The 121896-nt window shown below is 49.7% G+C and overlaps 3 protein-coding genes and 1 non-coding gene across 6 annotated transcripts; 2 read left to right on the plus strand and 2 right to left on the minus strand.

Annotated features, from left to right (window-relative positions):
• Positions 1-10740: 10740 nt before the first annotated feature.
• Positions 10741-10813, minus strand: TRNAD-GUC (transfer RNA aspartic acid (anticodon GUC)). Its single transcript has one exon. It is a non-coding gene; the product is annotated as a tRNA-Asp (tRNA).
• A 19809-nt stretch (positions 10814-30622) lies between these two features.
• COL5A3 (collagen type V alpha 3 chain) lies at positions 30623-75339 on the minus strand. Of its 3 annotated transcripts, none has more exons than XM_055544199.1 (67): positions 75086-75339; positions 71123-71281; positions 70850-71039; positions 70618-70774; positions 69005-69109; positions 68526-68678; positions 65757-65870; positions 65506-65652; positions 63934-63981; positions 63820-63861; positions 63441-63503; positions 62859-62933; positions 62674-62757; positions 62246-62302; positions 62094-62147; positions 61470-61523; positions 60343-60396; positions 60207-60260; positions 59960-60013; positions 59340-59384; positions 59175-59228; positions 58946-58990; positions 58028-58081; positions 57854-57898; positions 56659-56712; positions 56513-56557; positions 56322-56375; positions 54566-54610; positions 54403-54456; positions 54158-54265; positions 53683-53736; positions 50043-50096; positions 49058-49102; positions 48826-48879; positions 48657-48701; positions 48195-48248; positions 48050-48103; positions 47752-47805; positions 47510-47617; positions 47244-47333; positions 46838-46891; positions 45660-45767; positions 45458-45565; positions 45312-45365; positions 44612-44665; positions 43890-43997; positions 43760-43813; positions 43369-43422; positions 43206-43259; positions 43021-43074; positions 42139-42246; positions 41421-41474; positions 41192-41245; positions 40867-40920; positions 40571-40624; positions 39762-39869; positions 39532-39585; positions 38807-38860; positions 38506-38613; positions 38186-38239; positions 38066-38101; positions 37593-37646; positions 36848-37055; positions 36650-36762; positions 34232-34300; positions 31730-31969; positions 30623-31633 (listed from the first exon to the last, which is right to left on the minus strand). In XM_055544199.1, exons 1-67 carry the CDS (start codon positions 75171-75173, stop codon positions 31487-31489), a joined length of 5238 nt encoding a protein of 1745 aa, XP_055400174.1. In that variant the 5' UTR covers positions 75174-75339; the 3' UTR covers positions 30623-31486. The 3 variants fall into 3 exon arrangements, 2 of the variants coding, with proteins under 2 accessions (XP_055400174.1, XP_055400164.1); XM_055544189.1 differs by having other exon boundaries at positions 71123-71284; XR_008701564.1 differs by lacking the exon at positions 30623-31633 and adding an exon at positions 32059-32169 and having other exon boundaries at positions 31850-31969; positions 71123-71284.
• A 2102-nt stretch (positions 75340-77441) lies between these two features.
• RDH8 (retinol dehydrogenase 8) lies at positions 77442-83244 on the plus strand. The gene is made up of 6 exons (XM_055566598.1): positions 77442-77732; positions 80294-80455; positions 81098-81277; positions 82265-82358; positions 82735-82918; positions 83029-83244. The coding sequence occupies exons 1-6, from the start codon at positions 77630-77632 to the stop codon at positions 83242-83244; spliced, it is 939 nt and encodes a 312-aa protein (XP_055422573.1). The 5' UTR covers positions 77442-77629.
• Positions 83245-97976: 14732 nt separating this feature from the next.
• Positions 97977-120883, plus strand: LOC129623766 (complement C3-like). The gene is made up of 31 exons (XM_055541702.1): positions 97977-98047; positions 98160-98367; positions 100272-100446; positions 100594-100664; positions 100752-100840; positions 100924-101006; positions 101257-101344; positions 102202-102304; positions 102477-102564; positions 102820-102935; positions 103600-103752; positions 103868-104053; positions 104253-104459; positions 104758-104919; positions 105179-105308; positions 106216-106296; positions 108606-108803; positions 108960-109071; positions 109809-109894; positions 110011-110150; positions 110614-110820; positions 111985-112111; positions 112241-112444; positions 114309-114410; positions 114488-114563; positions 114780-114948; positions 117652-117747; positions 117907-118060; positions 119086-119249; positions 119438-119596; positions 120800-120883. Exons 1-31 carry the CDS (start codon positions 97977-97979, stop codon positions 120881-120883), a joined length of 4089 nt encoding a protein of 1362 aa, XP_055397677.1.
• Positions 120884-121896: the final 1013 nt, after the last annotated feature.

Raw genomic sequence — 121896 nt, forward strand, 5'->3', positions numbered from 1 at the left:
TGTTGGGGAGTGCTACAGATTGAATGTCAGTCTCCCCCTACTCCTTCCAATTTCACATGCTGAAAGCTAACTTTCAATATGATAGTGTCTGGAGGTGAAGTCTTTGGGAGGTGACTAGGTCCTGAGGGTGGAGCCCTCATGTATAGGATTAGTGCCCTTATACAGAGACCCCCAGAGAGCTCCCTCTCCCTTCCACGTGAGGACACAGTGAAAAGACACCGAGAAACTGGTCCTCAGCAGACCCCAAACCTACCAGCACTTTCACTTTGATCCGGGACTTCCCCAACTCCAGAACTGAAATAGATTTCTGTTGTTTATAAGCCACATGCTGCTAAGTCACTTCAGTCGTGTCCGACTGTGTGTGACCCCATAGACGGCAGCCCACCAGCCATTTCCTTCTCCACCTAGTCTATGTTATGAAATGGCAAACCACTCCAGTGTTCTTGCCTGGAGAATCCCAGGGACGGGGGAGCCTGGTGGGCTGCCGTCTATGGGGTCGCACAGAGTCAGACGCGACTGAAGCAACTTAGCAGCAGCAGCAGCAGCATGAGCTTTCCTTGGAAGGAAAGCTGTGACAAACCTAGACAGTGTATTAAAAAGCAGAGACATTATTTTGCCAACAAAGGTTCAAATAGTCAAAGCTATGGTTTTTCAGGTAGTCATGTACATATGTGAGAGTTGGACCATAAAGGAGGCTGAGCACTGAAGAACTGATGCTTTTAAATTGTGGTGCTGGAGAAGACTTGTGAGAGTCCTTTGGACAGCAAGGAGATCAAATCACCTGATCCTAAAGGAACTCAACTCTGGATATTCATTGGAAGGACTGATGCTGAACCTCCAGTACTTTGGCCACCTGATGCGAATAGCCAACTCATTGGAAAAGACTCTGATGCTGGGGAAGATTGAAGGCAAAAGGAGATGGGGACAGAAGGGGCTAAGATGGTTAGATAGCATCACCAACCAATGGACATGAATTTGAGCAAACTCTGGGAGACAGTGAAGGACAGGGAAGGCTGGCGTGCTACAGTCCATGGAGTTGCAAAGAGCTGGACACAACTTAGCAATTGAACAACAGCAACAACAACATGAGCTAGGCACCATCTGTGGCAATGTACATGTAATAACTCATTTACCCTCAGAATACCAATATGAAGTAGATAATGTCAATTTCTAAAATGAGGAAATAGTGGCACAGAGATGCTAAGAAATTCTTCCAAGATCCCCTGGAATCTAGCCCAGACTCTGGAGCCTGTTCCTGGGTCATTCGGCCCTATTCAAAGGGGAAAGAATAAATGTTGATCTGTACCTCACGTCATATACAAAAACCAATTCCAGGTAGATTTTACATCTAAATGTGAGAGGTAAACAATGAGTATTTTAAGTAAATATAGAAGAATATCTTCATTACTGTGGGCTGGGCAAAGATTTCTAAAACAGGACATTGCTGCTGCTGCTGCTGCTAAGTCGCTTCAGTCGTGTCTGACTCTGTGTGACCCCATAGACGGCAGTCCACCAGGCTCCCCTGTCCCTGGGATTCTCCAGGCAAGAACACTGGAGTGGGTTGCCATTTCCTTCTCCAATGCATGAAAGGGAAAAGTGAAAGTGAAGTGACTCAGTCGTGTCCGACTCTTAGCGACCCCATGGACTGCAGCCCACCAGGCTCCTCCATCCATGGGATTTTCCAGGCAAGAGTACTGGAGTCGGGTGCCATTGCCTTCTCCGAAAACAGGACACTAACAAGCACTAACCTTGAAGGAAAAACATTATTATTTAAACTGCATTCAGGGACTTCCCTGGTTAGTCCAGTGGTTAAGCATTATCCTTCCAAAGCATGGGATATGGGTTTGATCCTTAGTCAAGGAACTAAGATCCCACATGCTGTGGGGCAACTAAGCCTGCAAGCTGCAACTAGAGAAGCAGCACAACGAAGACCCAACCCAGCACAGCCAAAAATAATTAAAGTTCATTTGTTAAAAAAAAAAAAAGAACATACCATAGTTAAAAATAAACTACATTCAAATTAAATTGTATTTATCAAAGACATTAAGAGAATGAAAAGACAAGCCACATAGTAGGAGAAGATACTTGCAATCCTATGTCCAACAAAGAACTGATATCCTAATTTTAATTTATATGAGAAACAGAAATACAGATACAAAATTTGGATGTATACAAAACACATATTCTTACAAATTAATAAGAAAAAGGTAGACAGCCTAATAGCAAAATGGGCAAAAGACTTGAAAAGGCATTTCACAAAAGGGAATACTCAAGTGGTCAATAAACATGTGAAAAGGTATTTAAATACTATTAGTCATCATGAAATGTAAACTAAACGCAAAATGTGATACCACTACACACCCATCAGAATGTCTAAAGTCAAACAAAGACCACACCAAGTATTGGAGCAACTGGAAGGCTCAGACGCTGCTAGTGGGACAGTAAATTGGTAAATTCTTTGAAGAGTCTTTGAAACTTTTGAAGACTGTTTGGCACTTACCTCCTCAAGTTCAATATATTCCTCCCCTGTGTATGCATTCAGTTACTAAGTCATATCTGACTCTTTGTGATCCCAGAGACTGTAGACTACCAGGCTCTTCTGTCCATGGGATTTTCCAGGCAAAAATACTAGAGTAGGTTGCCATCTCTTATTCCAGGGGATCTTACTGATCCAGAGATCAAACTTGTGTGTCCTGCATCTCCTGTATTGACAGGCAGCTTCTTTACCACTGAGCTACCTGGGAAGCCCATATTTCTCCCCTATGACTCAGCAGTCCTTCTCCTAGGTATATATACTTGAGTCTCACTATTTGTGGGTTCCGTGTTGTCAAACTCACCTACTCACTACAATTTATTTGTAACCCCCAAATCAATCCTCCTGGAGCTTTTATGGTAATCCATGGACGTTCACAGGGTAGCAAAAATATTGAGTCACTGACATGCAGGTTCCCAATGGAGATCCAGTGCAGCCATGCTGTGGGCCTCTTATTTCAGTTCTCATAACTGCAAACAACTTTCTTTCTCACAGTCTTCTTGATGCTGAAATTTTCACATTCTCGTGCATTTTATTGGTGATCTTGCTGTTTTAAGGGACCACGTGCACAGTGCTAAGTTCTGTCTAGTGTTCTAGGCAAAAGAAGGTTGTAAAGTGTCTTTTAGAGAAAATAGGACTCATTGATAAGCTTTGCTCAACAGTGTCTTTGGGGGACTCAGTTGGTGGTCCAGTGGTTAAGAATCTGCCTTACAATGCAGGGGATGCAGGTTCGAGCCCTGGTTGGGGGAACTTCCAGTAGTCATGTATGGATGTGAAAGTTGGACTGTGAAGAAAGCTGAGCACTGAAGAATTGATGCTTTTGAACTGTGGTGTTGGAGAAGACTCTTGAGAGTCCCTTGGACTGCAAGGAGATCCAACCAGTCCATTCTAAAGATCAGTCCTGGGTGTTCTTTGGAAGGAATGATGCTAAAGCTGAAACTCCAGTACTTTGGCCACCTCATGCCAAGAGTTGACTCATTGGAAAAGACTCTGATGCTGGGAGGGATTGGGGGCAGGAGGAGAAGGGGATGACAGAGGATGAGATGGCTGGATGGCATCACTGACTCGATGGACCTGAGTTTGAGTGAACTCCGGGAGTTGGTGATGGACAGGGAGACCTGGCATGCTGCGATTCATGGGGTCGCAAAGAATCGGACACAACTGAGTGACTGAACTGAAGATGCCATATGCTGAGGAGTAACTGAGCCTGAGTGTTGCAGCTGCTAAGCCTGCAGGCTCTGGAGCCTGTGCACAACTAGAGAGTCCCCTTGCCGCAACTGAACCCTAGAGACACAACTAGAGAAAGCCCATGCACCGCAAGGAAACATCCCACATGACACAAGGTCCCGTGAGCCACAGCTAAGACCTGATGTAACCAAATAAATTAATTTAACTAAGTTTTTAAAAAAGAATGCCTTTGGCCGTGAGTTTGATGCCAATGAATCAGCAACATATATTAAATAAAGTATTTTTAAATACAAACATTCATAAAAGGGGTTTGCGTATTGTTCCGTAAACAAAAACGTGACCAGAGCCTTGCAGGAATCTAATGCCACGATGACTCAGTATTCACTAACTCAGTATTCACAGCATTCAGTCTTTACCTCACTAATTCTTTATAGAACATAATCACTTCGAAAAAAGAGAATCTACTGTATATATACACCCAACAGAAATGCAAACAAGCATCACTAAAGGCATGTATCAGGGTGTTTATTTAAGAACGTTTGTGTCAGCCACAAACTTCACCAACCCAAATGCCAAGAAACAGTGGAATGGATCTATCACGCTCGATATATTCACACAATGGAACACCACAAAGCAACAGAAACAAGCAATCTACCACAAAACAATAATATGGAGGAATCCGACAAGCATTATGCTGAGCAAAAGAAACTAGGCACCAACAACAATATATTTAGTGACTTCATTAAGTTGAAAAGCAGGTAAACCAGTGCATAGTGAGAGACGCCGGCTCAGTGGTTCCTCTAGGTGGACAGGGAAGGTGAAAGTGCAGATGGGAACCAGAAAAGGCATCAGGGGGCTCCGGATTCTTAAAACGTTCTGTTTCTCAACCCGGTACTGGTCACATTATGTCACTTTAAGACAATTTCTAAAGAGCACTGTTATGATTTGCATACCTCTTTGTAGATATGTCTTATGTCAAGAAGGAAGTTCACTCAAAATTATGAACTAAGGTACCAACCATAAAGAGGCTTCCCAGGTGGCTCAGTGGTAAAGAATCTGCCTGCCAATGCAGGAGAGCCAGGTTCAATCCCTGATCTGGGAAGATCCCCTGGAGAAAGAAAAGACAACCCCCTCCAGTATTCTTGCCTGGGAAATCCCATAGACAGAGGAGCCTGGCAGGCTACAGTCCAGAGTTAAAAGAGTCGGCCACGACATAGCAACTTAACAACAACACCCAAGTATAAAACATAAGTGTCATTTCTGTTTGATGTGCAGCAGGCAAAAATGCTAGAATGCCCAATGGAAAAGCTAGAAAACATAAACCAAGAAAAACTCAGTGTCCTTTGCAAGAAGCCAAGTGGCCTCTGTCAAAGGGACCGTGTTGGCTCCCATGATATTTCATTCACACAGAGGAAAGGCATGAATTTCTGTCCACACACACACAGCTTTGCATCCCTCAGAACACACAAACACACATGGTGTTAATCTTCTAGCCTGTGCCTGCCTTGAGCTTTTTTGGTTTTCGCTTGGTTACAGCAAGTGTTTAGAAATGGTGTTGAAACACTTCCTCCCAGGAATTCTCTGTCTTGCCATCTCTGCTTTCCTGCCTGGTTCAGAATTCCAAGAGGAGACTCCAAAGGAGACAGCAGGCCTGGCTGAGGACTTTGGCCACTATACTATGCGAGTCACATTCCCTCTGCCCCCTAAATGTTGGTCCTGCTCTACCCACGGCTGCCACCAACTTGCCTCTGGTTTTGTTAGCTCTTGTAATAATTCTGTTTTCATACCTTTACTCTCCCTATGCTGACCTGTCTTCCAAGTTCCAACCAGAGGATCTCGCCCTCTTACAAATCCAACCATGTCTTATTCCTGGCTTTAAAACCTTGTATTTAAACAACAAAAAAGCAGACGTCCTAATTTTGAAAATGGACAAAGGTCTTGACTAGACATTTCTCCAAAGAATATATACAAATGGCAAACAAACACATGAAAAGATGCTCAACATCACTAACTCTTCTTTTTCCAACATCACTTAATGAAACGCAAATTGAGGCCACAATGAAGAACCGCCTTACACACCTTCAAATGAGAGCCCAGGAGCCACAACCATTGAGCTGATGTGCCACAAGTACTGATGCCCGAGCGCCCTAGAGCCCGTGTTCTGCCACAAGAGAAACCACCGCAATGAGAAGCCTGCACACCACAACTCGAGAGGAGCCCCCGTTCATTGCAACTATATAAAAGCCCATGAGCAACAAAGACCCAGCACAGCCAAAATAAATTACTTAATTAAAAATAAATAAAATTTATTTTTTTAATAGTAACACTTTTTTTTTTTTTTAAGAGTAAACCAGCACTGAGAACCTACTGGATTTCCCAGAAGCAACACAAGTCAGTTTCTCTGCACAGACTTCATGGAACCTATTCTGACTCCTCTCTGCTCCTTCTTGTTTCTTCTTGATTTGTGGCTGAGCTCTGAATGGATGAGGGCTTCCCTTGTGGCTCAGATGGTAAAGAATCTGCCTGCAAAGCAGGGGACCTGGGTTTGGTCCGGGGATCAGGAAGATCCCCTGGAGAAGGGAATGGTTACCCATTCCAGTATTCTTGCCTGGGAAACCCCAGAGATAGAGCTACAGTCTATGGGGTCGCAAAGAGTTGAACACAACTGAGCAACTAACACTCTGAATGGATGGGGTTGTGAGAAAGACCAGGCTTCTGTTCTGAAAGTGAAGATAAGTCAATGTGCTCAGACACGAGTTCCTGGAAAAACACGAACAAAGTCTCCTAACCCCTGCCACAAAGCCCTTCTCCCCAACACAGCCAGGCTCAACTTGAAAGAAGTTAAATCTTCATCTCACTCCTTGAGAGCTCAAACAGTCACCCAGCCTCGGTGTCTGGTATAAGGCTCGAAACACAGAAGACTCACAATGGATGCTTTCTAAATGAATACATGAATGCATGGGTAAATGGAAACAGCCAGTCACTGCTTCCCAGGCACTGGCCACCAAATTCTGGGGACACAGAGTCATTGCTAACAGCAGCTGCTGAGATCATAAGAAATCTTCACACATCCATGTGGTCAACTTGTATGGACACAGAATCACTGTGCCTATATACCCATAGGTGTGAATATGGCACATGTGTGTCCCGGTGCCCAGTTTGACCAATGCCAAGTACATGGCTGCTAAACATACACACATATGCGTGTGGACACTATAGACACACTACTATTGGGGCACGGTTAGAGTGAAGTGAGTCATACACAAGCAGAGTTTGATCCTGCCTTTGTTTAAAATTTTGTTATTTTGTTCATCATGGATTTTTTTTTGCATTGATTTTGATTTTCTTAAAATATTGCATAAAAATATTTATCTTGGGGGCTTCCCAGGTATCCCAGTGGTTAAGAATCTGCCTTGCAATGCAAGGGACACTGGTTCGATCCCTGGTCCAAGATCCCACATGCCACGGAGCAACTAAGCCCGTGCACCACAACTACTGAGCCTGTGCTCTGGAGCCCTTGAGCCACAACTACTGAACCCACAGGCTTCAATTACTGAAGCCCGAGCACCCTAGAGCCTGTGCTCCGCAACAAGAGAAGCCACCACAATGAGAAGCCCGAGCACCCCAACGAAGAGTAGACCCCCCTCTCACCTCAGCTAGAGAAAGCCTGCGTGCAGCAGTGAAGACCCATCACAGACAAAAAGTAAAAATAAATCTTATTTAAAAAATACTGGTTTCTGAAGCTATTGGCACCTCCTTCGATTGTGCACCCAAGGCGAGTGCCTCACCTGTCTCACACCCTGGCCAGGACTGTGATTGACACCCCCCTCCACACACACACACACAAAGGGCACCTGCCTGCACCTCCTCACCAGTCAATGGGACACACCAATCTCTGCACAAACCTTATTCTACCACTAGATGTCGCCCCAGCTCCTTCAGCTTGAGCTCAGCAGCAACCCCTTAGGAAGAAAACGTCCAATTCACTTAATTATCTGGGAGTCCTCGAGATTTCCTTTTACTTCCCTCCACCCGAAACATTTACATTCTCTAATGGAGCCCTGGGGGAACAGCGTCTTAATCCTAAATAGTGGTGCCCAGGAGTGCTGGAATTTTTAGGCACAGATGAAGACGGGTTTTCCTAATGCCTGCGATCCAGGAGAGATGGTTGACTTGAAATGGGTATGGGATAACCCAAGGGGAGGGTTGTTCCCCTGACCTTCCCTGGGCACAAGAGTCCCACTGTTTGAGAAAGAAAGAGACTCTGTGGGGGGAAGAGGAGGAGGGACTGATCCATTCATTCGACAGATATTTTTTGAGATCCTACTGCGTGCCAGTAAACCAGGCTCTGCTGTAAACACTGATACAACAGATCACCGGACCCCGATAAGTTGCCCTTCTAGGGGGAGAGAGACAATAATTTGTTGTTTTGTTGTTGTTTAGCCTCTAAGTCATGGCCGACTCTTTTGTGACCTCATGGACTGCAGCCCGACAGGCTCCTCTGCCCAGGCTCCTCTGCTCCTCTGCCTGGGATTCCCCAGACAAGAACACTGGAGTGTTGCCATTTCCTTCTCCAGGGGATCCTCCCAACCCAGGGACTGAACCCATGTCTTCTGCATGGCAGGCAGATTCTTTACCATGGAGCCACTAGGAAGCCCAATAAGTGAATAAACAAATCATGGAAATGTAGTGACAAAGGCTATCAAGAAAAACAGCACAAAGTCAGAGCTCTCAGAGGAGGTGACTTAAGCAGAAGGGGAGGGAGGAAGTTGAGTAGCTACCTAGGGGAACAGTGTCCCAGGCAGAGGGAATGACACATGCAAAGGTCCTGAGGCATGCAGTATAAAGTGAGCTATTCCTCCTGTCCCATCCTGTGAGGACCCCAGGAAAGAGGGGACCCCAAACTCACACAGTACCAGAGATGTAGCTAGATCTTTTTTATTTTTTTGACTGCTGAGTCTTCATTCCTTTGCTCGGGCTTTCTCTAGTTGCTACGAGTGGGGACTACTCTCTGGTTTCGGTGCAATGGCTTTTCATTACAGTGGCTTCTCTTGTTGTAGAGCACAGGCTCTGGGGCATGCAGGCTCAGTAACTGAGGTGCACTGAGGCTTAGTGGCCCTCCATGGCATGTGGCATCTTCCCAGACCAGGGATTGAACCGGTGCCCCCTGCATTGGCAGGTACATTCTTAACCACTAGAATACCTGGGAAGTCCCAATGTAGCTAGATCTGAAAGAGGACTTCCCAGTGGTCAGGAAGGGAGCATCTTTCCAAGAGGAAAGATGGTGAGCACCTTGAAGCTATCAAGCTCTCTGGTAGCTCCAGACCCTGGATGGATGGACAACTCCTCTGACATGTATTACTTTCCTGTTCTCAGGGTAAAATCCAAGCTCCTATCCACAGCCCACAAGTTTCCACTTGGTCTGGTCCTTCTTGGCTTCCCTGGCCTCATCTTCCCCTCGACTTTTCCTTCCCTCACTCCTCTCTAGCCACACCAGCCTTCTTGCTGCTCCTCAAACACTCCAAGCTTGTTCCTACCTCAGGGCCTTTGTACTTGCTGTCCCTGCTTTGAAAGCTTTCCCCCTGGACACAGAAGGCATCTCTCTCACCTCTCAGGGAGCCTCAAATACCACCTCCTTAGAGATACAGTCTCTATCACACCTGCTAAAACAGCTCCCCACCCCACCCATCATTTTTTAACCTCCCTTGTTGTTTAGTCACCAAGTGGTGTCTGACTCTTTTGTGACTTCATGGACTGTAGCCCATCAGGCTCCTCAGTCCATGGGATTTTCCAGGCAAGAATACTGGAGTGGGTTGCCATTTCCTTCTCCAGGGGATCTACCCCACCCAGGGATACAACCTGCATCTCCTGCTTGGCAGGTGGATTCTTTACCACTAAGTCACAAGGGAAGCCCTTAACCTCCTTTACTCTTTAATTATTCTTCATGCCACTTGCACTGTATTATATATTGATTTAGTTGTTCACACTGTATTATATATTTATTCAGTTTTTGTCTGTCTCTCCTACTACAAGGTCAACCCCAGGAGGGCAGGGACTTGATGACTTGGTTCAAGGCTGTATCTCCAGTGCTTCATCATATCTGTTGATTGAATGGACAAATGCATAATTTCCAGAAAGGACCCCTGGTGGAGCCCAGGGCCCATTAATGATGGGGAAGGGGGTCCTGGGAAACAATGGAGGAGACTCAGAGGGGACAGAGTGTCCATTTTCCAGACCTCTCTCTTCCCTGGGCGCTAGGCTGGGTGGGCAAGCTGGGACACATAACACAGTAGCGCCCACTGTAGCTAGTGGAAGGACCGGACCAGCATAACCCCAACTGATCACCCCAGCTAAGTCCCGCCCCATCCACCATTTAGCCCCGCCTCCACGGGCTCAGTTTAGTCCCGCCCCCAAACAGCCTCATTTAGCTCCTCCTCCATGAATCTTCATGTGAGCCCCGCCCCCAAGCATCTCCCACCCTCCTCTGGGGTCACCCAACAGCACCTCTCACTGCACTCTCCCGCACCCCTAGACAATCTTGGCACAGGACAGGAAATCTAGAGTTTCCTAAAGGTTAGCAGGGGATGGGGGAAGAGTCCCCAGATGGTGGTTCCAAAGATCCTTCTGGGAAACCCAATTCAACTTCCCTCCTGGTGCATTTTTATCCACCATTCTCTTGAGCGTACACATCTTTTGGTTTCTTGTCTCTCACTCAGCTGACTTTCTTTACTTCTTTGGGGTTCATGTATCAATCGAGCACCTCTAGTGTGCAGCCTGATGCCTGGCACTAAGCACACTCCCCACCCCAGTCAGTATTTGGATACTGTGATGGGAAAACAGAGTGAGAGAGGGGACCTCTTGAGGTCTTCTGTGGCCTGGAAATCCTCCTACCTAGAGTCTTATCTCCATCTCTCCCAATGTCCCCAGACCCCCAGGGTGGGCACAAGGGTCTGATTTCTTTCTTCTCTCTCTCTCTTTTTTTTTTTTTTTGCCACACCAGGCATCTTGTGGGATCTTAGTTCCCTGACCAGGGCTTGAACCTGGGCCCTCAGTAGTGACAGTACAGAGTCTTAACCACTGGACTGTCAGGGAAGTCCCTTTTTCTTCTCTTGACCACAAAAGAGAAGGTACCAGGACTGTTCTTCCTCTGAGTGTCTACCTAGAAACCCTTCTAGTGTCTACACAGGCACTGTCCACACCCATGGAGTGGATTATTTAACATGACAGTAAATGTGTGGGTTCAGGAGCCTTGGTTCAGTCCTAGCTCTGCCACACCCTAGCTGAGCTTAAGCAAGTGACCTAACTTTCCAGTGCCTTGGTTTCCCCATCTGTAAAGTGAAGGTAACATGAGCACCCGTTAATTACTGATTAAATGCCTTACTTCATTCTGTGTGCTTGAAACAGTGCCCGGCACATAAGCATTTAATAAGTGTTAGCTGTTATCATAATTATTATTTTATTATTTTGGATTCCAGCTTCCTTCTGAGCTTCTAAAGATGAGATCTTAGGGGTCTCCCACCCCGAAGATGGAGCAGGAAAGAGGTTTCCCAATAGCATTAGAAAGCTGGGACCACCCCTCCTTTTGCAAAGCCTGCTCAAGAGGTGAGGTAGCATGGAGAGGGAGACACGCTTCTGTGAAAGCATGGAGTGTGCAGTGCACACACACAAACACATGGATATACACGTTCGCACACACAGTCCTTGCCCCACATGCCCCCTTTTAGAATGACTTGGGCACAGAATGACACACAATTACCCAAAGCTCCTACACCAGCCACACACCTGGCCACACACATTTTGTACAACACCCAGGCAGATGGACAGAGTCATGGGGACACTGACACACACAGTCCTTTACACACGGTCACAGCTGCCCAAATACCACTGGGATTAACACAGACCTCACTTGCTGTCACTCTGCCACTCACACACAGATACACAACTCCAGGTCACAGCCTCACAAGCTCCCACTGTCACAACAGCCCTTCAAATCACAGCTTCCAGCTCTGCCTCACGTACACACACCCTCTCCCAGTCCCGCCCCAGCTCACGCACAGCCGGCCCCACACCTGCACAGCCACACACACAAACTCTCAGTCACACCCAACCGTGACACAAAGGCACCCACGTTTACCCAGCACCCCTCCAGCACCTCGCACACATCCCCATCAGTCACACACATGCGAGTCCCACCCCCTGCCCACACTGGGGGTGCTGGCGAGGAGTTGGGGGCTGTGATGGGGGGCGTGAAGGACAAGTAATGCCCAAACCCCACTGAAGTCCCCTCCCACAACCCCACTAAGCTCGAGCGAGATGGCGGGTGTGGGCTCCGGGTCACCGAGAGGTTGAGAACCCCGAAGCTGGAGTCAGGTGGTCCCCCAAGCCTAGGATGCTTTGAAGCTGAATTTAAAGCTTCCCAAAGCCAGGGTGGACGGCCCAGCCCTTCCCCCACTGCGACCCCCCTTCCCTCACCGCCCCGGGGGGGAAGCCATGGAGCCCCCAGTCCCGTTTCTGCGGGACCTCCTGAGCCCCCTCCCCTCCTGGAGCCCTCCGCGCCCGCACCTGCCCGCCGGGCCCCTACCTGTCCGGCGAGGCCTGAACACAGTAGCAGCAGCAGCAGCGGCGGCGGCGGCGGCGGGACCGCGAGCGGCCACATGACGTGCCCCCGGCCCGGCGTCCCGTCTCCCGCCCGCCCTAGCGGCGCCTCGGCCCGGGGACCGCCACCAGGCGCGACCCCGCCCGCCCGCCGGCCAGGGCGACCCTCCGCCGCCGCCTCCCCCGCCTCGCCGGCGGCTGGGATCCCGCCCCACCCCCGCCCCCCGCGCTCGCTCAGAGTCTTTGTTGCGGGCTCCGCCCCCCGCCCAACCCCCAGCTCGTTTTCGAGAGCGGATCTTGCTGGGTCTGGGGGTGGGGAAGAGGGGGAAGGAAGATGGAAGGAAGAAGGGGAGGGTAGTTGGGGACGCGACCCAGAACCCCAAGGCCATGGTGGGGTGGTCATGGAGATGGGGGGAGGGAGTGAGGTTCCATCACGTGGTTGTCAATTTCCCCTCCCTGGACATTTCCTACGTTGTCAGTGAGCGGTGGGAGGGGGATCAAGGGATGGAGTAGTAGGAGGAAGGCCTGGCAGCAAAGAAGAGACATTGAGAGGCCTCATGCTTAAAGAAGTCAGGAGTGAACAGAGAAACTGAGGCAGAGTGTGTGAAACTCTTCTTTGCAGGAAGGGGTCACGGCCATGACACGGGGGGTGAGGGGTGGGGTGGAAGAAGGAGACAAAAAGGAAGACAGATACAGCAGGCGGGAGATGGTTAGACTAGGCCGAAAGGGGTGACCAGCTGGTGGGCACCTTGTTTTCACCTCCTCCCCTTCTCCAGGGGTCCTCGGGCTCAGTCTCCCTTTTTCCACCACACCTGGGACAGTCTCTCCCTCTCATTTCAATGGCCCAAGATTGGAGACTAGAATCCTAAGAGAATCAGCCACCTCCACACAAAGCTATTTGCAGATGAAGAGCGTCCTTGTCTTGCCTCCATCCTTTCTCTGCCTCCCCCTTCATCGGTTTCCCCAATCATCTTCTCTCTCCAAAGTCCCTCTATGGCTTTTTGGCGGGGGAGGGGTAGTGACCAAGCAGGCCAGTCAGGTTATAGAGGAATCGATCATAAATATTGGGAATGGGGAACCATGGAATTTTGCTGATCCTACTGTGTGGGACAGATAACAAGTTACAGGTGTTTTTGTCAAAGCAAGGAGAAAGAGCTTGTTATATGACAAGACCTGGGTTCCACCCTGGTCTGTCCCTTCTCGGCCATGCAATGCCAGGCAAAGAGCTTTCCTTCTCTTGGGAGAACTGTTTCCTCTTGAGTTGTCAGGGACTTTGTGACTCATGAATAAAGAGAGTACCTAGCCAGCAATCAATGCCCAGAGGGTATTACTACATTGAAGGCTATATTAAAATTATGATCAGGTCATACTGCGGTCAGGGTCATACTCAGTATCCTGATTGTACGTTGTCAGTTTGGACATCAGCGCCATTGGGAGTCCTCACTATGGTTCATTCAGCTCCTGCCAGGTGGCCGTTACCCTGGTAGCCCCCTCCTCCCTCTGCTGCTTCAGCCCTTGGAGGTGGTAGCTTGCTACTCCTGAGTAGATTCACTCTCTCGTATTTACTTTTAAAGCTTAACTGCCATCTCTATGACTAAATCCCCATATTAAATTCTTGCTATTGAACTATCTGGTGTGAGCTCTGTTTTTCTGACTGGACCCTGACCAATACACTCAATAGCTGTGGTCGGTGGCCAAGTTCAGTGTCCTGATCATGCTGTAGTCAGTGTCCTGTTAAACTGTGATCTGTGCTGCCATCAGCATCCTGGTTCTACTGGGGTCAGCACCGCAGTCAGTACTGTGGTCTCTACAGGTCTTAACTGTGCTGTGGTCAGTGTGGTGGTCAGCTTCCTGGCTGCGTTGTGCTCAGAGTCACAATCACTGACCTGGTCATGCTGTGGTCAGGGTTCTGACCTAGCTTTGGACAGTGCCCTGGCTATGCACTGTCGTTATGCATTATCATCAAAATCACGATCAGGTTTTACTGTGGTCAGTGTCACGCTCAGTGTCCTGCTTGTACAGTCGTCAGCTTTGAGATCAGCATCATGGTCAATGCTATGATGAGCATGGTGTCTGCCTTCCTCTGTGGTTAGTGTCGTGGTCAGAACTGAGCACCAGCATTGAAAAGAGATCAGCTTCTCAAGGACCTTGTACAACAAAACTGTTGGGCCAGGTGGCTTGGGGTCTGGCACTGGCAGTTGGCTCTCCACAGTGTGCAGAGGTAGGGTAGAAGAGCAGTGGATCCCTGCCAACTCTGAGTATCCATTGGCTTTACTCACCTATGACCCCTCTATGTCTCCAGCTAGAGGGAGAAACAGTCCAGGCCTTTGTTTTCCTTTACTCTGCACAGGGCCTGACATGAAGAAGATGATCAAGAATAATTTAACGAGTAAATGAACCTAAGCCATGCATGTCTACCCATGTCTTTGTTCTTGCTAATCCCACCATATATTATTCAGTGCTCCTTTGATAGCAAGTAGCCACTTTAACTGTCTTAAACAGTAAAGACTATCTGTTATCTCACAAAACTGAAAAAAAAAAAAAATCCAGAGGTAATGGAATGCAGGCATGGCTGGATCCAGGGATTCTGTCATATCATCAGAATTCTGTCTCTCCCCATTTATCATCTACTATTCTTTATGTTGTTGTTGTTGTTCAGTCACTCAGTCATGTCTGACTCTTTGTGATCCCCTGGACTGCAGCACATCAGGCACCCCTGTCCTTCACTATCTCCCAGAGTCTGTTCAAACTCCTGTCCACTGAGTCAGTGATGCCATCCAACCATCTCATCCTCTGTTGCTCCCTTCTCCTTCTCCTCCTGCCCTCAATCTTTCTCACCATCAGGGTCTTTTCCAATTAGTTGGCTCTTTGCATCAGGTGGCCAAAGTATTGAAACTTCACCTTCAGCATCAGTCCTTCCAATGAATATTCAGGACTGATTTCCTTTAGGATTTACTGGTTGGATATCTTTGCTGCCTAAGGGACTCTCAAGAGCCTTCTCCGGTACCACAGTTCGAATGCATCAATTCTTTGGCGCTCAGCTTTCTTTATAGTCCAACTCTCACATCAATACATGACTACTAGAAGAACCATGCTAAGTCACTTCAGTCGTGTCCGACTCTGTGTGACCCCATAGACGGCAGCCCACCAGTCTCCCTTTTCCCTGGGATTCTCCAGGCAAAAACACTGGAGTGGCTTTAACTAAACAGCTCTTAGTCAGCAAAGTGATGTCTCTGCTTTTTAATCCCTATTCTCTATAAGGGATCTCTTTTAGCCAGGAGATGACATAGATACTTCCCAGAACCTTTCATCTTCCAAGCTCAGCAGCTTTAGCAAAAAGAGAGCTTGCAAAATAATGACTCTCATTGGCCCATCTCAAGTTATGTGCCTATCTCTGAGCCAATCATATTTCAAGTGTAATTTCAATTACACTTGATTGTGTAGCTTGACCAGACCTGGTTCATAGATCACCCCTCCAGAGCCAGAAAGAGGAGTTAGCCTCATTTAAACTATATTGGATAGAAAACAAGGGGGTAGGGGTGGAGGAGATGAAACTTTTACCATTGAAAGAGGGAAAAAATTCTATGTATTAAAACCAAAGACAATGAACTGTCTCAGCACCATCCCAAGCCCCTAGTGTCCCTTCCTATACTACAGAAGCTGCAAAGCTAAAAACTATGTTTACCAGACTCCCTTGCAGCTAGATTTCTGTATGGCAATGAGATTGCATCAACTGGAAGCATGAGATGTGGGTGGGGGAAGTGAGTGAAGGTGGGTGGAGGTCATGCCTCTATTGTGTTGCAGTGATGTCTAGCAAGCACAGTTGTAGAGACACTAGGTTTTCCTGCAGGAAGTACTGTCTACAGTCACCAGTGCCACTCGCTTTTGTTGAGAGGCAGTTGCAAGTGACAATGATGGAAGCTTCCAAATCTCTAAGTTAAAACCAGGGAGAGAGATATATATATACTTAAGTTTTATTGAGATATAATTCACATGCCATATAATTTGCTCTTTAAAATGTACAATTCAGTGGGGTTTGGTATATTGCAGTATTAATTTTTTTAAGTTGTAGTAAAATACATGTATCATAGAATTCGCCATTTAAACCATTTTTAAGGGTACAATTCAATGGTATTAATGACCTCTGTGGTGTTGTGAAACTATCAACATTTTTTTCAATTTTTAGTTTTTATTTATTTATTTTCAGTTCATTTTTATTGGAGTATAGTTGATTCACAATGTTGTACTAGTTTCAGGTGTACTGCACAGTGAATCAATTATACATATACACATATCCACTCTTTTTTATATTCTATCCCCATATCAGTCATTACAGCATACTAAGTAAGTTCCTGTGCTATAGAGTAGGTCCTTATTAGTTACCTGTTTTATATATAGTAGTGTATATATGTTAATCCCAATCTCCCAGTTTATCACTCCCCCATGAAACTGTTTTCAGAACTTTTTCATCTTCCCAAAATTTTAGATATTCTATATAAGTAGAATCATACATTATTTGTCCTTTTTTGTCTGGCCTCTTCACTGAGCATAATGTTTTCGAGGTTAATCCATGGTATAGCAAGTGTGAGAACTTTATTCCTTTTTATGGCTGAATAATATTTCATCATGGGCTCCCCAGGTGGCCATAGTGGTAAAGAACATGCCTGTCAATGCAGGAGACAAGGAGATGCGGGTTCAATCCCTTGGTGGGGAAGATCCCCTGGGGGAATGCATGGCAACCCACTCCAGCATTCTTGCCTGGAGAAGCCCCATGGACAGAGGAGCCTGGAGGGCTACAGTCCATAGGGTCGCAAAGAGTGGACACAACCAAAGCAACTTAGCACTCAATATTCCAATGCATGGCTAGACTAGATTTTATTTATGCATTATGGTGCATTCTTGAAGTCAGTGGTTCCCAGTGTGTTATTCCCCCCCTTCCTGTGAATAATAGAGGCAGAAGCTCCTGGAAGCACAAAGTTCCCTGATTTGGGGCCTTATTTCCCACAGCTAATCCCTGATTGACATGTGCTTGGAACATGCATTCCTCTTATTTGTATGAAGAAAACCTCATCATTCACGAAGCCCTAATACCCCGGGCTATGTGAGACTATCCACTCAGGTCTACATCTCTTTTATTTTTTATTTTTTTTGGCCATGCCTCACAGGGGGACAACCCCATGCCCCCTGCTGTGGAAGTGTGGAGTTTTAACCACTGAACCACCAGGGAATTTCCTACATCTCTTTAATAACAACCGTCCCACTCATCGAGCTCCCACTTAGGACTCAACACCAGGTGAAGTCTTTTCCATTGCTTCTTTGAATTCCTCCAACAACCCTTGAGGTAGAAATTATTATCCCCATTTTAAGATTGAAAAGTCTGAGGCTCAGAGAGGCTAGATAACTTGGCCAAGCCTGCCCAGCTATGGATAGCAGACACAGGATTCAAACCTAGTTCTGTCTGATGCAAAGTCAACCTATTGACCTCCGTACTTTTGTATTGGTTTATTTGTTCTGCATCTTTCCTTTCCTATTATTCCAATTAGACAACTGAGGGTCAGTCCTCCTGAAGACCCCTGAGAGAGTATGTAGATGCTGGTTGCCCTTCATAATTGTCGCACAGGAGGGTGAGGGAGGTGGGTTTTTATTCTCCAAGTCCCATGTGTCACTGGGGAAGGGCTGCTCCCAGAAGTGTCAGCTCCTCAGCATTTATGGTCTGGCCAGCATGTGAGCTGAGACATCCCTGAAGCTGAAATGTGCACAGGAACCCATGAGGGCAAGGGGTATACAGGCAGGGAACTGACATCATCTGCCTTGGTCCCATTTTTCAGATGGAGAAATTGAGGCTCAGAGAACTTAAGACACTTGAGCAAGGCCACAGAGGGTGTATAGCAGAGCTTAAGACCATAATTTGATTCATGTGCAATTCCAGACACGAGATTCTTTATTTTTCAAATTTTATTTATTTAGTTTTAGCTGCACTGGGTCTTCATTGCTGCGTGCAGTCTTTCTCTAATTTTGGAGACCGTGGGCTACCCTTCATTGCAGTGGCTTCTCCTGTTGCACAGCACAGGCTCCAGGGTGTGTGGGCTCAATAGTTGTGGCACATGAGTTTAGTTGCCCCACAGCATAGGGGATCTTCCCAGACCAGGGATGGAACCCATGTGCCCTGCATTGGCAGAAGGATTCTTAACCACTAGACCACCAGAGAAATCCACAAGGCTCTTAATGCTATGGTTGCTGGGGATATCTGGGCCAGCTCCTCCAGTGTCACGTGGCTTCCAAAAGACCTGATCTATCCCAGGTGAGCTGAGCATCATCTCTTCCCTTCCCCAGCTTCCGCCATCTCCATGGCGATCATTCCAGGGCCCTTCCAGTCCAGGGCTCCCAATCCCGCCCCTCCCATTGCTCACCCAGAATGGAGCCCAACACTCTTTCCGTGTCCTGGTAAAGGTTCCAAGGTTGAGCCCTTGAGCTTGGGGTTCCCCACAGACTGTCCCCACCGTCCAGCCCCATTCTTTCCTTCTTGTGGGCCTTTCTCAGAGTGGGACTGTAGCCACCCCAGGAAATCCCTCCTCTCCAGGTATCACACACACACACACACACACACACTGAATGACCATATGAAAATAGGAATTTGTGCTCCAGTTGCATAGGACTGGCCTCAAGTCAACTGACACAGAAGCACACAACATGAGCATACGGTCACTCAGGGACACTACACCCCCATAAGTGGTCCAGGCACAATGCCATGCTCAGACTGAACAGTGTCACCCAGAACCAGTACGCACAACCACAATCGACATACAGCCAGATACGTGCTCCAGGCACAAGGGCCCCAGAAACCACTCCACCCCCGCGCACACACACACACACACACACACACACACACACACACATACACACACACCCATCAAGGGGAGGAAGAACATCAGAGGTGAACCAGCCAGTTACCCAGGAACCAGCACTCACACAGTTGACCCAACGCACACACAGACCCCAAACACAAAAAATACACAAACCTCACAGTTCCGGCACATAGCTCAAGAACACAGATTCACACACATAGAGATTTGTAAAACAGATTGTTACTAAATTAGCATGCGGGACTCCCTTGGTGGTCCAGTGGCTAAGACTGCACTCCCAATACAAGGGGCCTAGGTTTGATCCCTAGTCAGGGAACTAGATCCCATATGCTGCAACTATAAGTTTGCATGCCACAACTAAGCCAAATAAATAAATAAACATTTTTTAAAAATACAGTAACATGCACAAACCCACAAGACAATCACACAAAACAGGACAGATAGATTACATGCAAGACAAGGACACACAAAAAGAGGCACATTGTTTGTTTAAAGCCAACCCACAGACCCATAATTCAGACACAGTCACACGCACAAACAGTACAGACAGACAGCTCAGACACACATACAGACCCACAGGGACCCATGACACGACAACAGACATCCTGGACACGCGAACACCAGGCTGGGGCAGCGTGGGAATGAGGCTGTGAGAAGCTGGGAGAGGGGAGGTGGACCAGATGACTCAGGAGGCCTCTCTGGGGGAGGAGGCAGAGGAGGGCAGGCGGGTGGGTGGGCAGGCGTCCAGCGCATATGGTTCCCATTAAAGGCTTGGGAATTGAGGGTTGAGTTGGCGGGACAAGGAGACCCAGCACTGCTTTCCAGCCCTGCCAAGCCAGGAAGGAGTGAAGCCCTAGTCCAAGGTTGTGGGGCTGGAACTTGGCTCTGAACCACAGCAGCTCCTATCAAGAGTGGTCTATCCTGAGCCAGGTCCGGCTGGGGCTCATTTGAACCCCTGCAACAGCCCTAGGAAGGGTTTCACAGAAGAGGAGCGTGAGGGGCTCAGGCAAGTTAAGACACTTGCCTGAGGTCACACAGCCAGGAAGCAGTGGCACTGGGATTGGAGCCCAGGTGTCTCTGCAGCTGCCGCCCCAGCCCCAAGGCAGATGCAAGGACTCCTCCATTTAGCCAGCAGCAGAGACCGGGTGCTAAGTCTGGGCCCAGCCTGCACTGGATTTGAGGCAACCCCATTTTCAAATAATTGAGAGTTAGGAGTGGGGCAGGGTTTGCTGACTGGGGGTGTCAGCATCAGAGAGGGACACCAGAGTTGCAACCTGAAGGTTGAGTAAGAGCTGACAGGGTGTGTTGGGCAGAAAGAAGTGCAGGTGCAAAGGACCTGAGGCCATGGGGTGCAGGAGGCTATGTCTTCTGGTGAGGTATGGTGACAAGTGAGACCAGAGAGGCAGGTAGAAGAACTTGGACTTTGTCTCAGGGCCAACAGGGAGCCTCGGGAGGGTGGTGAGCTGAAAGGTACACAGTGAAGTTTGGACAACCAGCATGAAGGTCATACTCAGGATAGATGAACATGTACTTTCTCCCTGACCCAGAATTTCCTGTTTTATTATATATTTATACACCCTAGAAGAGGAAGATCCCCTGGAGGAGGGCATGGCAACCCTACTCCAGTATTCATTCTTGCCTGGAGAATCCCATGGACGGAAGAGCCTGGCCGGCAACGGTCCATAGAGTTGCAAAGAGTCAGACATGACTGAAGCGACTTAGCACGCATGGCCTGGATACACTTAGCCTTGTGCACGCATGCCTGGGTGTTTGCAGAGGAACAAAATGGGAAACACCTAAAAGTTTATGAGTAAGAAAACAGCTAACTCTGTTGAGGTAAACCTTTTCAAAGCAATTAAAAAGACAAGATTAGAAATACTTGTGTCTACATGGTGAAGATGGAAAAAAAAAAATCTCTGGCTGAGCTAACAAAGCAAGTCGCAAAAGAGCATGTTCAATATTGTACCCATGTGAGACAGTTTAGAAACTTGCCAAATCATGTTGTGCATCATCCCTGGATACAACTTCCTGTATGAGGTAAACATGGAGAAATAATGAGGTCAAAAATTCCCACAACCTAGGGAAAGGAAAAAATAGGGAGTTAGGGTTTTATGGGGACAGAGTTTCAGCTGGGGAAGATGAAAAAGTTCTGAAAGCGAATGGTGGAGATGATGGCTCAACAGTGGGGCACTGAACCGGACATTTAAAATGGGTAAATGGTCTAAATTTTATAGTATGTACTTTCAACCACAATTAAACCCATGTTTTTCACTGAAATTCATCTACCCTTGGTGGAGAAGGAAGAGAAATGCCATGGCTGAAATATACTCCTGTGTGCATGCGTGCTGTCTAATTCTTTGCTACTCTATGGACTGTATCCCTCCAGGCTCCTCTGTCCACAGGATTCTCCAGGCAAGAATATTGGAGTGGGATGCCATGCCCTGCTCCTTCCCAACCCACGGATCTCAATTGTGGTTGTGATGCTTTCTTCTTAGGTTGGATGGTAGGCATATGAGTGTTCATGATAAAATTTCTCTTTTTCTCTCTCCATATGTGAATATATATGTTGCATTTAAGTGTTGCATATATATGCATATTTTTATATATGCAACACTTAAATACAACATTTGTATAGCATTTGCCTCATGGCAGACATTGTTCTAAGTGTGTGATCTCTTTTAACTAATTCAATCCTTGCACAAATCTGATGCTGTAGGTGCTCTTATTCACCCCATTTTACAGCTCTGGAGACTGAGACTTGGCATGGTGAAGGTCACATCTGTTATAGCAAAGGATCTGACTCTTGCACCACGTGACTTGGCTCTAAACATTATGCCACACGGCCTCTGTACAACTTCCATGTTTCATTCCCAGGTTTTGTCACACATGGAATGGATCTGAGAAGAGGGTGTGTCTGGAGGGGCATGGGAAAGGACGTGAGGAATTTTCTGGGTGCTGGAAACAGTCTACGTGTTGTTTAGGGTGTGTAGACAATTGTCAAAATTCCTCCACAAGAACACTTAAGATCAATGCATTTTATTGTACATAATGTGTGCCTGAATGAAAACAACTTCTAAAAAGAAATACTACCCGATCCAGCAATTCCGCTTCTGGGTATAGATCCAAAAGAATCAAAAGCAGGGTCTCAAAGAGATACTTGCACTTTTATATTTATAGCACCATTATTTACAGTAGCCAAGATCTGGAAGCAATGCAAGTGTCCATCAACAGATGAATGGATAAACAAAATGTGGGCCAACCATCCAATGGATTATTACTCACCCTGAAAAAGCAAGGAAATTCTGACACATGCTATAACACAGATGAACCTTGAGGATATTATGCTAAGTGAAATAAGCCAGTCACAAAAAGACAGATATTGCATGATTCTACTTATATGAAGTCCCTAGAGAAGTCAAATTCCTAGGGACAGGACTTTCCAGGTAACGTAGTGCTTAAGAATTCACCGGCCAATGCAGAGGACACGGGTTCATTCCCTAATCCAGGAAGATTCCACATGCCATGGAGCAACTCAACCCATGGGCCACAACCACTGAGCCCAGGCATCCTAGGGCCTGTGCTCCACAACAAAAGAAGCCACTGCAATGAGAAGGCCTCGCACCACAACTCAAGAGTAGCCCCTCATCGCTGCAACTAGAGAAAGCCCGTGCACAGCAACCAAGACCCAGCACAGCCATAAACAAACAAACAAACAAAATTAAAGGGGAGCACCAGGGTTTGAGGTGGGGGGGAATGAAGAGTTGTTTAATGAGTACAGGTTTTCGGCTTTGCAAGATGAAAAAGTTGTTGCCCAGCAGTGTGAACATACTTAACACTACTGATCTGTACAGTTAAAAATGGCAAATGGTAAATTTTATGTTATGTAGTTTTTCAACACAAAAATACTGTGAAATAAATATAGCAAGGGAGGAAAAGCGTATATAAGGGAGATGAGACCAGCATCACAGAGGGACAAGACAATCTCTTGATGTCAATCTGGTCTTTCGTCTGCTCAGCCTCCCATCTCTCCTGTGCTACACAGTCATCTTCAGGATCCAGGCCCATCCCCTCGAAAGGAAGTTCTGATATGTCTGGGACACTAAACATGGGAAGCCACACGTCTGCTCTTGTGGGGTGGGGACCTCTTTGCGTGACCAGGTGGGGATCGGCATGGTTCTGAGTGGTTCACTGCCTCTGGGCCTGGCTGTGTGAGGTGTTGCTTCGCTCCCTTTCTGTCTCTCTGTATGAGCCTCCACTTCAAAGATGCCTTCTCCAGGAAGACTTCCCTGACTACCCTGTCTTAAAGAACACCCCTTTAGTCCTCTTCCCTGCCTTATTTTCATAGTGCTACCTGACATATCATATACATATATATCTGCTTACTGCCTGTCAGCCCCACTAGAGTGTTAACTCCACGAGGGCAGAGAATCTTTGTTTTGTTCACTGCTGGGCCCCTGGAGCCTAAAACACTGCCTGGCACATGATAGGTACTAAATACAGATTTGTTGGGACTTCCCTGGTTGTCCAGTGGTTAAGAATCCATCTTGCAAGGCAGGGGACAACGTGGATTCAGTCCCTGGTCAGGCAGTTAGGATCTCACATGCCACAGGGCAACTAAGCCCATGCATCACAACTACTGAGTCGCCCACGCCACAGCTAGAAACTGTGGGTCCCTGCAATGAAAGACAGAGTCGGACACGACTGAGCAACTTCACTTTCACTTTTCACTTTCATGCATGGGAGAAGGAAATGGCAACCCACTCCAGTGTTCTTGCCTGGAGAATCCCAGGGACGGGGGAGCCTGGTGGGCTGCTGTCTATGGGGTCGCACAGAGTCGGACACGACTGAAACGACTTAGCAGCAGCAGCAGCAATGAAAGATCCTGCATGCTGCAGCTAGGACCTAGTGCAGCCAAATAAATAAATATTTTTTTAAAAATTGGTGGATTGATTGGGTGAATGAATGTGTGGGCAGAGCAAGGGTTGTCTCTGAAACAACCATGACGGAGTTTACCTGGACCCACATCTGTGGCTTTTGTGTTGGTGGCATGTCTCTGTGTGTGGGGTTGTGTGTCCGTCTGTGTATCTAGCGTCTGCCAGGCCCCAGGATGTGGTACTTCTCTGTGTGACAATGAGGATCTCCCTCCAGAGGTGGCTCCGTCTCTGAGTGTGGGTTTGTGAACACGGTTGTCTGGGGGGCTCTGGGTGTGCATCCAGACACAACTCTGTGTGTGGCCTGTTATGCATGTCACCATATCTGCATCTGGCCAAGGATGTAGGGGTGTGTGTGAGGCAGGTCTGCCTCTCTGAGTCTGCTTGTGGGTCCAGACTTGCAGCTGTTAGTGGCAGAGGGGGAGGGGAGGAGGTGACAAGATGCGGGTCTGATTCCACCTGCCCTTGGTCTGTGTACGTCATTGTTTGTATCTCTGACAATGTTGTCAGGGAGTATGTGTAAATTACCCTGCTCCAGCCACCCTCTACAGCCCTGTCTAAAGCCACAGGCAGGCCTCCCTGCTGGCCGTCCCATGCCTCCCCACCACCACCACCTCGAGAGTAATTGCTCAAGAAGCACTAGCGGTGTGATTAATTATGGCTGCTGAATATGCAAATCAGCTGGGGGTTTCCTAGCAGCCGCCTGGGTGCTGGTGATGATGCTGAGTAAATACACAGAGCAGAGGCAAGCCAGGCCTAGAATTCCCTCCTTACATCTTTGTCAATTACCCTTTGATTTAGCAGGGCAGATTTCTAATTCTTTAATGAGCTTTTACCTAATTAAAGAGTCCTCATTACACTATTAATTGGTCCTCCCCTCCAAAATACCTGTACCAGCATGGGATTGGAGTTGCCAAAGCAGATGCTGGCTGACCTGCATTCAAACCCTGGGGTGTTATTGGGTGTAATTTTTAAGATTATGTTGGAAATAATTCCCTTTAGGGAGAAAATGGCTTTTTGCTTAGCAAAATCTTTAGCTGTAGACTCTGGGCAAGTTACTCTCTACCTCTGTTTCTTAGCTCACTTATCTGCAAAAAGGAGGTAATGAGAGAACCTAGTGGCATCCTCTGGAGAAGGGAATGACTAACCACTCCAGTATTCTTGCCTAGAGAATTCCATGGACAGAGGAGCCAGGCAGGCTATAGTCCATAGGATTGCAAAGAGTTTGACACAACTGGAGTGACTGAGCACAACAGAACCTTCCTCAAAGGTGGTGATGAGAAATAAATAAAAGCATTCAGGAAAGACATTTGATGAACAGTGTCTGGCATGGAGCCAATCGATGGTCTTTATTATCATTATTAATACTGTGAGTTGAACTAATCATGGATCATGTGGGCATGGAGACAGGGTCTGAACAAAGGGTTGAGGGGATTGCTCTTCATAAGAAAGTGAGATAAATTCGATCTAGCAAGATAAGTTTGATCCAGGGAATTCCCTGGTGCTCCAGTCGTTTAGGGCTCTGTGCTTCTACTGCAGGGGGTGTGGTTTTGATCCCTGGTCACGGCACTAAGATCTTACAAGCCACACTGTGTGGCCAAAAAAAAAAAAAAGAGCAGAAAGACTTAGAGGAAGGGAGTGAAGACGCAGGCAAGGAGAGCTATCAGGGAGGGAAAGATGGTAGGGGCGGGAGAATGGTAGGAAATCTGGGCTTGGGAAGAGCACACTTCCAGTGACAGATTCACAGTGGTGGACACATTTGAAGATAATTATATTCAACAATAAATTTTAGCTTGATTTTCCTGCAATGAGACCTCCTGGTTTGCACATATGCTTACATGCCGACCTTCAGTAAAAGTTGGATTTATTCACTGTTAGGATAACTAATGATAGCTGCTGTAACAAGCAACTCTTAAAAATCTCAAGGGCTTAAAACAAGTAATTTCTTGATCACATCTAATGGAGTTCTCCCTGACAGCATTCTTCCAAGTGCAGTTGACCCTTGAACATGAGTTTGAACTCACAGGTTCTTTTATATGTAGATTTTTTCCAATAAATATATACAGTACCACGGGCTTCCCTGGTGGCTCAGCAGTAAAGAATCCGCCTGCAACGCAGGAAGCACAGGAGATGTGGGTTCAATCTCTGGGTCAGGAAGCGCCCCTGGAGGAGGGGATGGCAGCCCACTCCAGTGTTCTTGCCTGGAGAATCCCATAGACAGAGGAGCCTGGTGGACTACAGTCCATGGGGTCACAAAGAGTTGGACACGACTGAAGCGACTTAGCATGCTCACATAGTACTATAATGATCTGAGATTGGTTGAACCCATGGATTCGTAATCATGGATGCAGAGGTCTGACTATAAAGTTATGTGCAGATTTTTGACTATGCAAGGGTTGGCTTTCCTAAAGCCAGCCTTGGTTCAAGGGTCAGCTGTAATAACTAATGGAAGCAGTTTTTCTAGTTCCACATCTGATACTCTCATCTGACACACGTGATCTCCAAGATCTTCATGGAATGGAGAGAAAGAGCAAGGAGGGCTATGTGGGAGGTTTTATGGCTACACACATCCTATTGGCCAAGACCCAATTGTCCCCAACCTGACTACAAGGGGAGCTGCAAGATGTGTTCTCAATTATGTGTGCCCAGGAAGAGGAAAATAACATACAGCGTTGGTGATGCTATTATGCATTCTTCTGGGGGGGGGGGCGCTGTGATGGGTCTTAACTGCAGCACGCAGGATTTTGGTTTCTACATGTAGAATCTAGTTCCCTGACCAAGGATGGAACCTGAGCCCCCTCCATTAAGAGCTTGGAGTCTTAACCACTGGACCACCAGGGAAGTTCCCACTATAGGCTTTTTTTTTTCCCTTAAAAGATGCATTTCTTTATTTTATTTAGCTGTGATGGGTCTTTGTTGCTGCACGCAGACTTTCTATAGTTGCAGCAAGCAGATGCTACTCTCTAGTTGCAGGGCATGCGCTTCTCTGCTGTGTCTTCTCTTGTTGTGGAGCACAGGCCCTAGGTTCGTGGGCTTCAGTAGTTGCAGCTCTCGGGTTCTAGAGCACAGGCTCAGTAATTGTGGTGCATGGGCTTAGTTGCTCTGCAGCATGTGGGATTTTCCTGCACCAGGAATTAAACCTGCATCCCCTACATTGCAAGGCAGATTCTTAACTACTGGACCACCAGGGAAGCCCATCATATGCATTCTTGAGTTAAAGATGTTTGAGAGAGGAACTAAAAGGAGGCAGGGCCAAGTCAACGTTTGGATGGATAAAAGTCAGGATGAAGAAATCAGCAAAAGCCACACATCCAGAGAAGAGGTGACTGGGAGAAACACCATCCTCTCAAGAGCCTTCATGGGTATTTGATGATTTCCGGGTTCTTACACTGTGTGTCAGATACGTCCTTAAGACTTCACAAGATGAGTTCCCTGGTGGCCTAATGGTTAGAATTTGGGGCTTTCACTGCCAGGGCCTGGGTTCAATCCCTGATCGTGGAACTGAAATCCCAAAAGCCACGTAGCCAAAACAACCTCCATATGGCTCTTCTCTTTCAGATTTCTGCTAACACACCAGCTCCTCAGCAAAGCCTCATCTGACCAACCAGTTTCAAACAAGCCATTACTCCATCAGTCTTTATCCACGCAACTTGCTTGATTTTCCTTCACAACAATTGAAAGTGAAAGTGTTAGTGGCTCAGTGTCCGACTCTGCTATCCCATGGACAGAGGAGCCTGGCGGGCTACAGTCCATGGGATTCTCCAGGCAAAAATACAGGAGTGGGCTGCTGTGCCCTTCTCCAGCGGATCTTCCCAGCGGACTCTTTACCATCTGAGCCACCAGGGAAGCCCTCACCACGATCACTACCACCTGAAATCATTGCTAAGTCGCTTCAGTCGTGTCCGACTCTGTGTGACCCCATGGACTGCAGCCTACCAGGCTTCTCCGTCCAAGGGATTCTCAAGGCTACACAGCTATTTGTATATAATCTGTTTTCCACGGGAGTAAGATCTTAAGGGCAGACACCACATCTTACTTTTATCCACAGTATCTGGAAACATGCCTTAGTGCTGAGAACACATGCCACGGAGATAAACAAATGAATGAATAATAATGGATGACCATTAAATGGATGACCTCTGGGCATCTTCTTCATAGAATTTCAACTCTTAGTAACATTTATTGAATGAATAAATGAATCCAGGTGGCCTTAGAGAGCCTGCTGGCGGAAATAGTAGAGTAAGCCCTGGTTTGGGCTTCCCAAGTGGCTCAGTGGTAAAGAACCCACCTGCCAATGCAGGAGATGCAGAAGACTCATGTTTGACCCCTGGGTCAGGAAGATCCCCCAGAGAAGGAAATGGCAACCTACTCCAGTATTCTTGCCTGGGAAATCCCATGGACAGAGGAGCCTGGAGGGCTACAGTCCATGGGCTGGCAAAGAGTCAGATATGACTGAACATACATACATACAAGCCCTAGTTTGGAAGAGGCAACTTACTCCAACCTTTTACCTCTGCCCACCCAATCCCACCTGATCCAACTTAATGCACACCAGCCCTCCATCACTCCTAACTCAATAATGTCTATCAGCTGGTGAATGGATAAACAAAATGCAGTAAATTATTATTCAACAATAAAAAGGAATGAAGTTCTGATACATGCTGCAACTTGACCTGTGAAATTATGCTAAATGAAAGAAGCCAGACACAAAGGACCACATGTTGTATGATTCCATTTATGGGAAATGTCAAGAATGGGCAAATCCATAGGGACAGGAAGATTAGTGCTTTTCTACCACTCAGAGGTTTGGAGGAGATGATGAGTGCTAATGGATATGGGATTTCTCTCTGAGGTGATGAAATGTTTCAAAATTGATTGTGGTGATGGTTGCACAAGTCTGTGAATACCCTAAAAACCATTTAATTATGTACTTTAAGTGGGTGGATTAGATGGTACGTGAATTACATCTCAATTCGAGCCGGTGGCTTGTGGGATCTTAGTTCCGCCACGAGGGATTGAACCTCAGCCACAGCAGTGAAAGCACCAAGTCCAAACCACTTGATCGCCAGAGAATTCCCAATCAATCTGTCTTTTAAAACCCTCAACCCGGGGACTTCCCTGGTAGCGCAGTGGATAAAAATCTGCCCGCTAATGCAGGGGACATAGGTGCAGTCCCTGGTCTGGGAAGATTCCACATGCCGCAGAGCCACGAGCCCACGGACCACAACTGCTGAGCCCGTTCTCTAAGGCCTGTGAGGCCCAAATACTGAGCCCACGTGCTGCAGATACAAAAGCCTGAATGCCCTAGGGCCCGACAGCCAGAACGAATGAGCCCCTGTGCCACAACTACTGAAGACTGTGTGCCCCAGAGCCTTTGCTCCACAAGAGAAGCCACTGCAAGGAGGGGCCTGCACGCTGCAACTGGAGTAGCCCCTGCTCTCCGAAATGACAGAAAACCTGCGTGCAGCAACACCCAGTACAGCCAAAAATAAATAAAATAAAGCAGTGTGTACATGTCAAAACCAAAGTGAAAATCCTCAACCCAACATCTAATCCCCAACACAAGTCATCCCACATCCAACTCATCTTAACTGATCCCATTTTGACTCACCAAATAGGTAATCCTCCACCTCAAATTCATAATAACCCCTACTCACCTCTACTCAACTCAATCTCCTTCTTAAATCAACCCTAATTCAACTCAATCCAGTATCCAATTTCAAACCCTTAATCCTCTCATCATTTCAACCTCCAACTCAACAGATCCCCAGACTGACTCAACTCACTTCAAACTACCCTCCAACCCGACTCATCTTTAACCCACCTCCCCAATGGCTCAGGGGATAAAGAATCTACCTGCAATGCAGGAGACACAGGAGGTGCGAGTTCAGTCTGGGTTGGGAAGATCCCCTGGAGGACGAAATGGCAATCCACTCCAATATTCTTGCCCGGAGAATTCCATAGACAGAGGAGCCTGATGGGCTACCATCCATGAGGTCACAAAGAATCAGACACAATTGAGCATGCATGTGAGTCACTAAAGCTACCTCTACCAAAAGGCACAATTAATTAAGACAAGTGATGGCAAGATGCCTTGGGTGAGACAAGAGCCAGACCCTAAGAGAACACCAATTGACAGACACAGACAAGGAACTTCCCTGGTGGTCCAGTGGTTAAGAATCTGCCTTGCAATGCAGGGAACATGGGTTCTATCTCCGGTCTGGGAAAATTCCATATGACTCAGGCCAACTAAGCCTGTGCACCGCAACTGCTGAGCCCACGCTCTCACACTCTAGAGCCCAGAAGCCGAAACTACTGAACCCGTGTGCGCTAAAGTCCATGCTCTGAAATAAGAGAAGCCACTGCGATGAGAAGCTCAGGGACCACGGCTAGAGAGTAGCCCCTGCTCACTACAACTAGAGTAAGGCTGTGGATAGCAATGAAGACCCAGGGCAGCCAAAACTAAAAATAAATAAATAAAAATGTAAAAAGAAAGAAAGACACAGACAGGACACAGTTCACTGATTTATTCTCAGACTTGAGATGCCAATTATGCCCTATGGCCTGGGGCAGGTGGTGGTATGGGGGAGTTAGGGTGGGGGGATGGGGATTTCTTGCATCATATCCCAGCCTTCCCTAAGGAGGAAGCAGATTAAATATACAACAGAGGGGATTCTCCCTTTTAACACAGACCCAGGTATAAATAGGGCAGCACCATTAGAATCCTGGTTTCCCCCCAACCCCACCAGTTTGGTCCCCACGCCACCTGGCATGGCAAGGTATATTTGGGGAGGCATGAAGGGAGACAGTATTCAGAGCTGGGCTGAGGCAGCAGAAAGAGTATGCAGCTCAGTCCAGGGAAGTCCCACTTCCCTCTGTAGTCTGACATCAGTCCCTTCACTGCGAACCCACCTGAAAAGAAGAAATGAGCGAAGGGATCCCATTCTGGGTTCAGGAGACATCCAGTGCTTAACTATGGGGAGGGTAGCACCAAAGGTGTTGAGAGCACTGACTGAGGGGGTGGGAGGCAGGTGTGGGTGGGGGCATTCATCAGCTCTGAGTCAGAAGTTCATTGCTGGGGTGGGGGGGCTCAGGGGAGGAAGATGAGTGATGGGTGGGCACCGAGGGGAGAAAGAGTCAGACTACAGTTATGCCAGCCGGGGCGCAGTGCAGAGAAACGGGAACCATGGACCAGGGTAGTCCAGCCCCCAGACCCCCTGGAACGGAGAAGGAATATTGTTTGACCATGATGAGCTGACCGTTTCCTGGCTCCACGCAGTCACAGGAGACGATAAATATGATGGCTTCAAAGCCTCAGCACCAAATGTGGCCCGTCTGGGGGGCTCCCTCATTGTCCCTCCCAGCCCCCGAAGCTCTCAGCTGCTAAAGCAGACAGGGCCCAGTTCAAACCCAAACTTCTGGTTCGTCTGGCCAAAGTCAGCAGCTGCCACGTCCAACAGGGGCAGAAATCCCACTCGGGAGGAGCTGAACTCAAAGAGGGTCTTCGACTGTCCCTTCCGGAGCTGACACGGGAAGACACGGATGGTGGGTAAGTCGGGGGAGGGAAGTAATCACAGGCTCCCTTCCCCAATCTGGCCAGCCCCTGCCCTCTTCCTTACCCTGCAGCCATCGTAGGGGACTGTGATGGTGGCGGCTGCCGTCTGGTTGAAGGACAGCTCCTCCCCATTGGCCCCGAGGAAACGGGCAGAGCGGCTGTGGTCACCTGCAGCTTCGTCCAGCCAGGCGGCCGAGTTCTGGCAGGTGTAGGTGAAGCTCTGGCGGGCCGTGGCACTCAGCAACTTCAGGAAGGTCAGCTGTACCACGCTCATTGGGGCCCCGTCGGCATCCACATAGGAGAACTGGAGGTGGGACAAAGAGGTGAGGATGCGTCCTTCGCCTCGACTCTTTCTGAGGTACCCACCTCCCAGGATCTCTATCCACTGCCGACCTGCCCCTGCTGCCATGACTTCCTCTTTGGCGGCCCCACCAGCCATCTGATCATCCCTGGTTCTCCTGCAAGCCCCTAGGTCTGTGTGGCCATTGAGCACTTCAATGGTGGCTGGTGAGATTGAGAAACTTGTCACAATTTCAGTTAAATTTTTTTTTTTTTGGCACTCATTTCTTAAAAAATTGAAGTATAGTTGATTTACAATGCTGTGTTAGTTTCAGGCTTATAGCAAAGTGATAGTAATACATATATATGTATATAGATATACACACACAGATATTACATATATATATTCTTTTTCATATTCTTTTTGATTACAGTTTACTACAAGATACTGAATATATAGTTCCCTGTGCTATACAGTAGGTCCTCATTGTTTATTTTATACATAGTAGTGTATAGTGTGTATATGTTAATTCCAAACTTCTAATAGATCCCTTTCTCCCTTTCCTTTCTGGTAACCATAAGTTGGTTTTCTATGTCTGTGAGTCTATTTCTGTTTTGTAAATAAGTTCATTTGTGTCATATTTTAGCTTCCACATGTAAGTAATATCATCCGATATTTGTCTTTTCTGACTTACTACACATAGTATGATAACCTCTATGGGTCTATCTATTTAAATTATTTAATTAAAAAATGTCTAACTTTATTTAATTTATAATGAACAACTGAGCCTCAATCCATTTATCAGAAAACTGAGGTCTGAAACAACTTGAAGATGCAAATCTGCTTTCTCAACTGCAGATTTTATGCAGTCTAAGTCTTTCCAAGGAAATTTAGTATCAAAATTATGATGTGCTATAAATATAAAATATGCACCAGACTCTGAAGAACTCACAGGGAAAAAGTTGAAAATGCTTCAGTAATCTTTATATTGATACGACAATATTTTGGATATATTGGGCTACATAAAATATATTATTAAGTTATCACTGGCTTGAGATAACTAGCCCGGTAACACATCTTTTTTGGCTTCCTTCTCTTCCCTGTATCATTTCACATTTCCTGATTGATGTTTTCTGGACTCACATCACAGATAAACCCCTTGCAATTGAGTCTCAGGTCTGTTTTAGGGGAACCTAAACCCATATACCACTTGATATTATATGGTAGCTTTGTTTCCTTGGTTATTCTCTGTCTATTTCCTTGGTCCCATTCCCAATAGAATATTAACTTCAGGAAGTCAGGAACTGTGTTTTCTTTGCTGCTATGTTCCCAGTGCTTAGCATACATAAATATGTTACATAAACAAATCCCAAATGGACCCAAGATCCCCCACCACTGCATAAACCTGATCCTCTTCCCACTTATATATCTCAGAATCTCACTAGACTGTTCTTCAAACCAAGAACCTGGGCATCATCTCTGTCTCTTTCTTTTCCTCCCCTCCATCTCATCAATTACTCATTTCATCAATTACTATTGATAGGTCCTATTGACTTGCCATCTCATCAATTAACTAGGTCCTATGGACTTGCCCTCTTAGATAACGTTCTAAGCCATTCCTTCCTCTTCATCCCCCATTCTCCTAGCTCCAGCCTCTTCCCTTCCTTGCCTTTCTAAACCAACACATCAGTCTCCTCCTGGGTCTCCCAGCCTCCAGTTTCCCCACAACCACCACCAGGAGCCCAGAGGCATTTTCCTATCATAGAGATTGAATCTCAGTCCCTCTCACTTAAACACATTCCATGGCTCCCTACTTCCCATAGGTCTTTCTGAGGAGGTGGTCTTAGCTCTCACCTACCTGCCCAACCTCTTCTCTACCACATTCCCCCTCACTCTCTCTAGAGCAGAGCACGTCGCTTTTTCTTTTAATTTGCCAGGCTTTCTCTTGACTCTGGGACTTTGTATGTGCTGTTCCATGTCTCCAGAACACCCTTCCGTGTCCTCCCAAACTTGCAAACCAGTTAATTCCTTAGACCTCAGCTGAGCTGAGACTTCCCTCAGGAAGCCTTCAGGTCCTTCCAGCACCGCCTTTAGATCACCACCATGCCCTGTGTTTCCCCCCACATCACACATCTGATGCTGCCCCCTCCCCCCTCCCCCCGCAAACCTATGATCAGCATAAAGGCAGAGGTGAGGCTATCCTGTTCATCTCGCCTCCTCCAATTCCCCATGCTGGTTTATACCAATTTTTATACCATCCCCACCCTGGCTTTGCAGGCAACTCACCTTTTTCCCTCGACGGAATGTGCTATACCAGCCACCTGGCTTTTCTTTGGACCAAGAGGCCAGTTTCACCTGGGGGACAGAGGGAAGGGTGTAACAGGTGCCCTGGGGTGGGGGGGCTGGCAACGTGTCAATTTTGCATTTACCACCCCACACTGAAAGCTACGGACTGTAGCTGACTTCCACGGTGGTCCAGAGGCTAAGACGCCACACTCCCAATGCAGGAGGCTCGGGTTCAATCCCTGGTCAGGGAACTAGATCTCACATGCTGCAACTAAGATCCGGTGCAGCTAAATGAATAAAAAGAAATCTGCTGACTATAAATATCAGGAACTCTTAGGTTATTCTCTGGCTGTGGGACTGGGCTTGGCTGGTACCCAGGATAGATCCAAGAGGCTGGGGGTTTCTGACTTCTGAGGGTGCCTCCACTGATGATCGACAAGAGCTGGTGGATAAATGCTCCGGCTCCTACCTCTCCCCTGAGGTGAGGTAACTCCCAGGAGTCTGCCCTACACTGTGTCCCCAAAGGCCCTGTGGATCGGAGCCTTGGGTGTCCAATGGTGATGTTTTAATAACACACCCCTTGGGAGTTCCCTGGTGGTCTAGTGGTTAAGAATCCACCTGCCAATGCAGGGGATACGGGTTCAGTCCCTGGTCTGGGAAGATGCCACATGCCGCAGAGCAACAAATCCTGTGCGCCAAACTAATGGGCCTGTGGGCCACAACTGCTGAGTCTGTGCGCCTAGAGCCCATGCTCCTCAAAAAGAGAAGCCACTGCAACGAGAAGCCTGTGCAACAGCAAAGAGTAGCTCCCGCTGACCACAACTAGAGAAAGCCCACACACAGCAACGAAGACCCAGTGCAGCCAAAAACTAAATTAATTAAAAGAAGAACATCACTGTGCACTTTTGCAGGCCCTGGGTTCACTGAGTGGTTTACCGGCAGTAGAGACATTAACAAAAAGTGTTAGTCAAGTGATTCGGTCGTGTCCAACTCTTTGCAACTCCATGGACAGTAGCCCACCAGGCTCCTGACTGTCCATGGAATTCTCCAGGCAAGAATACTGGAGTGGATAGCCATTCCCTTCTGCAGGGATATTCCCAAACCAGGGATCAAACCTGAGTCTCCTGCATTGCAGGCAGATTCTTTACCATCTGAGCCACCCCAGCACTGCACACAGTCAGTGTATCAGTGTCATCTGATATGTGTACTGGTAACATGACTGCACAACTACCCTATCAGGTAGATACTTTCTTGAGCCCCCACTTTACAGATGAAAAAACTGAGATAACAGATCTGGATTCCAACCCAAGCAATCCAGGGTCCAGAGGCTCACTGCTCACCCACTGCTCTCTATGGCTAAGCCTGGTTCTTAGTCTCAGAGACTGTTAGGCTCCCTGATGGAGAACCCCAGGATTTCTGGGGGACCAGGTGGAGGGCAGTTAACCCATGGGACCTATAAGAGAGCAGGTTAGGAGGCAGTGTAGATGGGTGGTTAAGGGCTGAGACAAGGGCCAGGTGGTCATGGGTAATCTTGTCCTTCTCCATGCCTCAGTTTCCCTATCTGGGGGATGATAACAGAATTGTTATTTTTTTAAATCAATGTTGTGTTAGTTGCAGGTGTACAGCAAAGTGATTCAGTTATACATATATATCTTTTTTTTTTTTTTTTTTCAGATTCTTTGCCCTGATGTTGGTGTTGTTTAGTCTCTCAGTTGTGTCCAACTCTTTTGCAGCCCTATGGACTGCAGCCCACCAGGCTCCTCTGTTCGTGGGATTTCCCAGGCAAGAATACCAGAGTGGGTTGTCATTTCTTTCTCTAGGGGATCTTCCTGACCCAAGGATCTGACTCAGATCTCCTGCTTAGCAGGTGGATTCTTTGCCACTGAACCACCAGGGAAACCCTTTCTCCCCTTATAAATTATTACAAGATATTGAGTACAGTTCCATGAGCTTTACAATAGGTTCTTGTTGGTTATCTATTTTAGGGATAATAATAAGATGACCGCATCGGTGGCTGGGACTCAGTAAGTTAATGCAGCTGAGTCCTTAGGGCTGGCACATATATCCTACTATTTCAAGGTTCACCACTATTATTGATTTCCTTACTATTTTTTCTTATCTGTCTTTCCCCACAGAAAATAAGCTCCATAAAACAAAACGAAGCAAAGAAGGGTTGTTGTTTTTTTTTAGTTTGTTTGGTTTGTTTGTTTTAGATTATCTGCTGTAGCCCCAGCATTTCAAGGACTTTGGCATACAGAAGGTGCTCAATAGACATTGGTTGAAGGAAAAATAAAATCCGAATCAACTCCTGGTGGGGCTGGGGGTGGGGGGCGGGTTGGGGAGCGGTGACGTATGAATGAGATATTTTCGAGTCCCTCGTTCTACCAACCCCTCCCAGCCCCCTACGCAGGTACTCACGGTCTCAAACTTCTTGTCTGGGTAGAGGCAGGTTTCTCCTCCTGCCGTGAAGTTACAGAAAACCCTGAGCGCATCCCGCGCGCAGCCTTGGTTGGGATCAATCCAGTATTCCCCTGCCGCAGAGCCAGTGGGGAGAGGATGAGCCGGGGGCTGGATCCCACGTCTCCCTGCCCTCCAGGGAGAGGGGCGAGACCTCACCATCTGGCAGATGCGGATGGCTGCGGTGCAACTCTTTGCACACGAGGCCCGGGCGCTCAGCCGTGCCGGGAGGGCGCCGCAGCTGCTCTAACTCGAAGCTCAGCGACGCCATCGAGGCCAGCACCTCCTCCAGGCCGCCCTCCGGGATCCCTAAGCCTGGCAGGGAACGTCGGCGCCGGCGCAGCCCGTGCAGCTCCGCAGAGGGACCCTGGGCAGAGGTGGGGATAGAGGAGAGCAGGACGGCAAGAGGAAGAGACAGGGAGAGAGACAGGCAGAAATGAGAGATGTGGGAGGCAGAAAGACACAGGGGTGTGGAGAGTAAGGAGAGATACAGACAGGAACCGGGGACATGGACAATCAGAGACGGAGGGAGACACAGGAAGGAGAGGGACAGAAAGGCTCAGAGATGGGAAGTGGAGAGAGGGAAAAAAAAGAGCCAGAACCACAGTCAGGCAAAGGAGGAGAGAGACAGAGAGAGACCCAGAAGACAAAAATAAAGATAAAATAGTGAAACAACGTTTTGAGGTAGAGACAGAGAAAGGCCAGAGAGATAGACAGACAAAATCCAATCAGAGCTCCCATGGAGGTCCCCCCAACCCCCTACACACAGCCCAGATCCTCCTTCAGCTTTTGAGCCACCTCCCTTCCCACCTGCACTCCCCGAACACGTGGTGTGTGCTCCGCCCACTTCTAGTCACTGAGGGACCAGGGGAGACACTGGGACAGAGCCCCATAGGGAACTTACCGGGGGACCAGGAGGACCTGGGGGGCCGGTGTCTCCACGAGGACCTTGGGATCCCTGTAGGGAGAAGTCACTTGGGTGTGAACTCTGTCTATGGAGACCCCTGCCTGCCAACACACACACACACACACACACAACTGGAGGAAGGACATGCAATTTTCAGCCCCAAGCATAAAATGCAAATTTTCTTTCCATATTTGAACATCTCTGAAATCAGCATCTTAACATCTATGACAAGTCATCATTAACTTGGCAGAACTGTCTTCTTCTGTAGCAGTTCATAAAACAATGGTGCATCTTACAACAGATGACATCTTAGATTTGATAAAATACAATGGTAAGTGTTGAAGACATAATCAAATGCCTGACGGACTGAATAAATAAACGAATGAACCCAAAGGCATTGAGGGTTCTGGTACAGTGAAGGGGGCTGGGGGGTTGGGAGGTGAGAGCCCAAGGGAGCAGTGACTACTTACCGGGGACCCCTTTGAGCCTTTCTGTCCTGGAGGACCCTGTGGGGTAGAGATAGGGGGGCTTGGACTCCTGGCTGGCCCAACAGGGTGACTCCCCCACCCCCGCAAACCCCTCATACTCACCACCACGCCTTGGGGCCCAGGGTGGCCCAGAGAGCCAATGGGGCCAGGGGAACCCTGGGGAAAGGACACCAGAATCACCACTGATGGGGTTCATCCTTATGGTCCAGACACATCCCCCAGACAAGTCTCCTCAGAAGAAGACCCTCAACCCCAGACACAACCTTCAAGTCCCCCAGATGGAGCCCCCCATTTCCTTCAGACACAATCCCTATTATTTGAGACCCAGGCTTCCCAATCCCCCACACCCAAATAAGCCCCATTTCTGCTTTCCCATCCCCCTCGAACACAATCTTCCCTCTTGGGGCAGGACGAACACTCACCGGTTCTCCCTGGAGGCCAGGGGAGCCTTGCACTCCTGGCAACCCCTGATCCCCTTTCTCACCAACCTCCCCAGGAGGGCCGACGAGACCAATTAATCCAATGTGACCCTGGAGGATATGAGAGACACATGTGGGGGGAGAATGAGGGTGGGGAATTGACAGACTGTTCCCTTCCAGCCTTGGGGTAGTGAGTGTGGGAGCAGAGGAGACCCCAATCTCCTAGCACTCTGGCTATGGAGGGAAGTAAAGGTAGAGGAGAGGGAGGTAGCTGGGGAAGAAGAATAAAAAGAGGCATCCTTACCTTTTCTCCCTTGGGGCCAGCATCTCCCTTCAGCCCTGGTAGGCCAGAGGGCCCCTAGAAGGAGAGTTAGGATCAGTTGAAAGAGAAAGTGTTAGTCACTCAGTGGTGTCTGACTCTTTGCAACCCTATGGACTGTAGCCCACCAGGCTCCTCTGTCCATGGGATTCTCTAAGCAAGAATACTGGAGTGGATTGCCATGCCCTCCTCCAGGAGATCTTCCCAACCCAGGGACTGGACCCAGGTCTCCTGCAATGCAGGCAGATTCTTCACTGTTTCAGCTACCCGGGAAGCCCTAGGGTCAGTTGGTAAGTCTCAAACAGAAAGCCTCATGTGAGTGACTGGGGGATGGTCAAATGGGAAATTACCTAGATTTCAAATCGAATTACCAGGGAAGTGGTCATGGGGGTGGTCAGGAGAGAAGACAGCTGATGAGAGATGAATGGAGGGGTTTTTGGAGGATGGTCAAGATAAATGATCTGTAGTCAACATTGGTGTGGGTAGTCAGTGAAGACTATTAAGATAGATGGTCAGTTTGGTCAGTGTAGACCGCCAAGATGAGTGATCTGAAGAGATGGTTAGTATAGATAATCAGGGTGGACCATCAGAAGGATAGTCAGTGAGGGGTCAGTCTGCACTATCAGTACCCAAGGTCACTAGATGTTCACTGGATAGATGTCCAGTGTGATTCTCAGTGCTGGGACCTCAGGGATGAAGAAGTCTCTTACCAGGGGACCAGGAGGGCCTAACAGTCCAGGAGGTCCCAGGAGGCCTGGTTCACCCTAGGGCAAAATAGAACATGAGGGGGCTGCACTCTGCCAGAATTCAGTGTGGTGCCCCCCTCCCACCCCAACCAGGGTCAGCTCCTCCCAACTGTGAAGACAAATTACAAGAAGCGAGCAGACAGGGAGGGCCTGATCCCACCCCCCAACCCCATCGCTATTCTCAGTCCACTCACCACAGGTCCAGGGATCCCACGAAGACCCTCAGGTCCAACACGTCCAGGGGGCCCTCGAGCCCCTACTGGGCCTGTCATCCCTGGGGGTCCATCGGGACCTGGTTCCCCCTGAAAAGGAGCAAGGTGAAAGGGAGGAGGCAGAGAGAATCAGGGGGAGCCTGCCTCCTGACCCTCCAGCCAAGAACCATCAGAGAGCGGGGAGAAACTGGGGCAACTGCGGTGGTCACAGGCCCCTCCCCATTCTGCTGGCCCAACTATTGACCAATGGGTCAGGACAAGGACCGCTCCCTGGGACTTCCCTGGTGGTCCAGTGGTTAAGAATCCACCTGCCAATGCAGGGGCTGCTGCTGCTGCTAAGTCGCTTCAGTCGTGTCCGAGTCTGTGCGACCCCATAGACGGAGCCCACCAGGCTCCTCTGTCCCTGGGATTCTCCAGGCAAGAACACAGGAGTGGGTTGCCACCTCCTTCTCCAATGCATGAAAGTGAAAAGTGAAAGTGAAGTCATTCAGTTGTGTCCATCTCTTAGCCACCCCATGGACTGCAGCCTACCAGGCTCCTCCGTCCATGGGATTTTCCAGGCAAGAGTGCTGGAGAGGGTTGCTATTGCCTTCTCCACCAATGCAGGGGACACAGGTTTGATCACTGCTCTGGGAAGATCCCACATGCTGCAGGGCAGCTAAGCCCGAGCACCACAGCTAGAGAGAGGGTAGCCCCTACTTGCTGCAACTTAGAGAAAGCCCACACACAGCAATGAAGACCCAACGCAGCCAAAAATAAAAGGACCCCTCTCTTGGCCAGGGGGAACTCACCTTGGCACCTTTCTCTCCTTCTCTACCTTCTTGACCCATGCGACCAGAAGGACCCTGAGGGGTGAGTAGAAAGTGTGAGTAGGGGGCTGTGAGCTGAGTAGGGGGCTGTGAGCTGAGTAGGGGGCTGTGAGCTGAGTAGAGGGCTTTGAGCTGAGTAGGGGGTTGTGATGGTGAGTGGAGGGCTTGTAGGGATGAGTGGGGGCCTCCAGGTATGAGGGGAGCTTGTGGAGCTAAGGGGGGCCTATGAGAGTGAGTGGAACCAAGTTAGATCCAGGGGGTGGAGTGTCATCACTCACCCTTTTTCCAGGAGGCCCAGGGGCACCAGGCTCCCCAGAAGCGCCAGGTGGACCCTATGGAGATTGTAACCAGCATGGGAGTCAAGGATGACAGTTTCAGGATGCCTTTGATGGGAAGACAGCCTTCCCCAAACATCATCCCAGCACCAGCCAGCCCTCCCTCCCCCTGCCTCCTCCTTCAAGCTGCTCACATTCATGGTACAAAGCAGATGCATCCCTGGGGGCCCTGGGGACCTCATTAACCCATTCTCCTGGCCCTCAATTCACCCACTCACCTGCCCCAACACCCCTCTTTAGGCACCACCTCCTCTGTTCCCCTACTCACCGGTCCCCCCACATCTCCAGGGTTTCCCTTCTCCCCTGGGGGGCCATCTTGACCCTGTGGTAGGGGAAATGAAATTGGGAGGGGTCGTGAGGGCACAGCAGAATGTTGGGGTGATGCTTGGAGGCAAGTGGAGGTTCTTTGCTTCATCAACCTTGCTCAGGTTTGTGATGAGATTGGGGACAGAATAGGAAATATGCTGGGCTTTTGAGGAAGAGGGGGTCACACTCACCGAAACTCCAGGGTCTCCGGGGGGACCTAGGTCTCCTGGGAGGCCTGTGGGGCCCTGGAACACATAATGATGAAAAATCATATCTCTGAATGATGGAGCATTCATCCATCCATTCATTTATTCATTCATTCAGCTGTCCTCAGACACAGTTCTGGTTGCTGGGGATACATTGGTGAAGAAAACACAAAACCCCAGCCCTGCTAGAAGGAACATTCTGGTGTTTAATGGGAGCTAAAAATGTTCCATGAATCATTTCACTGCATCCTCCCAGCTAGGGATTCACAGATAAAAATCAGAGAGGGGACCTGGTAAGAGGTGGGGTGCTGAAATTCAAATCAAGGTCCCTCAGACTCTGAAGCTCCTCACCGCCCTCCCTCCCCACCCAGAGCCCCATCACCATGGCAGGAGGGGCTCAACCTCTGCCCTGATGGTGAATCCCAATCAGCCAACCCTGATCCCTCATCAGTTTCAACTTTGACCCTTCCAGCACTGTTAGAATGACTCTATGTGGAAGCAAGTTTCCCCTGCTGCCATGACTGATTACCACTGTATGTTTATACTGATTCATTCTTTCATTCCATCATTCATTCATTCGGCCATGTTCTGGGTTGCTTGTGGAATCAGCACACAGGACCCCTGGCTGGATGTTGAGGAGCAGGTTCGAGTTGACATATGTGCCCCTTCCCGGGTCGTGGCCTCCATGTGTCCCAGGACTCACCGCATTCCCCTTTGCTCCATCCTCTCCAGGGGGGCCTTTCTTGCCTGGGGGTCCAGCAGCCCCAGATGGGCCTGTATCCCCCTTTTCACCAACTTCTCCCCTGGGGCCCTTGGCAGAAACAGAGGTCAGAGGTCAGAGTAGCCTGGACTCTCCAGGGGTCAAGGTTAGCATACCTGAACTCAGGAATCTGCGTGGCTTGGGACTTTCCTGGTGTTAGGGGTCAAAGTAGCCTAGACTGCCCAAGGGGTCACGGTGATCCAGTTGACCAGAGGTCATGGGCAAGTTTGGGCTAGCCCATGTGCCACTCTGGGGTGAATCAGAAAAGGGATCCCAGGACCTCCCTAGTGGTCCAGTAGTTAAGAATCTGCCTTGCAATGCAGAGAACACAAGTTCAATCCCTGGTCGGGGAACTAAGATCCCACACGCTGTGGAGCAACTAAGCCCACGTGCTACAACTACTGAACTCTCGCGACACCACTAGAGAGTCTGTGCACCCCAAGGAAAGATCCCACATGGCCCAACGAAGCTCCCGTGTGTCCCAACTAACACTGGACACAGCCAAACAAGTGAATTAATCAATATTTTTAAAAGGAAAAAAGAGGGATCCCCTCTGGGCCCCTCATCCTCAAGCCAGGGCTTGTGCTTTAGATCTGAGCCCCACCTGCCCCCTCAGCCACGCACCCTTGCGCAGTACACAACCTAGAGAACTTGATGCAGGCACCCTGATACCTTTCAGGTCTCTGTCATCAAGATAACTGGGCTTGCCCATAGGTTTGGGTCCATGAGTGACCTAGGGCTGCCCAGAGGTCATGGGGGCCCAAGATGCCCAAGGGTCGGGGATTCCCTGAGATGGGTGCAAGGGCCCAGAACAAAGTCACTCACCGGGGTGCCTGGGGTCCCGGGGGGTCCTGGGTCTCCAGGCTCTCCTGGCTCACCCTGAGGGAGGCAAAGTGAAAGTGAGGAGGGGTCCCCTCCTGGCAGCCAGAACTGCCACCACCCCCCGCCCCAACCAGGCAGGACTGGTTGAGCCTCCCCGACCCTGGGCAGCCCCTTGTTCTCTCTCTCACCTTCTCACCCACAGCGCCAGGCTGACCAACTCCACCAGGCAACCCTGGAGGACCCTGGAGAGACAACAAGGGGTATAGGTGGGATGGAGGGATTCCAACAGCCCCTTCTTGGGAAAGTGATGTCCTGAAGCCTCCTGAGGCCCTCCCTCCCACCAGTACTCACCTCTGATCCGCTGGGGCCCTGGGGGCCCCGAGGGCCTGGAGCTCCGTGGGGACCCTATAGGACAGTCAGAATAGCATCCAGTGACCTCATGGCCCCTCAAAAAGCTCCAAGCAAGAGGAGAAGGGAGCGACAGAGGATGAGATGGTTGGATGGCATCACTGACTCAATGGACATGAGTTTGAGCAAACTCGGGGAGACAGGGAAGGACAGGGAAGCCTGGCATTCTGCAGTCCATGGGGCCACAAGGAGTCCAGCACAACTGAGTGACTGAACAACAAACCACAAACACCACCCTTGATATTGGTGACCCACATGTGCCCCATGACCCCCCAAATCGATCTGATGGCCAACCCTGCCCCACCACCCCTCCCATTTCCCCCATAGTTCATACCATGGACCCTACATCTCCAACTTCTCCCTTTTCTCCAGCAGGGCCTGGCATCCCCTGTGGAGCAAAGAAGCAAAATTGGGGCACAAAGTGGGGAGGACCAGAGGCCATACCCTCAAACTCAGACACCCACCTGTAGGCCAGGAGGACCAATCATGCCAGGGAAGCCTCTCACTCCATCATCTCCTTTCTGCCCAAAGAGGCCTGGGGGTCCCCGGCGTCCCTGAGCCCCATCTGCTCCCTAGAAGGCGGACAGGGCAGGACACAGTTACGGTCTGTGTCAAGGGTTGGAGTTAGGTTCAAGGTCAAAGTCAGGATGGAAGTTCAAGGTTGGAATGAAGTTTGGGGAGGGTCAGGGTTGGGTGTTAAGGGTCAGGGTTTAGGAATGAAATCCAGGACTGAGTCAAAGTTTTGAGATGAGTCTTGGTCATCTCAAGAGAGTCAGGGTCAAGCTGAGGTCAATTAAGGTCCAAGTAGGGTTGAGAGGTAGGGTTGGGCTTGAGCTCAGGTCCGAGGTAAATTCAGAATTGGAGCTCAGGTTTGGGGTTAGTATTGGAGGGTGGGTCTGGACTGGGGTCAAGGGTAGGACTGGGTCAGGTTCAGCTAATGTTAGATGTGAAGATAAGGTCTGAGTTGGGATTGAGGTTAAGGTCACAATTAAAATTAGGGCGTTAAAATTAGGGCTGTGATGGAGTTTGAGGGTTGAGGTCAGTGAGTCAGATTCTGGGGTGAGTTTGAAATGAGCATTGACACGAAGGGGTAGGGGTTAGGGCTGAACTGGAGCCTGAGTCCCAGTGGAGAACACTGTCCCTTCCCATAAGGGATCCAGAGGACCACAAAGCTGGGAGTACTCACCGGGGAGCCTGGGTGTCCTGCCAGACCCCGTATCCCTGTTGGTCCAGGCGGGCCCTGGAGGCGGGAACAGAGTCAAGAAACCCTCAGGTTTAAGATTAAGGTCGCAGGTGGGGAACTTCCCTAGTGGTCCAGTGACTAAGACTCTGCACTCCCAAGGGGGTCAGGATTCAATCCCTGGTCAGGGAACTGGATCCCACAGGCCACAACGAAGATCAAAGATCCCATAAGCAGCAATTAAGACCCACTGTAGCCAAATAAATAAATATTTTTTTGAAAAAAACGGAAAAAGATGAAGGGGAACACTAGCGACATCAATCACTGCACCCCTGTCCACTCCCCACCCCACTAGAAAATTGCATTTCTCTCCCCACAACCCTGTCTTCCTAGCCACCAACTCATGGGACCAGACACAGCATCTCTCATAAGCTTGGCCCATCAGAACATTGGCCCCAAAGTCCCATCAATTTCCCAGGACTGAGCTGGCTTCCGGGTGATGGGTGCTGAGACTGAATTCCTGGAGGGAAGTTGGGAACGCAGTTGGCCCCTTGATTCTGGGTAGCTTAAGTGACTTCTGTTACTTGAGTGTCAAGATGGGGCTCAAGAAGGCAGGAAACCCCGTGACCCACCCCCCTGCCCATCCTCTCAATATCCCTTTTACCCCTCTCCAAAGATCAGCTCCCTCTCTGGGGTCCCCACTCACCGCATCTCCCTTGTCACCTTTGCTGCCTTTGTGACCGGGGGCACCCACTTCTCCCTGCAAAGCAAACAAACGGGATGAGGGACGACCCAGCCTCCCTTTTCCCCTGTCCTCCCCCAGCCCCTCCCTCTGCCTCAACTCTCTCTCACCTTGTCCCCTTCCTCGCCAGAAGGCCCCGCAGCTCCAGGGGGTCCAGGAAGACCCAGGGGCCCGGGGATCCCATCTTTACCAGTGGGGCCAGGGGCGCCACGTTCACCCTGTTAGGGGGAGTAGAAAGAGTCAGGACAGAAATGCAGTCCTGGTATGTGGAGGGCTGGTTCTTGGGGATGAATGGACGGGGCAGGAACTTACCGGGGAACCCTTCTCTCCTGTGGGGCCCACGGGGCCTTGGCCTCCACTTTGACCAGGAAGCCCAATGCTCCCTGCTGGGCCTACAGGACCACGCTCCCCAGGGGATCCCTGAAAACAGGGGTGGAGGGTCAGGAATGATAGCAATAACAGTAGATCTCATTTATTGGAGGGTTTGCAAGCAGCCTGAGTTAGGTAGTTACCACCAATCCAGGCCGTTCCCCACACAGCAGCCAGAGGGCGCTATCAACATCCAAGTCAGAGCACGTGACTTCCTCTGCTCGCAGCCCTCCAAGGCTCCCACCTCACTTAGAGAATAAAAGCTCTCGGGGCAGCTCATGAGGCCCTGCGCGACCTGTCCCCATCTCCTCCCTGCCCTCACCTCCTCCTACTCACTTCCCTCCAGCCACACGGCCCCCCTCACTGCTTCCTCCAGCCTCAGGACTTTGCACATGCTCTTCCACCCTTCTGCTAGCCAACCACATGGCTCTTTCCTCAGGTCTCAGCTCAAATGTCATCTTCTCAGGAGACTTTCCCTAGTCAGCTTTTTTATTTATTATTTGGTGCCTCAGGGTGGCATGTGGGATCTTAGTTCCCCCACAAGGGATTGAACCAGCACCCCCTGCATTGGAGGCACGGAGCCTTAACCGCTGCACCTCCAGGAAAGTCCTGTGGCCAGACTCTTTAAGGGCGCTCCCCTGCTCCCCACTAGTTTGCGTTATTTGGATTTGTGGCATTCACCGCCGCTGATCCATTATCTCCTTGACTAGATAGTAGTAAGCTCTAGAAGAAAGGAGGTTTTTAAAGGGGCTCATGTCCAACTTCCCTGAGGTCCAGTGGTTAAGACTTTGCCCTTCCAATTGAGAGGGCACAGGTTTGATTCCTGGTCAGGGAACTAGGGCCCACATTTAAACGGTGAGATCTGGCATGCAAGTAAGTATGTGTCAGACAGATCATCTCATTGAGGTTTACAACCTAGAGATGGGGCTATTTTACAGACAAACCAACTGAGGCTGGTGGAATGATAGACTGCCTGGCCAGTGAGTGGCAGAGAGGAGTGTGACTCAAGCCCCTTTGGCTCCCAAAATAGCTGAACATGATCAGGACCATACCCAGCTTCCCAGATATCTTGAGACCCCTCCACCCTGCCCACCCACCATAGCAGATGGATTTACACTTACGTTGGCACCGACAGGACCCGGGGGGCCCTTGTCACCCTTTAAACCAGTTGGTCCCTGAGGAGGAGATGATTCATAGTCAAGAGATCCCCAAAGGTAATTCACTGGTAGTCCAGTGGTCAGGACTCTGTACTCTCATTGCTGAGAGTCTGGGCTCGATCCCTGGTCAGGAAACTAAGATCCATAAGCCCCCATGACTTGCTTCCCCAGAAAGAGAGACCCCCCCAAAGTGCTCCCAGGTTCTCTGTTTACTCTGGGGGGCTCAGAGTTCCCACCCCCTTCCTGGCACTGAGGTTCAGGGATCCATCCCTCCTCCTCCATGGTCAGGAGGCTATGGCCATGTCCCTCCTAAGCCCCCCTTTCTTTCTCCACTTCACAGCCCAGCCAGGCACATGCAAACCATACTTACTGGGTCCCCGGGGGCTCCATGAGGACCAGGGAAACCTCTGGGTCCAGGTGGCCCTTCCTTCCCAAGGGGTCCCAGTGGTCCCACGTCCCCCTGCAGGAGTCCAGGGGAGGGAAGTCAGACTGTGGAGGAGGGGGCGTCTCCCCTCAATCTGTGAGTCTGGGTCCCCTCCCCCACAGGGCTGATGCTGAGCCTGGAGATGACAGTAAGGCCATTCCAGGATCTTTGGGGTCATTCAACCGAGATGTCCCGTGGGGTGGTGGTCTCACCTTGGCCCCCTCTCTGCCTTCCAGGCCCGGAAGACCTTGTTCACCAGGAGGTCCAGGGGGCCCTGGGGGCCCCCTCTCACCCAGAGGCCCTGCTTCTCCTGTCTTTCCCTAGAGAGGAAGAAGGCTCATCTTGAATGGAGGTGGCCTGGGGTAGTGGTTCTGTCTAGGATCACCATCTCCCCTCCCCTCAAATATCCCCAAACTGGTGCAAAACTGGGGAGACCTGTGGGGGCCACTCTGACCTGAGGACCCACGACACCAGCCGGTCCAGGTGGGCCTGTCTGACCTTGGAAACCCTGAGGAGAAACATTGAAAGAAGATGTCATGGGACTTTCCTGGTGCTCCAGTGGTTAAGACTGAGCATCTGCGGCAAGGGGTGCAGGCTCCATTCCTGGTAAGGGAACTAAGATCCCACATGCCACAAGATGTGGCAAAAAAAAAAAAAAATTTAATAAAATATAAATGAAAAAAAAATATCATGGAGTGGAAGAAATGAAGAGCCCAATGGGGTCAAGGGTCAGAGGTCAAAGGGTTGCTCACCAATTCTCCTCTCTGTCCAGGGTGTCCAGGTACCCCATCTTTTCCCTGGAGACCCTGATGGACAAAGCATGAGAGCGCTGAAGCACAATAAGGAGTTTCCCCACTGCCTGGCTCCCCCTCCCCCCAGCAGGATATGCTGACTTACAGGAGGACCCTTTGGTCCGGAGAACCCAGGAGGACCCTGCAGACCTGGGAGGCCCTGAAACGGAAGCAGAATCATTAGAGCATCCTTTCTGCTTTCCTCCCCCTCCATCTGAGTCCCACCTAATGACAAGCATTCTGGGTGCTTCCTGCAGGCCAGACATAGGGTCAAGCATTCTACCTGCAGGAAGTCATTTCATTTGCCACTGCAGCCCTTTGGGAGGGGGACTGTGGTTATTCTCATTTGGTAGAGGAAGAAACTGAGGCAGAGGTTAGGTGACTCAACCAAGGTCACAGAGCAGGTGAGCAGCAAAGTTAAGACTTGAACTCACAGCTCTCGGATATCAGAGGCTCTTTCTGCATCCTGCATTATAATGTCTCCCTACCTTCTGGGCTTGTCTCCCCCCCCCCCCCCGAATCACACACACACACACACACACACACACACACACACTCACTCACTTACCTTTTCTCCAGGGAACCCAGGGGCTCCGTCCTGGCCCACATCACCCTAGGATAGAATGAATTAGACTCAGGCTGCAGAATAAACTCAACAGGGATGTGTTGGGAGGGACTTGGTGGGCCTGAACCAGAAGGCTTGCATGGGGGTACCTGGCCACCCACCCTCTCCATACCTTGGGGCCCGGCTGCCCTGTGGCACCTGGTTGCCCTCTCTCTCCACGGGCACCCTGAAGAGAAAAGAAGCAAAGGTTAGGAGGGAGAGGAGGGGAGCCAGGAAGTGAGGCCGAGTCCTTAGGGTCCCTTCCCTCTGTGACCACCCAAGGACCACCGACATCCCCCAAACTCTCTTCCCACCCGCCTCTCCCCTCGTAGCCCATCTTTCTGGCCCTGTCCCCATTTTCTTACTGGTGGTCCCCGCTCTCCTTCCAGGCCTGGCTGCCCGGCCTTCCCCTGGAACATAAATTGGGGTGAGGGGGAAGGAGAAGGTGGTGATAGTGCAAAGACAGGACAGAAACACACAAATACACCCAGTCAGAGACCTGGAAAGATGTCTGTCTCGCATTCATTCGCAAGCCTTTCACTCACTCAAATACATAAACACAACTTACACACCCAACTATGAAGAGATGACAGACACCCAGTTATATTAGGATTGCACCTACAGGGTCCACACCTAGAAGCATGTTCACTCACACAGGCACCTGTTCCATTATCACAGCTGCATGGTATGCATACAGGATTGTGTGCCACCATGGCACGCAAGGGGTGACCACAGCTTCAAGATGACACATGGAGCTTGTTGGGTAATATGTTCTTTGCCCATGTATCTACCCAATGTAGTAAACACATATGTACATGGGCTCATGTGAGGACACGGTCTTGATAAACACAGTAGTGTACATGATGGGTGCATATACACAATATCCATTTACATAGCTGCAGTGCACACATAGCCAAACAATGCATGCATCTGTACACAATCCCTCAGGTGCATAGAAACACATACACCTATGTGTGTTTCCCTATTCTTTCACACACATCAACATGCCCTTTCGTGCATTTATGCCCACAGTCACACAACATACATGCAGCTGGTGCCCTTGTTCACCCAGTCACAAGCCCCGAGGCTGCAGCATCCAGGCCCCATCTGATTTGCACTGAAGGGCATGTAGGATGCACATGGACACATGGGCACACATGCTGTAGTGCCAGGTGGGATCACCTACATGTGCCCTGCATTGCATGTGGCAATGTGTGTGCACACAGTGCTTCCAGGCATAGACACACCTGCCTAGGGTCCCACCTGCTGTCACGCACAGCCACACACACTCCTCCTCTCATGCAAGCCCTTCCCCTCCCCCTCCCCCCTGACCCCTAGATCATGACTCACCCGCTTCCCTTTTTCTCCTAATGGTCCCAGAGGTCCTGGAAAGCCAATAGATCCCTGAATCAAGAGGATGAGAGAGAAGAAATGGAGATGAGGAATGGGTGGTGGGCAATGTTAGCCCTCCATTTGGCCATCCCATCTTTTCAGGCATTTCCAGGTCACTGATTCCAGAGGCTTCTTTGGTCCCTCCATACCCTGCCTCCTCCAAGACAGCCCTCAGGCATCCTCACCTCTCTCCTCTTGCTCACTCCTTTCCAGCCACACTGGCCCCTTTAATGCTACTCACATACCAGTACATTCCTGCCTCAGGGCCTTTGCACTGTCTGCCTTTGCCTAAAATTCTCTTCTTAGATCCCCTCCTCATCTAGATCTCATTCAGATGTCACCTCCTTCAAGAAGCCTCCCACCACCATCCTGACCACCTCATCCTCAAATCACGCACTAACACATTTTCCTATTTTGTTTCCCTCATAATATTTGTCTTGAAATGACCTTGCTTGTCTGCTTAGTTATTCAATGACTAGGACATAATGCTCTGGTCCTAATCCCCCCTGCCTGGCATATGGTGGGCACTTACTCAATACTTATTAACTGACTCCAGTAGTTGCTTTCCTGCCCATCTTGGAGGCATCCTCCCTTGACCTGGGGGGAAGACATCATAGGCTCCAATATCCCCTCTCACCCCTCACTGTGTTTTGAATCCTAGATCCATCACTGGACTAGCTGTGTGGCCCTAGACAAATGGCTGAACCTCTCTGAGCACCAGTCTCCTTGTTTGTAGCCTGGGATGATATGAACAAGGTTCTGGTTAGGATAGATGGGAGATGTGTAGAAAGTGTCTTGTTTAGTTTTATTTTTTTGTTGTTTAGTTTTATTTTTGTTACAAAGTACTTGGTACATAGTATGAATTCAAGGAATGTTAACTGTCATTATTACTCACGCAATTAGTAACTGCTATGGGCTGAATGTTTGTGTCTTCCAAAAATTCATGTTGAGTCCTCAATCCCTAGTGTGATAATATTTGGAGGTGGAACCTTTGGGAACTAAGTAGGTCATGAGGGTAGGGGCCTTGTAAATAGGATTAGTGTCCTTATAAGAAGAGGAGACTAGACATACTGAGTGAAGTAAGTCAGACAAAGAAGGAGAAATATCGTATGACATCCCTTATATATGGAATCTGAAAAGAAATGATACAAACAAACTTACTTGCAAAACAGAAAGAGACTCACAGAATTAGAGAACCAACCTATGGTTGCCAGGGGGAAGGATGGGGAAGGGATAGTTAGGGAGTTTGGGATGGACATGTACACACTGCTATATTTAAAATGGGTAACCAACAAGGACCTACTGTAGAGCACAGGGAACTCTGCTCAATGTTATGTGGCAGCCTGGATGGGAGGGGAGTTTGGGGGAGAATGGATACATGCATATGTATGACTGAGTCCCTTCTTGGTTTACCTGAAACTATCACATTGTTAATTGGCTATACCCCAATACAAAATAAAAAGGTTTTTTTTAAAGAAAAGAGACTATATCTCTCTCCATCTGTCTGTCTCTCTGGCTCCTCCCTCTCTCCTTTGTTGTTGTTCAGTCGTTAAATCATGTTTGACTTTTTGTGACCCCATGGACTGTAGCATGCCAGGCTTCCCTGTCCTTCACTATCTCCCAAAATTTGCTGATTTATGTCCATTGAGTCTGTGATGCCATCCAACCATCTCATCCTCTGCTGCCCCCTTCTCCTTTTGCCTTCAATATTTCCCAGCATCAGGGCCTTTTCCTCCACTATGTGAGGACAAAGACAGAAAATGATCATCTACAAACCAGGAAGAAAGCCCTCACAGAATCCAACCATGCTGGCGCTCTGATCTCAGACTTTTGGCCTCCAAAACAAATTTCTATGTTTAAAACATCCAGTCCAAGGCATTTTTATTCTAGCAACCCAAAACTGACTTCAACTTAACTGATACATCAGGCCTCCTGTAATGTGTTCATTGCTTGATGCTCAAGGCACACTGCTCAGCCTTGGCTACGAGCCTTTGAATTTCTTTGAACTCCCAGAAATTCCTGCTCCAACAGGCTGAGTTCTGCTCTGAATTTTGGTGCCTTGAGTTAATTTCCAAACCTGTTTATAGCAGTTACCCTTGCCAATGGACTCATGTGATTTAATGAAAGCTTATGAAAACTGATGAAATGCAGAAATGGAAAAGAAAGATATCTCTAAAATCAAAGTTACATGGAAAAGACAAGAATTCCCTGGCAGTTCAGTGGTTAAGGCTCAGAGCTTTCACTGCCGAGGGCCTGGGTTCAATTCCTGGTCTTGGGATCTAAGATCCTGCAAACAGCAGAGTTCAACCCCCGCCCCCCCCCCCAAAAAAAAAGAGAAAGAGAGAGAGAGAAATGGAAAAAATTAAACATAAAGGAAAGCAATTTTTTAAAAAATCACTGTCAAATTAGACATGGGCAAGATAACTATGGGGCTTCCCAGGTGGCGCTAGTGGTAAAGAACTCATCCGCCAACTCAGGAGTAAGAGAGGCGGGTTCCATCCCCGGGTCTGGGAGATCCCCTGGAGAAGGGCTTGGCAACCCACTCCAGTATTCTTGGCCTGGAGAATCCCACGGACAGAGGAGCCTAGCGGGCCACAGTCCGTGGGGTCGCAAAGAGTCGGACATGACTGAAGCCACTTAGCATGCACGCAGGCAGGGCATCCAGGGTATGCAGGGCCCTGGTTAAAGGGAAGTCTCAGAGGCAGCGCCAGGGGCGGAGTCAAGAACGTGGGGGCGGTTGGGTAAGGGGCGGGTTAGAGGCGGGAAGATCCCCTGCAGGAGGGCGTGGCAACCCACTCCAGTATTCGGCCTGGAGAAGCCCATGGACAGAGACTAGCGGGCCACAGTCCATGGGATTGAAAAGAGTCAGACACAACCGAAGAGACTTAGGACACACAAACGCAAGATAACTGTGCCAGAACAAGGCGCCAAAAGTATGGAACTCGAGGATTCTGTGCTCAGATTTCTTCCAAATGTCTTTGATTTTTCTGCTCCACTTTATGTAAACAAAAACTACAAATCATCAGTGATGTAATACGGGTGTGGCTTAGGCAGAAAGACACGTCTTACCAATAGCCTCATCCATCAACATATTGGCAGCCAAATGTACATTTTTACATAAATACATTCTAAGTTATAATTAATTCGAGATATGTAAGCTGCATGTTTTTTATGATTCTGCTCTTTACTGACTTTTTGTTTGAGCCAACCTCAATCATACCAGTAAGAGGGTCCTACAGATTTATTATCACCAAAATCATCAACATTATTATAATCAAATTGATGAGGTAGCTACTGCTGGTATCTCCATTTTGCAACTGAGAAAAATGGCTCAATAGACTTGTTCAAGTTCATTTAGCAGGTATTAGGGGGTGACTTACTCAAGGTCACTTAGCAGGTGAGGAGTGACTTACCCAAGGCCACTTAGCAGATAAGGTTGGGTATTTGAGCCTAAGTTTGATGCCAAAGCCCACATCTTACATTTTCAGTGCCCCATGAGGTGGCCAGTTCACACCCTCCAGACCACAGCCTAGAACCCCAGATGTTAATCAGTCTCTAAACCCTACCCTTGCCTACCACCTGCCTCCTAGCATCTGACCTTAGGGCCTGGACGTCCTGGATAACCTGGGAGACCCGGCACGCCAAGCTTGCCCTGCAGAGAGATTGTAGGGAAAAAGTCAGAGATTGCAATTTGGGGGTCAGTGGGGGAGGGGCAGGATGGCTGGGGCACGGTGGCAAAGGGAGGAGAGTGGGATCCAGGGAAACATGGGTTCAGCTCCTGGTCCCTGCCTGCTAGGGGCATGTCCTTGGACAGCTCATTCAACCGTTCCAAATCTCAGTTTACTTGTCTGTAGAATGGGGATAAAAATGTCTGTTGCCTATAGTGGTTATGGGATATAAATAAAATAGAGTACATTGCATTGCTCTATCATGCTGAGCTGCAGAAGTGAAGAAGTGGAGAGCCTCCTAAAGTTGGAGATAAAAAGACAGAAGGCTGGGGGCAAAGGGCCAGGGAACACCTTGACTGCAGGAAGCTGGGGACAGACTGGAGGGGGGTGACCAGGTCCACTCACCTTCTCCCCAGCTGAGCCTGGGGGACCCTCCTCGCCAACCAGCCCCTCCTGCCCCTTTAGCCCCTCAGGACCATCCTCTCCCCGAGGACCTGGAGGTCCGGGTTGCCCCTGGAACAGAAAGGAGAAACCCTGATATCAGTCCTTCTTTGTCACCCCTGCCCCCTGTCTTTGCCCCAGTCCACCTCCTCACTGTTTTTCCCAAGTCCCCCAGATTCACCAGATTCCTCCCTTGGAGATCATCTTACCCGATCTCCTTTAAGCCCCGCATCACCCTTGAAGCCTGGGAAACCATCCTCTCCCTGGGTGGAAGACAGTACAGAGATCAGAAGTCAAGGTTTTCATGAAGGGGCAGAGTCAGAGCCCCATTATTAGGGTTCCCCTCTCCCAAGGAATCCGCTTCTTTCTTACCTTCTCTCCTTTCTCCCCCTGGAGGCCCCGGTTGCCAGAGGTACCCTGAAAAGAAAGAAGCTCTCAGTCCCCATGCTGCCCCCACTTAAGAAGGGCCCTGAACTCAGTCCTCTGCCCTGAAACAGCCAGGACAGTCCCAAGAGGATGCAGGACTAGAGGGAGGGGGTGGGGAGCAGCCCCAGAGAAAATTATCTTGTCCCATCATCTGCTAGTATGGTGTACAAGAGGTTGCATTTCCCCCGCCCCTTCTCACTGGCAGCCTCCCAAGATCATCTGTGTGGGGGTGTGAAGGGAAGGCCAAATTTCCAAGTAATTGATTTCCATCTCCTAGGGACACTGTGTCCACAGTTCCTTCTGGCAGGAGGAAAAGGATGAACATTCCAGAACCCAGCTTCATTCTAAAGGCGAAGGAATGTTTCCCATTGTGCTGGATACAGTGCGACTCTGTGCCTGGCAACAAGGAGAGTCTGTGCTTGGCTACAGTGAGACTGCTCAGTGCAAGCCCAGATGCTGCTCACACCAAATTCTTGGCTTGGGCCATAAGAAAAGCTGCACTTGGCTACAGTGTAACTGAGCTCAGTGAGTTAAATGAAATTGTACTTGGATACACTATAACTATGTTTTGACAATAGCATGACTGTTTCCAGCCACAGGGAGACACACTATAATGGAATTCAGTGACTACAATGAAGTTACACTTGGATACAATATAACTATGTGTTTTGACAATATCATGACTGTCTCTAGCCACAGGGCAATTCATTGACCATGATGTAACCGAGTTTGACCACAATTGTTCTCTGACCATGGCTATGGTGTAACTAGACTCAGCCAAAACATAGCCTTCAACTCTATACAGAAAACCATGCCTGACTTTGAATGGAACTCTGAGTTTGGACACCCACAGGACTTCATGGCCAGCTACAACATAACTACACCTCCTTGGTTATAGGGTGAAGCTTGTCTACAATGCAAAAATGTGAGGAGCTGGCTTTTAGACTGTTCTTAGACTAACCAAACTCTGTTCTTAGACTACAGGTAATGGATACCTGTACTTGGCTACAAGGTAACTGGACTTAGCTACCACACAGATTTTAATTACAATGTCCCTACAGCTGGTCAACAGTAAATCTCTATTCAGTACAGATCTCAACTGGTCCTAGCACTTCTAGGCTTGTAGATTGTATGGCTCTTGGCTTGAGTTTTTGTTGCTTTTGTTTGTTTTAATTTATTTATTTTTAATTGAAGGATACATGCTTTACAATGTTGTGTTGGTTTCTGCCATACATCAACATGAATCAGCCATAGGTATACATATGTCCCCTCCCTCTTAAACTTCCCTCTCACCTCCCACCCCATGCCACCCCTCTAAGTTGTCAGAGAGCACTGATTTAAGCTCTCTGCATCGAACAGCACATTCCCACTGGCTATCTATTTGAGCTTTTAAAACAACCCTCTGCTTGATTATAATGTGTTGACCTGGGGATGTGATGTGTGTGCTTAACAGTGAAATGGGTTCAGCCTGTAACGGGTTTAACTATTCTCAACTACAAGGTGGCAACTATGCTGTAATGTTACCCTTTGGCTGTTCAGCTTCAAAGTAGAACACACCCTACTGCATAGGGCCAGTCCCACCGCACCTTGGCTGGCGGGCTGATTCCTCTCTCACACTCTTGTAGAAGTGTCTGATGGAGCCAGCTTCCCGAAGTCAGTGCTGATGAATCAGCCCTAACTGCAGGCCCCAAGCATCACTTACCTTCACACCCCGAGGTCCCGGATAGCCCGGAGGGCCTGCTGACCCTGCTGGACCCTGAGATGGAGATAAGATCAGTGTCAACCTGTTCTTCCCCCTCCGTGTTCCCAGAGCCCTCATCTCTCTTCTCATGAGACTCCTGGCCCTGCCTGCCAACCCCCATCCCCAAATCAGCCCCTCTTCGGGTCACTTACCTGGGCCCCTTTCTCTCCTGTTGGGCCCTCATGACCTGGGTGACCCTGGGAGAAAGACGTTCTGAGTTGTCAAAGACCTGATTTGCCATCCAAACTCCCAAGCCTCCCCCTTCTCCTTCCTCTTTCTCCCAGAATCTAGTTCTCACCGGAGGGCCTTCAGATCCTGGGAGGCCTGGAATTCCTGGGTTTCCAGGGGGACCCTGAAAGAAGATGAAAAGTAGGGAGAGATACAGCGTCTCAGAGCCTGGCATTCCACCAGGAACATCCCTGCTCAGACATGCAGCTACCTCAAGGTTAGAGAAAAAGCAGATCCTACTGGTCAAGCAATCTATTCTCAGCAATTCCAAACTTGCTGTATGACCCTAGACAAGCCGCCTCCCCTCTCTGTGCCTCAGAAAGCCTCTGCTTCTGGGAGAATTCAGGCAAGGGATATAAAAACAGTGTGACAGACATGCTGGGATGGGGGATCCCTTCCTTTAGAAGTCCCCTCAACCCAAAGTTCCACCAAAAAGTGGTGGGTCTACACAGGCATGTGGTGACCCCTCTATGTCCTGCAAATAGTTGATGAGTCCAGAGGGGGGGATCCTGGCCCAGCTAAGCCAGTTAGACTCTCTCCTGAAATTTTGAGGGCAGCGACACATTGTCTCATAGAAACTATGATCAGATGGGTTTGGGTAAAGAAACTGTAAGATCCTAAGGAGCTGGGAACTGAAATAGTGACAGAGTAGTACAAGATTGTGTAGAAACAGGGTTGAAGTAAGAACAGACTCAGATGGTAAAGAATCTACTAGCAACGCGCGAGACATGGGTTTGATCTCTGGGTTGGGAAGGTCCCCTGGAGAAGAGAATGGCAACCCACTCCAGTATTCTTGCCTGGAAAATCTTGTGGACAGTGGCACGTAGTGGGCTACAGTCCATGGGGTCAGAAAGAATCAGACGTGACTGAGCGACTAACATTTTTGCCTTTTCAAGATGTATATAGAAAGAATCCTGTCTTTCAGGGGAGATGGAAACAGACATGCAGAGGAACAAAGATGACACTGCAAGACCCCAGAGAAAAGGATTTCTTGGCCCATGAATCTTGGTAATACTTTCTGGCTTCTGAGAGGTTCCCCGTGTCTTGATAATATCCCCTTGTACTCTAAACTCGGTGGAGGTCTATTTCTCACCATCAGCCCTTCTCCAACAATGACACTTGGTTACTCTGGGCTTGTTTAGGGACTGCTGCAATTGATCATTATCCATGGCTTACAAAAGGGGCCCAATGGGAAGCTTTTCCTGCAGGCAGAGTTGAAGGAAGAAGACGATGGGGGAGGAGGGAAACATAGAGCTGTCACTCACCTTCTCCCCAGGAGTGCCGATGGGTCCCTGGGGGCCGGGGATTCCCTGGAGATATTTTAAAAGAGAAGAAAAGCATTAGAAAAGGACAGTGAGTGCAGAAGTTGGAGAAGCTAGGAATGGTCTATGACCTTCATGGACCACCCCTCCCCCGCTTATTGGAAAAATAGCTCAAACCTGGGACCCAGGATTTCCCTGCTGTCCTGGGGGGCCTGGTTCTCCTGGAGGACCCTGGGGAGAAAGTGAGGTTTCTGTGAAGCTGGAAAGGTTGTGGTGTTGAGGTGTCAGTGAAGTTGAAATGAGGGAAAGGGTCATGGGAGTGGACAAGGATATGGGTGGTCATAGGGTCAGAGTGTCTGAAAGCATCAGGGGGGCTTCCCTGGTGGCACCGTGGATGGGAATCCACCAACCAATGCAGGGAGCATGGGTTCAATCCCTGGTCCAGGAGGATTCCACATGCCGCGGGGCAACTGAGTCCATGCACCACAAGTACTAAGCCCGAACTCTAGAGCCCACGAGCTGCCAGCTACTGAAGCCCGTGTGCCTAGAGCCCATGCTTTGCAACAGGAGAAGCCACTGCAATGAGAAGCCCACACACCACAGTGAGGAGTAGCCCCGGGTTGCCACATCTAGAGAAAGCCTGTGCCCAGTAATGAAAACCCAGCCCAAACGAAACTTTAATTCATTCATTACTTTAAAAGAAAGCATCAGGTGGGGCTTCTCTGGCGGCTCAGTGGTAAAGAATCCACCTGCCAATGCAGGAGACACAGGTTGGTTCCCTGATTTGGGAAGATCCCACATGGCAAGGAGCAACGAAGCCGGTGCCCCACAACCATAGAGCCTGTGCTCTAGGGCCTGGGAGCCGCAGCTATGGAGTCCCCGTGCCGCAACTACTGCAGCCCATGGACCTAGAGCCTGTGCGCCTAGAGCCCCTCCGTGCTCTGCAACAAGAGAAGCCACTACAGTGAGAAGTCTGTGCACAGCAACTAGAGAGTAGCCCCCACTTGCAACTAGAAAAAAGCCCGTGCAGCGACAAAGACTGAGTGTAGCCAAAGATAAAGAAAGAAAGCAAGCATCAGGAGTTGGAACACGTACCACATTTCCTTTGGCACCTGGAGCACCATCACTTCCAATCACACCCTGGGGGAGGAGAGGGTGTGAGACCAGGGCAGACATACGTGGCGGAGCCTGCGTCTGAGACACTGAGAGGCACAAGGGGAACGGTGAGTGGGCAGAGAAGCCAAGCAGCAAGGAATGGACATGCAGAGGAGATAACGGTGAGGAAAGGACAAACAGGGATGTAGAAAGACAGTGACGTTCTCACCGGGCGTCCCAGGGGTCCGGGGGAGCCTCTAGGCCCAATCAGTCCTCGGGGGCCCTGCAAGGAAGTGGGAGCTAATGTTATTCCAGCATCCCTGCTCTGAGGCCCAAGGAGGCCTGCCTCCCTCCTCCGTGTCAGACAAGCAGTCCAGGGGTCCCTCATACTCACCGGCTCCCCCGCCTGGCCAGTGGGCCCCGGAGGTCCCTCTGCTCCCTGTGGGAAAATGGCATCACTTGGAGAGGCAAGGGTATAACCTTCAGAGAATCACCTTCCCTCATCTGGGCAGCCCCTTCCAGGGCATCTCAGAGTCAGAACTTGTGGCAGAATCCAGCCAGCTGGGTGTACATGACTTGAAATTCAGGCCTGTGACCCCAGGTTGGACCTGCAGTCCCGGGCCTCACCTCTGAACTCTAGTTGTTGTTTAGTCTCTAAGTCAAGTCTTACTCTTTTTTGACCCCATGGTCTCCAGGCTCCTCTGTCCATGGGATTTCCCAGGCAAGAATACTGGAGTGGGTTGCCATTTCCTCCTCCAGGGGATCTTCCCCACCCAGGGATTGGACCCATGTCTCCTGCATTGGCAGGTGGATTCTTTACCGCTGAGCCATAGGGAAAGCCCAGGAACTCTAGTACTAACCCCCAACTCTCCATCTGTCTTTTTGAGCCCCTGATGGGGCCTCCTGACAATCCAGTGCAGACCTTCACCCCTCCCCCAGTCTCCTGAATGTTCTGTTTCCCTCATTCTGGCTTTCTGGCTTCCAAACCACCCCCTAACTTGCTTCCAAACTTACCTTCCGTCCATCCTCTCCTGGGGGACCAGGTTTCCCCACATAACCAAAGTCACCCTGGAGTGGGGAATACAGAGGGCCATTCAGAGTCAAAAGATGAGGGTAGAGATCAGCCCCCAAGGAAGGGAGATAGGGTAAGAGGGGTGAGCACTCAGACACAAGGATGGAGGCTCTGATATTGGGGGTGGGGAGAGTGTCATGAATATATCGGGAGGGGCTTGGATGTGGGGGAGGGGCCTCACACACTCACCCTTTGGCCCTTCTCACCAGGGAGCCCTGGCAGGCCATCAAAGCCCCGATCACCCTGCACAAAGAGACACCATCTGAGCCTTGAATCCTCTACCCTGACAGTCCCTCCAAGTTCCAGTCCTGGCCACATCACCTACCTTAGGTCCCGTGGCGCCGGGGAGGCCCCGAGCCCCATCTGCTCCAGCGCGGCCCTGTGGGGGGTAGGGGTGACATAGTCAAGACGTCTACTGCCATGTGGGGAGTACCTTCCTCATGCAGTCCCTTGTGCTGGTGGTTTCGCTGTGTACTAATTGAACCTCTCAAGTATATCTCAAACCCATCCATTACTCTTTATCCCTAGTGCCCTTTCTCTAGTCCAAGTTACCAGCATCACAAAAATGAAGAACCCTCATCTTCAGGGAATTCCCTGGCAGTCCAGTGGTTGGGGCTCCATGCTTCCACTGCAAGGGGGCAAGGGTTCCATCTCTGGTTGGAGAACTAAGATCCCACATACCGTATGGCCAAAAAATAAAATAAAATAAAAAGAGGACTTCCTTTTTGGTCCAGTGGTTGAGAATTGATCCCTGGAAGATCCAACATGCCATAGTGCAACTAAGCCTGTGCACCACAACTACGGAGCCTGAGCTCTAGAGCCCATGAGCTACAACTACTGAAGCCCGTGGGCCCTAGAGCCTGTGCTCCACGAGAGAAGCCACCACAATGAGAAGCTTGTGCACCACAACGAGAGGGTAGCCCCACTCACTGCAACTAGAGAAAGCCCTTCACAGCAAGGAAGGCCCAGTACAGTCAGAAAAATTAAAAATAAATACATTTTTTACAAATAAATTTTTTGAAAAGAGGAGTACACGTAAAAAAAAAAAGCCCCCCATCTTCAGTCTGCTTTAATCTCCTTGCTGTATGTTCCCCATGGAACATTAATACTATCTGGAATTATCATTTCCCCCAATGTGCCAGTCTTTCCTTTTGCATGTGCTGGTCCTTCGCTTGGAATGCCCTTCCTCTCCTGTTTCCCTGGTTATACCTCAAATCTCAACTCAAGCATCATTCCTCAGCTGGTCCTCCCTGACTCCGTGACCTGGCCAGCTTCCTTTGTCACCCTTGACTGGGAACGGCAGTCCATAACCCTCAGTGGACTGCCATTCCCTGTCCTCACTGCTCTTATCCCACCGATGACACCAACAGACCCTGAGAGCACAGAGCCGAGGCTCGTGTTGGGTGCTGAGAGCTGGCTAAGGGATGACCTGAAGACCTACGAATCACTCACCATCTTTCCCTCTCGGCCAGGGGGCCCATGAGGTCCCTGAAGCCCTCGGGGACCCTAGAAGAGAAAGAAAAGGAGGCAGAAAAAGAATAACAAAGAGTAAGGACTTAGTTTAAGTCATTCATTCCCTGTTGTGTTCAGTCACTAAGTCGTGTCTGACTCTTTGCGACCCCATGGACTGCAGCATGCCAGGCTTCCTTGTCCTTCACAGAAGTTTGAGTAAACTTCTGAAGTTTACTCAAACTTATGTCCATCAAGTTTGTGATATTATCCAACCATCTCATCCTCTGTTGCCCCTTTCTCCTCCTGCCTTCAATCTTTCCCAGCATCTCGGCATCTTTTCTAATGAGCTGGCTCTTCGAATTAGGTGGCCAAGTTATTGGAGCTTCAGCTTCAGGATCAGTCCTTCTAACAAATATTCAGGGTTGACTTCCTTTAGGATTGACTAGTTTGATGTCCTTGCTGTCCAAGGGACTCTCCAGCACCACAATTTCAAACATCAAAAAGGCAGTAATTGCAAGTGTATCACCAGCCCTTTTGCTATTTTCCCCAACTCGCACTTTATCCTGTGGCCATGGGAGACATCCACCTTCCCATCCACCCTGCCCCTCACCCCACCAATCTCACCTGCGGCCCCATTTCTCCCATCTCTCCTTTCAGACCTGGATACCCAGGGAGACCCTTGGAGGAAGAAAGATAGGGTGATGCACTTAGAGGGAGTTTGAGTTAGAGTCATCTCCACGGATGTGTCGCCTCTTCCATGCAGCCTCCTTACTCACCATGGGACCTGGGCGTCCAGTAAGCCCCACCGGGCCAGGAGGGCCTTTCATAGAGAGCTGAAGAGACAGAGGGGAACAGAGCCTCAGGTCTTCCACACCCCCACAAAATCATCATCAAGAGTTAAATATCCACCTGTTTCCTGACTATTCAGTGTCTCCCATCTTTGTCATTCTCTCAATGTCCTCCCATTACCTCCCGACACGCATGCTCAGTTATATGCTACCTCATAGACAGTAGCCTGCCAGGCTCCTCTGTCCATGGAATTCTCCAGGCAAGAATACCTGAGTGGGTTGCAATTCCCCTCTCCAGGGGATCTTCCCAACCCAGGGATCAAACCTACATCTCCTGAATTGCAGACAAATTCTTTACCGCTGAGCCAATGGGGAAGCCCCACCCTCCAACAGTCCCCGGATTATCCTCCCCTCACCTGAGCTTGTTGCAGAACTGCCTGAGCCTGGGCCTGCTGGAAGGATACTGGGGGTCCTTTGTGAGAGCCTCTTGCAAACTGGAACTAGAGGGCAACTAGTAGTGAGGGTAACTTCTACAAGAGGGCCCCACTTCCTGGGTCAGGACTCCACTCCCCAAGGCCAGGCCAGCCTGTCTCCCTCTTACCGGCATCATGATCACAGTGCCTGGGAGACCGCGGATCCCATCCATGCCAGGGATGCCTGGGAGGCCAGCAGGGCCCTGAGAGAGGATGAGAGACACAGAGGGATGGAGATAGAGAGATGGAGCAAAAGATAGGGGAAGGAGGGGACAGAGAGAAACAGAGCGGGAGAGAGGGAGAGAGACAGGTGAAGGCAGAGAGATGGAGAGAGGGGGGCAGGGAGAGAGAAGATACAGAAGACAAGGCAAACACAGAGAAATGGAGGGAGGGAGGGAGAAAGTGATGAAAAGTGAAAGAGACAGAAACAGAAAGGAGACAGATGAAAGAGAGATGAGGAGACAGACATAGAGAGAAAGAGACAAAACACACTCAAGGATAGAGACAGAAGGAGAAAAGCAGGGGATAGCCCCATCCCCAAGATGGAAGAGGAGCCAGATGGCAATTCACAAATGGGGAGAAAGATGAGCAGGAGGGGTCAGTGCCAGCCCCAAGGTGATGTCCCCAGCCCCATCCATGCTCCCAGCTTCAGCTCCACAGCTTGAAATCTCCCTCTCCCCAAAGGTTACATGCCAGAGAGACTCTCTTACCGGTAGACCACGGTCTCCAGGGAATCCTGGGGGGCCAGGAGGGCCTGAGGGGCCAACCACCCCCTGTTGCGGACAGAGGGACAGAAGTCATGAGAAGTGCAAAGTCTGAGCCAAGGGGACTTGCAGCCCACCACTGGCCTCAGCCCCGTGTTGACCTTCCTACCCCATCCCTGAGCCACTCCTGGCCCCTCAATGCTATGCTGATCTATATAAACCTCCAACTTTACATCTCAATCCCCTTTTTTATTCATCTTTTGAGCCTCAAATATCTAACAGTCTTTGAGTGATCTGGCAACGTTACACTCCTCCCCACCCTGGGAGACTAAACACCCCAACTGGAAGTAAAAGGCAAGAAGAGGGGAATGCAGTCATGACTCACTTGGGGTCCCGGGGCTCCTGGGGGTCCTTCAAACTGCTGTCCCTGGGGGAGAAAAGAGTGTGACTCCCATTCTTGCCCATATCCCTGCAACTCTGCCAGCCCCAGACCCTTTACCTGTTCGACCACAGCTGGTTCTCCTTTTTCTCCTTTCTCCCCAGCACCCTGGAGCAGGGGGTGGAAAGAAAACAGATGTGAGCCTGGAACTCAGACACAGAACTCTCAGCTAACTGACTTCACACTAAACACACACACACACATACATGCATACACAGAGTCCATTCTCTGAGCTGCTTCTGTTGTTCTTTCTTCAACCAATATGTTTCAAGCAGCTCAGCTTCCAGTTTTGAGCTGGCTTTGCTGCAGCAAGGTGAAGACCATGAACTCTGGGATATGCTGTGGGATCTTAATCCTGGAACTGCCTCTCACTTATTCAACTTATTCAACTCCTGGAGACTTATTCAACTCATGCAGACTCACCTGCAAAGTTCATGGGTCAAAGCCTGCTCTATACATCCCATGGGAAGATGAAGAAGTTAAAACAATGCTTAGCACATCACAAGCACTCAGGGTAAGATGGTTAGGATTATTCACCTTCTTCCCTGTCCAACACCAAGGCTAGAACCTAGATGCCTTCCCTATCTGCGGTATTTTTCTAGACAATCTCCTCCAATCCCTGGACTAAAGATAGAATCTCTCTGCTAATGAGTTCTAAGTCTTTATCTCCAGTCTAGACCACCCCTTGAGCTCCAGAATTTTCTAACCAATCACTTGCACTGACAACCGAACAAGGGTTGCCAATTTGTCACTGTTGTTTAGTCACTCAGTCAAGTCTGGGACCCCATGGACTGAAGCCCCCGCCAGGCTCCTCTGTCCATGGGATTTTCCAGGTAAGAATAAGGGAGAGGGTTGTCATTTCCTTCTCCAGGGGATCTTCCCAACCCAGTGATCGAATCAGCGTCTCCTGCACTGGCAGGCAGGTTCTTTACCACTGAGCCACCAGGCAAGCCCAGTTGCCAATTTAGCACATCCAAAATAAGATCATTGACCCTTTCTACCTGCTCCTCCTTCAGGCTTCCCCATCTTACTCAGTGGTGCCACCATGCATCTCCCCAGTCATCTTAGCATCTTTCTTCACCTTCAGCAGCAAGAGCAAAATGGGGCTTGGTTCAAGTCAGTCCACTCGTCTGTATCCGCCCCCTCCGCCCTCCCCCCACCACCACCACTCTCATCCAGGTTACCACTTTCTATTTTGCATGCATGTGTATATTAATCGCTCAGACATGTCCTACTCTTTGCGACCGCGTGGACTGTAGCGGGCCAGGCTCTTCTGTCCACAGGATTCTCCTTTTGCATAGACCGCTAGTTTCCCTGCTGCCCTTCTGGCTCCCCCTACAGTCCATAGGCTGTTCAACACCAGAGAGAGCTTTGAAAACTCCCAAGTCATGTTCCCTCTCCAGAGGGCTTCTCATCACGCCTAGACTAAAAGCCAAATGAATCACCCTACCCACAGAGCCATTCATTAGCACAATGCCTGTCACATTAGCACAGTATCTGTAGATAAATATTTGTCAGCTGCACTGGGGTGGTGGGAAGGCATTCTAGGCAAGAGCAAAGAAAGCAAAACAGAGAATGTGGCCATGTGTGGCTTCAGGAAGGAGTCCCTGCACCTAAGCCACCCAAACTCACAGGAAAGATCTGGAACTCAGTATTCCATGACTGTTCTGCTGCCCGGAAGTGGGGGCCCATGGTGGGATCACCTTCTTCTTCATCTTCTCTGTCTAACTCAGTCTCCAGGGTCTCCAGTTGAGTTCCATTGTCAGGGTCCAGGCCCTCCTGAGGACATTGGAACAGACCAAAGTTTGCCCCGAGCTCTTCATTGTCTGCCGCCACCACCACCCCAGGACCTTCCCTTCCAGCCCCGTCCACTTCCCACCAACCTCTAGGATGGTGACGTTGCTACCAAAGGCCACAGTTGTGGTGATGACCAAAGGCGTGGGTGTCGGAGACAGAGCTGGTTCTGGTGTCTCTGTCTTGGGGATGTCAGTGGAGGTCTGGAGGAAGGACAGAGAGAGTACCAGGTCAATCAAGGCGGAAGGGAGGGAACCTCCCTGGTGGTCCAGTGGCTAAGATTCTGCGCTCACAATGCAGGGGGCCCAGATTCAATCCCTGGTCAGAGAACTGGATCCCACATGCTGCAGCTAAGAAAGATCCCACGTGCCACAGATAAACACAGTGAAAGTGTTAGTCACTCAATTGTGTCCAACTCTCTGCAACCCCATGGACTGTAGCCTGTCGGGCTCCCCTGTCCATGGGATTCTCCAGGCAAGAATACTGGAGTGGTTTGACATTTCCTTCTCCAGGGGGAACTTCCCAACCCAGGGATCAAACCCGGGTCTCCCACATTCTGGGCATATTCTTTACCATCTGAGCCACCAGGGAAGCCTAAGACAAGGCACAGCTATATAAATAAATAAATAATTTTTAAGGTGAAAAGGGAAGATACTTTAAAAAAAAAAAAAAGGCAAAAGGAAGGTGAAGGAAGAGACAGACCCTGTCTCCCAGAGCACTCAGTCCAGGGAAGGGGACAGAGGAGGATTCTCAAAAACCATCAGAGGTATATAGGGCACCCGTAGGCCTGTGGAGGCGAAGGTGTGCTGGCTGGATGAGGACAGCCAGCAGGGGGAGCCCTCTCGTATGGAGAACAGTCGGGGCTGGCCAGGGCTGGGAGGCACAACAGGACTGGATCCAAAGCCCAGTGGTCAAGGTCAATGTCCAGCACTCAGGGCCAGACTCCCGGAAGCCTAGCTCAAGTGTCCGCTCCCAAGGCAGAGCTCAGCGGTCAGCCAGCCAGGCTGCAGTCAGAGGGAGAGTTCGAGCTCCTGCTGGCCCAGACAGCTGCAAAGGAACTGGGTCAGGGTGCAAAGCGGGTGGTGGGGGCCCAAGTGAAGGGTTGGTGCTGAGGAAGGGCTGAGGAAGGGTAGAATAGTCCTGGCATCTCTGTTCTAGGCTGAAGCGCTAACCTCTTTCTCCATGATGCTGAGAACAGATGTAATGCAACCAGTGACCCTCCAAACAAGGATCCCAACAAAGGGCACCTACCAGGGACACCTACACAGTGGCCCTGCCAACTGATGACCACCACCAATGGCCCCCAATTATTCCTACAGTCATGAACCATTGCATGCATGCATGCTAAGTCACTTCAGTCGTATCCGACTCTTTCTGACCCCATGGATTATAGCCTGCCAGGTTCCCCTGTCCATGGGATCCTCCAAGCAAGAATACTGGAACGGGTTGCCATTTCTTCCTCCAGGGGATCTTCCCAACCCAGGGATCAAATCTGCGTCTCCTGCATTGGTAGGTGGGTTCTTTACCACTAGCTCCACCTGGGAAGCCCAATTTAATGACCCTCCAATTAATAACCTGTGATCAGTGACCCCCATTAAGAATCCTAACCAATGACTAACCAAAACACCTCCTAATAATCTGTATCCTTGATCTTCCACCAGGTATTCCTATAACCAGTCACCCATCACTGGCCCCCCAATTAACAACTTCCATCAATGACCCCAACCAGTTACTCTTTCAGTCAGTGACCTCCCCAACCAATGACCCCCACAAGAAGTACTAACTAGTGACCCCCTAACCAATGAATCCTCTTAACCAGTGATCTTCCAACAACAAATACCCACAAGTGAACTCAGCTAGTGCTCTCCAACCAATGACCCCCCCCAGACAGTAATTTCATTAACCAATGACCCATCCATGACTTACCAACGAATTACCCATCAGGGACTCCCAGATTAACTATGTCATCCATGATCCCCCCAAAATCACTCCCCAAATAGTGATTCCAACTGGTGACCCCACTAGTGCTTTCTCATCAATGGTCCCCCACTGGCAACTTCCCCAATTAGTGATCCTCAACAATGACACTCCCCCAGCATGAGCCCTAAACTCGTGACACGAGTAACACCAACAGTGGCCTCCATCAATGCCTTCCAAGAGTGCCCTCCAATTAGAAACCCCAAACATCAACCTTAATAAATATCTCCTTACAGTAACCCATCTCAACCAGTAATCTCCATTGGGGAGTCCAAATAGTGTGCCCCTAATTGCTGTTGTTGCGGTTCAGTACCAAGTCACATCCAACTCTTTGAAACCCCATGGATGTTATTAGACCAGGCAACTCCATCCTCCATTATCTCCTGGAGTTTGCGCAAATTCACATCCATTGAGTCAGTGATGCTATCTAACCATCTCATCCTCTGCCATCCCCTTCTCCTACTGCCTTCAGTCTTTCCCACCATTAGGGTCTTTTGCAATGAGTCCCCCCGCAGTGAGTGACCCTTCACTGAATAACCCCAACCAGTCAACGCCAAACAATGACGCACCAACAAACCCATCGTTGAACCCAGCTAGTGGCTCTTCTTAAACAGTAGCCCTCACAACAACCCCACTAATAATAATGTACTCATCTGGTGTGTCCCCTCCCTCCAGCACCCCCACCCCTAGAACTGGAGGTTGGGAGGAAGATATGACAGACCTCCTAAGACAGGATAAGCCCCACCCCCAACAGTGATTGGTCAGCCGAGATAAGTCAAAGGTCAGGGACTGGAGACCAGAGGGGGAGACCCTGGATGAGGCACAAGGATCAGTGGGGATGAGAGGCCAGAAGCAGGGCGGGCAAAGGGCAGACCCCTTACCTGGTTGTCCAGGAAGCCAGGAGGAGGACTCACAGCCACAGTTTCCTTGTTCTTCTTCTTCCTGCCCTTCCCCTTACGACCTCGCCCTTTTTTCTTCCCTTTTCCTTTCCCCTTCCGCCTAGGGGGAGGGGTTTCTGGCTCCCCCTGAGGGACCTGGGGAGAGGATTCCAATCAGATCCAGAGGCCCTGAGTGGAGACTCCATCACTCAGATCACCGGAGGTCATTCTGGCACATGGTCCATTGGTCCTGTGTTTTAAAGCCAGGGCTTGCTCAGCCCTGGGAACTGGGGTCAAGGTCAATACATGATCTGGGGCCAAGGGTCAGTTATGTGACTGGAGGTCAAAGTCATTCATGCCTACGAATGGTTTGAGGGCGGGGGTCACTCAGCCCCATGGACAGGGCTCAGAATTCACTTATTCCTGAGACCTGGAGCCAGGGATGTCTGAGCCAGTGACCTCAGGACAAGCCCCATACTCACCGTGGTGACTGTTGGATCCAGGTCATCACAGCCAGGAAGATACCGCTCACATGCCTGGAAGGCAGCCTGGGGATCTGGGCTTATCACCAGCTCCTGAACATCTCCCTGGGGAGAGAGTGGGGGTTGGCGAAGGGGTCCACAGCCTGACCCCAATCCCCATTCCAAGCATCAGGGTCTCGTATTTTTCCACTCAAATCACCACTACTAAGTATAAGGAAGGGATAGCCCCACCACAGCCCCAGAAATCCCTCTGCACCCCAAAACTGAGAGCAGGAAGATTCTATCAGGGTAATGCCAAACCACAAGCCACACCCCAAAACGTCTGTCCCATCAGAGGCACATTTGTTCCTTTTCTCTCGGGCACATGGTGACACCCACTGTGAGTCTGGTGCCCTTCAAGGTACCAGGGACGAGAAGGGAAACAAAAACTTTCCTAGTGGTCTAGTGGTTAAAAATCTGCCAATGCAGGGGACATGGGTTCGATCCCTAGTCCACGAAGATGCCACATGCTGCAGTGAAACTAAATCCATGCATCACAACTACTAAAGCCCACGTGCCCTGGAGCCCATGTTCCCCAACAAGAAAAGCCACCACAAGGGAAAGCCCATGCACTACAACTGGAGAGTAGCCACAGCAGCAACGAAGACCCAGCCCAGTTATAATAGACACTTTTTTCTTTTAGAAAAAGAAAGAAACCGGATAATGAGTTCCCTGGATTTTTATGACACACATGACAATTTTATGACACATTGAAAACACGTCTGTCACCGAGCCTCAGGACACCTTGCCTTGCTGGCAACACATACCATCACAACAGCCAGTGTGGTCACGCATCACAGTCTTATCCTCCCACCATAAGCCAAGTATGTGTGTGCATGCTAAGTCGCTTCAGTCGTGTCCATCTCTTTGTGACCCCATGGGCTATAGTCCGATAAGTTCTTCTGTCCATGGGATTCTCCAAGCAAAGATACTGGAGTGGGTTGCCATTTCCTCCTCCAGGGGATCTTCTCGACCCAGGGGTCAAACCCACGTTTCTTTTGTCTCCTGCATTGTCTCCTGCATTGCCAGGCACCATGCACCATCACAAATGATTGAATCGTGGTTTTACAGTCTCACAGACAGACACCAAAGATGCACTACAACACATGGGCTCCCTTCTCTCAGCTTCCTGGTGCTGAATTGGAGCTGGATAGTTCTCTTCTCCCATTTCTTCTCCAGATTCAGGCTGCAGACAAACCTTCCTTCAGCCCTCTGCCTCAGTTTCCCCATCACTGAAGTGAAGTGAAGTGAAAGTCACTCAGTCATGTCTGATTCTTTGCAATCCCATACACTATACAGTCCATGGAATTCTCCAGGCCAGAATACTAGAGTGGGCAGACTTTTCCCTTCTCCAGTGGATCTTCCTAACCCAGGGACCGAACCCGGGTCTCCCACATTGCAGGCGGATTCTTTACCAGCTGAGTCACAAGGAAAGCCCAAGAATAGAGGAGTGGGTAGCCTATCCCCTCTCCAGTGGATCTTCCTGACCCAGGAATCGAACTGGGATCTCCTGCATTGCAGGCGGATGCTTTACCAACTGAGCTTTCAGGGAAGCCCAATCCCTGAAAGGCTACCTCAAAAGTCTCCTCGCCAAGGTCCTGGGTCCCCAGCACAGTGAGTCCCGCTGTACTGATGAATCGAGGTCCCTGAGCCAACATGGGGAGCTGAGGTTCACAATCAGCCACCAGGGTCACCATCCCACCGTCCACACTGACTGCCACACGGTGCCACCTGCAAGCGCACAGTCTCGGTGGAGGGGTGCTCCTCACTCACCCTCCCGGGATCCCCCACCCTCCCCATATTCACCTGCCATCCGTGAGGTTGACCTGCTGGGGGAGGGGGCTGAAGGAGTCACCTAGGAGGTCCAGAGCTGGCCCCAAGGCCAAGCCGAGCTGCCGGACACCGCCCTCATCATAGATGGACAGAAGGACAGAATGGTTGGCCGGCTGGCCCCGCAGGGTGATCAGGATGGAGAAGTTCTCAGGAAAGTGCCCATCTGGGAGGGCAGAGGGAAGGGGGCAGTTCATGCTGTGACCCCAGCTCCCAGGATGACCCACAGCCCCTCTGGCCCCGACTCACCTTGGAAGAGCTCCTGCGTGGGGACACCAAGTGTGCCAGTCTTGCCCACCCGGAATGCTCGGTCGCCCTCTGGGACCCTCTGGGGGCAGAGGCCGGGTCCCTCAGGGATCCCAGCCTGGCCCCCCCGCATGCCCAGTGCCTTCAGCACATCCACAGGATCTGCTAGAGAAAGAAGGCGGGGTGCGGGGCAGTTAGAACAAGCCCAGGACCCTGTGTGAGCAGCTCCAGTTTGGAGGACTCAGCATCCCCAACTGTGTTTATGCGTTCGGGGAAGGAGCAGGCCTGGGACCCGTGCTCCCCTCACCCCTCCACAGCTGTTCCGGCCTCATCAGCCTGTTGACTCCTGTTTTTTTTCCCTTGGTTTTTGGTGAGAAGAAAAAAAAGCTGACCTAGTTCTGGGATGAATCAAAGCTTCCTGGCCTGAGCCCCAGAGCCAGGCGGTCCCCCTCTCCACACTCCCCCGCACCAGCTCCCTGGGGCTGCTTCCCAGGCCTGAAGCCCCCTTGCCAGGGGAAACCCGCTTAGAGAGGAGGGGCTCTTTCTGTATATTCTTCCCACCTCTTCCCTTGGCTCTGCTCCCTCGGACATCCTCCCTCTGACCACGCTCGTCCATGACTTCCTCTGACAACCTTCACCCATGACTTCCTCCCTCTGACCACCACCTCTCCTGGCTTCTTCCTCTGACCACCATCACCCAGGACTTCCTCTCTTTGACCACTGCCACTTTGGATCTCTTCCCTCTGACCACACTTTATCTGATCCCCACTGATTTCTGGCCATGCCCTCTGACCTTCCTCTGCCTGACCCTGACCGTCTCCTTCTGACTACCCCGGACCTCTTTCCTCTGCCTATCCCAGTCTCTTTCAATCTGTGACCTCCCCATTTCATCACCCTCTCTGACCTTCTCCTCTGACCACCTCTCCCTGATAACCTCCTGACTTCCTCCCTCTGACCCTCTCCCTCTCATCCCAGCAAAGGAAGAGACTGGTCCAGTCAGATCTTAACCCAGGCTGTCCTACCAGCCCCACCCGGTGCAGCCTGGCCAGTGCTAAGTAGAACCACATGGCTGGGCAAGGGTGGGTGGGGTCCTCCCCTGGGCCCAAAGCCCCTGCCTGATCCCCCTCCTCTCAGCAGACTGTCCCACTGACCCCCTGACCCAGCCTCTTGGCAGGAGCCAGATTCTGCCGAATCTGCCATGACCTCACCCCAGGGGCGGCTCGCTGAGCTCACCATTGGGGAGCCAGGGTGAGGGGCCAGACTTGGGAGAGATCGGGGCTCAGATGTGGGCTTCCCATCTCCGCTCCTCCTGGGTCAGATCCCGCGTTCACCAGACTACAGAGCCCTGTTCCAGCCTCAGCTCTCTCTTGCCCCAAATTTCTGCTATTTTTCCTTCTCTCCCCCTCCCCGCCTTCTCCCCATCCCACTTTCTGTGTCCAACTCTGAATCAGTCCCTCTCCCTCTCTCTTTTGCTAACTCACGCTCGCTCTCACTCTCTAGCTCTGTCTCTGCCTCTTGGTACTTCCCTGGTTCTCACATCTGTTTTTCTCTGCGTGCCTCTCTCTATCTCTATGTGTGGATTACTCTCCCATCTCTCTCTCTCTTTCTTTCTCTCTTTCTATCCATACCCACTCCCCCCCCCCAACTCTGCTGCTTCCACCAGCCCCATCTTTAATTGCCTGAATTGCCTGTTCTGTGGCTGGGCTGTCATTAAGAGGTATTTGGGTTACAGCCCCCTGGGGCTAAGATCTGGACTCCCAGGCTCTCCTGACCACAAGGGTCACTCCTGGGTGGAATAATCAGCCCAGCTGCCCTCTCTGCAGGCTGGAGCCCCGGGGAGGGCTGAGATCCATGATTCCACCCAGCATGGCTCTCCCAGGCTCTCCTTTCACCCAAACTCAGAAGGATCTCCCCTCGACCAACTGCTCAATCACATTTTAAAAGCCTTCCCCATCATCTAACCCAAATGTCTCCTACTTCAATCTGTGTTCCTTCTGTCATGGCCTTTCAGAAACTAACTGCCCTTTCTTTTCATAGCTGGCTTGGTGACAAGGAAATACACAAGAGGCATTGAGTTCTGCCTGCAGGACCAGAAGGTGGGGGTCTGTCAAGCACCCAGCTTGCCCTTCTCCCCACAGACTCTCCCCGGTGCTGGTTAGGACCCCAGGGAGATGCTGGGTGGGGTCTAGGATCTGGAGAAAGTCAGGCAGGGATCAGGCTGGGACATGGCTGGGACCCCTCAGATGTGTAGGGGAGCTTATATATGAATGTGCAAATGTGTATACGTGCTATAGTGTATGTGGGTGAGACTGCAGGCATGTGTATCACTGACTGTATATGGTCCAGGGACTAGCTGAGCATGTTCTTTGTGGTGTCTCTATGTCTGTGAGTATTTGGTCTATGATGGAGTGTTTAGGTGCAGTTCTTGGACTTGTTCTGGGGTCCCAGCAGTGAGTCAGAGGTTCTGCAGGTGATTCAGGGAAATCTGTGATTGTTATAGCTCAAACTTGAGCGAGATGCAGGCGTGGGGTTAACTGTGAGCCTGAGGCCAAGTCAGCGAGTGGGTGACTGGTTGAGAATATTTACTGCTTTGTGTGGATGCCAGTGGAAGAACGTGTGAGAGTTTGAAAGTGTAGGCGGGTGACAAAAGCCGAGGCCGTGTGGCGGACGGCTGATGGGGTTGCCTGGGCGTGGGCATCAGGTATTTAACATTCTTGGCGTCCCAGTGGCCTTATATTCGGAATGCGTGCCTGAGATCGCACGACTGTGTGGATGTGTGAGCGTGGGAATGGGGCATAGGCTAATTTGGGATCATCTGCGTGAACAGGGACCTCTCTGAACTGCTGAGAAAGTGAGAAAGTTGGAGGGGCCAGGGTGCTCGGGTGGGGGTGGGCTGCGTCTGAGTTCACCTTAGTGGAGGATTACCGGGAGGGCCTGACTTGGGGTATCTTAGACCAGGGAAGCCCCCTCAGTCACACTTGAAGAACCACGACCTTCCCAAAGCCCGGGGCGCCCCCGACCCAGAACCCTGAGGGGCGGGGCGTGGCGTCCTGCCAGAACCGCACAGCTGGGCTTGCGTCAGCGCTGACTCATCCGTCCGGTGGCCCCCGGGACCCCCTGGGGGGCCCTGAGAAATTCCTCGGGAAAAACACCCGAGGCTTGCTCAGCTTAGGGGAGCAACTTCCACTCCCCCCACCACCCGGCCCACACTCCGCCCCTCCCTTCCCTGAGCCCCGCCCCGTCTCGCCCCTCCCCAGGGCCCTCCCGAGGCCCTGTCCATGGTGCTGATCCCGGCTCTGGGGAGCGCGGGGTGGGGGAGGGGGGCAGGGATGGGGGGGAAAGGAGGTGGGAGCGCGCTAACTGTGCTCAAAGGAGGAAAAGGAAGAATAAGGTGAAGCCATTTGGGGAGCCGCCAAGGGAGCTCTGAATCCCAGGTCAACCCTCTCCCCTACAAGTCCCCACCTACCATCCCCCTTAGAATGATCCTCATGGGCAGTTATTTACCTATGTATCCCCCAAGTCACAACCACAGCCCTCATAGCGTCACCCAGAGACACACAATCACACGCATAACACGCGCGGTTATTCTTAAAAATCAGCCCCACACACAGACACACACTCGCAATACAACTCAATCACAGATTCTCCCAGGAATTATCCCATCGCCCATATCCATACAATCGTCAACTCCCACTACGAGCACACACATAATTTCACTCTAAATGCCTCCAAGCTCATGGCTGCGCACGCACACATACCTATAAATTGCATGCATTCCCATGCACACACCACGAAACAGGGTCACAGGTTTCCATGCCCCCCTAAAACTGTCACACCCGCAAACCGCCCAGAGTCCAACACTAGCGCCCCACGCAACGTGCACACCCGCATTCCCCACTCCGCGGCGTCTTTGGGAGACTCGCTGGACCCTGTACTCCAGGTCCTATTTCCCCTCTCCCAGCTCACCGGCCTGTGTCCGGGGCAGAAGCTGCAGAGAGGCCAGGAGCAGACAGAGGCCGGCCCGCGGCTGGCCCGGGCCCCGGCGACTCCCCATCCCGGCGGGGCCCACACTCAAGGCGGGGGACTAGCCCAGACGGCTGCGGGGCGCGGCGTCTCCTCGGGCTCGGTGCAGTCCCTCCGCGGCCGACTCCACTCGAGATCCGCAGGAGACTGCCCGAGACCCCGCCCTGGCCTCGCCCTGCGCTCCAGCGCCGGGCCAGGCGGAGCTCAAGGGAGGGGGGGCAGCTGACAGCTGGTGTGGGGAATTGGGAAAGTTTGTGCTGAGCGCTGATTGGACGGCTAAGGGTGGAGCCCTGGGCCGGGAGCTGGGCCCTTTTTGCCCCACCCCACAGTAGCGGAGAGTGAAAGAGCCGGCTTAAAACTAAATGTTATTAAAAAAAAAAAAAAAAAAAAAAAAAAACAACTAAGATCATGGCACTTGGCCCCATGACTGCAGCCATGAAATCAGAAGACGACTGCTTCTTGGCAGGAAAGTAATGACAAACCTAGACAGTGTGGTGGAAAATAGAGACATTACTCTGCCGACAAAGGTCCGTATAGTCAAGGCTGTGGTCTTCCCAGTGGTCAGGTACAGTTGTGAGAGTGGACGGTAAAGAAGGCAGAATGCCAAAGAATTGATGCCTTCGAAAAGTGGTGCTTTAGAAGACTCCTGAAACTCCCCTGGACAAGGAGATCAAACCCATCAAATCTTAGGGAAATCAACCCTAAATACTGGTTGGAAGGACTGATGCTGAAACTGAAGCTCCAGTATCTGATGTGAACAGCCGACTCATTGGAAAAGTCCCTGTTACTGGGGAAGATTGAGGGCAGAAGAAGAGTGCGTCAAAGGATGAGATATCTGAATGCATCACCGATGCAATGGACATGAACTTGGGCAAACTTCAGGAGATGGTGAGGGACAGGGAGGCCTGGTGTACTTCAGTCCATGGGGTCGCAAAGAGTCGGACACAACTGGCCGACTGAACAATAACAGTAGTGGAGGAGGGTCACTCCCACCCAGGCTTAAATTCCAGGGTCCCAGACTTTTTCTCCAAACAGTCTCTGTCGAAGAGCTTAGTCACTTTCAAACCTGCAGCCTCCATCTAGGGCCTGGAATTAGAGGCTAGAGCTTTATACCAGATCCTTTATCTCAGTCAGGCCCCCAAATGGGGTTCCAGCCTGATGCTAAATCCTCACCCACCTGCCTGACCCCACAATAAGGTACCAGCCTCACCCCCTGTCTCCCCTGTGTGCGCTCAGTCATGCCTGACTCTTTGGAGACTTCATGGGCTATGGCCCGCCAGGCTCCTCTGTCCATGGAATTCTCCATGCAAGAATATTGGAGTGGGTTGCCTTTTCCTTCTCCAGGGGATCTTCCTGACCCAGGGTCAAACCTGGGTCTCCTGTATCACAGGCAGATTCTTTGTTGTCTGAGCCACCAGAGAAACCCAAACTCTTAATCTTCAAATAAAGCCCCCCACCTCCATCCTCCTCGCTCTTCTCCCAGACTCAGATCCCAGCGGGATGTCCCAGGCAAAACTCCGAATCCTTACGCATTTCCCTAATTAAATTAGGGAGTCTGGTCCTACCCTCAAGCAGGGCACTGCTGCAGGGACGGGTGGACCCCTGTCATTCCTGGGGTGAGGCAGAACGCTCCCTTCACCCCACTGGGAACCCACCCCCACCCCAGTGTGAGGAGGACCCAGGGGGTCAGGTCAGGCGGAGCTGTCTGTGCAATTGAACAAGCGCAGACAGGCAGGATCTGAGAGAGCTTCCGCAGGGAGGAACCCAAGGGGCGTGTCCCGGGCCCTGAACTGCCCCGCCCCCCATGGGGAAGAGGGAGAAGCCTCCCTCCCGGCCTCTGACTCTTACACAAAGAGACTTTGTGTCCCTGGGGAGGAGGGTGTGGGGACCCATGTGGCGTGAGGGGGAGGGGGGGCCCTGAGTGGGAGGAGGAGAGGGAATCTCCTCAAGTCACTTCTATTCCCTCTTCAGGGACACCCGGAGACCAAGACTTCCCTAGCTGAAGACCCATAAAGTTCCTGCCCTGCCCTGTTTTGTTAGGAAGTTCTTCCTATAGTCTAACCTCATCTTCCATTTCTATGCCTTCTCTCTTTGAAAGGACCCTTCTGGGACCACACTCTCTCCACCAGAGATTCTTTGCCCAGGGTAGAAACAGCAAGAGAACACCCCTGCTCATTCCCCATGCACCCCAACTCCCCCCCAGCCCTGAATAACTTATCATCATAACAAAAGCCGCCAGTTATGAGTGTATTGGGGAGGAGAGGAAATATTTGACAGATAAAAGTAAAGGACTATATTGAAGTTAAGGGATTCTCCCCACCCCGTGGCTGCCTGTGCAAAGTCAGTTTATAATCGAGGGATCCCAGGGTCCCTTCACGCTGCTGGGGATCAGGTGGAGGGTGCTTAGGAGAGAGCAGATGAGCGGATGACAGGTGGTGGGAGTCAGCTGCTGGCCAGTGGAGGTCACGCGTCCAGGGAGGAATCAACATGGCCGATGCACCCCGGACTGTACTCATCTCAGGATGCTCCTCTGGGATCGGCTTGCAGCTGGCACTGCAGCTGGCTCATGACCCCAGGCAGCGCTACCAGGGTAAGGGGCCTGGAGGTGGGGAGGACAGGCCAGGAAAGACAGGAGTGGGCATGGTTTCCCAGGACCCCTCAGCTCTCCCCGAACTATTTCCGCTAGTCCATGCCTTCAGCTGCCTTGGTGAACTTGGAGAGAACCCAGAACACCGAGAGGCCCCCTTCCCACCTCTGCTTGTGAATCATCCCCTATCCAAAGAAAGCTTCTGATGCACCTATTGGGTCTCAGGTTTTAGGTGTGGAAATACAGCTGCAAAAAAAAAAAAAAAAAAAAAAAGACAAAAATCTGGGGGAGGAGAGGGAAGACAAATACTAAACATAATTTAATTGTATTATATGGCTAGTGCTGATGAGTGGTCAGAAGCAAAATAAAGGAAGCGGGGTGGACGTGTGTGATATTTTTAGAAGGGCTGGCTGGGAAGGACTTTTCTGAGGTTTCACTTACGCATTCCCCTCCCCCACACCTCCCCAGATTACTATTCAGTGATAAGCCTCTTAAGTGACCCTGACCTTGAGGGTTTGGGGAGGGAAGGGCGCTGTACATCTAAAGACTTGGCCTCCTGCCGCTCTAGAGTCAATGGCCCCAATCTGCACCCCACCCAGAACCTCTGACCCAGAGCACACTAGAGTCAAAGGGAGTCAAGCAGCCAAAGGGCCATTACTTAATAGGAGGATGCAAGGGGGAGGACATTGCCCCACTTGGCAAGGCTGCTTCTCCCAGGGCTCTGCTCTCTGTCTTAGAGAGATGCACAACTTTGGCAAAACCCATGGTCAGAGGAGCCTGGCGGGCTACAGTCCATGGGGTTGCAGAGAGTCGGATTTGACTTAGCAACTAAACAACAAGGATAAATTAGGCAAGAAACTTCATTTTGTTGAGACTTGGTGAGTTAATGGGGATAATAACATTATCTATGTGTTCTGATTACTACTGTTAAAAACAGAGCACCCAAAAATGTATGGCATACAACAGCTGTGATCACCTTTCTTGAGAGATTTACAAAGGTTATGAATTTGGAAGAGCTTAGCTGGGCAGTTCAGGCTCAAGGTCAAAGGCTACAACAGAGGAGACTGGAACACGTCAGGGTTGGGCAGACATCTCTCTCCCTTCCAGCCATCTGGGGGCTGCTTCATGGGTCTTTCTGTCTGGGCTGGCTTGGGCTTCCTCCCAGCATGGTGGCCTCAGGACAGGGCTGCTATAGGGTGGCTAAAGGCTTCAAGAGTAAGTGTTCCAGCAAGCAAGGCAGAAACTGCAACATCTTTTCCATCCTAATCTCCGAAGCCACACAGGGTTACCTTTACCACAGTCTATTGATTCCCAGATAGTCACAGGATTCAAGAATCAGATTTCATGTACTGCTGGGTGAGAAGCTACATTGTAGAAGAGCATGAGCAATAAAAGATGTTGTGGCCATCTTTGGAAAATAAGTCAATGACCTAATCATAGGATTCCTGTGAGGATTAAAGTTAGCACTTATTAAAAAATGTTTAGCATAGTATATGGCACATAGTAGGTATTCAATAAATTGCAATCTATGCTGATGATGTAAATGTGGCTATTCATACTTACATGTGCATATTTGCACATATGTTGACTTTATTTTTTTATTGGAGGATAAGGTGGTGCTAGTTATAAAGAACCCACCTGCCAGTGCAGGAGACGAGAGATACACGGGTTCAAGCCCTGGGTCAGAAAGATCCCCTGGAGCAGGAAATGGTAACCCACTCCAGTATTCTTGCCTGGAGAATCCCATGGACAGAGGAGCCTGGCAGGCTACGGTCCATGGCGTCACAAAGAGTTGGACACGAAGTGACTTAGCACAGCACGGTGGCTTTACAATGTTGTGTTGGTTTCTGCCATACAATGCGAATCAGCCACAATTCTATTATATCCCCTCCTTCCCACTCCCATTCCTCTAGGTCATCACAGAATGGAGGCTGGGCTCCCTGTGTTATACAGCAGCTTCCCACTATCTATTTTACACGTGGTAGTGTATATATGTCAATGCTACGTTCTCAATTCATCCTACCCTCTCCTTCCCCCACTGTGTCCATTCTCTACATCTGTGTCTCCATTCCTTCCCTGCAAATAAGCTTACCAGTACTATTTTTCTAGATTCCATATATATGCGTAATATACAACATTTGTTTTTGTCTTTCTGACTTACTTCACTCCGTATAACAGGCATATGTTGACTTTAGATGTGCGGCATTTCCTTTCTCAAGCCAATCTGTTCTATGTTTATTTTATTGTCTTACCTACTGGTTCTGAATTCCTTGAGGGCATGCACTTTATCTTATTTCATGGGATAGCCTCTGCACCTCGAATAGGGCATAGGGTAGAGTGAACGTAAATAAATGTTTGTTAGATGAATGGATGGATGGATGGAGGTACATATAAATGTCTGTACATAAGTATGCATTTGTGATTGTATGGTGAATGTAGATGTATAAGCCTATGAGTCTCCATTCCTCTGTGACATTCCTCATGCAGTACCACAGGAACATGGAAGTTCACTCATAGGGTAAAGGAACCCCAGTGCTTGCTCCAACTCTGCTCTCTGTTCCCAGTGGTGGCCACCATGAGGGACCTGGGAAAGAAGGGGACACTGGAGGCAGCCGCTGGGGAGGCTCTGGGTCAGACCCTCACCGTGGCCCAGCTGGACGTGTGCAGTGATGAGTCAGTGGCCCAGTGTCTCAGCTGCATCCAGGGAGGGGAAGTGGACGTGCTGGGTGAGTCTGAGCATCCCCTGGGGTCACTTGCCTCCTCCTTGGCCTAAGCAGAGATCCTCAATCACAGCAAGCCCTCTCCAGTGTCTGGGAACCAGCTCTCTTGTTTCACCAGCAACCTCTGACACTGTACGGAAGGGGTAGACCGGTTGGCTAAGAGCCCAGGATACCATTCAGTTTATTAAAGAAACAAAAAATAAATTAAGATCTGGGAATAGGGTGGATTTTTTTAATGGAACTTCTCACGTATGAAGAAAACCATACGTGGTTGGGGAAATTAATTTGATGAGTCATTGAGGGAAAGGAGCATGATGAAGAAGCAACTCATGGTCCCTAAATGGTCCTCTAAGAAGGGGTGGATGTGGCTCTTTTGATGCAATTTGGGGTCAGAGCTGAATTGCTCATGCATTGAAGGAGAGGCTGTTCCCAGCAGTCCTCTTCCCCACCCAGGGTTAAGAGTCCCCTATAACAAATGTTAAACTGTATCTAAAGATTTTCAAGGCTCCACATTTGTCTGCCCTAGATACCCTGGATTAACCCCAGACCTGGAGTGGGCGGGGAGGACAATTTAGTGAGTGTCCCTGGGAGAGTGACCCTAGAAGGGTTGGGGAACTTCAAAGTAACCCTCACTCCTACCCCACTTAGTGAATAATGCTGGAGTGGGCCTGGTGGGGCCCTTGGAAGGGCTCAGCCTAGCTGCCATGCAGAACGTCTTTGATACCAACTTTTTTGGGGCTGTCCGGCTGGTCAAAGCTGTGCTTCCCAGCATGAAGAGGAGGCGACAGGGCCACATCGTGCTGGTCAGCAGTGTCATGGGGCTGCAGGGTGAGTCCTGAGGATCCAATGCTGGGGATCCTCCCAGTGTCTGACCCTCCCCCAGCTGGAAGGATGGCAACTAGGTTTTAACTCATATTCCCTAAATAGTCCTGCATTGAGAAGAATACTGAACTTCAGGAGGAAGAAGTTCTGGGATAGATTAATTATGTCTACCATGGTACAGGAGTAGACAGGGCTGGTATACATGCTGCCAATGGCCATCCACATCCATTATCAACCCCACTTCTGGAGACCTCCAAAAATCTCTTCCAACCATCCCACAAAACTGAAAGGAACCATCAGCACTCCTCCAGAGACTCCTTCTTGCCAGACCCCATCAGACCCCAGAGATGTCTAGATCTGGGACTCTGAGGTTCTGCAGGAAAGAGAGTGGTGATTGACTAGAGATGTCTGCTATAGGCCTACTATGGAGGCCACCTACTTGCCATCCTTGTGCCTGGCTCTTTCCTCCTTGAACCTCTCTCAACTTCCTTCCTCTCCCTGGAAATTTCCTTGGAGCTGCCCCTCTCACCAGCAGCCCCCTATGGAATCCACCCTACTTGTAACCCTGACATGGAAAATCTGCATTTACCCAGCTCTCTGGTCCCTCTTCCAGCTACTCCCTGACTTTGGGGGGACACATTCACTGTTCAATAAAGGGGCCAATAAAGACCCTGGTGAGTGGGGTTGTCCTTGTGGACCCCAGGAATCCCATGACCAAGCGGCCCAAGTGTTTAGAGGATGGAGGGAAATCGGAGAGTTCCTTGGACTAAGGATGGATGGAATACTGCAAGGAAGAGGTGGGACCTGGCACCCCAACTTCATCCTGACCCCACACGGTCCCATAACACACTACCATACACCCACCACATTGGCCCCAGATATCCTCTGATCCCTAAATCCTCTTTGCTCTGTCTCCCAAGACCCCATCCCTCTGGACCCACCAAGCCCACCACCCAGACCCCCAAAGGGCCTGCCTTCCTGCCATTTTCTCAGGTGTCGTGTTCAATGAAGTCTACGCGGCCTCCAAGTTTGCCATGGAGGGGTTCTTCGAAAGTCTGGCTGTCCAGCTGCTACAGTTCAACATCTTGTGAGGCGGGCATTTGGACAGTGATGTGGGGATGGAGGCAGTGGCAGGACAGACAAGGAGAGAGGAGTAGCAGAGGAGACGGGTGGGAGCAAGGAGGCATGAAGTAACAATGGGAGACATGGGGAAGTGAGGAGAAAAGAGGGACAGTATTGGAGACTTTCCTGGCGGTCCAGTGGCTAAGACTTCACTTCCAATGCAAGAGGCATGGGCTCAATCCTTGGTCAGGGAACTAAGATCCTACATGTCATGCAGCCACAAAAAAAAAAAAAAAAAAAAAAAAAAAACAGAGAGAGAAAGACAGAGAGACAGTATTAGACAAAATGGGGTATCTGGCCTCTGGGGGGCACCAGACTCTCTCCCTTCCCCCTTTTCTCAGCATCTCCCTGGTGGAGCCAGGCCCGGTTGTCACAGAATTTGAGGGCAAGCTCCTAGAGCAGGTTTCCACAGCCGAGTTCCCAGGCACCGACCCTGACACCCTGAGCTACTTTCGAGATCTGTACCTCCCAGCCTCCAGGGAGCTCTTTCACAACGTGGGACAGAGCCCACAGGATGTAGCCAAGGTGAGGTGGGGCCCGGAGCCCCAAGACATGGCTCAGGTATGTGAGGGGGCCCCTCCCTACAGAAACCCTGCCCCTCCTTGGGTCCCAGAGCTCAGGACTCCACCCCACAGGTCATCGTCAAGGTCATCGGCTCGGCCAGACCACCCTTGCGCCGACTGACCAACACCCGCTACACTCCACTGATCGCACTCAAGGCCATGGACCCCTCCGGCAGCCTGTATGTGCGAACCTCCCACCGCCTGCTCTTCCGCTGGCCACGCCTCCTCAACCTTGGCCTTCGGTGCCTGGCCTGCAGCTGCTTCCGCACCCCAGTGTGGCCCCGATGAACAGAGCCTCACCCAACCCTCCTCACCCCTGAACAACCAAGCCTCTTTAGTTCACATCCCTCTCTGGATGTACGACCCTTCACTCATTCATTCATTCATTCATTCAACAAACTCTGCCTGACACATTTTTGTGTCTGGGCATTGCTGGAACCCCAGAGAGCACTCAGCCTCCAGGCACAGACCCCTCTGTGGTCAAGGCTAGGAGCAGAGAGAGCAGACCCTGGGATCCTGGCATCCTGGGCTGAGGAGCCCAGATCAGAGAGCTGGAGTTGTGTCTGGGAACGCAAGGAAGGCTTCCTGGAGGAGGGGGCGTTGTCCCTGGACCTTGAAGGATGAAACAGGCTGTCTCAGTCAACCTCTAGACTTCATTATCTTCAGTCTAGGAATTTAGGAATGATCCAAACATTCCCATCCCTCCTGCCCTCCTACACACACACTCAAAGCCGGTTTGACTGAGGGGTTTCCAGACATTCTGGTCACATACTCCATCAGAAGGGCTTCCCAGGTGGTGCTAGTGGTAAAGAACCTGCCTGCCAATGTAGGAGATGTAAAAGATGAGGGTTCGATTCCTAAGTTGGGAAAATCCCCTGGAGGAGGACATGGCAACCCACTCCAATATTATTGCCTGGAGAATCCCCATGGACAGAGGAGCCCGGTGAGCTACAGTCCATAGGGTCACAAAGAATTGCACATGAATGAAGCAACGTAGCGTGCATGCATTCTATCAGTAAAATGTGTCTGCAGACACACCAGCAATGTATGTATATTTTTTTCATAAAATATATATTTGCAGCTAATAGTAATCACTGTAAGTAATAAAGCTCAATTTCTCATGTATAAATAAAAACATTAAAAAGAAATAGGGCCTTTCTCACACCTATTAGCATGACTACATTTTTTTAAATGCCCAGAAAATAGCAAGTGTTTGCAATGATGTAAAGAAATTGGATCCCTGTGCACTGTTGGTGGGCATCCCAGATGGATCAGCAGGTAAAGAATCCACCTGCAATGCAGGAGACACAGGAGACTCAGGTTCAATCCCAGGGTTGGGAAGACCCCCTGGAGAAGGAAACGGCAACCCACTCCAGTATTCTTGCTTGGAAAATCCCATAGACAGAGGAGCCTGGCAAGCTACAGTACATGGGGTCGCAAAGAGTCAGACCTGACCGAGCACTTGGCACGTTAGGTGTTAGACAGGTACTGTTGGTAAGAATGTAAAATGGTGCAGCCCCTATGGAAAGTGGTATGGCAGTTCCTCAAACAGTGAAATGAAATTATCATACGACTCAGCAGTTCCATTCCTGGGTATTACCCAAAAGAACTGAAAAGATATTGTACGCCCATGTTCAGCACAGCATTGTCCACAATAGGCAGAAGGAGGAACCAACCCAAATGTCCATCAACAGATGACTGGATAAACAAAGTGTGATCCATCCGTACAATGGAATATTTATTCAGCCTTAAAAAGGAAGGAAATTCTGACACGTGCTAAAACATGGATGAAACTTGAGGACATTCTGCTGAGTGAAAGAAGCCAGACACAAAAGGATAAATACTGTATGATTCCACGTATATGAGGTCCCTAGAGGAGTCAGATTCAAAGAGACAAAGTAGAATGGTGGGTGCCAGGGGCTGGGAAATGGGGGAATGGAGAGTTAGTGGTTAATGGCGATAGCGTTCCAGTTCTGCAAGATGAAGAAAGAGTTCTTGGAGATGGATGGTGGTGGCAGTCACACAGCAATGTGAATGTACTTATCACCAATGAACTGGAGGGGCTTCGCTGGCGGCTCAGTGGTAAAGAATCCACCTGCCAATGTAGAAGTCATGGGTTCAATCCCTGATCAGGGAAGATCCCCCACACCGTGGAGCAGCTGAGCCTGTGTGCCACAACTGTTGAGCCTGTGCTCTAGAGCCTGGGAGTCACCATTACTGAAGCCCGAGAGCCCTAGAGCCCATGCTCTACAACAAGAGAAGCCACCGCAACGAGAAGCCCAAGTACTCACAGCTAGAGAGGACTAGCGACTAGAGAGCAGTCCTTGCTCATTGCGACTAGAGAAAGGTGGCACACAGCAATGAAGATGCAGCACAGCCAAAAATAAATGAGCAATTTTTTTTTAATCTAGTCAACTATACACTTAAAAATAGTGAAGAGGGACTTCCCTGGTGGTCCAGTGGTTAAGACCCCATGCTCTCCGTGCAGGGGGGGTGCAGGTTCGATCCCTGGTCAGGGAACTCAGATCCTGCATGCCTCGGCCAAAAAAAAAAAAATAGTAAAGATGACACCTTTTGTATTGTATATACTTTGCCACAATTTAATTATTTTTTAAACCAATAAGGATTCCATCTGAACCCTGAGACAAGTGTCCCCCAAGTTTCTTGGCCCTCCTCTTGAGAATTCGGAAGCAAATGGACTCTGGGTATAAACACTGATTTTGCCTATCTTTCAGTGGGTGGCCCTGGGCAGGTGACTCCCCTGGTGTCATCTTCTACCAAGCAGGACTAGCAATAAAGTGCTGAAACCAAAGTCCTCTGGACTGTTTCATTTCACTTGGAATACTTGTTGTGGTTTTGGGTTCAATAACCACCTTGGAATGCCAAGCTCCAGGCAAAGTTTTTTAATTAAAGTTTGCTCGGCAGCCTTATGAGATGGAGTCACTCAGAACATCCCCAGTTTCAAGAGACAGGGGGTGGGAGGGGTGGGGAGAGGCAGGAATCTAGTCTGGGGCCATCCAACTCAGTCTATGCTGGTCCTTAGAACCTCTTCCAATAAAAGGGAAACTGAAAGGAAAATACCAGACCCTCAGAAGAGATCTCTTTGAGTCAGTGTGGGGGCTACTCAATATTTTTTCATATCAGTTCCTCCTTTCTGCTCCCTCTGTACTGGATTTTTGAATCAATGTTGGAATACCTGCAAAATAATATCTAAAAGTAGATAACGGTGATGGTTGCACAAGCTTATGAATCCACCCAAATCCACAGAATTGTGCACTTAAACAGGGCAATGTTTGTGGCACATAAATGATATCTCAATTAAAAAAAATTTTTTTTTGGCGTCTATCTGCAGAGGACGAGGGTTCGATCCCTGGTCAGGGAACTAAGATCCCCACATGCATGTGGGGCTCAGAGAGTAAAGAATCTCCCTGCAATGCAGGAGACCTGGGTTCCATCCCTGGGTTGGGAAGATTCCCCTGGAGAAGGGAATGGCTACCCACTCCAATATTCTTGCCTGGAGAATCCCATAGATAAAGGAGCCTGATAGGCTATAGCCCATAAGATCACAAAGAATTGGACATGACTGGACAACTAACACTTCCATGTTCATCCCCGTAATTTAATTTCACGTGACCTGAATACTGATTTTTAAATTAATTTTTATTGGAATATAGTATTCACCTGTGATGTAGGAGATACAGGTTCAATTTCTAGGTCTGGAAGATCCCCTGGAGAAAGAAACAGCAACCCACGCCAATATTCTTGCCTGGGAAATCCCATGGACAGAGGAGCCTGGCAGCCTACAGTCCAAGGGATCACAAAAGAGTCAGATGCAAATTAGTGACTAAACAACAGCACAATTGGTTTACAATGTTGTGTTCGTTTTTGCTGTACATCAGACTGAATCAGTTATACATATACATATTCTTTTTTATTTTTAAATCTTTTTCCATTCTTTTTTAGATTCTGTTTCCATATAGGTTAGTATGGGCTTCCTGCGGCCCAGTGGTGAAGAATCCACCTGCCAAAGCAAGAGACCCAGGTTAGATCCCTGAGTTGGAAAGATCCCCTGGAGATGGAAACAGCAACCTGCTCCAGTATTCTTGCCTGAAAAATTCCAGGGACAGAGGAGCCTGGTGGACTACAGTCCACGGGGTCACAAAACGCTGGACACAGCTGAGCGTCTAAGCACATAGGTCATTACACGGAAATGAGTAGAGTTTCCTATGTCAATTTTTAAATTAAATTAAATTTTAAAAATAATAGGTGAGGGACTTCCCTGGTGGTCCAGTGGTTGAGAATCCTTCTTCCAATGCAGGAGACTCGGGTTTGATCCCTGGTCAGGGAACTAGATCCCTCATGCCACAGCTAAAAGGTCCCATGTGCCACAACTAAGACCAGGTGAAGCCAGATAAAATAAATAGATAAATAAACACTGGGCTTCCCAGGTGGCGCTAGTGGTAAAGAACCCATTTGCCAATGCAGGAGACATGGGTTTGATCCCTGGGTTGGGAAGATCCCCTGGAGGAGGGCATGGCAAACCACTCCAGTATTCTTGCCTGGAGAATCCCATGCACAGAGGAGCCTGGCAGGCTCCATAGGGTCTCACAGAGTCAGATACGACTGAAGAGAATTAGCAGGCACAGACAAATAAACATTTAAAATAAAATAAAAAAGAGTAGATGAAACACACATGTGCAAAAGGTCTTTCACCAGGAGGCTCACCCAAGGATCAGATCAATCAATTTCCTTCATTGCATTTGGTTCTGCCAGTGGGAGGCATCAGCAGGAGGTCAGGGGGTGGGAGGGGAAAGACCAGGGTGTTTGTCCCTTCCATGCAGAGTCCCTGTGGATTCGAAGCACCTGTCCGTTTCAGGCCCTGACTCCAGTTTCTGAGGACCACGCCCTCCTTTTGCCCCTTTCAGCTAAAGATAATGATGGGACCCCATGGTTGGCAGCAGGAAGGCACTGCGTTATCCTCCATTAGGCTCCCGACCCCTGGCCCTTCCTTTAACCATTGTGCCTGTCCCCATCATTCCCCAAATTACCCACTGTGAGTGTGCTATCTCTTTCCATCTGGGACGCTGACTGATGGAACAACACACGCACTTGACAAGGCAGAGGAGCAAAGTGCATACACAGGAGCCTACCATCAGACTCTACCGTTAGAACATCATTGATATTGGCTGCCTGCCTCACTCCAAAGGTCTCCTCTGCCCTGAATCTTATGATTTTCCAGTATTTCCTTGCTTTAAAAAAAAAAAAAGAACTCCGATTTTTGTTTAGGACTTCCATAGTGGTACAGTGATTAAGGATCCGCCTTCCAATTCAAGGGACCTATTCAATCCCTGGTTGGGGAACTAAGATCCCACATGCCTTGGAGCAAGCTGCAACTACTGAGCCTGGGCGCTCTGGAGTCCATGCGCCGCAACTCAAGAGATGCCTACCTGCCACCACTGAGACTCAACACAGCCTAATTAATTAATGTAGAAACCTCCTTTAGAACTCTCCCTGATATTCTGTGATAACCTCTATGGGAAAAGTATTGGGAAAAGAATGGCTATATGTGTATATATTACTGAATCCCTTTGCTGTACACCAGAAAGTAACATAACATTGTAAAGCAACTATACTCCAACACAAAATAAAATCTGTATTTATAAAATGTTTTAAAAACTCCCTTAAGTAAATTATTTTAAAAGACACAATTACCTCCTTACCAAGAAGGAAGAGCCATCATACCCAGGATGAGTGAAGCCGAACTTGATTTTTATTTGCAGGTGGGGCAGACAGTATTCCAAACCCCGTTCATATAGATTTTTTTTTTTTTTTTTGTGGCTGCTCTATGTCTTCATTGCAGCTCACAGGCTTTCTCTAGTTGCAGCGAGCAGGGGTTGCTCTTCATTCTGGTGCACAAGTGTCTCATTGCGGTGGCTTTCTTGTTGCAGAGCATGGGCTCTAGGCACGTGGCTCCAATAGTTGTGGAGCACGGGCTTAGCTGCCCTGAGGCATGTGGGATCTTCCCAGACCTGTGTCCCCTGCATTGGCAGGCAGACTCCTAACCACTGGACCACCAGGGAAGTCTCCATATAGACTCTTGGAACAAGAACACACCAGACCTTCTCTCCCAGCTTCCCTTGCAGCTTGAGGGCAAGCATGTGACCTGATTCCACTCTGCAGATGCACAGGATTTAGAATGGAGAGCTGCCCACCTGGAGGAATGATCAGGAAGAGGAGGGGGCAGAAGGGATGTAAGCGTGGCATCACCAGTGTTGGCAACAAAAGCCAGAGCTGCTGGCTGGTTCCAGGGGGTGATTTAAACTGTGGTCTTAGCTGCTGTCCTGCCCTCACTTTGTCCTTTTCCATCTTCCAAGGCTGGTGATCCCATGAGCCCCCAGTATCCACCCGAGAAATTCCTCTGAAGCTTAAATCACCCTGAGTCAGTTTCTGTTGAGAATCAGGAAGAATCATAATCAACCCAGATAGCAACTCTACAAACAAATGCAGAGCCTCCCTGGTGACTCAGTGGTAAAGAATCTGCCTGCCAACGGAGGAGACATGAGTTCAATCCCTGGATCCCTGGTCCGGGAAGATCCCACATGCCACAGAGCAACTAAGTCCAGGCATCACAACTACTGAGCCTGTGCTCTGGAGCCCAGGAGCCACAACTACTGAAGCCCTCTTGCCCTAGAGCCTGCAACAAGAGAAGCCACCACAATGAGAAGCCCAACTAGAGAGTAGCATGGCAACTAGAGGGTAGCGTCCGGCTTGCTGCAACTAGAGAAAGCCCACCAGCAGCAAAGAAGACCCAGTCAAAATTAAATAAACAAACACATTTACAAAACAATTGCAGTGGGAAGAGAAAGGTTGCTATTAAATTCTAGGTGGATGCTACCGCTGACCAGCAGAGACTGATGAAAGCTCAGAAGGTGATAATAACCAGCCTACCTTTGACTCTTGATTTCTACACTCACACACCCCCCTCATCCCATCTTCCCATCTTAGCCAAAATAAGTCCATCCTAACTGCTCAAGCCAAAAATCTTGGCATTATCTCTATTTTCTTTCACACCTCATAGATGATCTATCAGGAGATCCTATTCACCTGACCTGCAAAGTATACTCAGAACCACGTACTTCAAAACACCTTCTTGGCCTCCAGCCTAGTCCAACCACCAAGATTTCTCACCTAGAATATTGCCCCAGCCTCCTCCCCTTCTGTGTTTTCCTCCCTACAATATATTCTCCAGACAACAGCCCAGAGGACCCTTAAAAATATCTTTCAAATAGTTAAAACATTCACAGTGCTTTTCAAAATCAAAAAATACAAAAGAACATACACAAAAATAAAAAATACATATTAAGAAATATTTTTAAGCCATTCTCTGACCCTCCTCGTTACTCAACTACCCAGTTTCTGATTCCCCACCCCTCCCTGTTATAACTTTCATGAGTTATTTATCCAGATTTTCTATCTGAATATACAAGGGAAAAAAATACCTGATGAATGGATAAATGAACTGTGGTATATACACACAAAGGAATAGTATTCAGCCTTAAAAAGGAAGGAACTTCTCTGGTGGTCCAATGGTTAGGAATTTGCCTTTTAATGCAGGGTACACAGGTTCGAGCCCGTGTCAGGGAACTAAGATTCCACGTGCCACCAGGCAACTAAGCCTGCATGATGCAATTAGAGAAGCCCACGCACTGCAACAAAGACCCAGAGCAAGCAAAATTTTAAAATAAGAGGGAAGGAAATCCTGACCTGTGCTACAACACAATGAAGCTTGAAGACATTATGCCAAGTAATACAAGCCAGATGTAAAAGAACAAATATATTGCGTGATTCTATTTATATGAGGTACCTAGAATATGTAAATTCATAGACAGGAAGTAAAAGTGGTTCAAAGAGTCTGGGGAATGGGAATGGGGAGTGAGGGTTTAATGGGGATAGAGTTTCAGTTTGGGAAGGTAAAAAGAGTTCTGGAGATGGATGGTGGTGGTGGGTCAACAACAATATGAATGTACTTAATGCCTGTGAACTGTACACGAAAAATGGTCAAAATGGTCAATTTCATGTTGTGTGTATTCTACCACAACTTTAAAAATAAGGGGGCTTCCCTGGTGGTTCAGTGGTTGGGACTGTGCCCCAGAGGGACATGTGTTCCAACCCTGGTCGGGGAACTAAGATTCCACATGCTGCAGGGGTGCAGCCAAAAATAATACAAAAAGTTTTTTTTAATTTTTTAAAATAAAATGCTCAAATACTACCTACATTTAAAAAATAAATAAAAATAAATGTGTAGCATTTTAGTGGAAAAAATGAATATACACTTTTAAAACTTTTTCACAAAAAGCAACATACTATACACATAAGAGTGAAGAGTGAAGGGATCTTTCCTTGAGTATGTCCTGGGAGTTTTCCCTCCATCAGCCGGAGCAGACTTCCTCATTCTTTGATTCAGCCGTAATATATTCCATTGTGTAGATGGGGGTAATTTATACAACTGGTCCTGGAGTTCATGAAGAATCTTAGGGGTTCTCTGCAACCTTTGGCTATGATAGAAATGGCTGCAATGAATAACCTTGTGTTTATACATCATTTCACACATGTGCAAGCATTTCTATCATGGGATTTCTTGGCCACAGAAGCTAAGCATTTGTAATCTTTATGAACATCATCAAATTCATCTCTACTGGGGAGGACTGAAGTCCACATATTAATATGCTCACTTTTTAACAGCTCAACCATATTGAGCATCATTTTGCCAATCTAACATGTAAAAATTGGTATCTCACATTCCTCTTATTTTAACTTGCATTGCTCTTAGCAAGGCCCAGTGTCTTTTAATGCATTAAAGAACCCTTGTGTTTCATTTTTTGTAAACATTCTGACTACACCATTTGCTCAATTTTTTTCCTATGGGATTTGCATATTTTATGTAAATATACAAATTTATATTTATATTTTTACCATTAATTCTTAGAAACTCTTTACATATTATAGACATTAAGGGGTCTATAATATGAAGTAGAGTTATGTTTTCCCAGGTTTTTTTTAACTTTTCTGTGGTGGCATTTGGCCCTTTTTTTTTTTATGAAGGTGCATTTGTTTATTTATTTATTTAGACTACACTGGGTCTTCCTTGCTGTGCTCGGTCCTCCTCTAGTTGTGGTGAGCACAGGCTACTCTGTAGGTTCAGTGCGTGGGCTTCTCATTGCAGCGGTTTCTCTCGTTACAGAGCATCAGCTCCAGGGCACACAGGCTCACTAGCTGCGGCACTTAGACTTAGTTACCCTGTACCATGGGGAATCTTCTTAGACCAGGGATGGAGCCCATGTCCCCTGCACTGGCAGGCGATTTCTAACCACTGGACCACCAGAGAAGTCCTGGCCTTGTTTTTATGTTGTGGAATTATTCACCTTTCTTCTCCTTGTTACTTTTGGATTTCAAGTCATAGTAACAAAGGGCATCCTCAGACTAATTTGCTAACACAGAAAGAAAATGCCCCTCCTTTCTTCAAAATTCTCCACGTTCCATCTCTAACTTAGATTCAAATCCACAACGATGAGGCCTCCTACATGATCTGACGCCTGAATATTCATCTCAAATTATCTCCATCACTCTCACCATCACTCACTCCAGTCCGGGAACACAGGCCTCCTTGCTGTTTCTTAAACCTCCACACACACTTCCGCCTCAGGGCCTTTGCACTCGCTGTTTCCTCTGCCTAGAACACTTTTCCCAAATTTCCACAAGTTTCCCTCCTTGATCTCATACAGGGACTCAGAGGGGCCCCTCCCTGATCACCAAAAGATGGCACAAGCAGATTCATTGTATACCTTGGACCTGCTTTATTTCTCATCACCTGACATATTTGTTTCTTGCCCATCTCCACCCATTAGAACATCGTCTCCACGGGGAGGAGACTGTTCGTGTGCTCAGTTGCATCATCGGCACCTATGGCACACGGTTGCTTGTTGTTCAGTTGCTAAGTCGCACCTGACTCTTTGTGACCCCAAGGACTGTAGCCCACCAGGCTCCTCTGCCCATGGAATTCTCCAGGCAAGAATACTGGAGTGGGTAGCCATTCCCTTCTTCAGGGGATCTTCCCGACCCAGGGATTGAATCCAGATCTCCTGATTTACAGGCAAATTCTTTACTGTCTGAGCCACCGTGGAAGCCCTGAGATTCTCTGATTTCAGCCTAAATACAACTTTCTCCAGGAAACCTTCCTTTACTCCTCAGACTAAATGGGTTAGCAGGCTCCTCTGGGCTCTCACATCTGCTTATTTATGAGTAGTTCTCCCTGACCTGGCTGTGAGCTCTTTGGGGACACATATTATTGAAATTCCATGGTGCTTTCAGACCCAGTAATCAACCCCAAATGTGATTGCTAAATTATTCTTTCTCCTCTGTTGGCAATAAGCTTCCCTTGAAAACTCTGACAGCCTTCAGAGACCGCCTTTGACCAGCAGAGAAGGCATGCGATTCCCTTAGGGAACAGGAAGCAAAGCCAGTTCTAGAAGCTCTGAGGAAGCCAAGAAATGGCCCAAGGAGCCTGGGCTAGGACTGGAAGTGACTAAATTGGCCACATCCCGGCCATGCCTTCCACACTAAGAAGCTCCTGACTGCAATCAACCGTACCTCTCTGAGCATCTGTTTCCTCATCTGTAGAATGGAGCAGTTGGTGGAAAGTCCCACCAAGCGCAGGAATTCGTAGGTGTACTACAAATGACAACTATCCGTTGTTATGTTGTTATGCGTGTTATTCCCTGTCTCCTGGGTCCTTCCCGGCCTTTCCCGGGAAGCCTCGGGCTGGAAGCCCAGGCGAAGGGGGACGAAAACAGAGGCCATAAATCCGTGCAAAGCCGCCCCTCCCGCCCCGGCCTCCTTTCTGCAAGCCCGGTGTCCCAGGGAGGGAGGGGGAAGGAGGGCGGAATCAGCGGCGGGAGCAGCAGCTGCTCTGGGCTGGCCGCCAAAGTCCCCTCCCTCCGCCACTGACATTCCTGCGGGAGGAGGCCGAGCGCTGCTCAGCGTCTGGCCGGAGGTTCGCTGGCGCCCTCTCGTGGCCAAGTTCAAGAGGTTGGACTTTATCACTGGTGGCTGCCGAAGACTTGGGTGGAACCCATGGCTGCTCTCCCCAGTTCCTACCCTTCTTGGGCTCCCTCTATGTTTCGTTTTTTAATCGAAGTAGAGTTGATTTACAGTGTTGTGTTAGTTTCTGGTGTATAGCAAGGTGATTGAGCCATAGGTTTCTCTGGTGGCTCAGATGGTAGAGAAACTGCCTGTAATGCTGGAGACCCGGGTTCTATCCCTGGGTCGGGAAGATCCCCTGGGGGAGGAAATGACAACCCCATCCAGTATTCTTGCCGGGAGAATCCCATGGACAGAGGAGCCTGGCGGGCTACAGTCCATGGGGTCGCCAAGAGTCCGGCACCACTGAGAGACTAACTCTTTCACTTTCATATATATATAAGTATATTCTTTCTCATATTCTTTTTCATTATTTCTAAGTCTTAATTGAATATGTTACAATATTGCTTTCTATTTTGTTGGATTTTGGCCCCCAGGCATGTGAGATCTCCTCGACCAGGAAACTGAAAGAAAATTAAAAGTCACTCGGTCGTGTCCGATTCTGTGCCACTCCATGGACTATACAGTCCATGGAATTCTCCTGGCCAGAATACTGGAGTGGGTAAGCCTTTCCCTTCTCCTCGACCACGGATGGAACCCAAACCCCCTGAATTGGAAAGCAAAGTCTTAACAATGGACCAACAGGTCCTCTCCATTATGATTTATTACAGTATATTGACTGTAGTTTCCTATGCTATACAACAGGACCTCATTGTTTATCCATTTTATTGATATATATATATATATATATATATATATATATATATATATATATATATATATAGTTGTTTGCATCTGCTAATTTGGGCTCCCTCTTAAGTCCAGATTCCGAGGCTCAGTTCCATCTGTTAACTTTCTGTGTGACCTGAGTGAGTCACTTAACCTCTCTGTGCTTCAGTTTACTAGCTGTACAGTTTGGGGCAGGAGACTTCACTTTGAGTTTTTTTCCCCTGCAAAATGGGCCAATGATGGATCTTTAGATTGCTGAGAGGATTCAAAGAGTCCAGGTGAATGTGGCTATGGTAAATATCCACTCCAGGAGGGTGGTGGTTTCCATTCTGTTCACTGCTGTGTCCCCAGCACCTACAGCAAGGCTGGGCATGCAGTAGATGCTCAAATTTACTTCAATTATTGAGCAAACACTTATCATTTTTCTTTTGGGGGACCTGGATTGGGGTGGGATGGAGGGGTCAGGTGGATGAGATATGAACTCCTGTTATCACTCATTCAGTCAGCACCCATTCTTACCCCCATCCATTAGTTCATTGGGTGGCAAGGCTATATCTCAAAGGATCCCCACCCAAGTAGTCTAAGTGCTTCCTGCCTCCTCTGCTGCTCACTGGCACCCTAGGGCAGTTTTTCTTTCCTGGACCCACTTCCAAATCAAAATACTGATAGAAACTCAAGAGACTGCTGCAGGCCTGAGTGTGCTGCAGAGAGGCTTGGAGGCACCTACCTAGCAAAGATTCCCACTCAGGAGACAGAGGCATTGGCATGGAGGAAGGAGCCCAGACTAGAGAGAAAGATGAGATTATATAAGTCTCTGCAGCCACTCACCATTGGGTATCCCCCATCCTGGACATGTGGGGGCCCCTGGGATGGGTGGGGGAGATGTGAGCACCTGGTGTAGGGACGAAGATGTGAAGTGGGAGAGCTCACTCCAGCCAAGGGAGAGCTGAACAAGACCAACGGAGGTTCCCTGAGATCCTGGGACAGCGGTAGAACATGCCACCCCAAATGGACACCAGTGTTATAGAACCTTCTAAATTAGGTCTCACCTGCATCCCTGATCCAGGCCGTAATTCCATTCTGTTGGTTCTTTGTTTCATAAGAGACTGTTTACCATAGACTTTAGGTAAGGGCATTACCCAACCCACAGGGCTCACGTGCCTGATGTGGGGGGAAGTTGCCCACCATCCCTGGGCCTCAGTTTCCTCATCCATACAACGGGTGGTAATTCTTACTTTGGCATGACTCTGAGACTTCAGCGAGTGTACATCTGGCATGTAGTAGGTGCACAATAAGTACCTGAGGAATAAATGACTACCTTCTTTGTGTCTGACTCACTCAGTTTCCCAGCTCTCTACAAAGGTAGAATCCACAGAGTGGGTACACAGGGAACCAAGGTCATGGGAAGCTATGAAATCTAAGGAGAAAATAAGTTCTCAGAAAAGTATCCACTCCATGAAAGCAGAGACTTTGTCTATTATGGTCACTGCTGTGTCCCCAGCATGCTAAGTAGGGCCAAGCTTGTAGTAAATATTTGGTGAATCTTTGTAGCATAAATGTATATTATCATTGTTTGGGGAGGTCTGGGTCCCTCCTAGGCAAGACTCCCCAAGCTAGCAGTGTTGACCTCATCAAAGAAGGAGACCTATTTTTATTTATACATCGATCTATTCATCTTTGGTTGCATTGGGTCTTCACTGCTGCAGGCGGGCTGTCTCTAGTTGCAGTGTGTGGGGGCTACTCTTCAGGTGTGGTGCGTGGGCTTCTCATTGCAGTGATGTCTTGTTGCAGAGCACAGGCTCTAGGGTGCACGGGCTTCAGTACTTGAGGATTCCAGGCTCAGTAGTGGTGACTCGCAGGCTTTATTGCTCCATGACATGGGGAATCTTCCAGGACCAGGGTTTGAACCTGTGTCCTCTGTATTTGCAGGCGATTCTTACTTATCCACTGTTCCACCAGGGAAGTCCAAATAGGGCATATTAGACAGCCAGTGAGAATGATTTCAGGTCAGAGAAAGCCTTCTTCCAGGAATGCTTCAATCAGGATGTGTTTTCCTCCATGGTTTAGTGGCAACCCACTCCAGTATTCTTGCCTGAAGAATTTCATGGACAGCAGAACCTGGTGGGCTACAGTCCACGGGGTCACAAAGAGTCGGACACAACTGAGTGACCAACACTTTCACTTTCACTATAATAGCGTATAATTTGCCATCTGGAAAAAGAACCCAGAGAGACTGGTGTGATTTTGGAATAATGGACAGTGGGCGATTTACCAAGTGTAACTGTCTCCTGCTTCCCCGATGGCTCAGATGGTAAAGAATCTGCCTGCAGTGCATGAGACCCGGGTTTAATCCTTGGGTCAGGAAGATCCCCTGGAGAAGGGAATGGCAACCCGCTCCAGTGTTCTTGCCTGGAGAATCCCATGGACAGAGGACACTGGTGGGCTACAGTCCATGGGGGTCGCACAGAGTCGGACACGACTGAGCGACTAACACACACAATCGTCTCCTGCAAGGAAGGAGAAAAGCCATGAGGTTCATGCTGAGTGAAAGTCACTCAGTCACTCAGAAGCCCAGTAAGAGGATTTGGCCTGTGCATTTTCCAGAAGCTTCCACTACAGTGGGTCCCAGGGCCAGATGGCTAAATGCCTCATATGGCTGATCACACCTGTGATTGGGAAATAAAAACATAATGCCTGCATTGCCCTTGTTAGAGCAGCTACTCCAGAAATTCTTGCCAATTTTACAAGGGCAGAGGTGGGAACATCCTGTCTCCTCCTACCCCTACCACCCAATCCCAACTATGTCCCGAGTGTGTGCTGCGCCTAGCGGTCACCTGGCCTGGGAAGTGACCTCCTTCCTGCTGTGGGAGCAGAGGGCTTCAGGATGAGACCCAGTGGCTGATGGGAAAGACAGCTCTCCCTACGCTCTGGCCCCCAAGGTGGGGGTGGGGCTGGAGTAGTCTCAGTGCAACTTTCTCTGACCCCCGACCCTGCAGAGCACTGGTTGAGAAGGGCGGAGCAGCCCCTCATCTTTCACTGGATTTATGGGAAGTTCCTCCCCTTGTTCGTTTAGATATTAACTCAACCAGGACAAGCCAAGGCAAACAGACCAGCGCTGAGGTGGACAAGAGGACAAGCATCTTCCACCCACCGCCATGGACGTGCCCTGGGGCCTGAGGTTGCTTCTTCTCCTCCTGGGGATCCCCATCGCCCAGGCTGAGCCGCTGTGAGTCAGAACTGAGGGGACCCGGCCGCTGGCATGATTCCTTGCATTTGACCCCAGTCCATCGCTTCCCCCACTTGAATCCCCCCGTGCCCCTGTGTATGTTCACTGGCAGGTACATCCTGGTGACCCCCCGGGTCCTGCGGATCGGCAGCCCAGAGACCATCCATGTGGAGGCTCATTCTGACTCCAGTGAGCCCCTCAGCCATCCCCTTGAGGTGAATCTCAGCGTGTGGGATTTCCCCATGAAGAACACTTGGGTGGCCAAGAGAGAGCTCGTTCTCTCACAGGAAAACCACTTTATGGACCAGGCATCAGTGACGGTAGGTGACAGGCCAAGATGAGTGGGCTGGATATACTTACTGCTCCTCTTATGTCCTATTTTTTGTTTAACTTATTGAAGTATAGTTGATTTACAATGTTGTGTTAATTACTGCTGTACAGCAATAGGCTTCCCTGGTGGCTCAAAGGTACAGTATCCACCAGCAGTGCAGGAGACTGGGATTCAACCCCTGGGCCAGGAATATCCCCTGGAGAAGGGAATGGCTACCCACTTCAGTATTCTTGCCTGGAGAATTCCATGCATTGAGGAGCCTGGCAGGCTATAGTCCATAGGGTGGCAAAGAGTCACACACAACTGAGCGACTAACACTTCTTTTTTTTTTTCCCCAGAATATCTCAGGGTAATCAAGTGAAAGGTTAAAAGGTGGGAAGGAGAAGATGGCTTTGTTTCAGGGTGAACAGTCTGAGCAAAGACCTGGAAGGGAGATGCAGCATGGTGGCTTGGGAAGCAGAAAAAGATTTTAAAATCTTTCTTATTAGGCCTCAGCTCAGTTGGTAAAGAATCAGCCTGCAATGCAGGAGACCCCGGTTCGATTCCTGGGTCGGAAAGATCCACTGGAGAAGGGATAGGCTATCCACTCCAGTATTCTTGGGCTTCTCTGGTGGCTCAGATGGTAAAGAATCCATCTGCAAGGCAGGAGACCTGGGTTTGATCCCTGGGTTGGGAAGGTCCCCTGGAGAAGGGAATGGCTACCCACTCCAGTATTCTGCCTGAAGAATTCCATGGACAGAAGAGGCTGGCAGGCTACAGTTCATGGGGGGACAAAGAGACACAACTGAGTGACTTCCACTTTCGTACATTCTTTTTCATATTCTATTCTATTATGGTTTATCGCAGGATTTTGAATAGAGTTCCCTGTGCTCTACAGTAGGACCTTGTGGTTTATCCATTCTATATATACCAGTTGGCATGCTCTATCCATTTAGAAATTCAAAAGTCCCCTAAGTCTGGGCTCCAAGAAAGGCCTTGATTAGCCCACATGACACCTCTGTGCAAATCTAAAAAGAAATGATACCAATCAACTTACAAAACAGAAAGAGACTCACAGTATTGAGGAACGAACTTATTCTTGCCAGGGGGGAAGGGTGTGGGGGAGGGATATTTAGGGAGTTTGGGATAGACATGTACACACTGCTGTGTTTAAAACGGGTAACCAACAAGGACCTGGGAACTCTGTTCAATGTTATGTGGCAGCCTGCATGGGAGGGGAGTTTATGGGAGGAGAGTTTGAGGGAGAATGCATACATGTATATGCATGGCTGAGTCCCTTCACCGTTCACCTGAAACTATCACAACATTGTTAATCGGCTATGCTGCTGCTGCTGCTAAGTCGCGTCAGTCGTGTCCGACTCTGTGCGACCCCATAGACGGCAGCCCACCAGGCTCCCCCGTCCCTGGGATTCTCCAGGCAAGAACACTGGAGTGGGTTGCCATTTCCTTCTCCAATGCATGCAAGTGAAAAGTCAAAGTGAAGTCGCTCAGTTGTGTCCGACTCAGCGACCTCATGGACTGCAGCCCACCAGGCTCCTCCATCCATGGGATTTTCCAGGCAAGAGTACTGGAGTGGGGTGCCATTGCCTTCTCCGTAATCGGCTATACCCCAACACAAAATAAAAAGTTTAAAATAAAATAAATCATAGCTTGAGATTTGAAAGAATAAAAGGCGCCCTCTGCTGGTGACTTGGGAAACAGCCTAAACGGGATTGCATCCGCGCCGGATGCACTAGCTCGGCAGCAACCTGGGCGTTGCACGCGGGAACCTTGCCCCCAACGGCAGAGCCAGAGAGCTCTCATTCAATTGCTTCTCCAACACCTGGTCCAGGGCTTTGCCCGCAAAGATGGAGACCCCAGCAGACCCTGAGGAGTGTGGGCATCTCTCCCCAGATTCCCGAGGACCTGGTCTACCCCCCAAAACCCGGGATGCAGTACGTCATCATCGAGGCAAACTGGGCGCCCACCTCAGTCTCCTCATCCATGAATAAGCTGGTGTTGGTGGCTCCCCACGCTGGATACATTTTCATCCAGACGGACAAGACCATCTACACTCCCGAGCAATCAGGTGCAGCCCCCCCTGGGCCCCAAGTTCCACTTCCCAAGGTGTCCTTCTGTCCAAGGCCCCCCTCCCTCACCGCCCAAGATCCTCATGACGATACCCACCCCCTCTCCAAACCCTAGCCCACACTCAGAATCTTCCCTCCTTCTCCAGTTCAATACCGGGTGTACACCGTGAACCACAGGATGGATCCTGTGCCCAGGACTTTCACTCTGGACATCAAGGTGACCTCTCCTGAGGGGAGGGTGGATCCCAGGTTCTATCACGTGCCGGAAGGCTGGGGCGTGAACCCCCGCTCTCCATTCCTGCAGAACCCGGAGGGGATTGCTGTGATCAGCAAGGATCTCCTGCCCGATAATGGTGTCTACGTAGATTCCTTCACCCTCCCAGAGCGTATCAGGTACCCTGCCAGGAGCTCTAGAGATGGAGTGGGGGCAGATCTTCCTTCTCAGGCTCCAACTCTCCTAACTCTTTGTGCCTCAGTATTGGGACCTGGACCATTGAAGCCAGTTACCAAACTGCTCCCAAGCAGAAGTTCAAGACAGGCTTTGAAGTGAAGGAGTACGGTGAGAAGGGTGTGCCGGGGAGGACGAGGTGGGTCTCCACAAGAAGTGGAGCTGGAAATGCAAAGAAGGTCTCATGGTGCATGTTTCATGTGCCAGGGCCTGAGCTGGGGGCTGGTGAACAGGACCATGTGTCCAGCCCACCAGGGCTGCCAGACACATTGAGGAAGGAGCAAGTGGGGCGGGGAAGGGATGGGAGTGGGGCAGGCACAGTGAAACGCTGAGGGTAAGTAACTCTCTTTACTCCACCCAGTGCTCCCATCTTTTGAGGTCCAGCTGACACCCAACAAGACTTTCTTCTACCTCAGGGATGAGGTTCTGGGTGTGAATATCCAGGCCCGGTGAGTCCCTTTACCCCTAGCCTGGCCAGAGGACCAGGGAGGCCAAGAAGCTGAATGGGCAGAGAAATGAGCCCTTCTGTAGCTCTTAGGGTATAAGAGAGACACTCTGCCACCCATGAGACATTCTTGTCCTGTGAGGTTGTGCACATCATCCCCTAGGTCTCCAGGGTTGCACAAGCCACCTTGTCTTCATAATGGAGTTACACCATATCTCACGGTTCGGACCGTCTCTAAAGATCCATGAGGTCGCATAGGCACCTTTGCCATCTTCTGAGATTGTCCAGGTCATTTCTGGAGCTCAACGAAGCTGCAAATGCCACATTCGCTGCCTTTTGGAATTTTACAGACCATCTCCACAGCTCTATAAGGCTGTACAGGCCATGTTGTCTGCCTAGGGTTGTAGTGGCCATGTCTGTCACTTCTTGACATTATACAGACCACTTCTTCAACTCTATCATCCTACACAGGTCACGTAGACTGCCTGATGAGGCTTCACAGGCTGCCTTTGCCACCCCAGGGTTGTTCAGACTTCCCTGTGGCTCCATATGGCTGTGCAGCCTACCTCTACCATCCTCGGAGGTTGCATAGGCCACATCTGCAAACCAACAAGGCTTCATGGGATTCTTTTGTCACCTCCCAGGCTTGTGTTGGTTAGTAATGGAATCATCTTAGTCACCAGGGGCCCCCTCTGCCCTTCCCAAGTGTTACAGCCTTTCCTCCAGCTCCATGAGGTCCTACAGGATGTGTCTGCAGACAAATGAGGTCGTGTCTGCAGGCAGACACATGAGGTCATGTCTGCAGACTCGTGAGGTTATGAGGGTGCTTCAGAGCTAGTGAGATGGCTATCTATCCTCCAGGTATATATTCAACAAGCCAGTGGATGGACATGCTCTGGCCATCTTCGGGGTGAAGCAGGACTCCCGTCGGATCCCCATCCAAAGCTCCCTGCAGAGGGTGGAGGTGACTGAGACTTACCCCTCTGCTGTCACTCCTCCCCCACCTCCTCTACCCTCTTTCCCCTTCTCCCACCTCCCTTTCTTTGACTATCCCCTACTTCCCAAGAAACCATCTCCTCTCCTCTCTCCTACTCTGAGAGCAGATCTCTCAAGGCCATGGCCACATCTCCCTCCAGAAGAACACACTGATGGCTGCCTTCCAAGGCTCAGAAGAGGACTTCATTGGGGCCTCAATCTTTGTCAACGTCACTGTCTTCTCCTCAGGTGCCATCCTCACCTGGGCCCTGGCTAAGCTCACGACCCTGTGTCCTTTTCCAACCCAGGCACTCCACCTATGTGACCTCAGGCCAGCTCCTTAGCAGAGAAATTGGGAAATACCAGAAGGACTGGGAGGAGTCGAAATTGTGTTACCATCTTATCTTGCTTTCCCCAAGTGGTGCCTTCCTTACCAGCAGCCCTGCTTCTTCCCCAAGAAACTTAACATCTGCTGCAGATTTCATGGTCCCTGTGTCTCTCCAGGGGGTGAGATGGTCCAGGCCGAGATCTCTGGGGTGAAGATTGTTCGGAGCCCATACAACATCAAGTTCATCAAGACACCCCAGTATTTCAAGCCGGGGATGCCATTCAGCTTTAGGGTCAGAGTCTGGGTTTACTCCACTCAGGGGCTCAGGGCCCCTCTTCCCTGAAACAGACCTTCCCAGGAGACAAAATCCCACACTGGATTCACCTGCCTCCCAGAAATTCATTTGTCTGAGAGTTGAGTCCATCATGTCTCCAGACCTATTCCAGGGTTCCCTCAAGTCGTAACTCAAATCCCCCCAAAGCACAGATATGGCTCCAGAATTTCTCCAAAGATGGAGGGGGAATGGTTACAGACCACAGTCAGGCTGGAAGGTGGTGCTTAGACATTTATCTTGAGACCGCATTTGCTCAGAAAGTGTGCTATTTTTGTATACATTCTTTTGGGATGATTTTGAGATGTCTGGTGGGCATTATAAAAGCAGGTGACAATCCTACTCCAAGCTTTCCCCAAGCCCTGCATGTCTCCTCCTATGCTTTTCACCCTCAATCCCCCCCCACCCCTACCCACCTGGCACACAAACCCCAGGGCTGCCACATCTGGCTTTACCCTGCAAAACTCTAAGGGGCGCCATTCATTGGCACTAAATGAGTGGTGCTCCTGGTGTCGTTCAGTGCACAACTTGTACAGCTGTACAAAGCAGTCTTATCCAGACTGCCTTCACAGTTCCCACCTCTTACCTAAGGCCACCCTCAGGCCTGTCCTTGATCTCACACCAGATTCCACCCCAGGTCTTCGTCTCAAATCCTGATGGGTCCCCAGCCTCCAAAGTCCTCGTCAGCTGCACAAATGTGAAAGTACACACCACACCAAGTGGTGAGGCTACTCTGGTCATCAACACAGATGCAAATCTGAAGGAGCTCACTATCCAGGTACCAAACTTACGGGGAAGGGATAGTGGGGCTGGGATTTTGCAAGCTGGAAGAGTTATTGGGGAGTTTACTTGTCCATCACTCTCCCGAGGTGAAAACTGAGGCACCAATCCAGCCAGAGGAGCAGGCTTCAGCCAGTATGACAGCTCGGCCTTACTCAACTCAAGATGAGTCAGGGAACTTCCTGCACATTGATGTGAAGACATTGAGCACAGAAGTTGGCAGCAACCTCCAGCTGAACCTCAACACAAATCTTCGAGATTCTTCTGTCAATAACAAGATCACTCGCTTCACCATCCTGGTGAGGGGCTGGACTTGCACTGAGGAATTCTTTCTCTGGTACAACCCTGGCAAGCTGAGTTGGTGGGAACCATGTGGGATGGACTCAGACCTAGGGGTGGGCTGAAGCAAAGGGACTATGGGCCTCCTTTGTGGGCTCGGATAGCCTTGGGGAAGGGCTGGTCCTGTCCTTCTCATCCTTAGTCTCCCTTGTCTCCAAGGTCTTGAGTAAGGGTCAGATTGTGCATGCCAAAGAATTAAAAAATCATGGGAGTGTCTTCGCATCCACCATTATTGATGTGACTTCCAAGATGCTGCCCTCGTTCCGCATTCTGGCCTTTTATTTACTGCCCAAGGGGACAGGACAGGACCCTGAACTGGTGGCTGATTCCATTTTGATTGATGTGAATGACAAATGCCAGGAGAAGGTGAGCCTAACTCCTCACAGTTGTACACCACCATCACAATTCTTGGGAGATAGTCTGTACAAATTTAAGGCTCTCAGTCTGGGGGCAAGGGAGAGGAAGAGGAAGTGATGTGGCATTAAAAGCTCAACCTCAGAGGTGAAGAAGATGCAAGTAAGTGTGCAGAGTTGAGACTGGCCTGGTGGAGTTCCCAGATGCACCATCAGAGCTGCAGGGAGCATGGACTTGAAAGTGGACTTCGGGAAGCCCCTTGGTGACCTATGAGCCTCTTTTCCTCACATCTCTCTTTTTCCTTGCTTAGTTGAAGATTGGCTTGCAGAATGAAGCATATGTCCAGCCTATACAACCAAGCAGCTGGGTGGCATTAAAGGTTACAGGTGATGCAGAGGCCACAGTGGGGCTAGTAGCTGTGGACAAGGCTGTCCATATCTTGAACAGCAAGCACAAGTTCACACAGAAGAAGGTAAGAGCACATGGGCTTTGAGCCAAAAGATTTCCTGGAGATTCTAGCTGGAGCCTCAGTTTCTTCACCTATTAAATGGGTAATATTGGTGATTGCAAAGATTCAAGGAGCCTGTGGACAGCATAGAAGTTGGCAGGTGGTAAGAGCTCAATAAATCGATGATGGTATGAAAATTATTATTTGAACCAGCAATTACAGTGTACCATTGCACCTTCCCTGGAGGGGTAATACAAATCCAGGGTCCTCTCTTGACCCTCAGATCTGGGATACGGTAGAGGAACATGACATCGGCTGCACAGCAGGCAGTGGGAAAGACAGACTTGCCGTGTTCAAGGATGCTGGATTGGACATGAAGATGAGCACAGGGATGGACACTTTGGCGAGCACAGGTACAGATCAGGGACAGAAGGAGGGTAGAGGTAGGGAAAGTGCTATCCAGTGGTTAGGCACATGGGCTTTGGTGCGAAACAGATGAGCTAAAATCTAGGACGCTGCCACTTACCATAGGTCAGTCATCTTTCCTCTCTGATTCTCAATTTATCTGATCATAAAATATACATAGTAATAGAAGTAACTCACTGTGTGCTAATTAAGATGCAATTTTAGCCATGTGTATCAGAGATACAAATTAACATTGTCTTAAACAAGGGAGACATTTATTTCTTGCTCAGTAACAGGCCAGAGATTATTCTGGGACTCAGGCTCCTTCAAGCTTATTGCTCTGTTGTATCCCAAAATGGAGACTCATCAGGACCTCCTGCCAGGCACCAGGACAAAGGGACTTGAGAAGAAGACACTTCTCTCTCATCTTATTGGCCAAAATTCAGTCACACAGCCCATCTAGATGCAAGGGAGGCTGGGAAATGTAGTATTCATTTCTGAGTGATACATTAAAGATGGAGGCTTAATTGCCACAAACCACAGGGGAGAATGGATATATGGGGACAACTAGGCGTATCTTCTTTCAGCTATAAATAGTGAAAACAATAATGATTTTTATTTACTGCAAGCTGGAGCCTTCACTAAGTACTTTTATATGCATGATCTCACAGATAGAACTATGATTGTTCCATTTTATGCAGCTGAAGAAACTAAAACCCAGAGAGGTTAAGTGACTTGCTTAACCTCTGCAAGACTGCACAGCTTTTAAGTGTCAAAACTTTGAATGTGAAGAGGCTATGAGATAAAATGAGGTGATGCATATGAAGCACTGGGTAGGTAGTAAGCACCCAGTAAGTATCAAGAATGTGGATAACGATCTTGACTTATCCTCTCATTCTTCCCTCTGACTCCCAGACTGGCACTGCCCCCCAAGCCCCTCTCCCAGCCATCGCCGCCGCCGCTCCTTGAAGAGGTTGGAGACCAAGAGGAAAGCAGGTTAGTACTAAAGCTGGACATGGCCCTCTTGGCTCCCTGCTGCTGCTGCTGCTGCTGCTGCTGCTGCTGCTGCTAAGTCGCTTCAGTCGTGTCCGACTCTGTGCGACCACATAGATGGCAGCCTACCAGGCTCCCCCGTCCCTGGGGTTCTCCAGGCAAGAACACTGGAGTGGGTTGCCATTTCCTTCTCCAATGCATGAAAGTGAAAAGTGAAAGTGAAGTCACTCAGTCGTGTCCGACTCTTCACGACCCAATGGGCTGCAGCCTACCAGGCTCCTCTGTCCATGGGAGTTTCCAGGCAAGAGTACTGGAGTGGGTTGCCATTGCCCTACCAGGGCTTAGAACAGAAAACTGAAACCACTCTAGATACTCCAATGAGGAGAGGAGTGACTTAATGATGGAAGTTTAGTGCTTTGAAATTCATTAGCTGAGCTTTGGAAATGGAAGTTGGAAAGGTGTTTGCTGGGACTCAAGGTCATGCCACTGGAGATCTTGCAATGCACAAAATCTCAGGAAATTGCTGTCAATATCCCTTGGGAAGCTGATGGGTCAATAATGAAACACAGAATTATGCCTGCTACAGAAACAGATGGTAGCCCACCTATCAACTACCACTGATGGTAGGGAAAATGGTCTCCACCTCTCTTCCACCTTCCAAATCCTATACAAAAGCATCTGAAAAGTGAAAGTGAAATGGAATTCTCCAGGCAAGAATACTGGAGTGAGTAGCCATTACCTTCTCCAGGGGATCTTCCCAACTCAGAGATCAAACCCCAGTCTCCGGCATTGCAGGCAGATCTTTTACCATCTGAGCCACCAGGAAAACCCACACAAGAGTTTCTAGATGGCAGAATCTTGTTCCATCCAGCACCCTAGCAGCAAGGGAGTCTGGAAATGTAGTTGTTAGATGTCTAGAGTCTGTGATACTGAAAGGGGAGAAGAATAACATGTAGACGAAGACCAGGGTGTGGTGAATCAAGAAGTCTAGAGCTGAAGGAAGATGGGAGGTAAAACTAGGTGTTTTTAGAAGATGGATTCTATGAATATTAGACTTTTCAGTCTCTTTGAGCAGTGCTAATTACTTTGTGGGTCTAAATAAAGGGGAAATAAGTGAAGTCTAATAAAAATTTAGGTAAAATGCTGTCTAATTTCAATATCAAAAATTCTGCTAACCTTCATGGAAAAGTACATATTATAAACTGTTGTTATATTTATGATAACAATCAGTCATATTACTTAACTATAGATATGCTAATCATGTTATATGGTAGATGGCAAGATTTTTAAACTGCTGTAATATTTTAATCTTTAAGTGCACTCCTTCAGTTGGCTAATTTAGAAGCCTTTCAACTTGGCGTCATGCTCTACAGCAAGTTTTGTGTTTTCATTTTTTAAAAATACACAATAGAACCAAGAGTCAAAATTGCATCTTTTTAAGGCTTATTTAGAGAAGGCAATGGCACCCCACTCCAGCACTTTTGCCTGGAGAATCCCATGGATGGAGGAGCCTGGTAGGCTGCAGTCCATGGGGTTGCTAGAGTCGGACACAACTGAGCGACTTCACTTTCACTTTTCACTTTCATGCATTGGAGAAGGAAATGGCAACCCACTCCAGTGTTCTTGCCTGGAGAATCCCAGAGACGAGGGAGCCTGGTGGGCTGCCATCTCTGGGGTTGCACAGAGTCAGACACGACTGAAGCAACTTAGCAGCAAGGCTTATTTACTTATTTTTGGTTGTGCTGGGTCTTCGTTACTGCAGGCAGCTTTCTGTAGTTGAAGAGAGCAGGGGCCATGCTCTAGTTGCCGTGTGCAGGCTTCTCACTGAGGTGGCTTCTCTTGTTGCGGAGCACAAGCTCTAGGGCACAGGCTTAGTAGTTGTGGTGCATGGTCTTAGTTGCTCTGTGGCATGTGAAATCTTCCCAGATCAGGGATCGAACCTGTGTCCCCTGCATTAATGGGCAGATTCCTAGTCAATACACCACCAGGGGAGTCCCAAAATTACATCTTTAATAAATAAACATGGCATTGCCAATCCCGTCCAAAAGGAAGGAGGAAGAGCAATGCTTCTGAGTTGTATGACCCTGGGCCAGTGAATTGATCTCTCTGTGCTTAACTTCCTCATTAGAACACATCACAAGGGAAGGGTTCAATGTGAAGCTTCAGGGGAAAGATATAGCAAAGCCCTAGGGAGAGCATTTCCAGAGATGTGGCTAAACAGAAGTCGAGTGTCATGGTGCTTAGGTGGATGGGTCCCTGCTTCCTCAGGTCCCTCCCAGCCCTTCCTCTGTCCCTCTAACTCTGGCCTGCAGTGAACAAGTTCGAGACAGAGCTGGAGCAGAAGTGCTGTGAGGCTGGGCTCCGGGAGAACCCAGTGGGGCTGTCATGTAAGGAGAGGATCCAGCATGTCCGCCATGGACCAGTCTGCATCACTGCCTTCCTGAGCTGCTGCCAGCTGTCTGAAACCCTGACTCGGGAGGCCCGAGAGGAGCAGCTGCTTCTGGGGACAAGTGAGGGGGCCATGGCAGGAGGCACAGGGTTGGGAGGGCTCCACTGAGGGGGTGTGGAGTGCGATGGAGGGTTGGAGTGGGAGGACCCCACTGAAGGGTCTGGTGGGTCATGGGAGATGTGCAGAGGAGACCCTGCCCAGCATCTACCCCCTGCAGCGGATGAAGATGATGATTTAGATGACTTCTTCCCGGAGGACGAGCCTGTCCGGAGCGTGTTCCCTGAAAGTTGGTTCTGGAAGACCATTACTCTGCCAAAAACCACATTGGGGTAGGATTATGACCCTCATGTCAGCCTCTGGTCCCTGGCCCTTCCATGCATTATCAGGGGTTGTGGAATCTTCCCAGACCAGGGATCGAACCTGTGTCCCCTGCTTAGGCAGGGAGATTCCTAACCACTGCACTACCAGGGAAGTCCCAAGATTGCGTCTTTAATAAGTAAACATGGCATTGCCCATCCCTCTCCGAAAGAAAGGAGGAAGAGAAACAGAAGCAGCAGCAGCAGCAGCATAAATTCCACTCCCAGTTCTGCCCCTCGTGAGCTGTGTGACCTTGGGCCAGTGTATTGACATCTTTGTACCTCAACTTCTCTGCAAGTTGAATGCTTCTAAATTAGCTAACTGAAGGAATGCACTTAAAGATTAAAAAATATAACAATTTAACCATCTTATTGTCTACCACATAACATGATTAGAACAGCTATAGGTCAGTAATATAACTTGATTATTGCCGTAAATAAAACTTCATATTATGTACTTTTTTCAGGGCCAATGCTCCCGGGGTGATACTGAGCTCTCAGAATCGTCCCATGCCTTTCTGGATGGGGATAAAGATCCCAGTGGGTTCCCCTCCCAAATCATGGCCCTCTAAGGATAATGTCTCTAATTGGGTGACTCAGTGACCCATCCATAGTGATGTTAAGCCCAAGACAGTGACCCTCAAATCAGAGGCTCTGTCTAGGCCGCACAGACTCATGTCCCTTCCATCCACCCCCGGGGCCTCCTGCAGCATCTCCCACTACACCACCCACGTGACCGTGCCTGATTCCATCACCACATGGCAGTTCGTGGCTGTCAGCATCAAGACTGGACAAGGTGACCCCACAAGCCCGGTGCTGAGGAAACAGGAGAACAATGGCCCTGACCAGCCCCCCACCCCCACCCCAGGACAGTTGGCCTTTGCTTGACGGCGAGTGCTCTCCTGGTTCTAGGTCTCTGCGTCTCAGATCCCTTTGAGCTGACAGTTATGAAACCCTTCTTTGTGGATCTTAAGTTGCCCTTCTCCGTGATCAGGAATGAGCAAGTCCAGATCCAAGCTGTGCTGTACAATTTCTTGCAGCAGTCAGTCAAGGTGAAGCCTCCAGCCTTCCCCCTGTCCCTTCAAACATATCTGTTGGTGTGTTTTATGAAAAGGGATGCAGTGTGTCCATTTACCGAAGTGGCACTGAAGTGGCAGCCTTTTTGTTAAAGCGTCTAAGACATTTTCTCATTTAAGCCTCACAATAACCCCAGAGATGGATGCTCTGACCATTCTCAGTTTAGAGATAATTGCTTCCTGAGGTTACACCGCACCCAAGAGACAGAAGCCTGGCATGTTGGAGTCCATGGGGTCACAAAGAGTTGAACACTTAGCGACTGCACATCAACAAGTGGCAGAAGGGGTTTGAACCCAGGCAGGGTCTTTACTCTCAACCGCTATGCTACGTTGTCACATACTCAGGATTCTCAGGATGGAGGCAGGGAGGAGACTGTGACTTTAGGGTCCTGGGCCTCCTCAGGCAATCAAGATCCCCTAACCATGCCCTCTGCCGCAGGTCCGAGTAGAGTTCCCTCACAAGGAGTCATTATGCAGTGCAGCAAAGCCAGACGCCCCTTCCCGCCGGATAGTGGCTGTGCCCCCCTTCTCCTCCAAGGTGGTACCCTTCGTGCTCCTTCCACTTGAAATAGGCAAAGTGGATGTGGAGGTCAAGGCCAGAGGCTCTGTGGTCCAGGACCACGTAAGGAAGACACTCCTGGTCCAGGTAATGGGCACTCCCCAGCCCTTCCTGCCCATGTAGACAGTGGCGTGTCTACACCTGGGGCTCCAGGCTGTGTGATCGTGGGAGGGGGTGGTGGTTCCAAGATCAACAAACAGGCAGGAATGAGGGGCATGACGATGATTTAAAAGTTCAATCACAAAGCCCCCCACTTTGGGACTTTGGAGTCAGGCTTGGGTTCAAACCTTGTGTCTGCTGTGTGACCTTGGGCAACTTACTTAACATCTCTGAGCCTCATTTGCAGGATGAATAATCCTCATAGCCATGAGTGATCAGAGAGCTGTGAACACTGCACACAGCCAGTGCCTGACCCATCAGTAATAATATTTTATTTACTTGACAAACACGTGTTTAACACTTAGGATATAGCACTTTGAAAATATTAACTCACTGAGCCCTCAGAACAACTCTGTGAGGTAGGAATTATTATCCTCTCCCTTTTATGGATGGGAAAAGTGAGGCACAGGGGGAAGAAGTATTTTGTCCAAAGTCGTGCAGCTAGGAAGCAAAAGAGCTGAGATTTCAACCTAGTTATGTGGGCTCCAGAGTCTCTGGTCTTTTTTGTTTGTTTGTTTGGGGCTGTGCTGGATCTTTGTTGCTGCTGGTCAGCTTTCTGTAGTTGCAGCAAGTAGGGTTACTCTCTATTTGTGGTGCATGGCCTTCTCATTGTGGTGGCTTCTCTTGGTGCAGAGCACTGGCTCTAGGGTTCAGTGCCAGCACTCTAGGGTCCAGCTCTAGGCTCAGTAGTTGTGGTCCATAGACTTAGTTGCCTCAAAGCATATGGAATTTTCCCAGACCAGGGATTGAACCCATGTCCCCTGCATTAGCAGGAGGAGTCTCAACCATTGGACCACCAGGAAAGACTGAGTCTGCTCTTTATGGCTAAGCAAGACTTCCTCTTACTGTCATTATGAATGTCATTATGACTATTGTTTTTAACCTGCTTCTTCATTGCATCCTACAGGCAGGGGGTCAGATTGAGCAAATATCCCAAAGCTTCCTCCTGAACCCCCAAGGTTTGTAGGGTTTTCATGGGGCTTGTGGGATCCTGGGGCCATGCTCTGGTGTAGGGAAGGTCTGAAATGAGGGGGTCTGGCTAAGTGGGCAGTCTGAGCTTCTCCCAAAGCCTACGCACCCTGACCTCCCCAGTCCCAGAGCCCACTCATCACACAAGGCTGTGCCTGCTCAGGTCAGACCAAGATACAGGTGGTGCCAAAACAAGAATTCTTGAACAAGATCCCCAATACAGAGGCGGACGTGTTTGTCAGCGTCCAAGGTACCTAGGAAACAGCTGGCTCCTGTGGGGGCTGGGGCAGGGGGTGGGGGTGTGTGCTGGCTCCTCCAGAGCCCGCCTGGGCACAGAGTGATGGGGAGACCTGGTGCTTAGACTCTGCCCACCTGACAGGTGACATCCTTGGCGAGACCATCCTGGGGACCCTGACACCCAGTGAAACATGGCGGCTGCTGAGGATCCCGTCTGGCTGCCCCGAGCAGACACTGAGCTCCCTGACACCCGTGGTCATCCTGACGCGTTATCTGGATTCCACAGGCCAGTGGAACAAGGTTGGGGTGGAGCTCAGGGAGCAGGTGATGAAGAACCTTGCCAGAGGTGAGAGCGGGTCTCCTCCTGGGACCTTGATGAGGGTGTCTGAGTCTCTCAGGCAGAGTGCTGAGGTACCCTTGGAGCTGAAGGAGACCCCCACTGGACCCTCCCAGACAATAGCACCCAAATTCTGACTCCCAGGGGGCTTCCCTGGTGCACCAGTAGTTAAGACTCCACACTTCCAGTGCAGGGGGCATGGGTTGGCTCCTTGATTGCAAGTGTGCGTGTGGTGTGCATGCTCAGTCGTTCAGTCATGTCTGACTCTTTTGCAACCCTATGGACTATAGTCTGCCAGGCTCCTTTGTCCATGGGATTCTCCAGACAAGAATACTGGAGTGGGTTGCCATGGCCTCCTCCAGGGGATCTTCCTAACCCAGGGTTCAAAACTGCATCTCTTGCATCTCCTGCCCTGGCAGGCAACTTCTTTACCACTGAGCTACCTGGGAAGCCCTGGATCCCTGGATAGGGAACTAAGATTCTGCATGCCCTGTGGCACAGCCAAAAAATAAAATTCTCAAACTCTGACATCTCTCCCAGTTGACAGCCTGATACCAAGTTCCCCAGGTGACCTCCAACTATGACTGACCCCCAGGTTATTCCTTCACCCTGACCCCTCTCCCAGGCTACACGTCTCATAACAGACACCATGATTTACCCTAAAGCAGCAACTTCCCAGGTTATGTTATATTTAGACACTGTCCCAGGCTTTAGCCAGTCAGTTCCACGCCCTGGGCTACATTCCCAGGGAACCCCCAGGTAGAAAACTCCAGAATAATCCCAGGTGGTGGCTTTCTGGTTACACCTGAATGACAACACTTTCCCAGGTTACATCCAAACCCCCCAGGTAACAACCAGAGATACATACCCTGCTTACACCCAGACAGAGACCCTCAAGCATGTCAGGATGGCCAAGTGGTCTAAGGCACCAGACTCAAGTTTCTACTTCCCCAGACAGAAACCCTCAAGTTATTTTGGACACTCACCCCTCCTCTCCCTGGTTATATTCAGACACCAACCCTCCATCCACATGCTCTGGATGGTGCTCCATCCAGCTAACACCCAGACACTATCATCCCATGTTAAACCCAAAGAGTAAACCTGAACTTCCCTGCAGACCCAGTGGCTAAGACTCTATGCTCCCGATGCAGGGGCCCGGGTTCCATCCCTAGTCAGGGAACTAGATTCTTCATGCCACGATGAAAGATCCTGCTTGCCTACAATGAGGACTGAAGATCCCACATACTGAGACTAAGACCCAGTGCAGCCAAGTAAATAATTAAAAAAAAAAAAAAAAAAACACACACACAGGAAACCTCCAGATAACCTTCAAATAATACCCAAGCAGCAATGCTGAGAATCCGACAGAGAGGTGCCCCCTCCAGACTACACACAGGAGTAACCCCTTCTGACTACTACTGACACCTTTAGATTACAGCCAAGAAACAGCCCCCAAGAAAACATCTAGGTCATGGCCCCTCAGGGTTTTCTGCTGGCTCAGTGGTAAAGAATCTGCCTGCAATACAGGAGATGCTGGTTCATCCCTGGGTCAGGAAGATCCCTTGGGGAAGGGAATGGCAACCCACTCCAGTATTTTTGCCTGGAGAATCCCATGGATGGAGGAGCCTGGCAGGCTGCAGTCCATGGGGTCCCAGAAGAGTCAGACATGACTAAGTGGCTAAATAATAATGGCCCCTCAGAATATGCCCTTTTCTGAGTTTTACCTTCCACGATCCTTGGTAGCAGTAATTCCCCATCACACCCTTCCCCAGAGGACCCAACAGCACTTTCCAGTTTATTCCCATATACAACTGTCCCCTGGATCCCACAGTCACGCTTGGCCATGACCATCATTTACACCTGGGCCCTTCAGGCCCCTCCGTTCTGCACCTGGACAAGTCACCGCCTCCGGGTTCCATCAATATGCAAAGCACCCCTAAGTCTCACCCACACCCTGCTCCCCAGATTCGGCCTGGTAACTGACCCCTCCCTTGACAACCACACCCAAACACCAACTCTCCCTGTAAATTTCCCATGCACCTATTTCCCCAGGGTACAGCCGGATGTTGACCCACCGGAGTGAAGATGGCAGCTACCACACCAGCAAGGGAAACCCAGGAAGCACCTGGTAAGGATGAGGACACTGGTAGGAGGGGCCACCTGGGGCTTGGGGACCCCAGGAGCACCCCCACTGTGGGATCTTGGGGCAGGCAGGCTGTGGAGCCAGCGGTGTTCCAAGTTGCTATGGTGTCTGGCATAGACTTCTCCACAGAGTAGAAGCCCCTCTCCTAGAATGCCTTGGTCAATGTTGCCAGCCATCACCCACCTATCTCCCTCCCAACAGGCTCACGAGTTACGTATTCCGGGTCTATGCCTTGGCCTACCCCACCATGACGATCAGCGCGCTCAGTCTTGATTCTGTCTGCAACATCGCCAACTGGATCATCACTCACAGACAGCGGACGCATGGGAACTTTGTGGAGGAAAGCCCTGTGGTCATGTGGTCTATGCAGGTACCCACCATCCCCCTAGCTGAGCCGTTCAAATAAAACCCCAGGGCTCTGCATACGGGGAGGGGATGTCAGCCCCCTGGGGTGTTCACAGGTAGAATGAGAATAGGAAAGGGCTGAGGCCCAGCACCCAGCATCACACCTCCCTGCTCTGGACCATTCTGGACTCTATTACAATGTGGGGAGGCGGGGTACATCCAGGACCCATCCACACCTCACCCCTACTTCAATGAGTTGCCAGTCCTGGCCCACCTTTCTCTGCGCCTGAGTCCTCCCTGTTCCCCCAGTCAATACACCCATCCCTACCAAGTATTCCTCCACACCAGCCTCCAGAAACAACTTTTAAAGTGGGAGGTGTGAAATTCTGGAAGGCTTCATGAGGAGAGGATGGGCTTCCCAGGTGGCTCAGTGATAAAGAATTCACCTGCCAATGCAGGGGACATCAGAGATGTGGGTTTCATCCCTGGTTTGGGAAGATCCCCTGGAGGAGGAAATGGCAACCAACTCCAGTATTCTTGCCTCGAGAATCCCATGGACAGAGGAACCTGGTGGGCTACAATTTATGGGGTTGCAAAGAGTCGGACATGACTGAGTGACCAAGTGCACGCACTCTGATATTTATACAGACCTGGGGAGGTTAGGGAACAAGTCCCAGTGGATAACTAAGGCCAGAGTGTTCCAAGCAGAGGAAGCAGCATGTGCAAAGGTCCTGAGGCTGGAATGTGTCCAACATGTTTGAGGAACAGTGAGGAGGCCAGTGTGTCTGGAACAGAGTGAGCAAGGGGAGAGGGGAGAAGGTGAGAGGAGGGAGGTGGTGGAACAGATTGTGCAGGGCCTTCTGGGCCAAAGGGAGGACTTGAGCTTTTCCCCTGAGTGAAGGTGGGAGCCACAGAAGGTTCTGAGCAGAGGATGGATGCAAACTGATCCAAGAGTTCACAGGCTTCATTGGCCACTCTGGGAAGAAGGAGCTGTGGGCTATGTATTAGCTTCCTAAGGCGGCTGGAACAAAGCAGCCCAACTAGGTGATTTAAAACAACAGAAATGTATTTATTTTGTCACAGTTCTGGAGACTTAAAGTCCAAGATTAAAGTTCTGGAGGGCCATGCTCCTTTGGAAGGCTCTGGAGGGTGGGGATCAGCCCTGGGATTTCTTTGGAAGGAATGATGCTAAAGCTGAAACTCCAGTACTTTGGCCACCTCATGCCAAGAGTTGACTCATTGGAAAAGACTCTGATGCTGGGAGGGATTGAGGGCAGGAGGAGAAGGGGATGACAGAGGATGAGATGGCTGGATGGCATCACTGACTCGATGGACGTGAGTCTGAGTGAACTCTGGGAGTTGGTGATGGACAGGGAGGCCTGGCGTGCTGCGATTCATGGGGTCACAAAGAGTCGGACACGATTGAGTGACTGAACTGAACTGAACTGGAGGGTGGGGATGGGGAGAAGAAAATCCTGCTTTGTCTCTTCAAGTTTAGTGGTTCCTGGCAATCCTTGGCATCCTTGGTTTGTAGCCACATCACTCCAATCTCTACATCCAACATCACATACCTTTCTTCCTTCTGTGTATGCTTTCTTATATGTACACCAGTTATTGGATATTGGGCCCACCCTAACCCAGTAGAACCTGTACTAGTCACTCAGTCGTGTCTGACTCTTTGTGACCTCTGGACCACCAGGCTCCTCTGCCATGAAATTCTCCAGGCAAGAATGCTGGAGTGGGTTGCCATTTCCTCCTCCAGGGGATCTTCCCAACCCAGAAATTGAACCCAAGTCTCTTTCATTGCAGGCAGATTCTTTACCATCTGAGCCACCAAGGGAAGCAGTAGAACCTGTTATTTTCTAAATTTTCTTTTAAGTTTTAAATTTTATTTATTTATTTTTGGCTGCACTGGGTCTTCACTGCTGCACATGGACTTTCTCTAGTTGTGGCGAGTGGGGGCTACTGTCTAGTTGGCAGTGAGTAGACTTCTCATTGCCGTAGCTTCTCCTGTTGCAAAGCACAGGCTCTAGAGCTCTCAGGCTTCAGTAATTGCAGCACATGGGTTTGGTAGTTGTGGTTCCTGGGCTCTAGAGCACAAGATCAGTAGTTGTGGCACAGGGGCTTAGTTGCTCCACGGCATGTGGGATCTTTCCAGACCAGGGATGGAACACTTGTCTCCTGCATTAGCAAGCAGATTCCTCACCACTGAGTTACCAGGGAAGTGCAAGTATAACCTGTTCTTCACTTAGTGAGTTACATCTACAAAGACCCTATTTCCTAATAAGATCACATTCCAAGGCTCTGGGTGGACAAGATTGGGGGGGAGGGCTGGACATTATTCAACCCAGCACAGGGATTGAGGGTGTCACCTGGGAGACTAGAGAAGAGTTTGAACCTTAAGTTGGTCATTTACTAGCAATGGAGACACGTCTCCAACCCTAAGGTTAATTGTCAAGAAAATGGAGCTGCTGCAAGAATGTTTTGAGCTAGCTTAGAGAGTTTAGCACAGCATCCTCCATGGATGTCAGCTTTTGTTAGTAAGACAGACCCCACACAGGCAAGTCTCAAGATAGCTCCTTCTCCTCTCCCTGTCTCCACATCCTGCTTTCAACATCATCCAGCCCAGAGCTGAGCACCCAGGAGCTGTTCAAGGTCAGGGAGGAGAGACTGGGGAAGGTGCCTCCAAGATGGCAAAGGGATCATGGGTCTGGTTCTGCATTTGCAGGGTGGCTACCATGGCTCTGAGGCAGACATATCACTCACAGCTCTTGTCCTGATCGCCCTGAATGAGGGGAAGGAGTTGTGCAGCCAGAAGATACCGGTAGGACTCAAAGAGAAGGGAAGGGTCTGCAAGGTGCCGTAACCCCTGCACACAGGATGCTCCCTTGCCATCATGTCCTTCTCAATGCATCCCTCTCTTCTAACTCCCAGACCCCTTCCCCCCGTCACCTCCCTCTAGCCTCTTCTCTTGACTTTCTAGAGTTTGGCTGACAGCATGAAGCGTGCTGGTGACTTCCTGGAAAAAAAACTCCCTCATATTCGGACAACTTTTGCCATGGCCATAACCTCCTATGCTCTGGCCCTCATCAGGAGCCCCCGAGCCAATGACTACCTGGACAGCTTTGCCAGCAAGAGTGGGTGTGGGCCACTTTTTAACCAGCTATGTGTTCATCATAGCCATGGAGGCAGAGTGAGGGAGAGTGCATGATCTCAAATCCAGCAAGGTGTGATTCATCATTTACTGAGCACCTATTGTGTGCCAACCCTTGAGCTCAGGCCCTGAGAAACCAAGGCGAACAAGACTGTTGTGGCCCCTCCCCTCAAAACTACCACTGTTGTTAGGGGAGGCTGGCAGAAGACAAACAGGTCATAGAGAATTATAAATTGAGTCTGGTGCTCAATTTATTTAGTAACCTACAAGGTGGGTGGGGGCAATGATGATGAGGAGAGGGAAGTATAGACCGGAGAACTGGGAAGGGCCTCTGTGAAAAGGTGACCCCTTCAGCTGAAATGAAAGACGAGAAGGCTCACCTTCATGAAAAGGTTATTCCAAGCAGAGGGGCTGGCTCATGCAAATGCCCTGAAGTGGGCAAGTGCTTGGTATGTTTGAGGCTAGAAAGAAGGTCATTAGACACAGGTAATTGACAGGGGTCTGCTTCCCATGGTCTTGCCCTATCCCATCCCTGAGGGTCCTTATCTCATCCTCTCCATCCCCCAAGTCAAGAGGAGTGGGGTTAGAGAAACTCACTTGCAGTGGGTCTGAGAAGGATGTGGAGGAGCTCCTTTGAACCTCAGTTTCCTCAACTCTAAATAGTGTCTCTGTTCCCTAGAGTGGTTCTGAAAAATTCAGTGTCCATATGTCTCCTCAGCAAAGGTTTTCACATAAAGTAGGTGCTCAATAAAATAGCCATGAGGGTGACAGAGGATGAGATGGTGGGATGACATCACTGATTCAATGGACATGAACTTGGGCAAACTCCAGGAGGTGGTGGGGGACAGGAAAGCCTGGCGTGCTGCAGTCCATGGGGTCGCAAAGAGTCAGACATGACTTGGCAGCTGAACAACAACAATGACACAGGAGAGGACAGGTTTAGGGAGGTGGTTCCAGATCTACATGACCAGGGGGACACCTATCTTCTAGACAAAACCCATTGGCCAGTGGGTTTGGATGACCTGGACCTAGACGACTCCCTGTACACCATTGAGGCCACGGCCTATGCACTGATGCAGAAATTGGAGCTGGGTCGGCGCAATGAAACGCATGCCATCGCCAACTGGCTATTGAAGAAACGGCAGCTGGGAGGAGGCTTCCAGTCCACCCAGGTGACCAAATGGAAACTAGGGGTGGAGGGTTGGGTTGCTAGCCGAGGTGCTGACACGACTGGCCCTTTGGGTGGAGCTGTCCATGGTGCTGGTACCCACAGGGGTGGGGGTGGGGGGGGGGTCCCAATGTGCTGTCTCTGGTGCTGATCCAACACACACCCACGCACCCACCCTGTCCCAACACCCAGACCACGGTCGTGGCCATCGAAGCCCTCACCCGCTTTCGCGAGGCTGTCCCCTTCGATGGTGTCCAGGATCTCCACATCCAGATCAAAAGTTCCAAGAAAGCCTTGCATGTGGAATGGGTCATTGATGAAAAGAATGCCTACCAGCTACGGTCAGCAAAGGTATGGAGCTCAGGGGCAGACAGGAAGTCCACACGGAAGTGGCACTGGAGATGAGGCAAAGAGTCATGTCCCTGACAGTCTCCCTCACCAATAGTATCTAGCCACCATGGGCTACACTGTCAATGTATTGGTTCACTTATTCTTCCTGAGCACCTACTATGTGCCAAACATTCTCCTGGAGTATATTATGAAGCATCTGTGTCCCCTGCTCTCAAGGAACTTACAGTCTAGAAAGAAACTAAGTCAATAAATTTAATTCTAAATTCTGTTTTAAGCTTTCTGAACACAGAGGAAGGAAATAAGTATATAAAGGAAAAAATAACTGGGTATGGTGGAAAAGGTAATCTCCATGACCTTACCTCATGGAGGAGGTGATACTTGCCTTCAATCACTCAGTTAAATTTACTGGGCACTTACTGTGTGCCAGGCACTGTTCTAGGTTCTGGGAATATGGCCATAAATGAGACAGGAAAAAAAGTCCTTGTCCCTGTAGAATTTTATATTTTAGTGAGAACAGACGATAAAGAGATGTGAATAAGTAAGATGTGTAATGTGTTAAGTGATGACAAGTGCTACCTACGGGAAAGAATGAAACAGGGAGAGAGGTAGGAACAACAAGCAGTTGTCATTTTAAGTAGGTTGGGCAGGGAAGGTGTCACCAAGAAGGTTACATTTGAGCAAAGATCTTAAGGAAAAGGAGGTGTGATCCTTCTGGAGATCTAGGCAGAAGAAACAACAAGTGCAAAGGCCCTGAGGCCAAAGTGTTGTAAGAATACCAGTGGGATTTAAGCAGGGGCGATGTGATTGGATATGAATGCGTAAGATTTTGCTCAAGCAAATGAGGGAAGAATGTATGAGGGGAACAAGACTAGGTGCAGAGAAGCCAAAGAAAAGAGTCTTGGTGGGGCTTCACACATTTGGAACTTCAGAGACACTGCAAAGTTGATGGTGCGGACAGATCTACATTAGGACTGAGTCAGCAGTTGTAGTTGATCTGTGACAGTGTAGACACCACAAATGCTAAGTCAAGAAGGAAAAGTCAAGCCATCTTCATGGAGAGGGACAGGAGAGTCACTAGACCCCAAGTTAGGGAAATAATTGAGTTCCCAGTGCCCATGGACACTTCCTTCTTCATCCTCATTGCATGTGAGCCATGTTTTGCTGCTTCCTCTGCCCTCAAATCCTCCTCCCCCTTCATTTCAGTTCTCTGCTGAGGAAGAGCTACAGATCAAGGCCAGCGGCACTGGAAGAGGCACCATCTCGGTAGGTCTTGTGTTCCTTAGCTAGAGCCCAGGGCTCTCTCTGTTCATGGGAAGAGAGGCAAATATAGACTCTAAAACAAGGTTGATATCACCAATAAGCTTAGCTATCATTTAGAGCACAAATATGGGAATCAAGCTAAGGACACCTCAAAAAAACCCCGAGAAGTAGGTAAAAATATGGGCTCCATTTGACAGGTGGAGAAATAAGGTTTTCACTTGCAGTAAGTCAAGAGTTGGGGTAAAGGCCAGAGATACTTGGGGTTTTGGTTTGTTTTGTTTCGTTTAGGCCACGCCATGCAGCATGTATGATCTTAGTTCCCCCACCAGGGATGGAATCCACATCCCCTTCAGTGGAAGCACAGAGTCCTAACCAGTGGACCCCCAGGGCAGTCTCAAGGGCAAAGATTTTTGGATATTGAGTCCTTGCTACGTTGAGTCCCTGAAAAGATGTCTCTTTCCTTGCCCCACCAAAGGAAGATTCTCCCTCCAGGGTGCCTCCCAAGGCCCAGAGAACAACTGCATCCTTCCCCCAATATCTGGAGGCTCCATTACATCATCTGGCCCTATGCCCTGTGATCCAGAAGGACAGCCCTCTTGGTCACTGAATTCAAGGTAGCCCGCTCTCATGTGTCAGGCGATGGAGTCACAGTTGAATCCCTGCCTTTGTTGCGTGACCTCAGGCAAGTCACAGTCTGCCTTCAGCTTCAGTCAGTTTTAAAATAAATAAAATTAAAAATTCAGTTCCTCAGTGGAACCGGCCACATTTCAAGTGCTTGGTTAGCCACACATGTGGACTTCCCTGGAAATCCAGTGGTTAAGACTCTGCACTTCCAATGCAAAGGGCATGGGTTCAATCCCTGGTCAGGGAACTAAGATCTTGTATGGCACAACCAAAAATAGCCACATGCGTCCAGTGGCTGCCACATGGAAAGCACAGATAGAGGCTATTTTGCCATCGATGCAGGAAGTTCTACTGCACAGAGGTGGCGTAGACTCCATAGGCTGTTCTGGCCACTGAGCCCACTGGATCGAGGAGGA

The sequence above is a fragment of the Bubalus kerabau genome, chromosome 1 (assembly GCF_029407905.1).
Source record: "Bubalus kerabau isolate K-KA32 ecotype Philippines breed swamp buffalo chromosome 1, PCC_UOA_SB_1v2, whole genome shotgun sequence".
NCBI lineage: Eukaryota > Metazoa > Chordata > Mammalia > Artiodactyla > Bovidae > Bubalus > Bubalus kerabau.

Bases quoted from the DNA above. Each gene is read 5' to 3' on its own strand.
- COL5A3 (XM_055544189.1), bottom strand. From the start codon at position 75,173: ATGGGGAGTCGCCGGGGCCCGGGCCAGCCGCGGGCCGGCCTCTGTCTG. The intron at 61,524-62,093 runs GTGAGATTGGTG...TTTCTCTTCTAG, and splicing joins TGGGAGAAATGGGGCCGCAG to GGTCCCCGAGGGCTTCAGGG. The intron at 34,301-36,649 runs GTGAGTACCTGC...TCTGTCCCCCAG, and splicing joins CAGACAAGAAGTTTGAGACC to GTGAAACTGGCCTCTTGGTC.
- RDH8 (XM_055566598.1), top strand. From the start codon at position 77,630: ATGGCCGATGCACCCCGGACTGTACTCATCTCAGGATGCTCCTCTGGG. The intron at 81,278-82,264 runs GTGAGTCCTGAG...CCATTTTCTCAG, and splicing joins CAGTGTCATGGGGCTGCAGG to GTGTCGTGTTCAATGAAGTC. The intron at 82,359-82,734 runs GTGAGGCGGGCA...CCCTTTTCTCAG, and splicing joins CTGCTACAGTTCAACATCTT to CATCTCCCTGGTGGAGCCAG.
- LOC129623766 (XM_055541702.1), top strand. From the start codon at position 97,977: ATGGACGTGCCCTGGGGCCTGAGGTTGCTTCTTCTCCTCCTGGGGATC. The intron at 98,368-100,271 runs GTAGGTGACAGG...ATCTCTCCCCAG, and splicing joins TGGACCAGGCATCAGTGACG to ATTCCCGAGGACCTGGTCTA. The intron at 104,054-104,252 runs GTGAGGGGCTGG...CTTGTCTCCAAG, and splicing joins TCACTCGCTTCACCATCCTG to GTCTTGAGTAAGGGTCAGAT.